Source organism: Rhododendron vialii, chromosome 1a (genome assembly GCF_030253575.1).
Source record: "Rhododendron vialii isolate Sample 1 chromosome 1a, ASM3025357v1".
NCBI classification, from domain to species: domain Eukaryota; kingdom Viridiplantae; phylum Streptophyta; class Magnoliopsida; order Ericales; family Ericaceae; genus Rhododendron; species Rhododendron vialii.
Genome location: NC_080557.1, coordinates 18207873 through 18336111, shown reverse-complemented (window position 1 = coordinate 18336111; position 128239 = coordinate 18207873). Strand labels below are relative to the sequence as shown.

Here is a 128239-nt window from a genome sequence, read left to right as displayed (position 1 = left end):
ACTTATAGTGTGACAAAACCTGAATCAAGCAAGAAATGAGAGAAAACATTATAAAATGAGCTAACATGTCATATTTTCACAACATGGCATACACTGTTTTGCCAGCAAAAATTAGCTCAATACTTTATGCTCAATGGTCACGAAAAGTGTGTTTTGAACTCTCTCTCACCCCATAATGGGCTACTTTATGTCGATATACTCTATTCGGCTTTTTACTCTATCTTAGAGAAGAAAATTGTAGCCGTAGTGAGCTCAGTAATGGTCTCACCATAACATCGATAACTTGAGATTCTTATTACATGCTATCTAGTTTTACGCATAGCTCCCACTAATTTCTGCATTCATAGTAGGATTTAAACTCATGTCTAGACCATGACAGGATCTAAACTCAATAGCAATCAGTTTTACATCATTATGGACCAATGTGACCAAGTGGGCCCTTTAAAATATTTCTTACATTTATACCATCGACAATCGGTGACAGAGTCCCGAATTTCAAATCGGAGGTGACACTCAAAATACGTACATATAAACCTTATCAAAATAAGTACATGTGTTATGTAGAATAATATTTTTTTTATCAGACCCTGGGGTGGCACGCGTGCCACTCTCCCCACTTATTGGCTCAGGCTTGTGACAATGCCATTTGTGAATTTCCTATTAATGTTTAATTTAGAGAACGTTCAAAATAGATTTTTGATTTAGTAATCCAATTTAAAATGATGTGGCAATGGCCGTAGCAGGATTCCCTTAAAGAATCTCAAAAGTTTAAGATATTTGGTGGGGCGATTCTAACATTATATTAATTTCGTCATCCTTTTATGCACCCAACTAATACGAATTATATTTTTTAACACCCCTTTCATGTACAATCATGTTTGAGGTGTCACATCCAACCTTATTTGAAATTTATCATAACGCAATTTTTTTGTTTGGTCTGTTATGGTGGAAGGTATTATATTTCAATGAGAAATGGAATGAGCCCCGCTCTGATAAATTGCTATGCTCTTAAGAAAATGAAAAATGACCCTTTCGCCACAAATGATTGGGATATTGCAGTAACATATACATAATCGTTTCTTGCTATTGTGCCTGAATTTTATAATTGCGTCTTCAATTAACCTTTCCAACATTGTGTGAAAATCAAAATCAGGTCATTATTCTTAGGTAATACTCTTACTAGGAGTACTCTCTCTCTCTCTCTCTCTCTCTCTCTCTCTCTCTCTCAAGGACAAAGCGTTAGAGGACAAAAAGGCATTGACGAACGCCATTGATGTGTTGATGCGTTCTCTGGGGTGAAACAAAGAGAAATTATTCTGTACTCGCGTATGACCTAACCATTTACGGTTCAAAAGTGCTATGTATAAAAAAATGTTATTCGGAAATAACCTGGAATACACTATTTATGATCGGATAACATTTCTTTGTACGTAGCATGCTCCTTTACGGTCATTGATCATTAATTTGAAGCACAGTTTGTGGGACCTAGTAATCCTATAGGGCGGAGCGCCCTATAAGAATTGTAGTGCAGCGCACAGCCGTCGATCTCATCAATCAATGGTCCAGATTAAAAATTAATTTTGACCGGCAAAAATTATTTCTTACTAGTAAAAATTAAAAACCATATCTCAACCATTCATTACCGAAATTGACGGTCCGTCTGCGCCCTACAAGGTGTTGCACTACAGGATTTCCCAATCCCAGTGTGAGACCCTAGCCTGGCTATATATTGTGCCAGCTACGAGACCGGGCTCCGTTAGACAGTCCTAATAGACATTCGGATGGATTGTCACAAGTCTCGACCATATCGCTTGGCGAATAAAAAGTTCAGCATATATAAAATAATCATACCTTTTATTTTATACAAAACCTTTTAAAGCCATCAGAGCACTATAGCCCTTTGAAATTTTGCAGTTAAGTGTGCTTGTTCTGTGCAATGCAAAGAGATGAGTGGAGTACTCAGAAGTCAAAAGCTTTAGGTGGCCAAAGCAGACAATAGAGTATAAGATGGGAGGGTTATGCGTATCATCAAATGCATAAACCTCACACAAATGTGTGGTCACTTTTGGCGTTAGAGATGCTCCAAGAGCACTAAATAAACCTTTAAATGAAATGAAATATTTAAATATTTATTCTCTGTTTTTGGTGCATAACCTAACCTTCCAATTATCAAAGTGACTCTAATTAGGTGTGCATCGCTATTTGTGCGAGATTCATGTACTTCGGCGGATCCCACTAAACCTATGATCAGCGTAAAAGGTTAGTCATTTTTTTTTTATCAGCAAAAAAAAGTTTTATTCAGAAATCTTGACAAATGGTACATCAAGATAGGAGAGGAGAAGGAGAATCCAACCAAAGGTTAGATAAAAAAATAAAATAAAATAAAATGTTGGGGCAAAGCCCAAACACACCCAAATGGGCCAGGCCAGGCCCCAAAAAATAAAATCCTAAAAGCATATAGGCCTGACCCACACCTCGAATGGCTCAGCCCAAAAAATTGGGCCACACCTAGCTTAGAACCAAAACTAGCCCTGACAAAGTGCAACATCCACCGCCGCCACAACAATACAACAGCCACCGTCATCAAGCTGCCACCACCCAAGCTCTTACCTTTCCATAGCTATATCAAGAACCAAAATACCAATGTCTAGATCCCTTGATACCAATTTCCATTCTCTGTCTTTTGGCCGCTAAAACCAAACTTCAAAGTTTGAAAGCTCCAAGTCACCCAAAATATGCGGGGAAAGTTTGACCTAACTTATTTATTTTGACTTATTTTTGTTATTCATAATTTTTTTTAGTTTTGATTTAAATTTTTTTAGATTGTTTATTCGTCTTGAGATATAACTCAGAAAAATGAAAAATATGCATTAAAGTCCACAAAAGCAAAATAATTTTATTGTTTTTTTTTAGTAAACCTTTTAACTATTTTTGCCATATTTTTTTTTTTACTTTTTAATAGGGGAAAACAAACTAAAAAGAAAAAACTAAACCATTAAAAATCAATGAACCAGAATAATAAGGGCGTGTTCCACTAATTCAAATTAGTACTTGTTTTTTTTTTAAATTAAAGATGTATTTTGAGAAAATGACATGTCTTGTAAATAAAAAATTAAGTACTTAAAAAATAAAAATCTTAGTAGAACGGGATATAAGTTCTGCCAAATTCAGGCCAATTAATTGTTGTTTGAAGGAAAAAGAACAGGGATATATATATGGGGTTTGAAAGGTGATGGAAATTATGAAAGGCGTTTGCTGCACCAACCTCACCGATCGATCTAACAAGCTCTAGATCCCCTCAATGGTCAAACGGGGGTCAACATCACATCGCTCATGGCTTCCTGTCCGTACGTCTCAATCACAATATCTATTAGCGTACGCAAAATCCTTTGATTACTCTGTGATGAAAACAATGTTTTTCTTCGATACCTATCGGTGGTGGTTTATATGATCTCCAATCTCATTTCTTTTCTTTTTCCCCTTTGTCACGTACCATCCCTTCATTTTGGTTCGAACATGGTTTATTGGGAGAGAGAGAGAGAGAGAGAGAGAGAGAGAATGGGATGGTCATTTCTCATGCATAAAGAGAGAGAGAGAGAATGGGATGGTCATTTCTCATGCATAAGTATCTTTTGCAGTGTATAAGCTTTGAACGGCAATGTCGAACTGTTTTTTCACAATTTCTCCTAAAACAAATTATTATTAGGGCAGACTTTAATTAAGTTTTTTGTGACATTCGATATTACACTCGCAAGTCTGTTTTTAGAGCGGTTGCAGAGAGTAACATTGTGTAACCAAATTCATGGAGGCTTTCTAGACCCAACCTCCCTTACGATGACGCTCCCATGCACGACTCAAACCCATGACTTTCTAGCTGTGATTCCACTTGTTGAACTACTTTTCCACTATCTTTCTTAAAATCAATTGGTGTTAGAGAATGCTTCAATTAAATCTTTATGGCTTTTGATATCGCACTTATAAGTCTATTTTTAGAGCGGTCGCAAGAAGTGATATTATGAAACCAAATTTATGCGGGCATTCCGGGCCCTACAAACAAAAATGTTTCGATACCCTAAGTGTTGGCCTAGTGATCAAGGCTTGACTGAGATTCACAATGCATACTCCACGATGACAAACCAGCAAAAGGCTACACGATGATATATAGAACTCAAAAAGTGGCTACACGTGACACATCTCAAACACAGCTGCACGTGACGGGAATGTTAAGAAAATAGAGTCTCACATTACTTAGGAGTATAATTAGTGATCACTTAATAACATTTGGAACATTTTCACTTATTGACAATTGATTTTGAGATAGGTGTAAAGTTTAAAATGTGGAATTTTATTTCTTTAACATTCCTCCTCACGTGCAGCCGCGTTTGAGGTCGGTCACGTGTGACCACTTTTTGGATCCTATCATCGTGCAGCCTTTTTGCTGATCTGTTATCGTGGGGTGTGGATTGTGAATTTTTAAAATAAACTAAAAATTATAATTTCAAATCAACCATTTCTTTAGATAAAATAATTAAAATCAAACATTTCCACTACCTTCGATGGCACAACTCCATATATCACATAAAATTTTCTTTGTACACTTCTAAACTATACTTTGAGGGTACGTATGAATATGCTCCATCCGTCCTAATTTAAGTGTTCATATGGGATGTTCCAAAATAAAAGTCCACTTTTTAAAAATAACCATCAAAGTATGCCAAACTTTCAATTTTACCCCTAAAAAGCAACATTTTCTTCCTAATTGATTTGACAACTTTTTAAATTCGTTTCATTTGTAGATTGAAAATATCTTTCAATTTATAATATTTTTTATGATTTTGAAAACTTTGAATAATAAAACTAATTGAGATCTATCAAACAAAATTCATATTACATGTTTTTGAGATCTATATTAAAAGATATAAGCGATTTCAATGCATATAATCAACTTCACAATTTTTAAGGTTAATTTTGAAAGTTTAGAGCAAAATTTTTGAATTCTTAAATAGCAAGATTTTCCGTACACTTAAATTGGGATGGAGAGAGTACATATCAAGTGATATAGAGGGATAGATCAGTCATTTCAATATGAAAAAAAGGGTATTTATTGGTCTACATGGGAGGCACCACACGTCAGCAACCATTATTTTATGTAAAATGGAGTATATATACAATAAGAGGACAGAGAGGAAAATGCGTGAGTGTACATATATAGTAAAAGCCTTGAGACTTTGGTAGTGCTGGTGGAGGTAGCCAAACCAACGGGAAGAGAGAGAGAGAGAGAGAGAGAGAGAGAGAGAGAAATGGGAAGGTCTCCTTGTTGTGATGAGAGTGGACTCAAGAAAGGCCCCTGGACTCCAGAAGAAGACCAGAAACTTGTCAAATACATCCAGAAAAATGGCCATGGCAGCTGGAGAGCCCTCCCTAAACTAGCAGGTCTCTCTCTCTCTCTCTCTCTCTCTCTCTCTCTCTGTAAAGGCCTCTTCACCTATTGCCCATTGTTTCTCAAATGACAAGAAAGTCTGATATCTCTCTCTCCTTTCTAGAGACTTGTCTCACATCGCTCCATATATTATAGAGAGGCCTCTACTAATGATAATTGGTTTTCGGGTAAATGATTCAGAAAGTATTAATCTCTCTTTGTATATGCTTATCGTTGATTCATTTGGCAGGCCTTAATAGATGCGGGAAGAGTTGCAGGTTGAGGTGGACAAATTATCTGAGGCCTGATATAAAGAGAGGGAAGTTTTCACAAGAGGAAGAGCAAAAAATTCTCAATCTCCACTCCATCCTCGGCAACAAGTAATGATCTAGATTTTCTTCTTCTTCTTTTTCTTAAAATCCTCGATAACTTTACAGAAACCAACCATCAAAAATTAACAAGTTTATGGATTTACTTTAGCAAAAAAAAGAAGTATATGGATTTAAATTATTTTGCTTTTTCTTAAAATCCTCGATAACTTTACAGAAACCAACCATCAAAAATTAACAAGTTTATGGATTTACTTTAGCAAAAAAAAGAAGTATATGGATTTAAATTATTTTGTGAGACGTGGCATATATCACTTCTAAAATTTTGATCCATTCATTCACTTTTCGGTCTTGTTATTGTCAGCCCACTGAGCTGACGATAAATACACTAGAAAACGAAAAAAACACGTATTTCTGTGTACTTTTTATACCCTTTAATACACACTCACTATTTTCAGCCCATTGGGCTGATTTTAGAATTTTCCTTCACTTTTTATGGCCCGTGCCATCTCTAGCAACAAAAAGGAAAACATCTTTTCATTTTTTTGACAGATTTTTTTTTAAAAAAAATGAGATTTTTATTTGACACACACACATGTTACGAGATTTTTGAACTTTTGAGGAATACCCATTGGTCCTTTATTTTTGTTTTATTTATTTTTTTTATCAGCAAAATTTTTTATTAATCACCAAATTCAAAAATTACAGCGATTGAAAGGACAAGGGTACAAGAAAATTAAAATTACTTAATCTCCATAGGTACCCGAGACCCAAGCGCTAGTCAAAGACTAACAAAACCTTAAAACACCCCCAAACCCAAGCGCTGGTCCTTTATTTTGATGTGACAAAATCCAAACTTTGCCAAATATTAGGTACAATTTTTTGTTTGTGGTTTTTTCTTTTTTAATCATATATCACACCATTTTTTACGTTGAATAACTACCCGAGACCCAAGCGCTAGTCAAAGACTAACAAAACCTTAAAACACCCCCAAACCCAAGCGCTGGTCCTTTATTTTGATGTGACAAAATCCAAACTTTGCCAAATATAAGGTACAATTTTTTGTTTGTGGTTTTTTCTTTTTTAATCATATATCACACCATTTTTTACGTTGAATAACTACTCACTTTTACTTTTTTCCCATCTTTTCTTTTTTTTAAATAAAAAGGTGGTCTGCAATTGCCACCCACCTTTCCGGAAGAACAGACAATGAGATCAAGAACTTCTGGAACACTCACCTAAAGAAGAAGCTGATTCAGATGGGTATCGATCCGATGACTCACCGCCCGCGAACCGACATCTTCTCGAGCCTCCCTCACCTCATAGCTCTGGCTAACCTCAAAGAGCTGATTGAAACCCACACGTGGGAAGAACAAGCAATGAGGTTGCAGACAGAAGCTGCTCAAATGGCCAAACTTCAATACCTCCAATACCTCCTTCAACCTCAACCACCAAATTCCATGGCACCAAACAATCTCCCAAACAACAACAACATTGATCAAATCACTTATGATAACCTCTTGAATTCTCTCTCTTCAATGAAAGATGGCCAGATTCTGAGCACATCCCAGTTTGGAAATCTTGATCATGAATCAATCCCTTTTGATCATATGCCTGATTTACAAGTTCCTTGCCAGTACCAAACACCTATGATGAACAAGGACATGTTTGGTGAGAACTCTTCACCTACTTCTGTATGGAATATTCCTTCAACCGCTTCTCCATCTCCTCCTCCGCAACAGCAGTCGGGGGCCGCGGTTCCTCCGTTCACGGAGACTTCCAGTAACAATTACATGGGGGATGCTTGTAGAACTTCAAGCTATGAAGGTGGGACCTCTTCATTTTGGCCTGAAGTTCTTCTTGAGGATCACCCCTTGTTTCATGAGATTGCTTAGAGTTTAGATATTGTTTTTTTTTTTTTTTGATAAGCAAGTTTAGATATTGTTTGTGTTAAAGGTTTGGATTTGCTCTCTCTCTCTCTCTCTCTCTCTCTCTCTCTCTCTCTCTCTGTTTTTTTGCTTGTATACATACTCTTATGATCATGACATAATCCATCTACGTAATAGTTGCACAACGGACGAGTTTTATTTTTTTGAGATTGTATCCATCTTATGTACAAAAGAATATGTAAGCCATGTTTCTGACCTGTTCTTCATAAGTTCGTATATATATATATATATCCTCTCTCTGGTTTTTTTTTTTTTTCAATGAAAATTTCGTAATCTTATTTTTTCATTTTCGCATCGAGGCTATTCTTATTTTTTTTAAGTGTTGTCCATGGAGTAATTGTGGATATTCATACACTGAGATGCTGCATAAGTGATTGCCTGTCAAAGGAAGTTAAAAAAATCAACAGGAGAAATCTAATAATTAGTTCGAGTTGTGTTCAAGTAATTAATCTGGGACACACTGTATTGCCTATCACGTTTTTTTTTTTTTTTTTTTCACTTCCAGATAAGATGTCATGGTCTTGCCATCCGTTTAGTTCACTTCGGGTTCAGGGTGGCATATGATTTGTCAAGTGGCTCAAGTTCCCCAGCTTTGTTGAGATGCTTTCTTCTGGTTGTGATGCTTTTTTTTTCAAGAGCCAAAAAAATAAAAGAAAATGAATTTTGTTAATCTTTAAAAACAAATAACCAAGATTAGAAGGATTCAAAAGCAAGAAATCTCAACGAGCAAGAGCATACCAACAAAGGCATCCCCTCACACTAATGATCATAAGCCGCAAGGACTTGAAGAGGGAAAAAAAACTACCCGAGATTGATAAGAAGCTAACCAATTAGACCACCCCACCCATCAAAGAACGAGATTGTGATGCTGCTATGCATGTGGTCCATTTAATCTTTGTATTCTCGATTTCGGAGGTTAATAAAATCATTTCTTTATTTAAAAAAAAAAAGGAAGAAGATGATGGTCTTGAATCACAGGAGGCAAAAATCCTTTAATACCTTGTGGATACTTCAAGACATAGAACCGGTAATTATCTGGGACATATGGGACGAGATACATTTTGTATCCACGGATTAATGAAGGCAAAGCCCGTGGATTAATGAAGGCAAAGCCGCAGAGCCAGCTGCGAGCTAAAGATTGTATTGTGACCGCTTTAGGCTTGTAAAAAATTTTGAACTGTAAGGACTCCTTATACTTGTCTATGCATTATTCTAGTCCAACCAAACTTATCCAAAAAAAAATTATAGTTCAACCAAAAAGGCTCCATTTTTAGTTTTCGTTTTAAGCCTCGAAAAAATAAGGACCGGCTCTGCAAATCCGACACCCTCATCAGAAAAATGAAAGAAAGAAACATTGCCTGCACACAATTTATTTTTTAATTTATTCCTCTGCTTTAATCTGATTAGTTTGTAGACTACTCAAATAGAGAGGAAGGAACATAAATTTCCAATCATGACGTGACTTTTCATTGTCTAGATTTTAAAAAGAGACGGAGAAATTTTTGGGTGCTTATCGGGTACCACACGGCGATATCTGCCAGCGATCCCATTTGTCCGAACGTGTTTTGGAGGGCTCAAATTTATTCTCTCTCTCCTCTCACCCTACCATTTTCTCTCCTCTTTTCCTTCTCTAAAATCTGGATCAACCGTCCAAACGTATTTTGAATAGCTGGGATTGTCAACGGGTACCACGTATGTTGTACTTGCCCAGCACCCAAAAACTTCTCGACACGACAGTCCAACAACATGAAAACAAGAACATTTCGATCCCAATATCCTCAGAAAATCTAGTGAAAGTTATAGGGACAAAAATTTAGGACATAGAAAAGCTTCCTTATGTTCGCATGGGTTTTCTTAATTTCTTCTCTCTACCTTTATGCTTCATGTTTCATGTGTTTTATTTTTCTACTATTTGTTGCGTATCGAAAATTATTTCTCAATGATTCCTCTACCCTTATGTTTCTTGTGTTCTATTTTTCTGCTATTTGTCGCTTATCGCAATTTATTTCTTAATCATTTGTTCACTGTCGTATATATTCATCACCATTATGCCTTTTTAGCCAAGAAAAAAATATGTAGGGTTCGGATACCGGTTATCAAGCTTTTCACGAGGGAGAGAGAGAGGAAGAGGGGAGAGAGAGGGAGATAGGGTATTTTTTTTGGTCAATATTACATACATCAACAGAAGTTAATGGGGAGTTAATAGGTAAGTCCATAGTGGTTAGAGGTAGAGACAATGTATGTTGGGGCATATGTTTCGGATTTTATTTTGAAATATATATATTTTAATATTAGTTATTTTTTATTTGTTAAGAATACCTAGATATTGTATTTTATATAGAGTATTGTTTAGACATTTAAATACTTTAAGCATGCATTCGTTTTGGGTTCCAAAACTCAATTTCTCTCTATGCATACAATCTCTCATAAATTTTTCTTCCATTATTAATCTCATTTTTCTTTCTGTCCCTTTCCACTCATTATCTAAAAAACCTCCCTCCAAACTTAAACCAAACAAATTATTAGATTTCCGAAGCTTGAAATTTCAATATCTTGTTGCTCATAGTTCGTCCCCCACATTTACAACATCCTGGTTCCGTTCCTGGTCAGAGGTTATTCATAACCTTGAATTATAAACACCCATACAGGATGAGGCTCAACATCCTGGTTCCGTCTCTGGTCAGAGATTATTCATAACCCTAAATTCTAAACGCCCATGCACGATGAGGCTCGAACCCTAATCTCTCACATAAGGAGGACCACAAGATGCCAACTGTGCCAACTGGAGTGGAGCCCATGAGAGAGAGAGAGAGAGAGAGAGAGAGAGTGAGTACTTGACTAGAGGAAAAAGTGACGTGAAAGAATTCTCAATAATAAGGGGGGGACCCAAGTAGCTAGGAAAAATGAAGTTTTGAGAATTGAAATTCGAAAAATGAAGTTTTCTAATGTAGAAGCCAAGTCCAAGTGAGAGTTTTTCATAGTAGTGAGAAATTCGTGCTAGCTAAGGAAAAAAACAAAACTAATAATGCAAGGCTTACTTCATTCACTCCTTAAATGATGTAGGATTTGTTGAGATTTTAGAGAAATTATATGAAAAGAAAACGAAGACGAAAACGAAACTAGTTGTGCTTTTTTGGGGAAATTTTATTATTCTTTAAAAATGAGTACAAAGATTAAACGGACCAAGGGCATAATAGCATACGTCATTTGAGACCCAAAATTAACCAAGCAATTATTCTCTCTCTCTCTCTCTCTCTCTCTCTCTCTCTCTTAATAGTCTTATTTTCCTTGGCAAATCCAAGTTCCGAACATAGATTAGGGCTGCCGTCCAACACTTCATAGACTTGGGGCTACTGATAGTATTTTTCTAAGAGTAGAGCCCATTATATATATATATTATCATTCCTTTGAATTTGTGTGTAGTACTTTTGGTTGCTGGGATATGAGAATAATGGATTGGATTGATTGACTGACTGTCGTCGATCGAACACATTTATTTGAATTTGAAACACATTTATTTGAATTTGGACGATACGGTCTGAAATAAGAGTACTGCTATTGGTACCGACGGTACCGTAGGGAAAATGCACCGACGGCCATTGGACGGCCGATCCGAGCCGTCCAAAAATTTTAAAAAATAAAACCGAGTGGGCCAACGCGAGAATCAATGGCATCCGAGATGTGTAGGGTACTTGATCCGAGCACCCCTTTTTCGTGTATATACAAGTATATACAAATATTCACGAAAAATGAGTGCTCGGATCAAGTACCCTACACACCTCGGATGCCATTGATTCTCACTAAAGCCCACTCGGTTTTATTTTTTAAAATTTTTGGACGGCTCGGATCGGTTGTCCGGTGGCCGGAGACGGCCGTCCGGTGGCCATCGGTGCATTTTCCCTATGGTACCGTCGGTACCAATAGGATTTCTGCTGAAATAAACGCATTATTTGTCCAGATCGATATGTACTACCAAATTAGACTCTAAGTAGATAGACTTTTAACAAACCATTAAGTCCACATTTGGACGCACAAAATTTGGATGGATGCGTGCATAAATTGACATTAGATAGAGTGTCCAATTAAATGAGGTATCAAAATATCCCATGGGGAAAGGTTTTATAGGCAACAAAATTTTAGTTTAAAAACTTGACAAAAGATACATCGAGAAAAAGACCAAATACTAGTCACAGAGATTGACGCATAGTACGAGGCCAAAGGAGAAACAAAAGAAACAAAATATATATCCAATGAAAATTTTCATTTTGGTCCAAATTTGGAGACTAACAAACTACCTCATATATTGTTTTCAGGCAGTTTGTTAGTCAGTTCTGTGGTTTTTGCTTGGCATGTACATGTTTTTTGTCTGGGCTTGTACTGCTCTTTCTTTTTAATTTTTTTTATCGGCAAAAAATATATAGATAAACTCGAAGAAGGGTACATCGAGAAAAGGAGAAAAAAGAGACAAACCAAAACCAAGGCCCATGACATGCCATGAAACCAACAAATGGAAAGAAACAGAAAAGGAAAAGGAGAATCCAACAAAACATTGGAATCAAAACAGAGAAAAACAGAGCCGATTGAGAAAAAACAAGAACCATCACCAGATGGGTCACATATCCTGAAGGAGCTAGCAGGAGAAATCCAAAGAGTTCCAAAGCTCGTACCGCTCTTTCTATGGTTGTTTTGTTGCCTCCCCGGGCTAAGTGGCATATTATTGTCGAGAGATAGGGTGCCAACCAACTCGTTTGGATGTTACTCTCTCATTGCAATGCCTTTAGCTCTTGTCCCTTTAATCGTTTGTAATTTTCACATTTGATAATTTTATTTTTTTTTTGCCGATCAAATAACAAAAAAGAGTTACAATACACACCTCTTTTTGGGAGTACATGAATGCATGCATGCCGTAACATTTGGCAGTTGAGTTTAGAAAGATGATCAATTAGACTACCGAGTAGGTGAATTTATGATATTCTTCATAAATTAACATGAATGTTGAATCAACTAATTTATGTGCACAACTTGTGAACCCTAAAATTGTTGTACCGTAACAAGGACAAGAAAGAGAAGTTCCATTACCATTAAAGTTAGAAATCAATTTATTTTTTAAAAAATAAGGTGTTAATTTTAGTCAATTGGAAAACACTAAATAAAGATATACTTGTAATAGTAATAGGAATATTATACAAAATGATTGTTTTGGTTTGTCTATTTTTTCTTCTTTTCTCGATGTACTCTTCTTCGAATTAATTTATCTATATATTTGTTGACAATAAAAAAATATGCCAAATGATCAAAAAATCATCATCATCTCTAGCTCGAGCTCTAGCCTAGCTGGTTGAAAAAGGTTGAATAATTGAAGACCCTTATTAAAATTAAAGAACAAGGGTGTACTATTTCCTTAGTGAGCCGGTGGACTTTTGTTCCTTTTCTAACAAGGGATTGACTATTTAAAGAAAATTGTTTATTAACACGTACAATTAATTACTCGTTTCATTTTTAAATGAGTCCATTTTCACAATTACGGAGCTCTAAAAAATGTCTATAATTTTCAATAATTTATATATACCAACAAAAAAAAGAATCTTGTTTGATTGATAAATCTCAATTAGTTTTATGAGAGAAAAATTTTAAAACATCATAAATTATGTGATCTAAACGATTTTGTAAGTGGCATGAATGTTGACAAAAGACTCATATTCAGGAACAAAGGGAGTAATTAACATCACAAATTAAAAAAAGTTCCAGAAGTAGAAGGTTTGATTTCGTATTTGAGAGATGAAGATAGGCCGGTGCCAAACGGTGAAGATGTTTTATGTTGGGAGTTTGTCCGATGCATCGATCCGTCACTGCGTGCTCAAGGCCCAATTTTATGAGGGAGTAACGGCAAAGAGCCACCACATTACTTGGGCCCAATATACATTCAATGACCCATATCCACTTAAAAGGCTAAGCCTTATAAATGGTGAGCCATCCAATTGTATATTAAGGTCTAACTCTTTTTCTGTTTATCCGATGTGGGACTCAACGTTCACACATGTTCTAACAAATCTCCCCCTCATGTGTGAACCGACCATTGGGCCTTAACCTCTCTCTGCATCCAAGCTCCCCCTTGATTCTGATCTATAACTCTCAACCCTATCTTTCAAACTGGGCTTATTCTGCACCCACTCAATCGATTCAGAGTTATCTCAATTGAGAGCCAACGTGCCTAGTCATCGGCACCATGCTCCCCGACGAGAACTCCATTGAAAGCCAATGTGCTCATTCACCAACACCATGCTCACCGACGAGTCAACTCCATCGACAATGAGCCATCCAATACAGCACTCCAACATCGAGCCACCTTGCTTCATCGAGAGTCACCTTTTTGGACTTTATACCACTCCACGAGTGTCTTCTGTGCAAACCCATTCAATGGTGCGCTGAGAGTTTTCTCATAGATCGTCAACCTGGCTTTGATACCATTTGTTGGGAGTTTGTCTGATGCATCGACCCGCCACTGCGTGCTCAAGGCCCAATGTTATGAGGGAGTAATGGCAAAGAGTCCACCACATTACTTGGGCCCAATATACATTGAATGACCCATATCCACTTAAAAGCCTAAGCCTTATAAGTGGTGAGCCATCCAATTGTATATTAAGGTCCAACTCTTTTTCTGTTTATCCGATGTGGGACTCAACGTTCACACATGTTCTAACAATTCCGAGCTGTTGTGGAAAAACATGTCACTTTGGTTAAAGTCAAGGTTTTCTTGCTTGTCAATGCAATTGGAGAAAACATTTAACTGTTCTATCAGAGATTATTTCACTACAACAAATTACACCATTCCCGACTAACGTTTTAGTCGCTAAATGTCCACTTTTTAGTCACCAAAGGGTTTTCCCAACGAAATAATTTAGTCGGCAAATTAGTCGGAGAATGACAGTCGGCAAATGTAATTGCCGACTAAATAAGATTTAGTCGGCTAATGTATAGTTTTAGCGACTAAAAAACTTGGTCGGGGTTTCTATTTTAGTCGGCAAAAGTTCGGCAAAAGTTAACTTTTGCCAACTAAATATTTAGTCGGAAATAATAATTAACCTTTTCCGACTAAATATTTAGTCGGCAATAATAATTATCGTGGCGTCAAAATGTCATTACGAAAAAATCAGGGGACCAAATTGGAAAAATTGCATTTCTATTTTTGAACTGTATTTGCCTTTCCCAATTCATTTGGTGGAATATGGCGCTTCCAGGTCTCGAACCTGAGACCTCCGCCTTCATCACACGCACAACTAACCACTCTACCTTTGCTGTACTTAGTTTACTTTTCAGTAATAAAAATATTTATACTATTTGGTTTTGTCTGCTTTACCTTTATTTTTTAAATTTACTTTATTTTTTTCTTTGATAAGCTTTTAAATTTACTTTTTTTTTTAATCTTTTCTTTAAATTTACTTTCTTAAAAATAAAAAAAACTCATTAATGCAGTTCATAATCTTTTTTTAGAACTTACACACACGAAAAGAGAATTATTTCAATCACACATTCACAGACATAACATATTTTACGTCTTACCAATTATAGCATCGTCACCAAAATCAAAGACCATTCGATGTCAGCGACCACATAATCAAAAACATATTTAATGCGTTCGGAGACGTTTAAGTGTTATAGTGCACTAACCAAGCCCCGCCTGAGGCCTTATTTGGCAATCCAAATCATCTATCTTTTATGTAATACAAATTAGATCATTCGTAACAAGAATGAAGTTAACTCTATTTGGATAGACATTTGATCAGACAATAAAATTCTTTTTAATTAACAATTTGTGTGCCGATAAATAGCTTTCCTTAACCCAATCGAGCAAAAAATTTACAGAAATCTTATGATTAAGAAGGAAAAAAAATTGAACGGTTTCGATCGGAAAGGTTTCATCGTGTGATCGATGTCGTCGGAACAAATATTGATTTTCTTGAAATTTTGTTTAAAAGAGAGGAAAAATTGATATTCCCCAACCAAATGTAATTTTAGTCGGCAAATATTACTATTCCCTACTAAATTATTTAAATTATTTAGTTGGAAAATGTTTTTCATTTACTAATTTTTTTAAATTTGCAAAAAAATAGATATTCGCCGACTAAGTGTAATTTTAGTCGGCATATATTAATATTCCCTACTAAATTATTTACTCGGGAAATTTTTTTCGTTCTTTAATTTTTTAAATTTAGGAAAAAAAATTGATATTCGCCGACTAAATATAATGTTAGTCGGCAAATATTAATATTCCCTACTAAATGGTTTAGTCGGGAAAGGTTTTTCATTTATTGATTTTTAAATTCGGAGAAACAATTGATATTCGCCGACCAAATTTATTTACTAGTTGGCAAACATTATTATTTCCCGACTAAAACTAATTTTAGTCGGCAATTGTTCAATAATTGGCAACTAAATTTAGTTTAGTCAAGAATTTTAGTCGGCAATTGTGTAATTTCTTGTAGTGATTTACACCACCGGAGTAAACATTTATTTTCTTCAATTCAATTATATTGTGTCACATTGCTATGTTCTATTAATTGAGACCATTGTTTTGACGACGTGGCACAATATATTTAATTTGAAGGAAACAAATATTTACACAGCCAATATATGTAATTTATTCTGGTAAGATTTTCCATGGGATCGACTTCTCTTCGGATACCGTTTATAAAAAACACTAGATTTTGGCTGGGTTTTTCCTATAGTCTACGCAGACTAATTGGATTAAAGTCCAAAAAATAAAGATTTCGAGAAAATTATTCTCCTCACATATATTAGCTAAAAGTCCTTAAACTACAGACAAAGTTTCTAAGGGAAATTAAACCTACCCTCAATCTAGGACCAGAGAACCGGTATTGCATGCGTGCATATTAAAGGAATATAGTGCGCAATATGAGCCATGCTGTTAGTCGCGGGTCAGCATCTTGCCCACGCGGGTCGAACCGTGGTGCTTGAAGCCTCACTACAAGAAATCAAGCTTTTTGCAAGGACCATAATTCCTCGCAAAATCCGAATTGTTCCTCACCAAAAGTCTTTTGCGAAGAAATTTCATTCGTCGTCAATTCCTCGCAAAAATATAGTCTCCAATTCTCTTTTGCGAGGAATTTTTTTTTACCTCACAAAGAAGATACATTTTGCGTGAAATTAGCTTTGTGGCAATTGAGTACACCGGTTAGCGAGAAAATTAATTGGACGCTAATATTAAACAAATTAGTCGCCATGAAAGTGAGTTGTTCCTTGCAAAAAATATCTCATTGGCGACAAAGTGTTTCAATTCCTCGCAAAAAAGCTGATTTCTTGTAGTGTGGCTGCTATGCTTTATTATAAAGAAATAAAGTTGCGCCTTTACCACTACCTGCAGGTTTTGGTAAGATAGTAAGCGTTTGATCCTAGCTACAAGTGGTATCAGAGCCAAGGTCGCGGTTCGACTCCCCTTGATGGCATGCTGCTTGCGGACAGGTGCTGAGAAGGGATTGGTTGGTCGCAGACCAGCATCCTGCCTAAGTGGGTCGAACCATGGTGCTTGGGGTCTGCTATGCTTTGGTATAAGAAAATAGAATTGCGCATTTACCACTAGCTGCGGATTTTGATAAGATGGTAAGCGCTTGATCCTACACATGCAAATGTGTTTCAAATGCCAAAGTATCCTACAAATTAATAATATCCTACAAGTAATAAGATACTTATCCTACAAGCTTCTTTGCACTGCGCGCAGGATCCCAATGTCCTGTAATCTACGGGGGAATTTCAAAACTACCCCAAACTTTCACCCAAGGGTCTCACAAACATTGCTAATGTTATTTAAAAAGTTGATGACTCACCCGTTTTGGAGGACAAAATATACAAACCCATATTTTCGATGTTTTATTATAGTTCCTAGAAAATGCATGCATCAGTTAAACACATCCACGAATTTACCCAAACCACCCTCTCTTTAGATGTGTGTTGCATTAAACGTCCCCATTTTCAGCAAAGTTAAGTAAAACATTTTCAAACAAAAATTTTCCATCATTTATTATCAAGGCATGTAGTACTGTTGAATAGATAAAGCCCTACTCTTTGTCTCATAGCGATCAATTTTTGTACATTACTATCCTTTAACTAATTATGTGACAATCTAAGATCTAAACCTCGAGATCCTTTTTTACCTTAACCTCCAAGCCATGGCCATGACATTATTCAACTCCTTATTTAATTGACCATCAAGAACCTAGAAATTTTAGATCTAATCCAACAGCTTAAGCTATTAGAAATTTTGGTCATCAATCACTCAAAATATATCTAAACATGTGAGCCTATTTATCTAGCATCTCCAACGGTGGGCTATTCTTGGAGGCAAAGTCAATTTTTGGCTTGGAGATCAATTATCACCTCTCCAATGGGAAGCCATTGTGTTGCTTATCAAAAAAAATGGGAAGCCATTTCAACTTTACTAACTTTTTGTCTAAAAAAGGGTTGTGGCCATTTGTGCCACATCAACAATTATGTGTTTTATAACTTTTTGGTTCAAATATCCATGGTATGATTTAAATGATTCACGGGTCGTGACAGATCAAGACAAAAAATAGCTTTGATACCATTAATGGAACAATTTGGCCAAATTTTAGAGAAATACTTGTAGCAGGAAAAAAAATTCCTTTGGCTTGAAAAAATTGGCATAAACCATTAGAGATGTTGTAACCAGGCATTACTGGTACATGTAATGACCTGAAATACTTATTTTATAGCCTTCGATTGGAGATCATTCATGAAAAACTTGCCTCTGTCCAAATCTGCTATCGGAGGGGCAATCTGTGCTATGCCCATTTTGCTCTCTGTACTTGGAATCACCTCATCATTTATTCTTGCATTGCCATTTTTCTTGGGACGTTTGGTCGAGGATTCTGGATTGGTGGCATGTAAAGTGGGTATGCCCTGTATCTGTGGAAGATCTATTTATTTGGTGGGATGATAGTAGTTTCAGAAATTTGGAGAAACACCTATGGGAAGCCACTTTTTACGCAACTTTGTGGTCATTGTGGCTGGTTAGAAATTCGTATGTTTTCAATAATGCTACAACAAGTTATGGGGAAGTGGTTGATTTGATTAAAACTAGAGTTGCAATGTGGGTAAAGGCAAAATTCGACATAAAAGCGTATTCGGTGGAGGATTTTAGGATTTTTCTGGATGGAGTTAGGGTGTTGAAACTGTAAGTTGGTTTGGGTGGTAAGGTGCTTTGCCATCCAATTTTCTGTTGGAGGGCTTTTTGTTTTTGGTCCTTTTTATTCTTGTTTTGCTCAAGCATGTGTGTTCTCCGTATTCGAGCCCCTCGATGTAACCTTTTTCAAGGTTCTTATAAAAGTTTCGTTTTGCCAAGCAAAAAAAAAAAAAACTTGCCTCTGTCAAGTGTCTTGTCCTTTTTTTTGCTTCCTTGATGTATCCTTTGTCGAGTTTATAATAAAATCATTTTGCCGTTTCAAAAAAAAAAAAAACACTTGCCTCTAATTCGAAAAATCACAATTGTATGAACTCATCCCGATTGTCTTTATTTTTTTTGAATAAACCTGATAACTTGATACATTGTTTAGTTTAGATTTTGATAGATCTTTTTGGGATAATAAGTGGAGATAGATAGATAGAGAAATAAGAGTAATAATTTGAAAGAAAAATCATGCAGGGATATATTGGTTAGTACACTGAGAGTTACAAAATGAACGATTCATATTATCAAAATGATCCTATAGTGGAATCCATGGACCCAATGACGGATCCAAGTGAGGGCATATGAGGGACAAGGCCCTGTAACGCCCCGATTTCTCAAGGGATTTCAGAAACATTAACCCTAAAATACACTGAATTTTACAAACTATTAGGCCCTTATTTATCCTTATACAAAAATTACAATTTCAAAATAATACAAAAATCTACGTACATTTACTTAATAAAAACAACTCCAGAGCGACTCTAATTTTGACACGAATTCCAAGCAACATTGGCCCAGACTTCGTTCCAGGAGTTCCACCTGTATCAACTTCTCCATTGTGGAATCCTGCACACTCTGGCAAATTGAACGCCGAAGCAAACGATTTGCCAGGATACAAACGTATCCTGAGTGATAATTCACTAAGTAGAAATCCTAAAACCCAATACCACAATATGCAGATCAACAATTTAATAATTCATAATACACCGAAGGTACAAAATAATAACACATCGTCTTTTTCTTTACTATCCATCATCTTACATGTAATCTAAGGATTCTCTCCGCGAGATCCTTTCCTCCCACATCCACTAACTACAATCGTCTCATGGGTCCATCCTTCCTCTTGCTTGTCCTGCACCAGGGTCCTAGGTGAGCGCATCTAAGTTATGTACCGAGTATGTTCTCACTTAAGACCATAACAGGAGGATCGAGTCATCCCATGACGTATCGTACATTAGGGTCGGACATCCACTACCCCACGCTAACTATAACCGTCTCATGGGACCCATTCTCTTTCTCAAAGAGAAACTTTCCATGACGTATCATACATTAACGTCTTACTAACTATAATCGTCTCATGGGACCCATTCTCTTCCTCGAAGAGAAACTTCCCATGACGTATCATACGTTAGCGTCACAACACCGGGCCCCTCAGGTAACCCATTTCAACACAGGGCCCCATAGGTTACCCTTGCCATCACCATGGCTCAAATCACAATCCACACAATCACACTTCCAACACTTTATCAATTTCCATTTACTTAACATCGTCTACATGAGTCACTACTCGTAACCACCCAGGGAACCTATTTGTCCAATCTACATCCACAACAAAATATCACACGGTTCAACATTTCAACTAAAAGTACTAACACATAACCATGCGATAAAATTAATCCTGTCATAGAATTAATCATGCGAGTAACAAAATAATATTCAGTCAAACAATTAATTACTACACTTAAAATTAAGTCTATTTCTCTCATTTAGAAATTTTATAAAATATTTCTACTATTTAAACATTTTCTTTAACTCTCATACTATTTATAGATTTTACAAACTAATTTTTTTTTATTGAAAAAAAAAATACTTATTGCAAAATTTAGTATTTACTAACTATATTAAATATTAATATGAGATTTTTATAACAACAAAATTATGAGAGGCTATTCTAGTTAATATTTATTAAAGTTAAAGATTAACTAATATATAATCTAAAATATTTTTTGTTTACAATCTAAATAAATTTTTACTAATAAAATATTCTTGTTAATATTTCATAAATATTTATCTACCCCAATAATTTATTAAACACGTAAACGTCCACTCAAATACAAATTAACAATGTATCATCAATAATAATTTCACAATCAAACATTTGTTAAACGATCATAAATTTTCACAGGGTATAACACTAATCATTACAGCACAACCAGACTAAATTTTAATATAAACAGGACTAAAAATAAATTAACAATTTAACAGCAGATCATCATCTTCAATAAACTTTAAATCTAAGTAACTCCATTAAAATGCAGATAAAGGTTTTGGGTTTTCGGAAAACTACCTCAAACGCGATTCTAAGTTCGGATAAGTGTTATGCGGTGTCCGTAGATCGCCATGGTGGTTTTGAAATCTCGAGGCAGCGTTCGGCGGCACTCCGACAGGGCCCGCAGCAGCGGTGTGCACACACCTACGGCCACAACTCTCTCTCTCTCTCTCTCTCTCTCTCTCTCTCTCTCTCTCTATTCTAGACTCAACAATAAAATTGGGAGTGAAATAATATACTGGTGTTCAATTTTCGGATTATGTGGGTATGTATAATGAGAGAGAATAAAGTAGTGAGAATATGAGATGATAAGTGTAGAAGTGGTGGAATGAGGAAGGAGAGTGATACTGATAATGATAAAAAGATGGGTGACAAGTGCCACATTTGGGGGGTTTTCAATTCAAATGTATGTGGACGCATGTATGTACATGGTGAGAATGTATCTGGACGCTTTTATGTATAGGATGAAAGATAGAGAAGTGGAGAGTTAGTTTGAATAGAGTTCTACTTAGGGTTTAGATAGAAAAGATAAGAGATGAATATGAATCACTGATTCCCTGTATATCTAAAGTTTAAATATATATCTTATACAATAATGCAAATAATATCAATTATACACATAATAATATATTTTAATTATTCAATCTAATTAATTATTGAATTAGAAATTTAAAAATATAAATTTGTATTTAAAAAAAATTGGGTCAAAAATCCGGGTCGTTACAGGCCCCGTGTTGTTTGGGTTTTTTTTTCTTTTCAAATTTTAATATTAATATTAGTTGGGTTTTTTTTTGTCAAGAATACGTAGATATTATATTTTGTATTGAGTGTTATTTAGACATTTAAATACTTTAAGGATGTGTTCGTTTTGGGTTTCAAACCCTAATTCCTCTCTCTCTCTCTCTCTCTCTCTCTCTCTCTGTGCAAGGTCTCCCATCAATTTTAATTTCCTTCAATTATTAATCTTATTTCGCTTTCTATCTCTCTCCACTCATTACCCAAAAAATCTCCCTCAAAACCTAAACCAAACGAACTATTAGATTTATTAAATTTTCAAACTTGAAATTTTAAAATCTTGTTGTTCATAATTTGGCCCCCACGTTTACGAAATTCTGATTCCGTCCCTGCATGGACTCTGAATGTTTGGACTCAAGAGAAGATATCCTTTTCCAAAACACATAATGAAAGATGAGAAAAATGTTTACCACCTAATCCACCCTTTATCTTTGATCCAAATCAAAAGGCTGCTCTTATTTGTATGATATTTCCATTAATTTTAAAGAAAAGAAAATTAACTTTTCTTTATCATAAAACACTAGTCCGAGATTGGATAAATTTTCTTTTGATAATTTGGTATGACTCAATAAATTGACTAATCTGCTTATCAAAATCCACGGTTAACTAGCAGGGGCCCAATCTAAAAGTTCGGGTGATATTTTAATATGAATTGACCCGATAAAAAAAAAATTTTGATAGTATACGGGTCGGAATCAAACTCGAGACTCAAAGTTTTTTAAGACTCCTGATTAATTAGCAGATGATTTCCTCTGCGCCAACAGTAGAATTTTCTTAGAACGAGTATTAATTGAGTTAATTTTCCACTGAACTAGGAATCTGTTACTGTCTTACCATTGCTTTGTCAACTTAATTGACTAGCTAGAGCAATATATATAGTTGATATATTAACGTGGCACAATGCTATTCAGGCTTTTAATGATGTCTCTTCATTGAAAATTTATGTCTCTTTTGTACCAATAAGAAATAATAGCGCTAAATCCGAATTCGTGTTCGATCGTTCATGATTGATTAGTTATGTTAACCAAAAAAAAAAGCTTGAATATTTTTTATTTTTAAGACTCGTTAATCGATCTTTCATATCAAGCTCAAACAAGTTTGATATTAATTCATGCTTGTCTCCTTAAGAAAATTTATTAGTATTTCAATACTAATATTGTCCCCCATTCATTGCAGCGGCTGCTTTATCTATTTCTTTCGATGGCAATAATTAACAGGATTCACCTAGATGCGACCAAGGCTACTTGGTCAAGAGACAAGGTCTTACGCCTTGATTATTTGGGTAATGAAGAAAAAGTAGTAAAATCATGATTATGAAAGCCGAAGATGACGTAAGGGCTAACGTTCAGGCTTCTCAGTATGATGATTGATTGTTAATCATTTCAAAAGTGTTTAAAGGTGTTTTTTTTTTTTTTGGCGGGCCTCGGGTGTTGTGTTCCTTTTTTTTTTTTTTTGGTTTTCAAGTCTTGGTTGGCTTCTTAATATCCTCGGGTTGGGTTGTTGTTTTTTCCTTCTGGTTTCCTGATACGGCATATGATTGTTTGAACAAGGGGTAGCTTCTTTTGTAGGTTTGCTCTTGTTTTCAAATATTAATAAAATTCTTTTTTGTTGTTAAAAAAACTTATTGAGGAAGGAGTACTATTTATGGATGTTATTCTTGGATATTGATGTTATTGATCATGCAGATTTGTGTATTAATCTCAATCACATAAAAATATTTTGTGCTCGCAGTACTCTCAATTCTCGCACTATGTTCGTGCTCTCCATCCTCACTTTCACGAATTTAAGTATGTTGGAATGCATTAATTTTAAAGATTTTTTGACGCTCACGTTCATGCTCTCGCTTCCGTTCATGGACACAGGCTATGTCACTTTGGGTAATTGATTATGACAACTACTAGTAAAACATATTGATGTCAAACCATTGCCAGTGCCGTAAGTTGACGTACGTGGACTTCTGAGGGTCCACCAGATGATCTTAAAATATACTAGGAGTTGGTATTAACTTTTTCGAAATAAAGCCTGCGAAATAAATATTTAATTAGTTCATTTATTTAAACTGTCGTATTGTCAACTGATTAATCAAATACTCCAGCCTGCGCTCCAATTTCATGCTGAAAATGTAGCCCTATCTCCTTTTTTTTAATCCGAAAATGTAGCTCTCTAGAGAGAGTAATTATTTAGATATGGGAAACGTTGTAGCGTGCTAGCTGCACTATACCGTGTAATGTGGTCGATTAGACCATTCATCTCGACACGAATGGTTCGGATTTAATTGCTAAAATGGACTGACGGATCGGTCACACTACACGCGTACGTGTAGTATGGAGGGTGGAGGTTTTAGAGTTTTCGTCACATAGTACTCCAATACTCCACGGTTCAATCACCACACAGAACATCCACCATCAGTGCATGGGGCCAATCTATATGAAGCTTTGCTTCGACTTCAAATGAGCCACCATTAGTGAATGGTGGGAGTAGTCTCCCAAGGATTAATAGAGGTGTCGTAGTTGACGAGTAATTATTGCGGGATCTTCGGGTATCGCCGCATGGTGCCCCATGCCCTCGTCTCCCTACACTTATTACTAGGCCCCACAAAAATGTGAGGTGGACAAAGGTGTTGTGACACATGACGGTGTCGCAAGACCACCCAATAATTTTTTGACATGGACACCTTGGGACATATCAAAACAAAAAAATCCATCATTGGACACCCCGAGACATATCAAAACAAAAATCCACCATTGTATACTCATATGGGTCTGTGACGCTATGAATAATGAAGGGTGTTCGAGCACTACGTAGCAACTCACAAGAAGCAATCAATAATTTTTTCCTATTGTAGAGCATCTAATCTTGTTATTGAGTGTGATGGTGAAGTTTGTATATAGGGAGATTTGGTGGTGTGCCAATTGTTTGCTAGTGAAACTTCTGTATCTGCCATAATAATTAGTAGGAGGGAATAACTCATGACCTAAGCCAATAGGCTCCATGGATGATTGGCCCTTCCGTTTTTTAATCCTCATTGATAAAGCATTTCTGGCTTTGTATAGGTCCAATTTATGGGCGGCATAGGGCACCATTATTCGAGCCGGGTCGGTTTACAATGGGCCTAATTATTCAACCCAAACCGAATCCAAAAGATCAGACCTTGAACATACTGTCACGGAAGTTGGGCTTGAATGAACTGAGCGGGTTATTGGACGGGTGTCTTCTGTTAGTCCAAACGGCCTTTACAGTAAGTGTTATTTTTAGGGCTTCTTTCCGGGTAGGTGGACAATGCCTCAATAGATTCTGTCCACTAATTTCAAAAGAAACTCATAGCCGACTAAGTCATGTCCATTAATTTCTTCTAAAAATACCCTTCGGCCCATACAACCTCCTACACTACCACCACCAGTGCTACCACGCCGCCGCCTCCACCACCACCACCACAACAACGCCGCCACCACCATCACCGCCGCCACCACTCCACCATTACCGCCACCGCCGCTGCCGCCACCACAATGACCACCACCACGCCATCGCCGTCGCCACCACCAATACCACCACAATTAATAGTGTTAATTTCTGTCAAAATTTCAATTTTCATCAAAATTCACACCACAATTACAGTGTTAATTATAATATTAATTAACAGTGTTAATTTTTATCTAAATTCACACCATAATTAATAGTGTTAATTTTAATCTAAAAAGACAATTATCAATGTTAATTGATAAAAATTTGATACCCAAACATATCTTCCAATCCGGTCATTGTCCTACTCAGCCCTGTCAACGAATCCAAAGACAACAAAAATGGCGAATCCAGTCTCCGGCCCGCAGAGGAGTCGGACGGCGGGGATGAGCCGGTGATGTCAGCATCCTGGAGGGTGAGCTTGACGGCTCGGACGGCGGGGATGAGCCGGTGATGTTAGCATCCTGGCTGCGACGCCGACGGGACAACTCAATAAGGATCTTGGCGGCAGGCTGGAGGACCTCAATCCAAGAAGGGCGGTGGAGAGGATCCGCCACCGTCGTTGGTGATGGTGGCGCCACCGTCGTTGGTGACAAGTGGGAGGGCGCGAGAGGGAAGGGCAGCGGCGGCCCGGCAGAAGGCGAAGAGGCCATCAAAGACGAGGTAGTCCTCGTCGACGTTGAAGCGCCTGAGGTTGCGAGCGTTGGTATGGTCGTCGGATCGAGTGGAAGCGGCGGACATCGTGGGGGGCGACGGGGATGGGGCGGCTTATCTCCATGCAGTGGTGGAGGGAGTAGTCGGGCGGCAGTGGTGGAGGGAAGGGCAGCGATGGAGAGAGAGAGAGAGAGGTGGGCTACGAAACCCTAAATGACAGGCTGCGAGCTTTGTTGCTATTTAAAGTGGGGTAAAGAAGTAAAATCACACTCACAGGACTTAGTGGGCATTGCCCTTGTATCTCATAGGACTTGGTGGGCCAACGAATCCAAAATTAGGACCGGCCCAGAATTTACTCTTATTTTTAGTTGTTTTTATTTTTGTTTTCGCTAGATGCAAGATGTAAAATGAGAAAATTAGTCATAAGGACGGTAAAATAATTTTCATTTAAGAGAACGGCGCCAGCAAAATAGTTTTTAGTGGAGGTTCTTCAATTTTTTGTGTTTTGTACCCATAAGGCCAAAACATGTTTAGACACTTTCATAGGGTTTTAGTGATTTTGACACTCTCATAAAGTACTTTAGTATTTTAGACACTTTCATATATAGGGTACCCTAAAGTTTTAGGCACTTTCATAGGGTACCCTAAGATTTTAGGCACATTCGTCCTTATATTTGATTACAAAAGGTGTTTGTTCTTGAGCTCAAAAAATGTAAATATGAGGAATTTTTTACTAAATCTGTGTGTGAGATTACTATCAAGTCTCACCGTTCTATCACATGTTCGTTTCTTTACAATTATTTGATGATCTCATCACTCTACTTTTTTAGGCCCTCGAAATCGAATTTCTCATCAATGAAAGAATCGAATTAACCTGACATCCCTAGCAACATGATTTCACTACATTCATTTTCTATAAAAATGAGCCATGGAAATATTATAAAATAGATCATCCATGTTTCTAAGACTAATATGGTAATAATTTCACCATATTAGTCTGTGGCTCATTTTTATAATATTTCACCATATTATTAGTCTTAGAAACATGGATGATTCTAATGGGTCCAATTACAATCAATTTGTGCCCAGGCTGTGGTTGCCAATTCTTCAAAGAACGTTGGCTCAATCACAATCAACTTGATTGTGATTGGGCCAACGTTACGTGGTTGTGATTGGGCCAACGTTTTTTTAAAGAATTGGCAGTCACAGCTTGAGCTTGAATTAGGTAGGATCCTAATGGGCCTTGTCGGTCAAATCCGAGCCGGGCAGGTTTCCCCACCAAAAAATAAAATAAAATTTGCTGGAGAAAAATATGATGCAATCTCTATGCAGTTTAATAATGTATTTTGTTATCTTTTTTTTAAAAAAAATATTCAAAAATTTCTCATCCTCGCATCTCCTTTTACCTCCACATTTCGTTCTCTGGAAAACAAAATGTCGGCAAGAAAAAGAGTAAATTACTCCCAAGAAATCAGGGTGGTTGCTGGTAGTCCTATGTGGTGGATGCTTCGGAGATCGTAGTCGTTCGCCACCCACCTTTGGTTTGAGGCTTTTCGGCAGCAGTGCGGCCGTTCGTCTGGTCTACTCTACTGCACGTTTTTTATTTTGTTCTGCGGAAATGATTTTTTTCTGTTTTAGTTAATTTTTCCAATTTGGTTTGGTATATCTCTGTTTGTGGAGATTTATGTTCCTTGCGTGGAACCTTCTCTTTCCTCTGTGGGTATTTTTGCACTGGATAGCCTACCCAACTTCAGTCGCGCATCTTATGGATGGTAAGGGTTTATTTGGCGCGATTAAATTCTATCCATCGCTGGTGTAAAATCTCATTTTTCCACCACTGTCCATTATGGGCCCCACCGAGCGTTTATTATTGTAATTTGAATCATTCATATTATAAGACCCGCAGTATAATATTGCCATGCAAAAAATCAGCTTCATCGAAAGTCAATAGATATATCAAAATTTAAATTTTGGTTTATAAAATGGACGATCTAATTTCTATCAATAATAATAAAGATAAACTGTCCATTTTATAAAACAAAATTCATTTTTTTATACTCCTATAGATATCCGATCAAGTTTATCTTTTGCTATATTATGTAGGGTCTACAAGATGAACGGTTCAGATCAACAATAAACACACGGTAGAACAGAAAAAAGGTGGTGGTGGAAAAGTGGGGTTTTCGACCGACGTTTGAAAGAATTTAATCTCTTATTTGGCATGGGGTATAATCGTTGGATTGAGTCTCCTCCTGTTTGGCTTTTTGATCCTTTGTTTAGGGATGCAATTTCCTCTTGCTATACTATTTCTTAGAGTAATAATAGCTCCCGCCTTTCAAAAAAAAAAAAAAAGTAATAATAGCACCCGTCATTGTTTTGGAAATAAAAAATAAAAAAATACTCGCAAGAAATCTGGAAGGGGGGAAAAAACGAGAGGAGGAAAAAGTTGCCAACTTAAATCACGGTGGCTCAGGAAAGTGATTTTTATGAATTTTTCTTTAATAGGCATGACATGAGTAATTTCTGCTGGAGCACTGAATATTATTACACTTTTTAATTTACACTTTACTCCCATTTTATTTGAGAAATGATTTCTCTCCAGTAATTGCCCGGAAGAGTTGACATACGGAGTTATCTCACGAGTGTGAGTCCCACAAAAAGTAATATCTTATCGGAGAGATACTAATGGGCGCCGGAGAGGGAAATCATACCGACGGTGGTACTTATTTTTGTCCAATAATAAGGGTTGTTCGAAAAAAATAAGAAGGTGATACTTATTTTTTCAGAATTTACATAGGTACCAATGGGCGCCGAGGAGGGAAATCATACCGACGGCTGCGCCGGGCCGTCTCCGGTCACCAAACGGCCGATCCGAGCCGTCCAAAAATTCTATAAAAAAAAACCGAGGGGGCTAATGCTAGAATCAACGACATCCGAGATGTGTAGGGTGCTTGATCCGAGCACCCCTTTTCCTTGTAGGGTGCTTGATCATATATACACGGAAAAGGGGTGCTCGGATCAAGCACCCTACACACCTCGGATGCTGTTGATTCCCGCGAGAGCCCCCTTGTTTTTTTTTTTTTTAGAATTTTTGGACGGCTCGGATCGGCCGTCCGGTGGCCAAAGAAGGCCCGGCGCGGCCGCCGGTACGATTTCCCTCCGCCGGTGCCCATTATCATAGCAATAGTCTTATTTTTTGTATAAGGCAACTTCAAGCTCAAAAATCATGTGTTTACGCAAATAATTTTCCTACCACTATGAATCTTGTTTATCTCATTGAGATCTTTAATACGGTGCAAAAAAAATTGAATTTTTTTTTCATTGAGTTTGAAAATGTGAAAGAAACTTTTTATTTGGGTTTTGTAGAATGACCCTTCTTATTTTTTAATGAGAAATGGCAAAATAAGTACTTATTTTTTAAGAAAGTTTCCGAAACAGAGCCTAATGCCTTTTGTAAGAGTTTGGACTATTCGAGACGATTACCAAAAAGGAATTGTACCCTTTTATTTGATTCTTTGCTTCTCATAAATTGGCGAACACATTTCTTTCAATATGGCGAATATGCTATTGCTGTTTACTTGGACCAGGCTAAACAAGACAATGACACTTTTCCCGAGAAGTCATATAACTTGTTAGACCAATACAAGGGTGTTTGGCAGCCCCATTTTTTTTTTTTTACTTTTTGCATTTTGTGTTTTTGGTTTTTTGAATTATTGTCAGAATGAGAGTATTGAATTTGTAAAATGTTTGGAAGATATGTACGGAATGCATTTTGCAACAGTATCCCCTTTTTTTTTATTACTTTTCCATTTTTCTACATTTCACATTTTCCATCTATTTTCTCTGAAGCCCAAAACACCCTTGAAGGGCCCTGATAATGCCCCAAAAAAACCTCCCATTTAAGTACCTTTTTTTAATAAGTTCATGAGGAGCGTCTGGGTAAACATCCAATTTATCAAACAAGACGTCGAGAGTGTCACAACACCATTACCCTCCTGCAGCCAAAGTGACAACGGCTATAGCATCCACTGATAATGTGTGAAAAAGGCAAGCTTTCTATGTGAATAAGACGTATCAACACCTTTTGCATATTTGAAATGAAAAGACAAAAGATAAGAATAATATTGCGTTGGGTCTTGAGAACCAAGATGGCCGAAGATCAAAACCTAAATGTGCTTGGGGTTCATCATCAAAGCCAGGGCAATAACAATGAAGGAATGTTTCTATTAGCACTGACGTAGCTAACAACCACCTTCATAGTCAATTCATTAGGGGCGTCACCTTCTACCCAACTAGTGGAAGTATCCACTGTTTTATTTTTCTGTTAAGCCTCACTGCTATGGGACTTCCTAAAGACCCTCCCGGTGCGGCAGCTAGGGGTCGTATCTCAACTACGACACGTGTTGAAGCTGTACTTCTTTTGCAGCTTCATCAGCTGAGAAATAACAATTGACCACTAATAGACCCAGACGACCACAAATCCAGTAGGGTAATCACCGTTGGTCGACGTACATTTCGCTATAACAAACACGACCTCGAATAGCATGTTTTCACGGCTCCTTAGTATTTGTAATTTTTTTTGACAAACAAACTAATCCCATTAATGAACCAAAATCATAACCGAGTTACAAGCCTGACAAAGCAGCTCTAGCTTTAAAATGAGCAGCCTTGACGACATACCTATCTACCTTTACAACTGATATCAGCACCGCTCGGATTACGAAGTCCATAAGAGCATCCTATAGACTAAGGTGGTGTTCCAACTAACCTTCTTTTTTAAAAAGTTCTTTTTCTTCAATTTTCAAACTCAAATATAATGAAAATGAAAAATAATTTTTTGATTTTTCTTGCACCGTATAAAAGATCTCAATGAAATCTATCAAACAAGATCCATATTGGTAGGAAAATTATTTGCATAAACATATGATTTTTGGGCTTGAAATTACCTTCCTTTTTCCAAAACCTTCTTTTTTTGAAGTTGGAACACCCCCTAATATCAGCACCGCTCGGATTACGAAGACCCTGAACAAAATTAATGCAATCTGTCTAAATAAAAACATCAAGAAGTCCTTGTGCATACGCCCATTGAAGAACTAGCAACCCTGCACGAATCTCCACCATTGCTGCTGAAGACGCATTGCAAAGCATCACTTGACCATCCACCTCTTGACCTGTTCCATTCAACAGAACCCATGCCGCACCACATCACAAGCTCCATCTGTAACAAAAACTCGATACCCATTGAACTCACAATCCCTCTTCTTCAACACCAACTGGACCCTCCCTTCACGCCCACCAGCTCCACAAAACCTATTAATACTGTGGTGGCTTCGGTATTGAGCTAGGTAATGGTGCCAAGTACCGTTAGCCGAGGTCCCGTGAGGGTCCGACCCGTAGGTCAGTGCAATTGGACTGTGATGTGTTGGTTCGGTTAAACGTTCGGTAAAGATCCTTCAGTGCCAACCTCAGTAAACTACCAGCAACACGCAATACATGTTGGAAATTTACGGAATTTCGAGTGAATGAAACCGGGATTTTGGAGGGTCTTCCGAGGCAACCGGTTCCGGGTTCGTTGTATCTGGACGCACCACCACAATCAATAGACGTATTGATGTGTGTGGCCGTAACTCCCGTAACCCCTAAACCTTGATGGCAGCATTACTCCTCCCTCTTGATGGCAGAAATCAATACTGAATTCAATGGGCAGAATTCATTGCAGGAGTTATTCAGCCCTCCCCCACTCTATAAATTGAAGCATCTCGGTTTGGAGGAGCACAGGCAATTCTACAATCCTCTTGCATATTCTGAAATTCGTTTTTTGAGAGAGAAAGGCAGACGGTAGTCAGTTCGCCAAGGCGGTCGACGGCGGTGTTCCGACGGCTTGCGGTTTAGCCGAGCCAACCCTGGGAGGAAGACGCCAAACACGAACCTACAACACCGACGGTAGGCGGCGAATCTTTCTTAAGGAGACTGTGGTATCACACAGGACTCGGTTTGTTTTTCCTGGAAAATCGTTTCGTATATCTACTGTTCCATTCTGTTTAGTAATTGTATTATGCCTCGATTATGTAATTCTTATTGTATCAATGAAATTGTTCTCTGGAATTTTCTGTTATTGCCGAATATTCCCAACAAGCTTAAGAAAGATTTTGATCAATTGATCGGCAATGAATTCCAGAAAATAGTTTCTGTTTTGGACTAACATTTGAGTTGCAAGAACAGATTCATGACTGGACAGATTCATGGTATAAGGAGTTCGATCAATCTGCCGATGATTCATACGAGATTATCACAGATTGATTAATGGATCGTAATGTGATACGATAACAGATCCACTTGGCTACGGCCATGGCCTGTCGTGCGCGACATGGCCACTGCTCGGAGATGGAATTAACAGAAAGGCTACGGCCTAAGGCAGTCGTGCGCGGCTTGGCCTCGGATCAGTTTTGGTTGGCCTCTGGGGTGATTTACTTGGCTTCTGCCTTGACATCGCCTGGCTTTGATCCCACTGTTATGATCTGCTTGACAGAGGCGATTTGGGTGCTAGGCATGTGATTAGCCAGAGGTGGCTTGTGGCCTTGTGTGCCTTGCCTGAAGTGATTAGCCAGTGGTAGGCGTGAATCACTCAGCCTTGGTGCGCGGCCTATGTGGTGTTAGCCGGTACCCAAATTACGCTGCTTTGCAGAAGGGGAAGTCAGATGGCCACAATCATGCTAGTAGCAGATTGTGTATACCGTTTACCTTTCGGGGGCGCTGCCCCAGGTCGATCCCCGCTGAGGGCGCTGCTCTCAGACTCCCGCCCGGGGGCGCTGCCCCCAGGACCCCCGTCAGGGGGCACAGCCCCCTAAGACCCCTGCCAGGGGGCGCGCCCCCTGGGACCCCCAGGTTACATGGTATTGTGGGGGATGTTAGACTTAGCTTATCTGATAGATTGTTAATCTATGCTATATAGCTTGTCATTTTGATATTGAGATTTGTTCTCTTATATGTGGTTGTTCCTAATTTCAGGAAAAACATGACTACTGAGCAAGGGATGACTACTGGCACTGGCACTGGCAAAGAGAAAGAGACTGGTAATGTCAGTGGCAATGGAAATGGCGGTGTGGCTATTCCAATTCATGCTCCTATTCCTGGGATTCCCTCCGTTCCAATGTCTCACGTGGAGAGACCGGGCAAATTTGTTGGGGTCGATTTCAAAAGGTGGCAACAGAAGATGTTGTTCTATCTCACCACCTTGAACTTGGCAAAGTGGCTTGTCGAGGAAGCACCCGTTATTGCTGAGGACGATCCTGACACTCAGAAGCGGATTGATGTGGCTAGGTGGAAAGAGCATGACTACATGTGCAAGAATTACATCTTGAATGCTCTAGATGATTCGCTGTATTCTGTGTATGGCGAGGCTCCGTCGGCCAAGGAGTTATGGGAATCCTTAGACAGGAAATACAAGATCGAGGGTGCTGGGTCCAAAAAGTTTGTTGTGGGCCGGTTCCTTGATTATATGATGGTGGACTCCAAGTCTGTGGCAGCCCAAGTCCAAGAGCTGCAGCTCCTGCTCAACGAGATCAGGACTGAAGGGATGATTCTGAGTGAAGCATTCCAGGTGGCCGCGGTCATCCATAAGCTACCTCCAGCATGGAAAGAGTTCAAGAGCTATCTCATGTTCAAGAATAAGGAGATGACCTTGAAGGCTCTTTTCATCAAGCTCCGTATTGAAAAGGAGAATCGAGGTATGGATAGGAGTGCAAAGGCCTCCTACATGGCCAAGGCAAACATGATGGAGCATGGTCAATCTTCCGGTGGGAGGAAAAATCAGAATGACAGGCGTTCTGACAAGCGGTCTGATAAGCAAGCTGGCAAGCAGAAGGACAAAAGTGTCAATCTGGGACCGAGAGGTGGTGTTGCCGAGAAACCTAGAGAAAAGTTTTAGGGTACTTGCTTTAACTGCAACAAATTCGGGCATAGAGCTTCGGAATGTACGAAGCCACCAAACCCTCGCACTCAGGCGCACTTGGCTCAGGTGGAGACAGGAGTGTCCGATATCAACCTCTCGGCTATGGTATCTGAAGTGAACATGGTTGGTTCAAACCCGCAGGAATGGTGGGTAGACACAGGGGCTACACGTCATATCTGTTGTGACAGGCAGTTGTTCACTACCTTCGAGGCGGTTGCTAACGGTGAGAAGCTGTTTATGGGGAATTCAGCTACCTCGGATGTTGCGAGGCAGGGGAAAGTGGTCCTGAAGATGACTTCGGGAAAAGAGTTGACTCTGAACAATGTGCTGTTCGTGCCAGATATTCGTAAGAATTTGGTTTCTGGCTCACTGTTGAGCAAGCACGGTTTCCGCCTGGTTTTCGAGGCTGATAGGGTCACTCTGACTAAAGCTGGAATGTATGTAGGGAAAGGTTACATGACCGATGGTCTCTTTAAGATGAATGTAATGACTGTTATCCCTACCATCAATAAAAAGAAATCCCTTGTTGCTTATGTGTTTGAGTCTTCCTTTTTGTGGCATGGTAGACTAGGTCATGTTAGTTATGATTCTATGCGTAGATTAATTAACTTGGACCATATTCCAGCTTTCCAATTTGATAAAAAACATAAGTGTGAGACTTGTGTAGAGGCTAAAATGCCGAGAGCATCTTTCAAAACAGTAGAAAGAAGCACAGAACCTTTGGGTTTAATCCACACTGATGTGTGTGATCTGAAATATGTCCAAACTCGGGCCGGTAACAAGTACTTCATTACTTTTATCGATGATAGCACTCGGTTTTGCTATGTGTATTTGCTGAAAAGCAAGGATGAAGCCCTGGACAAGTTTATTCATTACAAGACTCAGGTTGAGAATCAACTGAGCAGAAAGATTAAGGTGGTCAGAAGCGATCATGGTGGTGAATTTCAGTCACCATTTGGAGAATTCTGTGCCCAACACGGAATTATCTATGAAACCACGGCACCTTATTCGCCTCAGACTAACGGTATTGCTGAGCGCAAGAATCGTACATTGAAGGATATGATGAACGCAATGTTGATAAGTTCTGGGTTGCCTCAGAACATGTGGGGAGATGCTGTTCTCACCGCTAATTATATCCTCAATAAAATACCTCGCAAAGATGTTGGTAAAACCCCGTATGAATTGTTTAAAGGTAGGAAGCCTACCTATACATTCTTACGAACATGGGGTTGTCTAGCGAAGGTGGCTGTACCTCCTCCTAAGAAGGAGAAGATAGGCCCTAAAACCATTGATTGTGTGTTCATCGGTTATGCAGACGATAGTAGTGCCTATCGATTTCTTGTGCATGAGTCAGATATACAAGATATTCACAAGAATACTCTCATGGAGTCTAGGAATGTAGTGTTTTTTGAACACATATTCCCTTATAGATCCATTGGAGAGTCAAGTTCTGCTAAACGGACCTTGCACCCGGCTAATGAAAGCAGACAAGGCCAAGAAGAGGAAGTTGATGTTGAACCACGACGTAGCAAGCGAGCTAGAACATCAACATCTTTTGGTCCAGATTTTTTGACTTATCTGGTAGAAAATGAGCCTCGGACGTACCAAGAAGCTGTAAGCTGCCCTGAGGGTCCTTTGTGGAAAGAGGCCATTAAGAGTGAGATTGACTCCATACTGCAAAACCATACGTGGGAACTGGTGGATTTGCCACCAGGCAGTAAGCCTCTCGGCTACAAGTGGATCTTCAAAAGGAAGTTGAAAGCAGATGGGTCAATTGATAAGTACAAAGCTAGCCTTGTTATCAAAGGATACAGACAAAAAGAAGGCCTAGATTACTTTGATACTTACTCACCAGTCTCAAGGATTACTTCCATCCGGATGATCATCGCGATCGCAGCTTTGCGTAACCTTGAGATACATCAAATGGATGTAAAAACAGCTTTCCTGAATGGCGATTTAGATGAAGAGATCTACATGGAACAACCCGAGGGTTTTTCCGCGCCAGGCCAACAAGGGAAAGTATGTAGGCTTGTTAGATCTTTGTATGGTCTAAAGCAAGCACCGAAACAATGGCATGAGAAATTTGACAGTGCTGTGCTGTCAAGTGGTTTCAAGATCAACGAATGTGACAAGTGCGTTTACGTCAAAGACACAGACGAAGGGTACGTCATTTTGTGTCTCTACGTTGATGACATGCTCATTGTTGGTAGCAATGAAAGGGTCATTCAATCTACCAAAGATATGTTAAACTCAAAGTTTGACATGAAGGATATGGGCCTTGCAGATGTCATTCTGGGTGTCAAGATCACCAGAACATCTGTCGGACTTGCGCTGTCTCAGACACATTACGTTGACAAGATTCTTGAAAAGTTCAACTCGTCTGATTCAAGTGTCGCAAGAACCCCTGTGGATTTAAGTCTACATTTATCCAAGAATGGGGGGGAAGACGCATCTCAATTAGAGTATTCTCGGATAATTGGGAGCCTGATGTACCTGATGAGTTGTACAAGGCCCGATATAGCTTATTCGGTCAGCAGACTAAGCAGATACACGAGTAATCCAGGTCGTAATCACTGGAAGGCAATAGTCAGGGTTCTGCACTATTTAAGGTATACTCGTGATTTGGGGTTGCACTTCACCAGATATCCAGCAGTACTGGAAGGGTATTGTGATGCAAACTGGATATCCGATATGAAGGACTCAAAATCCACAAGTGGATACGTCTTTATACTTGGTGGTGCAGCTGTTTCTTGGAAATCCTCCAAACAGACGTGTATAGCACGTTCAACGATGGAATCAGAGTTTATTGCTCTAGATAAAGCATCTGAGGAGGCCGAGTGGCTCCGTCAGTTTTTGGAGGATATTCCAAGATGGCTGAAACCTGTGCCAGCAATCAGTATCCATTGCGACAGTCAATCTGCGATTGGTAGGGCACAGAGTAATATGTATAATGGTAAGTCTAGACATATTCGACGTAGACATAATACCATTAGACAACTACTCTCAAGTGGGGTTGTCGCTATTGACTATGTGAGGTCAAAGGACAATATTGCGGATCCGCTAACCAAAGGGTTAAACCGAGAGTTAGTTGAGCAAGCATCGAAAGGGATGGGGCTAAAGCCACTACGCTCATAGTTACCGCGGGGGTAGCCAACCTAGCTGACTGGAGATCCCAAGATCTAGGTTCAATGAGACTATCTTTCGCGAGTAGCTGAGAACGATCACTGAGGAGACTCGGTCTCCTGCCCATTCCTATGGTGTAAAACAGTGATACCTGTAATTGGAAAGAGGTTAAGCATTGCTTTTAATGACTCCTATGCGCTGGATTGCCAGGCGGGGTATAGCAGGATACCCTTTATAGGAAGGTCACCTATGTTAGTATGAAGTGGGGCCGCTTCTTTGAGAATTGTGGCGAAATTCTCGAGAAAATACTCGCAGAACCAGGTAGGGGGTGTCATGGCCAAAATGAACCCAACAGTGAGAACTAAACTACGTCAGGAGAAGTCCTGTGTGACGTCTATTGTCTCGGTTTACATCGACGGCAGAACAGTTCAAAGCGGGACCGCACACTGGTTTGCCAGTAAATCCGATAGGCTATCACAAGGGAAGGTTCCAGGCCAAAAGCCACCTATCCTATGCAGGAACTATCCGTTGTCGCTCTCTCGGATCAACTTTGTACTCTGCACCAGCTTGCCTGCCAATTCCATTCATGGGGGGGATTGTTGGAAATTTACGGAATTTCAGGTGAATGAAACCGGGATTTTGGAGGGTCTTCCGAGGCAACCGGTCCCGGGTTCGTTGTATCTGGACGCACCACCACAATCAATAGACGTATTGATGTGTGTGGCCGTAACTCCCGTAACCCCTCAACCTTGATGGCAGCATTACTCCTCCCTCTTGATGGCAGAAATCAATACTGAATTCAATGGGCAGAATTCATTGCAGGAGTTATTCAGCCCTCCCCCACTCTATAAATTGAAGCATCTCGGTTTGGAGGAGCACAGGCAATTCCACAATCCTCTTGCATATTCTGAAATTCATTTTTTGAGAGAGAAAGGCAGACGGTAGTCAGTTCGCCAAGGCGGTCGACTGCGGTGTTCCGACGGCTTGCGGTTTAGCCGAGCCAACCCTGGGAGGAAGACGCCAAACACGAACCTACAACACCGACGGTAGGCGGCGAATCTTTCTTAAGGAGACTGTGGTATCACACAGGACTCGGTTTGTTTTTCCTGGAAAATCGTTTCGTATATCTACTGTTCCATTCTGTTTAGTAATTGTATTATGCCTCGATTATGTAATTCTTATTGTATCAATGAAATTGTTCTCTGGAATTTTCTGTTATTGCCGAATATTCCCAACAATACAATTGCATAGACGTTCGCACAGAGCTCACGCAAGGAGAGTTTGTTATGCCAGAAGGGATCAAAAGAAGATACGTGGCAGACGCGATCATTATGGTCAGATCTGATCATGTGCTCCGTAACCGTTTTCGCTCCTGTAGTCACATATGACGTCACCCGAGGCGGTTACCCGGGCGTATCTTCCACGCGCTAGCTTGGAGGGCAAGTAAGCCTAGGTCTATAAATACAAAAGGATACTCGCCTTTGAGAGGTATGTCATTCTACCCTAACCCTAGATCTATATTCTCCCCCGAGATCTGACTTGATCATCGGAGGGTCACTGGGCTACTCCAGCCCTAGTGACTTATTGCAGGTCCAGAGACGGGAACGAACCAGCGGAAGGAGAAATCTAACCCAGGCCAAGGTTCTGTCAAATCGAACCCTACAATTGGCGACTCTGCTGGGGACCTAGCCACCTTCTCAGTCATTCATCTCTTTCCCTTCCAAGAGCTCCGTTCAAGCTTCCTTAACCAGAAGCTTCCTGAACCAGATATGGTGGAACTTGAAGAAACGCACCGCAGTGACACTACCCTAGGATTCAGCCCTCTCGGAGGCCATGACCTGACCCCTGGCGGAGCCAATGCCTAGGGAAAAGCTCATTTGTCCATCGGAATCGGAGCCGGAACCTCAACACCAGACGGCACTCCATCCTCTGAGCTCCACTCCTACATCCGACACCTGGAAAGGAAAATCGACGACCTATCAACGGTTGTAGAACGGGACAAACACGTCCGAGACGAGCTGGCAGAGATAAAGCACCTCTTGCAGATCTCTCCATCTCAATCCTCCGGAAGCCGCGGCGGAAGAAGACACCATCACAGCCCTTCCCGCAGCCGCGAAGGAGGCCGCCTGGTGGAACACCGGCCCCGACCCTCAGTCAAAGACCGTTTGGAGCCACCAGATGCAGTTGACGGCCGAACCAACCGGGAAGCAAAGAACAGAGAGCGCTCTCATTCTCCTGATCAACCCCGTCGGAGGTTATCCGCCTTCGAAAGGCTCGGAGCAGGAAGCGTCTCTACCTCTTCCACTCATTCGGTTCGAATCGGCAAGGAACGGCGTGAATCCACCCCAAGCATCACAAGGCCCACCAAGGAAGCCCGTAACAGAAGCCCAGTTACAGAGCGCCTCGAGCCTTCCCCCCGGAATAACCAAAGAAACCACGAACGCTCCCCCCGTAAGTCGTCAAGCATCATTCCGAAGAGAAAGGAGTATGAGAGGCTGGATCACCTTGCACCGAAAAAACGCACCGCGCCCGAGCGTCCAGACGGTTTCGACCGTTCGATCCGACCTCACCGCGATGCCAGACTCGAAAGACTCACGACCTCTCCCTTTACGAGAGTAATTGACTCGGTCACCCCCCCCGAAAGGATTTACCCAGCCCAAGTTTGCCAAGTACGATGGCAAAACCGAGGTATACACACATCTGGTACAGTACAAGCTCGTCATGTCCCTTTTTCTCCGGAACGAGCCTTCGGACGATGCTTTCTTATGTAAGGTTTTCCCTGCCAGTCTCGGCAACCTGGGTCTCACATGGTTCGACCAGCTCCCAGCACGGTCGATTTCTTCTTTCGACTCCCTCTGCGATGCCTTCATGGCTCGGTTCGTTACGAGCAACAAGCACGAGAAAGAAATTGATTCTCTCCTTGCTCTCCGAAAATGAAACGACGAAACACTCCGACAGCACGCTGGTCGCTACTGGGAGTTGTTTAACGAAATAGAAGGCTGTGATGGTCTCATCTCGGCCCGGGGATTCAAACTCGGACTAACCTCCCAAGACGAACAGGTCTACGATGACCTCGCCCGCCACAAGCCCAGCTCTATGAAGGACCTCATGACCCGTATCGAGGTCTGGTGCCAGCTCATCGAGTCCAAGGCCGAGAGGGGCATCGGGAAATCCACAAGTTCAAAAACAGCATCTGCTTCGGTCCCCGCCCCGGCTCTCATACCCGTCTCGATCTCGAAGAAACAGGTCAACAACATCAAGCAGTCCCCACGGAAGGGATCGAAGCCAAATGATTTCAACGCCAAAAAAACCGTCTTTACCATTCCTATCTACCGGATCATAGAACAATAAAGGATTAGCCCTTTTTCTCCTTCCCAAATCAGAAGCTTGGAACCGAAAACGAGAAGATCAAAAACCCTATCGTTCGGTGCAGTTACCACAATGAACAAGGTCATTTCACCACCGCTTGCAAACCCTTTAAGTCTTACTTAGAGCAGCTTGTCGCGGAGGGTCACCTTGATAACCTCATTGACCACGAAAAAACCAAGGCCCGGGCGCAGCGCCTAGAAGGCAGCACCGAAGAAGAAGTTCGAACGATTCATGTTATTCACGGCCCTCTCGATTCCGAAGCCGCTCGCGTCCTTCGCGCCGAACTATATGACGCCACTTCCTCCAAGCGCGTCATGATGGTTGGTCCCGAGCCCAAGCGCCCAAAAACAGACGACGGCTCCAAGTGGACCATCACCTTTACCGAAAAGGACCTTAACCGCGTCTAGCTACCTCATAATGACGCCCTTGTGGTCACGCTGCGTATTGGAACCTTTAACGTCCGACACATCCTCGTTGATCAATGTAGCTCCGCCGAGGTCATGTACTACTCTCTATTTAAAGACCTGAAACTCTCGGATACTGACCTCCATCCTTCTGAAGTCCCCCTCATTGGGTTCAGCGGAGCCCCGGTATGGCCCCTCGGAATGATCTCTCTCCCCGTTCGTGCCGGTTCAATGGTCCTCGACATGGAATTTATGGTGGTCGATGTTCCTAGCCCATATAATGCAATCGTTGGACGTACCTGGCTACACAAACTAAAGGCCATCGCCTCCACTTATCACCAGGTGGTCCGTTTCATCAGCACCAATGGGCGACAAGAAGACATATACGGAGACCAAACCGCGGCCAAAAGATGTTACGTCAACGCGGTCCGAAGCAGTAAGCAGACCTCCCGGGTCAACTTCATCGAGGTTCCCGAGGACCCAATTCTAGAAGACGTCGGCAGACCTGCCGACGAGAAATCTGAAGAAGACCTCGTCACCTTTCTAATCACCGAAGACGGTTCTCGTTTCTTTCTCATCGGTTCCTCACTCAGCGATTCCGACAAGAGCGAGACGCTCGATTTCCTTAAAAGGAACATTGAAGTATTCGCATGGACCCCATATGAAATGCCCGAGGTCGACTCCTCGTTTATCTACCATGAGCTCAACATTGACCAAGCCAAGAGCCCCGTTGTGCAAAAAGCACGGCGATCCTCCCCGATCCACTCTGAGGCCGTCATAGACGAAGTCAACCGGCTCCTAAATGCAAAGGCTATCCGAGAAGTGCAATACCCTAGATGGCTAGCAAACACCGTCGTGGTCAAAAAGAAGAACGGTAAGTGGCGAGTCTGCGTTGATTATTCCAACCTCAATGATGCTTGCCCGAAAGACTTCTTCCCCCTCCCGCGGATCGACCAGCTCGTCGACGTCACGGCCGGCCACGCCCGACTCAGCTTCCTGGACGCCTACCGGGGCTACCATCAGATTGCCATGAGCGAAGGCGACGTTGAAAATACAGCCTTCATCACCCCTCACGGGATCTTTGGATATCTCGTTATGCCCTTCGGCCTGAAAAACGCCGGAGCCACCTTTCAGCGAATGATAACCAAGATGTTTGAGCGTCTGCTCGGTGACACCATGATGGCCTACATCGACGACATGGTAGTCAAAAGCATATATTCCTTTGTTGGCTGCCAGTACTGTACAAAGTCAACGTTAGTTTTTGCATCAAACACAATTAATTTTAAGCATAATGAAGTTATACATTTTTTTTATAGGCAACAAAAGTTTTATTAAGAACACTTCACAAATGATACATCAAGTCGGGAAAAGGAGAAAAAAGAAAAAAACAAAGGGTCAAAGCCCACCAACACCCAGAGGGCTTCCAAAAAATAAACCCTAAGCCTCGTGGACCTGACTCAAATCAATAACCAAAACTTTCAAGCACCGCTGCCTCCACTATCCAAGAACGTCACCAACCACCACACCCCAGCCCCACCATATCCCAAACCGCTACCATCCACCTCCATCCCAACACCACCACCCTAACCCCTCCCCACCTACGCACCGCCACCGCCACCACTTTGAAACCACCAACCAATTAATTAGCCACCACAGACAACAAGCAAACAGTCCAATGCCGCTGCGAGCAACTGGATCCCAAGGATAACCGTCGAGGAGCTGAGGATACAGTCCTCGTAATGAAGTTATACTTAGCTCATTACCACCAGTAACTCAAGTTGAAATAATATGCTTATTTCCTCAACATAAGTTCTAGATAGTAAGATAGATTGGATTTCAACACCTTCTTTTTTTTTTCTATTCCGATACGTATTATTCAGAATGTTCTAGTTTTTTTTGCTTATCAACGGTGTATGAAACATTTTGCCTCGACTTATCCCTCGAGTACATAGAATGCCGTAGTTTTATGGTGATTATTATACTAATTTTATACAAAACAATTTTCAAGCTCCTACATTATACTACACAATTTTCTAGCAAAACATTTTTTTTTTAACTACAGAATTTCCTCACAAGGAAAAAGGGACATATTGCAATAAATTAGTCATATGACATGATGCATGACATGGAGTTTCACACTCAAATCTGAAGGAAAGAGTAACAAAAGGAGTTAAGTGATACTAAATCATAGACTAAGGGGCTTGACCTGTAACGCCTCGATTTTCAGACACGTTAATTAAATTAGATATAAATCTTAAAAAGTTTCCCATGGTAGTGTAAACTGGTTCTTTGGTGTTGTGGTCAAAGGAAGCTCTATAAGTTCCAGACAAGTTGTGTTTGATTTCTAGGCGTGGCACTACCGTCTTTTGCCTTTATCTTTTCATTTTTGTCTTACCTCTTTTTGATTTTCACCCAATCCACACACAATATTACGAAAATCAAATTACTTTGTTGATAATTTTCGATTTAAAAAAAAAAACACATCAGCAATGTATATATAGTGATATTTTTTTTTACATTTGATTAAACTGGTTCTTTCGAGCAAGCTAATATGGTTTTTATTTTTACCTTCAAACTACCGTTTCGCAAGAGAGATTTAAAAGATTGGCTATGATTTCAATTAAAAATAGGGAGGCGTCGTTCTACAAAGAGCATTTTTTGGCATTTGAGGCTTTTTTGTTTTTTTTTGCAATAGCAAATTTTTTTTTATTAATCTTTATAAACGATTACAAAGATTCAACGGAACAAAGGCAACCCGGCAAAAGCCACCCGAGACCATCGAAGAACAACGGCAAAGAAGGCAAAACGCCAACCGAATACCATAAACCCAAAGAAAACCGACCTGAAAACAAGCAAACAACAATCAAGCCTCAAGACCAAAACAAAAACAGATCCAACAGCATCAACACCGCCAAAACCTAAAAATCACCCACAAGCCACCAAAAGGCCAGACAAACAAAACACCGAAACCAAACACACCCGCCAAGACCCACAAGGAAAAAAAGAGCTCCAACGAAAAAGGTCATTCTCTTCACATATATCAACAAAAAAGCCCAAAAAGCTAAAAAACCAAAAGTTAGTGAAACAGGCTCGAGTTTTTGGATAAGTAAAGTACGATGACTCAATTGAAAATTTTGCTTCAAAAAATACAAGAAGTTGTTTTCTTTGAATCTGATCGTACGTGCTACTCATAAAGTACTATAACCAGGGGTTTACATTTTGATATTGACTTCTTCTTCTTTTTTGTTATTCAAGCTAAAAGAACAATGTAATTTTGATTTTTTTTTATGCTTGTATGTTTTTTGCTTGTATGACTAAAAATTATGTGGGCAACAAAACATAAGGTTGGGTTAGGACAGTCCAAATATTGGAGCCGACACTTAATGGGCTTAGCCCATTGTTAGGGTGTGGTTGGCTCTTTCCAACATACTGTTTTTGGTGTTTTGATGTATTTTCTTTTCTAAAAATAATGTGGGATGATGAGACATTTTAGGGTCTTGCGAGCTCTAGATCGAAGTAGGAGCGTTTTGGCCCCTTTGAAACTATCTCAATGTGGGACTTCTTTTGTTGTAATTCTACAGGGGTTATTATGATTGTAATGATACGAAAACCTTTTTTTTAAGATAAAAAAAATTCATAGACTCTAAGAGGGCAAGTTGTAAAAAAGGTTGATAGTCTAATTGGGTGATAGTCTAATTGGGTAATCCACAATTAAGGTTTAAAAGGTTTTTTTATTATAGGCTAGACAATGAAGAGCTTCTTATCAAGGGAAGTAGTAGTCTATGGCAAAGTTAAGAATTTTGTATTGGCAAGCATACCATTTTTTTTTTTTTTGAAAAGGCAAAAAAATTATTAGGAAAACTTAATAATGGGTACATCGAGTGGGGGGAGAGGGGAGAGGAAATCAATCGAAGGTTGACATAAAAGTAGAAATTCTGGGCCGCTCCTATTTTTCTATTTCATAGCCCACTAGATCCTTTTTTAACAGAGTGCAATTCCTTATGGGTCCTGTGGGGGGTATTTTACATTTTTACCCCTTTTAAAAACAAATAAAACCCCAGAGAACGGTTTTAAGGGTTTTAAATCAAATCTGAAAAACATTGAGAGTACTGGTCTTCTCAGAGCGGCGATTCCTTTGATCCAGAGAAATCATGCTTTGATCTGGTCTTCTCCGGCGATTCCTACGATCCAGAGGCTGAAGCATTCCGGCGGTGATCAATCTCATGCTTTGAACTGGTCTTCTCCTCCTCTCCTTCACACCTCTTCAAAGTTCAATTTGTATCTGTGTGGCTGTGCGTTTTCTTCTTCAGTAATGGTGCTTGGGAGATAGTGTAATAGTTGTATTCCACATCTACTTTTTAGAGATTATCTAGTGCGGAGAATAGCACACCACATTCTCCTCCTGTCCACGAGATTTGTGAGAGATTTGCCAGAGATTTCTTCGATGATAATGTGCTTCGATTTTACCTTTGAATCAGTATTTTGTGATTGGTTGATTGATTGCATGCATTAATAGTGTGCTTATGTATGCAAAGAATTACATCGTTATTTACAAAACGTAATCCATATGATGTTAATTAACACTGTCAAATATGTATATGTGTTGCTGTTCGTTTTCTTCCTCAATAATGGTGCTTGGGAGATAGTGTAATAGCTGTATTCCACATTTACTTTTTAGAGATTATCTAGTGTGGAGAATAGCACACCACATTCTCCTCCTGTCCACGAGATTTGCAAGAGATTTGCCAGAGTTTTCTTCGATGATAATGTGCTTCATTTTTACCTTTGAATCAGTTGTTTTTTGTTGATTGATTGCATGCGTTAATAGTCTGATTATGTATGCAAAGAATTACATCGTTATTTACAAAACGTAATCCATATGAGGTCAATTAACACTGTCAATCTGTAGTGCGTAATTAACAACGCTAATAGTTGATTATGTTTTGTAAAGAATTGCATGTGGTTATGTGATATATAGTATTCGTGATCAATTAACATTGTTAATTGCGTTAATTGTCTGTTATGTATGCAAAGAATTGTACGTGGTCGTGGTTACAGGATATACTCTTCGTTCTTGACTAAGTTAAATGATTTTGCAGATGGATTCATTGATTTTTTTGTGTAACTACCGTGGAGAGAGTTGTGGAATTAGGATTTTTCATAAAAATAGCTGTGCACAATTGGTGGATAAACTCATTGTTAGGTGGAATGGTTTGAAAGCTGGGGAAGTAGGACTTTCATATAGTTTGGAAACTGATCGTTTCTGCATGTTGCGGAATGATGACGATTTAGATGTGATGTTTGAGTTGGTGTCCAGTAGTGGGTTGAATCGTGTTAAGGTATCAGTCTTTGATGCTGGTAGTACAAGTGGTGGTGGTGGTGGTTCTAATAGTGGTTGTGGTGGCGCTGGTGGTGATCAACAGTTGGCTACTTTACGTAGGGATTGGAAGATGGATGTAGATAAACAAGAGCCTGAGTGGGTGCCAAGTTTTTGTATGCATAAAGAGTCGGTTTTGTTATCTGCTAGATGGAGTGCGCTCATTAGGGAAGTGAGGCAGAAATTTGCTGGTGGGGTTGTGGAATTTCAGGATACGTTAGCAAAATATGCGATGCACTGTGGTTTTGAGTATGACTTCGTCAAGAACGACAAAAAAAGGGTCACAGCTATTTGTAGGAATAAAAGATCAGGTTGCCCATGGATCGTACATTGTAGGGTGGATAAACTAAGCTGTTTTTTCTATATTAGGAAGTTGAACAATGTCCATGATTGTGATGTTTCCGCTTTCAATGTGAAACACTCGCGTGCGAGTTCTTCTTTGATTGGAAAGCTTGTTTTGGAGGAGGTTCATTCACGGCCACAAAAGCGTCCAGTTGATGTTCTTGATGACATGAAGAGACTTTATGGGCTATCAATTAGTTACAAGAGAGCTTGGACTGGTGTTGAAAAATCTAAGGCTGATGTGTTTGGAGATTATTCCATGTCATTTGACGAATTGCGTTGGTGGGTTGAAGCAGCTAGGAGTTCCAATCCAGATAGTGTGTTCGATATCGACTTTGATCCCCAAACCAAGCATTTTGTGAGGATGTTTGTTGCATTTGGGGCTAGTATCTACGGTTTCAATCATTGTAGACCTATGTTATTTCTTGACGGGACATTCTTGAAGGCGAGGCATAAGGGTTGCATGCTGGCTGCATCAGCGAAAGATGGTAACAAAGGTAAGTTAATTTATGAAACAGAAATGCATATGCATCAATTGAAAGATTGAAATAAACCTGCTAAACATGCACTGAAAATAGGCCACAACTGAAACCATGTAAACCTGCTGGAACAATTGAAAGTTGCAATGACTGTGTTTTCAGAGTCGAGTCTTTCCATCCTTTGTATGCTTTGCCCATGTAAATTTATTTTTTCTTTACTTTTTCGTAGTATTTTAGCATACAGTCTTATATCATGGTTTAGTAAACATTTTGTTTTTGTGTCATTGCAAGTGCAGTATCCTCTTGGGGTTGTTAATATGAATATTGTTTAACAAATGTTTGGCACAATTCATCTGTCACTAACCTTTCAAAACAACTTGATGAGAGTTTTATTTTTATCCTAGATCGTGTGTTCAAAGGTTTGGCCTGATCCTTTCATCACCAATATCTATTTAGGATTCTATTCGTGTTATTTTCAATTCGCATGCTTTGTATGCTTCATAAGTTTGGATATGGATTTCTGTCGTTCAAAGAGTGAATAAATTGTGCGCTGTCTACTCTATTAAGTGTCTTTCTTTTGTTTTTTTGCAGGTTTGTTTCCTATTTGCTTTTCTACTGTTGACGCCGAAACAAATGTTAGTTGGAGTTGGTTTTTAGGTAAGCTGCATGATATTTTGAGTAATGAGAGGGACATTGTTTTCTTTTCTGATAGAAATGATGGAATATGTAGCGGAATTGCTAACATATTCCCACGGAGTCCCCATTCATATTGCTTGTATCACCTAAAAATGAATTTGAGACATGCTTTGAGTGGTCTGAAAGGTGGTTTTAAGGAACACTTAGTTAGCCTATTTAGTTTGTGCGCTCATGCGCTGAATAAGAAGATGTTCGATGATCTCATTACTGATTTGAAGAGCCAGGGTAAGGGTAGGGTTATAACGTTCTTGTCAAGGATGCCAAAAGAACACTGGGCATGTGCGTTTTTCCCTGGTAAACGGTATGGAGAGATGTGCTCAAACTTGGCGGAGTGCTTCAACAATTGGATCAAGGAGGAGCGTCATCTTCCGGTGACACAGCTCGTTGACCGAATCCGTGTGAAAATGATGGAGAATATTGCTAAAAGAAGTCAAGTTGCTGCAAAATGGAACTTTTCTATCTGTCCGAACATGAACAAAGAGCTGGAGAACTCATTTCATGTTTCAAAGTCATGGAATGTAAAGCGCTCAACTACTGATGTCTTCGAAGTCCTTTCTAATCCTTCGGTAATGGTAAATCTCTCCAATCAGACATGCTCGTGCTTCGAGTGGCAGTTTAGATGTTTCTCGTGTTGCCATGCAGTTTGTGCCATTTACAATAGTGGAAAGGACTTGCAAAACTATGTCGATCCTTACTATATGGTTGAGACGTACCGTGAGGTGTACTCACTGCCAATATATCCGATACCTACCTTGTGGAAGCCTGCACCAGGTGGCAATGAGGATACCATTCTTCCACCATTGTCAAGGAAGCCATCTGGACGACCTCGAAAGAAAAGGCTTCGGTCAAATGGCGAGAAGATCAGACCAATACAGTGCAGCAGGTGTGGGAAGGTTGGAAGACACAACCGAAAGACCTGCAAAGAAGACTTTAGGGCTGCTGATTGAAGATATGCAAAGTGGATATGAGTTTGGAAGAGTGCTGCTGATTGAAGATATGCAAAGTGGATACGAATTATATTGCTTTGTCCTGTCTCATTATGTGCCCTCGCGAGTTCTGTTGAGTCTTTGTCCGAAACTTTATTGTCTTTTTGTGTCTGGTCTGAGTCCTATTGAGTCTTTGTCCGAAACTTTAGTGTCTTTAGTCTTGTTGAGTCTTTATCTGAAACTTTAGTGTCTTTTGTGTCTAGTGGTGGCAGTAGAAAAATAAAACCCTCTCCCAAATTGGTTCTATGGTATTATATTGAAATTGCTGATGGTAATACTTTTGTGATGCTGTCCTGTTTCAAGGCTTTGGATATGGTGTCTCATGTTTGCAATCTCGTTAGTGTTTTAATTGCGGATTCTGTGCATATCCTCCTAGTGTTGCTTTTCATGTTAGAAATTATGGATGAAGAGTATACTACCATATGCTATTATGTTTGATATATTTCTGGCTTGGTTGTTCAAACTACACAAGAAAGATGAGTTTCTGATTAACCCTTTCTTTCAAAAAGAAAGCTGGTCATTTAACACTGTTAATCAATAGTATGATATAACTTTCTCCTTAAATTAACAGTGTTAATTGCATTGCGTTTTTCAGTTACTCTTCCTTACACACCAGTCATGCCTCTTTTCTTCATTAAGGGATACTGTAGCTATTATATTTCCTAGCACTTGACTGTTGCTCGCAAAGCATAGAGGATGAGGATTGAACCCTGGTTGAACACCACACGCTTTTAACACTTTCTTTCGAAAGGAAAGCGGGTCATTTAACACTGTTAATCAAAGTGTAACTACTTTTTCCTTTAATTAACAACGTTGATTGCATTGCGCTCTTCAGTTATTCTTTCTTACGCACAAGTCATGCCCCCTTTTTTTTGTTAAGCTTTTCTGTAGCGACTATTTTTTCCTAGCAAAGCGCAAAACACGACAATTGGAACCCCGGTCGAACACCGCAAGCTTTTAACCCTTCTTTAGAAAAGAATGCTGGTCATTTAACACTGTTAATCAATATTGTGATATATTTTTCTCTTTTAATTAACAGTGTTAATTGCATTGCGCTCTTCCAATATTCTTCATTACGCACAAATCATGGCCCTTTTCTTAATTAAGGTTTTCTATTAGTTATTATTTTTTCCTAACTTTTTGATTGTTGCTTGCAAAGCAAAGAGAACGACGATTGGAACCCTGGTCGAACACCGCACTCTTTTAACCATTTCTTTAGAAAAGAAAACTAATCATTTAACACTGTTAATCAATATTATGGTATATCTTTCTCCTTTAATTAACAGTGTTAATTGCATTGCGCTCATTTATTCTTCCTTATGCACTGGTCATGGCCCTTTTCTTCGTTAAGGTTTTTCTATTAGTTAGTATTTTTCCCTAGCTTTTGATTTTTGCTCGCAAAGCAAAGAAGACGACGATTGGAACCCCGGTTGAACACCGCAGGCTTTTAACTCTTTCTTTCGAAAAGAAAGCTGGTCATTTAACACTGTTAATCAATATTATGATATAACTTTCTTCTTTAATTTACAGTGTTAAATGTATTTCAACTTGGTCATATACCATTCTCTTTTTGATTAACAGTGTTAATTGAATAGTGCTCAGATAAGAAGTTACTGATAAGAAAGCTTTCTCATGTATAGTTTTCCCAGAATGTGTGAGCATAAGAAAGATTACAAATCAGTGGTTAGTGAATCCAAACAAAACTTGCAGCAAATTCAAGCTTACACATCAATTGTGATTTTAGAACTGCGACAAGTATCACAGTTTGACTTAAATGCATTCAAGCTTACACATCAATTCAATAATTTCTTTGTCTCTGTAAAAATTTCTTCTTACAAAGAGAACTAGTATTACCGGACATCATGAGTAAAACTAGTATTACCAGACACATTGAGCAATAACCTAACACCACTTTGGTATCTACACTTTATTGAAGATACATAATTCCACGCTCGAAGCAAATGCACACATGTTCAGATTGTCCCTGTTTAAATGAGAATTTAATCTTCTTCACATTTTGCAAACAGCCTAGCACTTCACACTGGTTTCCAATGAAATCAACCCACTTTTGAACCTGGATATCCACGCGGGAGTCATCCTAGAAAAGACTGCGGGTCCTTTCTCAACCAGTCAGCTGGAGCTCCGAACCCGGGATCCGAACGAGAACCCGCAAGTCACGTTCTACTACTTCCAACATCCACTAGACCTCGAGAGGTGTGTCCAAGGCATGAAAACCATAATAACACATAAGACACCAATAGTAACACACAAGACACAGGACACAACAGGTACCAACTTAGCTTTGTCATACATTGCAAGGAGCAGACATAAACATAGCAAAATGAGTGCAAGGAATAGACACAAGCATAGTACATTACATTTTATACTTGAAACAACAAGGTATATGCAGAACTTGAAACCTTACTAAACCTTGGTAAATTTGCACTGAAACAGAAAGGTGCACATGCTAATAGTCTAAAGTTCCAGAAATTAAACCTTGTTAACCTTTCTAACCTTGCTAACAGTTGCAAGTTCTAAGAATTAAAAGTCAAAGAGTATGGGCTAGTGAGACTTAATACACCAATAGAATACGCAATATTATCAACAGTGCACGAATAAATGTATCAAGTCTGCTCTGATTTTCCTGCATTCTGCTTGTGTTATTTGACTTGTTTGCTCTTCATTTGACAGATACTTCTTGATTATCGAAAAGACGACAATCGCACAATCAACACTGCAAGAATTTAGAATTCAGTCGATTAAGATTGAGAACTAACATTGCGAATTAATAGTAGTTGGAGTTTCTTTTGATAAAAAATTATAAACAATACTTTCCTTCCCGTCGGTTGTTGGGGGCAATTTTTCTGAATCTCCACTTTGTCAGTAATATTTCTTTTGCAGGGTTCTCTTTGGTCAATGTTGACATATGCCGCAACAACTTGCCTCTATTTTAGAAGGAAACAAACAATGCGCAGCTCTTAAAAAAGTGCTTTTAGAGTTAAGAGTAGGATATTTCATTAACAGGTTTTGCTTACCAAGAGATTTGTTGCATTACAATATTCATCTTTTCCACTTCTAGGTTTAAGAGAGTTATAGAACTTCCAACATCCTTCGTCTTTATCAAGAACAAGCAATGTCCAATGGAATCGAATGAGTATTGGAAAAAGAAGAAATCTTGCCCCTACAGATTTTCTCATTACTTTTCCAAGCATTGCCTTCACTTTGTTTTGGTCTTTGTTTCGGATCGTGTCCTATTTGCACACAAAACAAAAACAAATGATTTCAATACTGGAGTATTCAATGTGTATGTGAAAAATACAATTCTTTAAAAAAACTTTTAGTTTGTTACCAGGAAGAAGCTGCTGAAGATGAATGATTTCGGTACTGGAGTATTCAAGTCAAACTTCGGCACAACGTCAGAATGGTTTTTCATGAGCTCATTTACATATGCATCTAGACACTGTTTTTAATTTTTTATCAATGAAACACGATTAAAACAGTTTACATCTACACAAAAAGAATAGAATGTCAAGATTTTTACATATAGCTATGTATAGGAGAGCAAGTTCAGGCAAACAGTCTAAACACAAAAAGAAAAGTGTCTTAACATTTTTACCCGGTTAGATATTGCATCTTCAAACAACAGGTTTTGTATGTCTTCAACTTCAATGTGTAGCATGTCAACTTCAGAACTCCATATTACAGCATTGCATATCGCAAAGTGTTTTCAAAAGTTAATCAAAAGTTTTGAAAGAAAAAATGTGAAGATTAAACAGAAACTGCAAGCAATACAATCCCAATGGTTACAAAAGAGAAGATCACATCATCTCAAAAAAGGGCTATCAATTCAAGCTTGACTCCATGTCAGGTTTGAAACTCCATGGAAAACTGTTTCGAAAGGTCATTAACAGATGAATAATATTTTCTCTACAGTATACAAGACCACGATTAACAGTGTTAAACTCCATGGAAAACTGTTTCGAAAAGTCATTAACAGATGAATAATACTTTCAGATGAACATGAAGAGGGACACTGTTAATAATAGGACAAGAAACAGGACATATATAAGACACACAAACTTTGTCATTTTGGTGTACACTTCTTGAGAGCAGAATACTTGTTAATGTGTCATGTTATAGCTATCACAGCGAAACTTTATTGGGCGTTGGCAGTGCCTGAATGGGTTCACCATGGAATCTAGATTCTAAATCCATTATGTGTCATTTCACAGAGTCAAATTTTAAGGTAGCATTAGGAGACTGTCGCTTGAAACTAAGTTCCATATCGGGCAAAACTACGACAATGGTACAAACTTAGGTTCAGTGGATCTAAAATCAGAAAATCGTTCTTGAGGATGTGACCATATTTGATTTTACTCGTTGAGTTGCTGTTGTTGTGTTCAATTTTTTTGGAGTTCCCCAATCTTTTGTTTTTGCTAAACACAGTTGAACAAAGAATAGATGTCCACCTTTGATTCCACTAAGTTAAACATACCTATGATTGGTGCTTAGATTATGTGGCATTGGTTGCCCCCTCCTCCAACATCAAAGTTTAAGAGAGTGAAAGAAAGAGATGATAGAAAGACGAATTTCAAGCTTGACTCCATGTAAGGTTTGAAACTCCATGGAAAACTGTTTCGAAAAGTCATTAAAAGATGAATAATACTTTCTCTACGAATTCTATGGTTTTGTTCAATTATTAACACTGTTAACCAATAGAGGAGGAGGATTGAAATGAGGTTCTACAATTTTGTTCAATTATTAACACTGTTAATAATAGGACAAGAAACAGGACACATAGAAGACACACTAACTTTGTCATTTGGTGTACACTTCATGAGAGCAGCTCGAGCAAAAGGTAGAATAGGACATAGGACACACAAGACACAAGCAATAGATATAGAACACAAAAGGTACCAACTTAGCTTTGCCTTAGTCATGTTGTCAATTAACATGATATAAACATTTCAAATTAAAAACATGCAATAGTTTTAAAGATAAATTTACCTAGAATTTCCTGTCTTCCAAAGTTGTTCAATTGCCAACCAAGTTTCTATACGAATGAGTTTTGACATCTCAGTATTGCACTTCTTCAAGTCCTTCAGTTTCTTTTTTGGCTTTTGCACTTGAATTGCCAAAGAAGTTTCTTGGAAGTCGTCTACATCAACAAACTCTACTTGCGGACTTTTCCTCTTTAACTTTCCATACACATAGTTCTCACAGAAATTTGTCTTTCTATCATCTCTTTCTTTCACTCTCTTAAACTTTGACGGTGAACTTTTCTTCTTTGAAATTTGAAGCACTTTTTCAGCCCTTATTTGTTGTGTCACTTCATGAATTTTAATGTTTATCAATTTCCCCTCCAACTGATCTCTCTCTTCCCGCAGTTCCTTTATAGTGTCAAATGTGGCCTTCTGTGTCACTTGATGCACTTGTCTTTCCGTTTCAACATTATATCCTTGTGTTAACTCATGTGTTTCATAATGTTGAACTTGTTCCTCATACTGCTTGTAGAGTTTTTCAAGGGCTTCGTTTTTCTTGCATAATTTGGAGATGTACAAATCCTTCTCTTCAAGTTCCCGCTTCAGAATTTCAATTTCCTCCTTTTGATGTTGAAGAGTTTTTTGCTTTTCTTCATGAACTTCCAAGATTTCATTCTCCATGCTCTTTTTTTCCTTCTCCAAGAGTTCAATCCTTTTGTTCAGTTCATCAATAACTGCAATTGCATCCTTTTTTGATTGGTGCAATATTGTTCCACAAATATTATCCAACGATATCTCATTATAGGTATTTGGAACTAATGTTGAACCGGAATCTATTTGTGACAAATGATCTTCTCGTGATTCAAGGCCAATGCTGTCATGCACCATAGTGAACTTGTACCTTGGCGAATCAACTTCCAATGACGGGTTGGAGGGAGTGTTAAAATCATCTAGCCCTTGTCCACTTCCTTGTTCAGCCATGAAGCCCACTCTAGCACACTCTCCTCTAGTGCTTTCTCCTCTTTAAGTTCCATAAATTTCAGCTTGTTCCCCACGGAGGAGTACTTCAGTCCTTTGTTCTTTTTCAATTTCTGATGTGACATCTTGTTTGAGTTGTGTTGCCCCTTTTTCAACCCTTGCTTCTCTAGAACCTTTAACTTGTTGAGGAGATTCACCATCAACACTCATTCTTACTTTTTCAACCTCCAGTTCAAGAGCTTCTATTTCTCCACATTCTTGTTCACTTCCAAGATTGTTGTAGATCTTTTGTTCTTTATCTGTTTCCCGTACTTGGTATCACTTACCTGTGAAACACAATTTGGCATTCTAACTTGTGTCAAAGAGAATTTTAAGTGTTTTCAGACAGAAAAGGAGTTAATACTGACAATTAACAATTAATGGTGATAAGTATTACTTAATCAGCCGGAAGTTGGTTCAATTGATCAAAATCCCTAAGTACGTCCCGAAGCTCTGAAATGTTCCATTTAAGTAATCTTAGAACTGCATCTGCATTCTTTTGTTGTAGAACTTTAGTCTGCTCACAAAGTCAAAACTGCCAAAAGAAATGTCATAGTTTAGCACTGAAAAATCCATAATAGCTGAAAGTTCTAAATTTTAAAACTGCATTATTCAGAATCACAGAAATGACCTTAAAAAAAATATTCTAATACACTTTACAAATAGAGGGGCTCCAATAATCAAAGTACATTAGGCAAGGAAGAATAAATCATATTTGCCAACGTTTCCAGTCTGAATAAAACTACAGTCTAATACTTTTTTGGTCTGAATAAAACTGCAGTCTAGTAGCAAGAGCTAAAAGAAAATTATTTAGTAATGCATGTTCAGATATCACATAGCACCATCCATAATAATAATGAAATCGTAAAAGATCAGCACATACCATTAAAAGCAAAGAACATCCATGCAATTCATTGAGCTCCTTATGATTTTTGTGAATGGACTTCATCAAATAATCTGTAATAGCTCCTGCCCAATTGTACTGTTTTACCTTTGCTAGGTCTTCCATGTAATAAACAAACGACCAATTCACCGTTGTTCCACTTGTCAAAAAGAGCAATGTGACACAAAGGAAAAGACAGAACAATCTGACAACGTCTTCAATATCTTCTGGCTTGTTCTACTCTTTAGTTCTTTTATCTTTTCCTTCATTGTTGTAGTTGTTAACCTTGGCTCTTTGATGCCCAACCTCTTAGCTAATGCAGTGTCTTCTTTGCTAATGTTTGTTTCTGTCATCTCTTCATTTCCACAGCAAATTCCAAAAATCAACTTCACATGATTATCCTTGAGGGTCACTTTCTTGTCACCCAATCTAAAACTTTTTGTACGTTCATCATAGGACTTCATAACTTTCACAATAACTTCATCAACCTTTCTACAATGATCACTTACCAACTTCTTGTTCACAATTGCTTCAATCAATAACCAAAAAGGTGTTTTTTTGAGGCAAGCTATATGTTTGGGATTGAGTTCGGTATCTTTGATCAACCTAATCATGCCCTGCAGGTTGGACCTATTCAAGCTTACTCGTTGTTGTGTGCTCTCTTTTTCAGCCACTTTTCTTGACCTTTTTTTCACCGGCTGTGATCGGGTTATCAGTTCATCTTCTTCGATGTTGGTTGCTAATTGTTTTTCTGATCTTGGTCTAAGTTGATATTGAGTTTGTGTCTCTCCTCTTGCTCTAGACTTTTCCTGGTTTGCTTGAGCATAACTTATTTCAACTATTTTGCCTTGCTGCGTACTCCTTGTTTGTCTCAACTCGTGACATGTGCTTGTGCTGTTGGGGTTTTGACCTCATCGGGTGTATCTAAGTTTGAGTCATATTCTTGTGTTTCTATGCTTCTGCCGGTTTTTTACTGTTTGAATGTATATCTCTCCTTGCCCGCTCTGCATAATTTTAAAGGAGATCTTATGAGAGCATAATAAAAAGTCTGCACGCACAAATACAATCAGTGGTGAAACATAACATAACTCAGTTAAAAAAATCCATGAATTGATCCCATGCCCTGTCGAATTTCAGGTAAGGGCTTATGACAGTGCTACAAATAACGCAAGGTGCAAATTAACGTAAGGGCTCATGATTTTCCTTACAAAAAGTCATTTTACAATTCGTAGTATCAGTGAATCTCCTTCCCCAGTATCAGTGAACCCATATGGGAACATACATCCTTTTTGGGCATTTCGTCAAACAACTTCCAAGCATCATCCACTTCCCCACACCTGGCATACATCGAGACTAAAGCATCTGACCTTGGGTTGCAATTCGTAGTAAATGGTGAACGCGTTAGGCTCTATCCACCTAAGGGCAAATGGTGAATGTGGGAATTAGACCTGATACTTTCACATACCCATCTGTTCTCAAGGCTTGTGGTCAAGAACTAAATCTGGATTTAGGGAAGGAGGTTCATAAGTCTATGGTGTAATTCCTCGTTTATTTTGTCTATGTTCTTTGAAAAGATGTTAATACTGTTACAAATCCTCACAAATCTGAAAATACGTACTCAAAGAGCTAGGCAACTTGATAAAATTAAAGAAAATGACGACATTGCACAAGTCTTTTGGCGAATGACAAGCACTCAAAGAACTATGCAACTTGATAAAATTACAGAAAATATGTTTTGAAATACGTACTTTTAAACCGGGTCATTGTGCTTGCAATCCACTAGCGGTCTTCCTAGATCGTCTTGTCGGTCGTCTTCCTTAATCGTCTTCTCGATCGTCTTCCTTGATCGTCTTCTTGATCGTCTTCCTTGATCGCCTTCTCTCTCTTCCGTATCGCCTCTCTTTTGATGAGAGATGTATCACTTCTGTATCGCGTTGTTTTGTTTTTTCATCCGAGGGGTAGTTTTGTCATGAAAATACTTGGCAGGACCTATTGGGCTATGATATACGGGCTCAACTTTGTGCAGGACCTATTGGGCCATTGTCAATCCAAGAAGGACCAGCCAAGAAGGCTCTCGACATAAAACACCAAAAGGAGCAAAACCCACAAATCCAGGAGGGCCAAAGGCCAAACTCCAGAAACAGGCCAAGCCCGAACATCTAAGGGCCTCATTTTGCCCAGATCTATTGGGATGGTACGTATTGGTGCCAATGTCTATCTCAGTATCGTTCCGGATTAACCGTAACAGATATTTTACGTAGTTTTAATATATTTTTAAAAAACCAAAGAAACTCAAAGTAAATTTATAAACTAAGTTCTAACACATTGATATACTTTAAAATTAGTCCTAATGACAAATTAAGATGATTACCTATAATAGACTCAAATTTTTGTTGAATAGTCTTAAAATTCAAGCAATTTTTAAGAAAAAGAAAAAAATACACAATTTTTTTCATTTCGGCCGAGATTTTAGTACAAGCCTGGTATTGACCAGTACAGGCTGGTATTTAGGGTAGTATGAAACACCTACTTATGTGTACCATGTATGGTACAGAACGGAATTGACAACTTTGGTCTATGGTAGGAAACCATATACTCTCATGCATTAGATAACACTGCTTGCTCTTCCTTGCAGAAAAAGGATGGGTGGGTTGAAACAGGTCGAGGGTCGAATATGGGTCAAAAGGTAAATGGGTTGAAACGGGTCGAGTCGAATATGGGTCAAGCCAAAGCCAAACCCGCCCGACCCGACCTGTTTTCCTCTTCTTCTTTTTGGTCGCGGGTCGAATATGGGTCAAAAGGTAAATTGGTTGAAACGGGTCGGGTCGAATATGGGTCAAGCCAAAGCTAATCCCACCCAACCCGATCTGTTTTCCTCTTCTTCTTTTTTTTCTTTCCCCCTCTCTTTGATTTGTCTCAATAAGGGGATTCAGAAAAGTAAAATTTTATGATTAAAACTCAATTTTTTTTTGAATAAAAATGAAGCAATTAGAGGCTAAAAAAACTTTTTAAAAAATCAGGTTTTTACTTTTTTTTTTCCATTCCAAACAGTAACGTAACTTCGACGAGGAATCAGAGGCCGCATCAGAGAATTGTCTGGAAGGCAATGATTGCACCGATTGTAAAGTTTTGGTTTTCGTTGTGTTCGTCAAAGCCACTGCTTAGGTTTGGATTAAAAAATCAAGTGACCTTTTTTTTCTCTATTCAATTTTTTTTATATTTGTTTGTTTTGCGACAAACTTTTTACCCTTTTAGTTTGTCTTGACGAGAGAATCAAAAAAGTAATTTTTTCTTTTACTTTTACCCTAATATTTTTTGTAATATTCAAGATAAATCCCAACAACCGGCTTTTTGGGCTTTATCTTGGATGTTTTTAAAAATATTTGGGTAAAAGTCATAATTTTTTACTTTTCTGATTGGAGCCAATCAAAAAACGTAAAATACTTGTCGCAAAGACAAAACGAAAAAAGCCCAAAAAAGAGAGAGGAGCTCATGGGATTGGTCTTGTAATTATCTTATCACGGTCAAGAGGAGCTCAAGGGATTGGAGAGAGAGAGAGAGAGAGAGAGAGAGAGAGAGAGAGAGAGAGAGAGAGAGAGAGAATTTGTGTGGATGAATTTGATTGGATTGAATAGAGAGAGAGAGAGAGAATTTGTGCGGATGAATTTGATTGGATTGAATAGTGAAGACCAACTTTTATTTTTTGGTCGTTCAAAATGAAGGCCGAATTCAGTCTGGTACGGCGAGGATTTTTTGTTCAACAATAGTTAACTTTTGTATAAGAAATGAGTCTTTTAATTTCAACCCATATTGAACTCATTTACAACTCATATAAACCCACGTAAATATGGATTTACATGGGTTCAACCCAATAACAACCCATTATATAATATGGGCGGATTGGATTGGGTTATAAGTGGGCGAATTTGGACGGATTTAAAATTTTGGTTTGTAATTGCCACCTCTAATGCATAACCATTCCTTCTTTTATTTTCACGGAAGAAGAGATGATTTTATTAAGACAAAGAATGGTCGGAGAACCGAATATCATCACGGGCAAGAGTAGTGAGATGTTGGGAGACAGGACCCCCCAACACTCCAGTCTAGCACCTAATAGGGATCGCTTAGCCAATGAATAGGCTACCCTATTACAAGAACGCTTAACATGAATAAAGAAATAAGATGAAAATAAAGGAAAAAGGCAAATTTTAAAATCCGTTCAATTTTGGCAAGCAAAAGCAATTGGTGCTATCCTTCCGAAAGATTACCCTTTAATTGATTGGTTCGTTCTTACTCTTCTTCATTAGGTCCAAAGAATTAAATAGATTCCTTTTTTTTTTTTTTGGTAAATGAATTGGTGCCACCACACTTAATTCCATCAACAGCAACCATGGCTACCTTGTTTCCCCTTCAATTGTAGCAAATTGCAATTCAAATCAAATGGTAATATCTTTTTCCCCATCAATCACAATTTTAACCAAATGATCTCTCTTTTTAGTCTTTCCCCTATCAAATATTTCATCCGTCCTTTTCTAAGTGTCTCATTTCGTAACTCCAACTTATTATCGAAACATCATCATTTCACTGTATACCTACAATTTTGTTCGCCCACCTTAATTTTTGGGGGTACGTGCACATTATCCACCTCCTCAATGGTTAATATCCACGTAATTAAAGATTAATAGAAGTACTAGCTTTCTCACGTTCTTAACAGAAGTACTAATTAATGATTTTTTGCCATTTGCCAATACTACTACGTCGTAGATGCTACATCTAACTTCAGATTGTCTGTTTTTTTTTTTTTTAAAGTAAGTTGTCTCGGGTCAATTTACGTACGTGAACCTCGAACTAATCTCAAACTGCTCCTCTCATACCACACGCATATGGGTGAGGAAAGGGGGCCATGAGCGGTAGTCTGATTGTTTTTCTCAACTTAAATTGTGGACTTGACGGGGAGAATAAAAAAGTAATAAAATATAGAACAATCTCAAAAAAGTAGATCTGGAATAATGTACGTAAAATTTATTAGTCTAATCATTACGAGCAAATGTCAAACGAAAATTGACTTGGAAGAGCTTGAGTTCTTTGAAGTAAAGTGAACTTATCGAGTATTTATTTTGATAAAGTGGAACTAGAATGAATTTTCCTAATAAGATCAAATCACGTCAAACCTAACTCGAGTAGCTTGATTCATTAAACAGCCGATTCTCACCTCTTCCCTGCCCCCAAGTAGAGGAGTATAGCGGAATCATTAGACTGAGACAAGCAGCATTATGCCCGTTTCTGCCAAGATTTTTATTTTTTAAGTACTTATTTTTTGTTTTACGAAAAAAATTATTCTCTTACAATACATCATCGTTAATTCAAAAAATAAGTTCAAAAAAGTGCTACATCTAACCTCATAATGTGCACTGCATAAACATTTTATTTGCCATGGGGAAAAAAGAGTCACAAGATTGTTGCTTTATAATCCTAGTAATAAATCAATTCAAATTTCTCCCTCCTCACGAAAATAGTCAAGTAGAGTATTAAACAAATTTTACAGTCTCGATTTGTTTATTAGTCGAGTTTATTTCAAACGAATCACACTCGGAGCCCGATGTTCTAAACCAGCGTAAACATAGAGCAAGTTTTAAACGAGCCAAAGTTAAGTTGAGTCGGTTCAGTCGGGCTCGAATAAGTTGGTTCATTTAACGCACTCGTTTTCAAATCTTCCCATCTGCCAAAGCCGATGACTGTTGTGCTCTCGCATCACAACTTTCATCATCTATAGGCAAGGATTAACTCGTCATATCAGACCTCATACTCTGCACTACATAAACATTTCTGCTGTGGGGGGGAAAAGAGTCACGAGAATGTTGCTCTATTTCCTCGTTCTCAAATTTCTTGAGAAGATATTGACATTTGACGCTCATTTTAACTCTCTTGAATTTTGAAAAGAAAAATAGTTTGATTTTCAAACCGAATTGCATATAAATACGTGTGTCCTACGAGTGCCTTGTGTTAAAAACACTTCTGAGTTCTGTTTTGAACCAGCAAAGGTTCTTACCAACATTTATAAGCCACAAATGCAAATCATGTCAATTTCCATTGAAGCTCTAACAATGGTAGGTGTTGATTACCTTGATTGGGGCATGGACATGGATGAATGGGAACGCAGGGATTCGGAGCTTCCTCCCCATCTATTAGCCGAAGAGGAGGGGGAAGAAGTAGAAAACGAAAACGAAAAAGACAAAGTCGGCGTTCAGAGGAAGGGGGAGACTATTTGTAATTTCCCAGTTATTCTCAATTGCATTTCGGAAAATGAAGCAACACAAATTAGCTTACCATCAAGTGGTAGACGTGTATAGGAGCTAGGGGCCTGGCCTGCTACCTCTTCTTCTTTTTTTTTGGTCAAAAAAAATTTTAATTGCAGAGAAATGTAACAATTATACTTTAAAAAAATTTAGTAGATCGTTAAATTACTTTTACTAGTTGATTTTGAAGTATGATCAATCTTAGTAAGCGAGTGCACACTTTTTTGGTAAGGTATGTATTGGCAATCGATTTTTTTTGTTAATTTTCTAGCAAGAAATCGAACAAAATTGATTGTTGAAATATTTTTCCTTTTAGCATTGGCCGCACTGAAAAGAAGAAAAATAAAAAGTTCCGTTGCCGGGACTTGAACCCGGGTCTCTCGGGTGAGAGCCGAGTATCCTAACCAACTAGACTACAACGGATTTATTAATGAGGATTAAGCTTTTAATATATAGCATTATACCTCAATGATTCAAAGAATCAATGTAGTTTTGCAGCTTTCGCTCAAGATTATAACGGTACTCCCTCCGTCCCCATTTAATTGTCCACTACGATTTTGCGAGCATTTTCAACGACTTATATCTCTCGACGCATATTACTAAATATATGCAATATGGATCTTGTTTGATAGATCTCAATTTTTTCTATAAGACAATGATTTCAAAAACATAATATATGTCGAGAGATATAAACCGTTGAAAAATGCACGCAAAATCGTAGTGAACAATTAAATAGGGACGGAGGGAGTAGTGTTATTTTCCCATTTACGATATCAATAAATCCTAGAAACAAATAATTTATCGGAGTCGAGTATCTTGATCTAATCACCTGGGTCTAGCTAGCTTAGTTGGCCACTCTTGTACATTCCTATATGGGTGGTCGAATCTTATCGAAGGCATGAATCGATTACTTTCTCCCCTTACTATTCTTTCCGCTCTTTGTTTCTCCCATATGATTGGCTTATTTCTTGTATTGGTTTATTTTGTTGGGCTTGGTTGTCTTATGGATTCCACACAGTTAATGTAATGTCTGTGGTTTACACTTCGTACTTTGTAATTTGTACATGATGTAAATAATCTCTCCTATCAAATTGACAAAAAAAGGTGCCTTTCTCTGTATAGCATTTAAAATGAAAACAGAACCAGATAGTTCCGTGTCTTCATACCCTCCATACTTCTATTTTGTTGGCTCATTTCGAAACAACGCCGATAATTTCAGTCATTTAGTCCATAAATCTCTTGGTATTGCGAACAATTAGTTTGATCAGGCATCAATAGTCATGTGAACGAGTTACATTTTGTTCTTTTAAATAGACGGTAAATATAATTTCAAATTTATGTTCATTTCATAAAATAAAATTCAACACTTATTTTTCCGTGGGAATTACATAATGAAGGATTTTGTGCTACTCCGGATGGACCCATGAAATTATTGTGAACAAGTGATCTAACCTTCGGAATTGGATTAACTATCGTGATCCAGATTAAACATGGTTTTTAAACATAATCTCCTAATTGTGGATTTTACAAGAGTACTAGTGGATGCGTGCTTATCATTGAGGGTGAGTTTGGATTAAATTTATTGTTAATGAAATCGATCGGTGCTATACCAATTGGGTGAAATTTATTTTAGCTTTTTTCCATTTTTTTTTTTAGATAATCATTCGTCTTTACAATAGGAATTGCAAAATATTTAAATGTGAACAAAAGTTAAAAACAATTCAGAAAAAAAAAATCATGAAAAATACTGAAGACACATTTATTGAATTTTTTTTTTCGTCTTTAGAATTTTTTTTATTCTCGTCATAGTTTTCAATTTTTTGAATTCAACTCATCAAGACAAATAATTTATTCTAAAATTAAAAAAATCAAATAGAATGACGCTAAAGATAATTCTTTAAGTTTGAGTGAAACCGGCCCTAAGCCGATTCAATCTGCTGAACTTATGTAGCATTACATCCCTCCACTATTAATCCCATCAAAGTCCTAAGCCGATAGGTTGTTCCAGTTTCTTTGTTAAAGTTCTTTTTTTAAAAAAGAAGGTTTTTCAAGCTCAAAAATTATGTGTTTACGCAAATAATTCTTCTATCAATATGGATCTTGTTTGATAGATCTCATCGAGATCTTTTAAACGGTGTAAAAAAAATTAAAAAAATATTTTTCATTTTCATTATATTTAAACTTGAAAAACCTTCTTTTTCTAAAAGTTTTTTTTATTGCGCATCTGGAACACCCCCAATCTGCTGAAATTATGTAGCATTACATCCCTCCACTATTAATCCCGTCAAACTTTGATGTTCACACCGAAACCAAACCGTCTAAACCAAAAAACCATAGTTACAAGGGAAATGCTAGGTACAAAGAAAATTTAACTCCGAAAGTACCCCGAAAACAGCAATCAGTAGTTGAGAATCACTTTGATGATTGGGTCACACACATCAAAGTGAATCTCAACCACTAGTTGATCTTTTCGGGATAGTTTCGGGGTAAATTTTTTTTATCCGTAGCATTTCTCTGGCTACAACGGAAAAATCAATTAAAAAACGTGCCAATCTTTGCGATTTTTTTTTGTCAAATTGTTGCGATTCCATTTCGGGTAACTATCGATTTGGGTGATACTGTGGTCTCTAAAAATAGGAATATTTTCAAGGAAAATGGTAATCACCGAAAAGGGCGGAAGATAATAAGTAAAATGTGTATTGATATTCAAAAAAAGTGTATTGATATTTGTGAAAATAAATTATTATCTGTTACATATATATTGATATCCGAACTTGTTCGGACTTAGGCTCCGTTCCGGAACGTAAAATAAATATTTATTTTTTAAGAAAGCAATTTCAAGCTCAAAAATAATGTGTTTTTACAAATAATTTTCCTACCTATATAGATCTTGTTTAATAAATCTTATCAAGATCTTTAATACGGTGCAAAAAAATTAAAAAATTATTTTTTATTTACATTATTTTTAAAATTAAAAATATAAAATAAACTATTTATTTTTTAAAAAAATTTCTGGAACATGACTTTATTTACATATTATCCTCCTCTGGGCGGAGTTAGGAGAAAACGGAAGAAAATCTCCGTCGTCATCTTCGTTTCTGTCACACGCCCGTTTCACTCCGGAAAAAATCATTCCCTCCCAGTGATTGAACATGGCTCTCTCGAAGGCAACTAGGTGTATACCTCCCACATCTTACTCTCTCCAAACAAACACAATACCCTGTTTTGTTTGCAAAACCCATTAAAAATTTGAGGGAAAAATACACAAGGACGAAGACCTCGCTGTCCCGTTCCCTCTCGAACCTTTTGTTTTGGTATGATGATTTAAAAAATTTATTTCATACATTGGTAAAGGAAATGGAAAAACATCAAAAGCCTTAATTTATTTTTTGGAAGAAACTGGGGAAAAAAATGGAGATTTTTGACCGGATGAAATTCAGAACCTGGGAGAAAGAAGAAAGGAAGAAAAGTTGGGCGTTGGTCGGGGAGAAGATGATGAAACCGCTTAGGTTTCTCTTTCTTGCGTGACAACATAAGGTAGAACCAGAATGGAGACGGATGGTTCGATTCAAACCAAATCACCTCTACACACGTTGTTTATCCACATCTTCAACATCTAATTCAACTCCCTACCTCAATTCCCACTTCACCTTCTTCCTTTCCAACCAAATCCCAGACCCCAAATCCCTCCTCCAAACCCACGCCTTCATTATCACAAGCGGCCACGCTAACAACCCCTTCTTAGCATCAAAGCTCATTTCCCTCTACGCTTCTCTCAACAAACCCACCTTTTCCTCCAAAGTTTTCCATTCAGTTCAATCCAAAGATGCCTTTCTATGGAACACTGTTATCAAATCCCAATTCTCCAATGGGTGTTACTTAAAAGCCCTTGATTTTTACCTCCAAATGCGAACGTCTTATATTCTACCAACCCATTTCACAATTCCTTTGGTTGTTTCTTCTAGTGCTGAGCTGTTGTTGTTGAAAAGGGGTATGGAAATACATGGGTTAGTTACAAAACTTGGGTTTATCGCGGGTAATTCTGCAGTTGGGTCTTCGTTTATTTACTTTTACTCGATGTGTGGTTGTGTGGAGGATGCGGCTCTTGTGTTCGACAAAATGCCAATGAGGGATGTGGTTGCTTGGACCGCGCTTGTTATTGGGTACGTGCAGAATGACGAGAGTGAGAAGGGTTTGGAGCGTCTTTGTGAAATGCATAGGGTTCGTGGGGATGGGGAGAGGCCAAATTCTAGAACATTAGAAGGTGGGTTTCAAGCTTGTGGGAATTTGGGTGCTTTGTTAGAAGGGAAATGCTTACATGGATTAGCGGTGAAGACTGGAATTGTGTTTACAAATGTTGTGCAATCATCAGTTTTGTCTATGTATGCTAAGTGTGGGACTCCTGGGGAAGCTTACCTTTCATTTTGTGAAGTTGATCATAAGGATCTTATATCATGGACGTCAATTATTAGTGTTTATTCAAGATATGGGTGGAGTTCCGAGTGCTTGCATCTATTTTGGCAAATGCAGGTTACTGGAGTATATCCCGATGGAGTTGTTATCAGTTGTCTGCTTCGGGGGTTTGGTAATTCAATGAGGGTCTCCGAAGGAAAAGTTTTTCATGGGATAATCTTGAGGTGCAATTATATAACTGATCAGATGGTAAAAAATGCCTTATTGTCAATGTATTGTACGTTTGGACTTTTTTCTATTGCAGAGAAGCTTTTTGATAGAGTACGAGACAGGGACAAAGAGTTATGGAATACTATGGTTTTTGAGTATAGTAAGGTAGGACAGGAATCAAGGTGCTTAGAACTGTTTACAGAAATGCAACATCTAGGTATTGAATTTGATTCAAATAGTCTGGTATCTGTGGTTTCTTCGTGTTCACGATTGGGGGCAACCCGTTTAGGTCGGTCACTTCATTGTTACGTGATTAAAAGTTTAATGCATGAGAACGTCTCCATTGCCAATTCGCTTATAGACATGTATGGTAAAAGTGGAAACTCAGTCATTGCATGGAAGATATTCAGTCGGGCACGGAAGGATACTGTCACATGGAACACATTGATTTCATCTTACAGTCATAGTGGGCGTTCTACTGATGCTTTAGGTCTCTTTGATAAAATGGTCTCAGCAGGCTTCAAGCCTAATGTAGCAACACTGGTTACCATTCTGTCTGCTTGTTCCCATATTGCATCTCTAGAGAAAGGAGAACAAATTCATGGTTATGCCATGGATGAAGGATTTGAGCTTGATATATCTCTTTCCACTGCATTGGTTGATATGTATGCAAAATGCGGGCAGCTTGACAAATCAAGGAAAATCTTTGATGCAATTAAAGAAAAAGATGCTATTTCTTGGAATGTGATGATCTCTGGTTATGGAATGCATGGAGATGCAGAATCTGCAATAGAAATCTTCCAGCAGATGAAACAGTCAAACGTCAGACCAAATGAGCTTACGTTTCTTGCAGTTCTCTCTGCTTGTACTCATGCAGGGCTTGTTGGAGAAGGGAAATGCTTCTTTGACAGAATGGGGGACTATGCTCTGTCGCCAAATCTGAAGCACTATTCTTGTATGGTTGATCTCCTTGGGAGATCAGGAAATCTGCACGAAGCTGAAGATTTGGTTCTTTCAATGCCTATAGCGCCCGATGGGGTTATTTGGGGTTCGTTGTTAAGTGCTTGCAAGATACACAACAATGCTGAGTTTGGTATTAGGGTTGCAAAACATGCTATTGAAGCTGACCCAGAAAACGAGGGCTATTATGTGATGATTGCTGATCTTTATCTCTCTCTTGGGAGGTGGGATGAGGCAGAAAATGTGAGAGCAAAAATGAAGGAAATGGGCGTGAGAACAAGAGCAGGTTGGAGTACAGTATAAGCAAACAAAGAGTAGGGCTTCTATCTCCGACAACCACTGCTGCTGGTGTCAGTATTCTCAGTTGGATGGTTTCAAGAATGCAACATTGTCCTTTCCCATCCCAAAAGTTTACTCTACCTGGAAAACGGCCAAGAATGGCAGCTGTGATGGGGTTGCAGGTAGGATCACATTTATCTCGCATAAGGACCCATTTTTCCCATCTAGTAGCCGACTAAGGGCTGCTGATGAAGCGCCAAAAGAAGGTGAACAATCTCATGGCAAAGGGTCATAATAGGTCTCAGATGCCAAAATTGATGAAGTACAAGCGAGAAAGATGGGGAAACACTGAGCAGGGAAGGGGAAAAGATGCAACAGAGGTGGAGATGGAGCACAGAAGTGAAGGGAAGAAGAGAAAGAAAAGAAGGTGGGAGAGAGTCTCCTGAGGACAGAGGTATGTGCAAGTAACAATCGGTTACGCCAAAACTAACTAACATTCATTACACTCATTCCCTGTAGATGCTTTATACAAAAAGAAATCTGACTATCTGAGATGAGAACATAGAGGATTAAGTCCTTAAAATGGACTATGTACTTCCGGATTCTTTTTTAGGTTTTGAATGATTTTAATAGTTTCCTCTCGATCTTGGGAAAAATTCGGCTAGCTAAAAGACCTACGCGCTAGCCGGTTTTCATTTATTTGTGGGAAGTGCAGACAAAGAGGTGACAAATCAAATGTTTAATGTCATTAATTGACCAAAATTATGTGACAAACATTATGATTTGCATCTAAGACTTGCGTTTGTTGGAAAACAAGCTCATGCTTAAACTCCATAATTCCAAATATAGGTCTCATGACCTCCTTTCTCTCTGTCTTTTCCCCCTTTAAATTTACAAAAGAAACCTCAATTATTTTTTATAATGCACATTTCTTCAATAAAACGTTGCTTCTCTCAAATTGATTGGAGGGTTCAGTCATTAAAAAACTAATTGGACCTCCAATCAACTAAACAGGCTCCACTGGGGCACCATACGGAGCAATTGTTCCGACTTTAATTAGGTTCCTTGCAAGTGGACGATGGGATTGGGCTTCCAGAATTAGTTGAGGTGCGAGTATGCTGACCCGGAAACCTAATATCAAAAAAAAAAAAAAAAAACGGGAACTATGCAGGCTAAACACAACCCTGGATCGAATTTGATTTGGTAAAATTTGAGGAAAATAAGCTACCATAGTTGAAACACAGAAAAGGAAATCTGTAGCAGAGTAGCGATGAAATTTGTTTTGAGCTTCTAATTTCTAAAAAATAAAAAAATATTCAAAAAAGTAGAAAGGTATCCCAAGGACTATTAGCTGGAGTAGGGACCAAATTCTCGTTCGTATAAAATGATAGTGTGAAAATCAATTCCCTAGATTTATTAGTTATGGGGTGTTCCAGGTAACCTTCCTTTTTTAAAACTTCTTTTTCTTCAATTTCAATTTCAAATATAATGAAAATGAAAAATAATTTTTTGATTTTTCTTGCACCGTATAAAAGATCTCAATGAAATTTATCAAACAAGATCCATATTGGTAGAAAAATTATTTGCGTAAACAGATGATTTTTGGGCTTGAAATTACCTTCCTTTTTCCAAAACCTTCATTTTGTTTAGTTGGAACACCACCTTACTCTGCATAGCCTCCTTAATGAATCTATCCAAGTTACTGTAAGATGATCCGCCAACATTAGTCGCTTCTTCAGCCTTCTTCTTCCACTCCTCAGATCTGCTCCTCAATTTCTTCCCTTTCTCCCCTTTTATCATATCCCGGACAAGAGCCTCAACTTCTTCGCGCTTCACATCATGATCCACCTCCACTCCGATCCCTCAATTCGTGCACGCATACTGACAATTCGCTTGTTGGTCAGCAAAGAAATGCTAATAGATTACCGCACGCCTTAACATACTGTTTCCATCATTGAACTCCACCCGCAGTGTATCAGAAATGCACCAACGGATCGGTGTGACAGCACTTCGGCTTGGGGGCACCAACTCACTAGCAAACCCCTATCCTTAGTTTCTTCCAAAAGTTCTTTAGGCAATATTCCCCAACCACAATATCAGGCCTAACCACCCATAAAAATGGGTGATTGCTATTTGCAAGGCCCCAGGCAAACTCTCTCAAGTGTTCCCCACTCATTACAGTCACGCTCCTGTAGTTCAAGTACATGACTGATTCAGGCTCTCTTCGGTCTAGCCACCGGAGAGACTCCGAGTTCTCTTTCCATAAGCTTGGATTTATTGAATTGATTTGAGTATCAGTCACGTGCCTTCTACATAGCAAGTGTTGTGGTCCTACTGTATACATGCGGGGGAAGAAATTTGACGCAATCGCCTCTAGAACTTCTTGTTCGAATTCATCAAAGGTGTTGAAGATGATCGCCAGAGACTTCAAGCGATTTTGCGCCTCTTCCCCCATGACGTGGTTGGTGGTTCGGTGGTGGCTCGGGAGGTCCTTCAACCGCATGTCTCTCATGCCCGGTATCCAATCGATAGCAGTGTCAAGAGTTCCATCACTCATGAAGTTCTCATCTGAAGATACATGAAATTTTGACATTTATTGGGTAGATTTCACAAATAAAAAAAAATATCAGATGCTTTAGCCTTGGTAGCTATGTGTCCATACGATATATTATTACCACAATCATTTGCCAAAACTTGCGTAGACTGCTCTGTCCCTAACTTTAGTTGTAAGGCTTGAAGGAGGTCAACATGGTGCGAGAAATAGATAGGGTGCACCATAGTTTTAAATAAAAGCGGTTATGTATCATATAGGTCTTACATAACAAAATTTCAGACATTTGATACCGTTATTTACATACATATCAACCGATACAGTCTGATACTAGCCGATATATGATCACATCACCGATACCGTTACATTTTCTGATACTGCGATTTAAAACCATGGGGCGCACAATTATAACCACATCTAGGCAATTGCTGATCAAAACAGAACTTGCGAACTGAGACTTTATTTTACAAGAAAAAATACGTTAGCCTCTTTTCATGTGTAACCTTTTTAAAAACATTTAGGGTGCATTCTTCTTGAATTTTTTGTTTAAAACTTTTTCCGGTATTTTCTTATTTTTCGCTACTTTTTTTTTTTTTGAGTTTTTCGTTGTAATTTTTGGAGTTAATCATTCATCTCGACGACACTTCAAAAATACCGAGAAAAATTAATATAAAATGATACTTTAGACAAAAAAGACAGCTGCTTGGTATTTTCTCATCTTTAGTGAACTTTTTTTTTCTTTTGATTATAATTTATTTTACTCTTTAGACTCCTCTTGTAGAGATGAATAGTTAATCCAAAAAATATTATGCAAATTTAACAAAAATTCAGAAAAGATGAACAAAATACACAAAACCAAAAAGTCAAAAAAGTTGAGGAGAATGGAGCCTTAAATCTGACCAAATGGAACTTAAGGGATGGGAAAATCCACTAATGAGAGGATCAAAAAAGGGACGATGTGGAGCACAAATAAATGGGATCGGCAGACAAATACATGTTCAACAAATAGAAATTAAATTACATTGTGTATATTATGACTTTGTCAATTTATCCTAACAAGTTTAAAAAGTACTCCATCAATTTGGTCCCTCATTGAATAGTTTTTAATATAGTCCAATTGATTCGGCAGTACGTGTGCCCCAAATTGAGAATTGACTACTCTCTTTTCTTTTCCTTTTTTATACGATATACATCAGCGGAGGTTAGTTAGATATTAGTATGTTAGTCAACGGAAGATTCAGAGGTATTCATAGTAGGGGTGGCAAATGAGCGGGTTTGGGCCAAAATGGGTAAGTTGCAAGTGGGTTGGGTATTTTAATGGATTATTGACCCATTTAGAACCCATTGATTATTAGTTCAATTACCCATACCAAACCCAACCCATTTATTTGAAATAAAACCTAACCTGCCCATTAACCCAATTACATACTATATACTAAAATTTAAAATGACTAAAATACCAATTTACACTAAAATGACCATATTACCCCTGTAAATCTAAATGACTAAAATACCCCTATATAACAATAATTGGTCTAATTACAAAGAAAGAAAGCTTCACTTCCCCCTTTCATTGGTTGGGTTTAGGGTTGGGTTTGTGCTGAATTGTATTGATCTGGGTTTTTAGGCCTTTTTAGGTGTGTGCTTGTCCCAATGGGTGTATTTCTAATTTAGGCTCAGCCTGTTGGGCCTATTTCAGTTCCTCCGTGTGGTTTGGAGAAGAGGGTCTTGGATGGTCAGGCCGGTGTATCCAAGCTCCTATTATCGCTGTAACTTTGTGTTTATGAGTTAATGAAATTATTTTTTGTTGATCATAAAAAAAAACAGTGTTGTCGTGAGCTTCGTTTATATAATGCGAAAAATTAATTATGTCGTCACACCAAAAAAGTTCTGGACAATAAATACACAAAAAACATTAGTTCCAATTTTCAATGTGCTTCATCAATCTTCACTTAAGCTGCACATTTTCTCAGTATTATGAGTTTCAAGGGGTGATTGTTTTTTGAAGATGAAAAGATAAAATTTACAATTCCAAAAAAAAAAATGACGATGAGATATTTGGGAAGAAGAGAGAAAAAAGGGACAGACAGTTTTGAGATTCAAAGAGAGAGAGAGAGAGATTAAAGTAGGAGAGAGAAGATGCAAAGAGACAGAAGTAAATTTGACGAAAAGCGCGGATCAAAAAAAAAAATTCACAAAAAGCAATCTGCCATTACATGTCGGAGGGTTTTTTTTTTTAATGGGAGTATATTAGTGATTTATTGAGTCATTTACGTGGACTCGTTAAGACCCAATTAATAAATGGGTTGAATGGGTTGAACCCTCAACCCATTCTGACCCAACTAATAAATGGGTTGGGTTGGGTTTATTTTTTAATAGATGGGTTTGGGTTTCTTAATGGGTTTGGGTTCAATTTGCCACCCCTAATTCATAGCCTTGAACCCCAAACATGTTCTCCGTGGAACTCGAACTCAGGTCATCACTGAGGAGAAAAATGAGACAACCAAATTAACTACTTTATAAGGGGCAAAAGTGTGATGACAAAAAGAATCTAACTTCTCTCCAATCGCAAAGATTATTCATTGCTGCAGTGGCAAGGACACGTGGTGATGTTGAGACATCATCATATGTCCTTGCCCATAAGGCAATGCGGGGCGTTCCAATTTCCTAAAAAAGTAACTTTTAGAAAAAGAATGTAATTTCAAGCTCAAAAATTATGTGTTTACTCAAATGATTTTCCTACCAATATGGATCTTGTTTGATAAAAATCATTAAGATCTTTTAAACGGTTGAAAAAAAATTGAAATATTATTTTTTATTTTTATTATATTTGAATTTAAAATTACCTTTTTTTTAAAACATCTTCAAATTGACTCACCAGGACGTTTTAAAAAATCCCCTGTCCCTTAATTTTAGCTATAAAATGTTGTGTCGTTTTTAATATAAAGTACTTTCATGCTGAACTATTAAACTTTTTTCGGACCAATGTCAACAACTAATTGAAATCTTCTAAATGATGCAAACATTTTAAATATTATTATACACATAAGCCAGTTATCATTTCAGCGAAAAAATTGCACGATTATTCAGAAGAGATTCAAATTATACTTAGGACGGAAAGAGTTAAATAAATTGGGAGTCCTACAATACTGAGACCAACATATTTTAAATTGGGTCGTCAATTGAACTAGAGAAAAATCAATTGGGCTAGCTGAGTTGGTCACATCTCTTGCATGTTAGTTCGAGTCTTCCCACCTGCATAGCAGTGTTCTTCCGTTTAGATTATTAAGAAAAGTGTGATGAAATTGTACTGTGCCCAAAACATTTTTTTTTTTCCTCACACTTTCTTTCTAAACCATAGGAATTTTTTTTTAATTTTACTTTCATTTCTTTTGTTTTCCATAGGTTCCAAATACACCGTCAACATGCTGGGCCCCATAATTTGTCATATACAAAAGAATTTTAATATGAGTTACAAATCTGGACCACTTTACCACACGTTTTTTTCTCATTTATGACAACAAGCCCAGAACTCATCTCTCTTTCATGAAAAGAAAATTTCACCAATAGCCTCAATTTCTCATTTTACCAAATATTAATTTAACATAAATCTTTTTTTTGTACGTTAAATTTTTTGTTGTTGTGGTCAAGGGCGGAGGCACATGGGTACAAGGGAGGACGGCCAACCCCACTGGCTACCTAATTTCTCTTGGGATAGGTATATTTTTTACCCCATTTTTACTAATTTGATCCCAAATTTTCATAGGAATAGGCATAATTTAGCTATTTTGACCCTATAAAAAATCTCTAAATTGCCCCAACTTGTTTTTAAGTACATAGAAATCCCAAGCGTTTTCTTCTTTTCGAGAGTTGATAGTGCTAGAAATGAGACTATATGTATTATTTTTCAAATATAACAAGTCTTTTGAGGCCAATTATGAGGCAAAAATGAATTATAAGTGCATATCGATCTTATAATTAACCTTTTAATTTAGTGATTTTTGGACTTGTGTCTAGAAAAAATATATTGCGTATGAATCTAATTTTTGACACCACTAACCAAAATTCCTGGTTCCGCCCCTAGTTGTGCTACGACCTAAGTAAGTCACATAAAGAGCGGGCGGGCGGAAAGCGTGTCTTAAAAACCTCCAAAACAACTGAAGTTCATGAGTGCGAATATTAAGAGCGCAGAACGAGAATCGAAAGCGCGAGTGAAACTATTTTGAAGAATTATGTAACTATGGTTATGATCCTTTCGTATATGAAATTCTGGTTCGGTACTTCCGTCTCCGTAAAGTAGATTGGCCGGTGACTTATTAAGATGGGCCTGAAGTCACGGCCATTTCGAAGCCTGGATATTTAGGTCAGCCAAGGCCTTATGGCCCTTTTCTTACTTAGCCCACCTTACTCACTGCCTTCAACATATGGATCGAGTCACGGGTTCGGGCTAGTTAGAAGAGTCCGTCACGAAACGACAAAAGGCCCCAATGGCGAACTCGTAAAATCCAACAAAAGTGTTCTTCTAAATCGGAAAATGGTAAAGTCACCGACGGTGGCTGCACTGAGTTTTAGATTCATATTCATTTGAAGAACAAAGAAACTTAACAAAGACGACACTAAAAGAAAATGAAAAAAAAAGAGTAAATTAATTAATCAAATTCTGATACTGTAGTCGTTTAGAGCAACCACCTTTGGTTCGAGCTAGTGGCCCTACAAAAGGAAACGAAACTAGTGAAGAGGCACTTGCTAAGCGGCATGACTGGCACGCAAAACCCACCATGGGTCTTGCATGAAAAATTCGAGCCTTTAAATAATTTTAAAAAAACATCGAGTGACCCCAATAAAAATCAGCTGAATTTAATAAGTGTTTGATTCAATCTTTTCATTTTTTATTTAGATTTCAGGTTCAATCTGAATGAAAAATGGGAAGATTAGATCAAGCATTTACACTCATCCAATTGAACTGATTTTTGCTTTGCGCCACTCTTTTATTTTTCTAAAATTATTGAACAGCTCAAATTTTTCGTACGGAACTCAAAGTGGGTTTCGCTTGCCGGACGATGCACCCAAACTCAGTGGCCATAGAAGGGTTCGTTCTAAATACATCCCCTAAATATTTTGGTACTCCCACTGCAGCTTTACATTTACGTCGACAAAAACCTTTATGATGAGGATTTTGGTGTAAATGGGAATTTCATAAAGGTGTTTTTGGAATCTCCCAAAAACGTTCCAAGGAACCAGTTTAAATTTGAAATATCTAAAGGGTTATATAATGTCGTCACTTAAGATCTACTAATTGGAGATACAAACGTCATACTATTCATAAAATGTCTCGTTTGAGCATCTACATCAGACTCTTTAAATTTTGGACCAAATTATACTTTAAAAACTCACTTTATTACTTTAGCTACCCACTTTTAAAATGTCTACTGCATCAGACTCTCTATATTAAAGCTATTCCATTAAAAATATTATTTACTTTCACTATCTTCTCAATTAAATATTTTCTGCCAAGAGTCGTGTTTGGGGCACAACAAAAGGGTAAAAAATTGATAATTTTTGAAAATATCTAATGCATGAGACTCTCTATATTAAAGCTATTCCATTAAAAATATTGTTTACTTTCACTATCTTCCCAATTAAATATTTCTTGCCAAGAGTAGTGTTTGGGGCACAACAAAAGGGCAAAAAATTGATAATTGGAGATACAAACGTCATACTATTCATAAAATGTCTCGTTTGAGCATCTGCATCAGACTCTTTAAATTTTGGACCAAATTATACTTTAAAAACTCACTTTATTACTTTAGCTACCCACTTTTAAAATGTCTACTGCATCAGACTCTCTATATTAAAGCTATTCCATTAAAAATATTGTTTACTTTCACTATCTTCTCAATTAAATATTTTCTGCCAAGAGTCTTGTTTGGGGCACAACAAAAGGGCAAAAAATTGATAATTTTTGAAAATATCTACTGCATGAGACTCTCTATATTAAAGCTATTCCATTAAAAATATTGTTTACTTTCACTATCTTCCCAATTAAATATTTCCTGCCAAGAGTCGTGTTTGGGGCACAACAAAAGGGCAAAAAATTGATAGTTTTTGCGGGACCTATTATGGATCCTACAAAGATGATTCGAACCGTCGTTCATTCTTAAAATATTTTTTATAGGTTTCTAAAAAAATTAGTTCAATTCGATGTCAGTAAGGACTGTTTTAGAATTCGCAATGCGTCCTACGGGTTCAATTAAAAAAAAAAGAAGAAGTGGGAGAGACAAAGTACCAGTTTAGAAACTAATAAAATACCCTTAACGGATGAATAGTGACTCGCCTAAGATAAAGATGGACTGTTGCAAACTTTAAATTTTGACAAGTGGTCCCCACCAATGAAGAGGCTGATGTGTGGCCAATTGACTGCATTGGCTCGTTACTATAGCTTTGGGGGAAAGAAGCTAGTGTGACTTGGATGCTCTTAAAGGTAAAAAAAAAAAACACCCAAAAAATATCTATAATATTCACATTGATAAGTTGCAAAAAAAGGGATAATACTATATAAAATTTATAATCCCGGGCATTTAGTCGTATCGCAATGAAAGGGAGTGTAAGAGGACGGGTGTGCTTCTGCAGTTCTTTCTTCCAAATTCTCTCAATATATTAATAATTTCAAGGGTATTTCAAACATAGCTAAGATTTATTAGTCTACACGGAACCGGGCAACCTAGAGTTCACTAGTCGTGCACAATTCAAACCGTATGAAAAGTGTTCTTAGTGGCCTAGATTTAGGTTTCGTTCGGCTAAATAAATCAACTGATTTATTTTTTTGGTTTTATTTAAAAAAATTTCGTATTTCTTAGTTTTTCGTCAATTTGTTAGGGATTATTGAATCGTCATGACAAGAGGAATCTAAAAAGTAAAAAATTACGATCGAAACCTAATTTTTTTGAATAAAGACAAAAATAAGCCAATAAGCAAATTTTTTCTTCTTTATTTCAAAAAATTTGGATTTCGATCATAATTTTTTACCTTTTAGATTCCTCTCGTCATGACGATACAATAATTCTCAAAAAATTGACGAAAAACTAACAAATACAAAAAAAAAATTGAATAATGACAAAAAAATAAGCTAGTTGGCTTATTTAGCCGAATGGAGCACTAAAAGTATTTACATGTAAGATACTTTTGAAATTTAGATCACTGATTGTAGAGATAAAAGATTCAAAAGTACTTTTAATGGTCCAATTTCGCTAAAAATGCCTAATTGAGTACTTCCTCCGTGCGTATAAAAAAAAAGAAGAAGTACTTCCTCTATCCCTAAATAAATATTCGAACCGCAAATTTAGGTCTCTAAAAAAATGCATTCTTTTGTTTAAAAAATTAAATTTTTTTCCACAAATCAATCGATATTGATGAGTTCTTTCAAGTTGTGATTTTTTTTAAATTTTTTAACAAAAGAATGATTTTTTTTTTAAAGCCTAAGCTTGCAGGCCAGACATTTATTTAGACGCAAAGAAAGTAATACTTTTTGAAATCTAAAGAGAAATGAATGGCTCAAATTGCGCACTACACAATCCCTAGATCTTGTTTACACTTCCAAAACCTTATAGCATCCCCATTGTAATAAGCAAATGGGTGTGAATAAATAAATTTAACAACAATGCTTAAAAAAATACCTCACATTGTAATAACTAAATTTACAAGTCTTTTAGAACCAAATTCCACACATTCCATAACCAAGCTTAAAACTCAATAACTCAAAAACACCTTACATTGAAATCGTCTCATCGAGACGAATAATTTGGTGTGGTCAGGTGTGTGATTGAAACTCGTTTGTGATTGGACAAATGTGCATTGTGTATTGTGGGGTTTTTTTTTGGTTTAGAATGCAAAAATAATCAATGTAGAGATAGAGATTGTTAAATTTGATTATAAACTAAATGAATAATCAAATGCTGACGGACACATTTTGATTATTAATTTTAAAAGTTTTTCATCCCAAAATTAGCATCCTATGCCCACCTATGATTGGAGGGCATTGCAACAAATTACTTCCAAATAAACAACGCCTGAGAGTAGTCGCGAAACGAGCTTCGTGCTGAAGACCAGACACACATACATACTACTACTAGCAACGAAGGTGAAACACCACTACTCTACTATCCATTCAAACATTTTAAAAAATACGGAGTATCAATTAAAATGAAATGGTAAAAAAAAGATTCTAATAAACGAAGACGACGAGAGAGAGAGAGAGAGAGAGAGAGACGAAAACCCTAATAAACTTCGCCTACCCCTTTTTAAATACAGAGGCATGGAGGGACTTGATACTGTTTGAACAAAATAAACTGAAATCTGCAAAAATCATGCCTTCGGAGGCGGAATTAACATGGACGACTTGGGAAGAGCTGTTGCTGGCGTGCGCCGTGAAGCGCCACGGAACCAAGGACTGGGGCTCTGTCGCCATGGAACTACAGGCTCGAAGCTCTCTCTCTCTCCTCTTCACCTCCCAAGTCTGCAAAAACAAATACGACGACCTTAGACGCCGTTTCACGGAAAAAGAAACCGACGATGTCGTCGATACTATTCCCTGGCTCGAGGAGTTGCGAAAACTCCGAGTTTCTGAGCTTAAACAGGAGGTTCACCGATACGATCTTTCGATCCAGTAAATTAATCTCCTCGTGCTCTTAAAATTCAAATTTTTCGTATAAATATAATTAACAGATATATTTATTTAGGATTATTTAGATATATTAATAGAAATTTACGAGTTATTTTTTACGTGGAATAACGACAAGTAATTTACGTCTGGATCTGACAGAGCCCGATCTGCTTATTCAACAGGTCGTTACAGCTGAAGGTGAAGAGCTTGGAGGAAGAACGCGAACGGAGCTTGAAGGAGAACGAAAACGACGACGGAGAACCAGATCTGGGAAAGAATTTGGAGGAGAGATCAGCAAATGAAAAAAACGATGACGCAAGGGCGCCGGAGCTCGCCGTCGGCGACGTCTCCGACAGAGAGAACCGATCGTTCAACGAGTCTTGCTCGACGGCGAACCGGCCCGCCGGATTGGAAGGACGTGCAGAGCCGGAACCGGTGGGGACCAGTGGGTTCAAGCCGGATCCGGTCTCGAGTGACTCGAAACCGGCCAGTGAGGACTCCTACAACGATAGCTCCAGCACGGTGGCTGCTAAACAAGCGGCGGCGGCGAAGGTGAGTCGGGAGAAGAAAGGTGGTGAGTTAGCCGGGTTACGAGACTCGGTAGAGGGGTCGAAGGATGGGGTGAAGGAGAGCAGCGACGTGCAGAGCTCGGCGAGTTTGACCAGGAAACGACGCCGTGAGAAGGAAGTTTCCGGTGGTGGCAAGCCGGTGGTGTCTCCCGCCACCATCAAAAGGGAAGGCGTGAAATCAGAGCCGTTGGTTGGGCTTTTAGATATTATCCGATCGCATAAACACGGCTCGATGTTTGAGCGCCGGCTTGAATACCAGGTAAATATCCAGTACTATTGTCGTTCTATTTTCCAGAGTGCATCAGTTTAGCGTGATCTAATATGCACCGTTGATCGGTTTTGTGGTTAATCATTGACCGGACATTAATCGGGACCACGCTGGACCTCAAAAATATCATTTGATGGTTGAGATACGAGGTTGATCAAACGGTAAATAACAAGCTAATGACGTGGATGTGGTAATAGACATAATGGTCCAAATTTAAAGATATACCGTAGAATAAATTTTTTACACTGCCGGTGTAAATATTTATTTTCTATAAATCAATTACATTATGCCACTTTATAAAACAGTGGTCTCAATCAATAAAACATGATAACATTGCGCAATATTGTAATTGATTTGAAAAAAACAAATATTTTCACCGACGGTATAAATAATTCCGTAAGATATACTACTATTTTCCTCTTATCTCTTTCAAAATCTGTGCAAAAGAGTTGGGAAATGATACAGTATTATTTTCTGAAATGGAGTATATTTGACTTCTTGTATTTTCCCATTTTTAGTTTAAGCTCATAGGTAAACTAAACTTTTTCGGATTATTTATTGGACTTTTTATGCGTACAGTTGACTACAATGCTAAAAGGACTGATGGGGTTTGAACGTATGGGCACGGGGGAAGCAGGGGGCTGCTGTCCCCTTGGGACAGCACGGCTGCCCCATTCTGGGCCCACTCCGGTTTCGCTCAGATGATCGGAATCGTTCACTTTGTAGAGCTCGTCGAGTAGAATTACCACGCAAAAAATCAGCTTAATTGGATATCGTTAAATGCCTAATCAGAGCCCATATAACTCTCGGTCCATGGGTTACAGTGGATTTGATCCAGTGTTTCGGGTCCATTCTTTTCAACATAAAAAGGTTCCGATCAGGCACTTAACGATGTCCAATTAAGCTGATTTTTTTGCATAGTTGTTCTACTCGACGAGTTCTACAAAGTGAACGATTCCGATCATCGGAGCGAGACCAGAATGGGCCCAGAAACTGAGCCCAGCAGCACGCTGCTGTCCCAAGGAGACAGCAGCCCCCGCCTCCGGGCACGGGGGCTCCTTCCGAAATTCCGAACGAATAATTCGAGTCGTTTATATAACTAAATTTTTTCGGATTATTTATTGGACTTTTTATGCGTACAGTTGACTATAATGCTAACAGGACTGATGGGGTTTGAACGTATGGGCACGGGGGCTCATTTTGAGATTCCGTGCAAATAATTCGAGTCGTTTATATAATAATTAAAAGAAAAATTGAATGAACTTGTGAATAATCAGCTCAATCTAATGAAATCTGAATGAGAAAATAAAAGATTGGATTGAATACCTACACATATCAAATTCAGTTGATATTTCACAGGCCCACTCAATTTTTTTAAATTATTAAATAGCTCGAATCATCCGTGCGAAATTCGGTGTGAGCCCCGCTTACCCGTCGGTATAGTTGTGGACCTTGTGGTCAGTACTTATAGTCAAGCTCGATAAGATAAGAAATTCGAGAACTACTACTCCATTTCGGTTTGCATTTAGGTAGTGTTCCAGTTTATTCCCTTTAAAAAAATACTTATTTTTAATTTTCAAGATTAAAAATAATATGCTTACTGAAATCAAAAAATATATTATATGAATTTTGTTTGATAGATTTCGATAAGATCTATTAAATCCTATAAAAAAAATTTAAAAATTATTTTCGTAAACCCATTATTTTTAAGTTTGAAAATATATTATTATTTTTTAAGTACTTATTTTGAAATGTGGAACACGGCCGGTTACTTTAATAAATTCATTATTTTTAAGTTTAAAATATATTATTATTTTTTAAGTACTTATTTTGAAATGTGGAACACGGCCAGTTACTTTAATAAATTTATTATTTTTAAGTTTGAAAATATATTATTATTTTTTAAGTACTTATTTTGAAATGTGAAACACGGCTAGTTACTTTAATGCATTTCGTGGTAGTTTAAATTTCCCAGTAGTTTTTTTTTTTTCTGAACCTTCTAAGTTCTAGGAGTCGACTTCTTATTCTCAGGACACTTCAAAACTAATAAGTCTTTTATTTCAATGCATGCTTTATTTTTTTTTCAAATTTGGAGCAAATTGTGACTCCAACTCATCCTTTGTTTTCTCCTCCATTACAGATTTAATTATATGGAGGATCTCCTCCATTTCACTATTTACGTTTTCAAATCCCATTTTTATCCCCATGAGCATTTGACACTAAATTTATATACCAAGCATGACCTTCATACATTTTATTGTATTTTAATAAAAATTTCTATAACTTTTAATATGTAAATTCACTATTCATAAAGTTGGAGTCGTTGAAAAGATAATGATGATATCTTTACAATATTCACTATTCATACATTTTATTGTATTTTAGTTGTGTGTTGTGTTTTACACAACCGTTGTGTGTGTAGCACTTTTGATTTTTGATAGAAGATGATTTTTACACTGCCTTTTTGATACATGCACTTATTTTCTTCTCTTGTAGTGGAATAATCACATAGAAAAGTTGCACTAGAAAACAAAGAATACAATATATATATATATATATATCAAAACGGAAAGTGTGAAAATCATTGCTCTTTTTGAATTTCAAAAGTAAAAATTCTTTAATTAATTCATTGCTCTTTTTGAATTAGAGGATTAGATTGGATATTCTAGCTTAACATAACTCAGTTAGTTTATGTGCATCTTGATGAATTTTTAGCAGACAACAGTTCCTAGTGAATATAACTATCTAAAGTTTCGAATGGATTGCCCCACAATAGTTATTAGCAACTAAGAGGTTTTGAATTTAAGAGGACCAACTAGCACCTAAGTCAAGGCCCAAACCATGTCTGTAATGGCAAATCTAGGTAAGATTTACGAACATTAATGCGTCGTAGTTTTTCCATGATAAAGAGGTAGTTTGCCTGGCCTCGTTCCAGAACACTTTCTTAAAAAATAGGTATTTATTTCACATTTTCAAACTCAAATAAAATGTAAATGAAAAATAGTTTTTCAATTTTTTTTGCGCCGTATTATTGAGATCTATCAAACAAGATTCATATTGATAGAAAAATTATTTGCGTAAACACATGATTTTTGAACTTAAAATTGTCTTCTAAAAAAATAAGTACATATTTTCCTTTCGAGAATGGGTTAATGCCTCTTTTGGAATTTTTTTTTGTCTTTACTCAATTTTTTTTGGCTACTGATTTTGCCATTCTATTTTTTGTTAATGTCACTCACCTGCAAAAATACACCTTGCAGAGAAGTGGCGTTAACAAAAAAGAGAGTAACAAAATCATTTCTTTTTTTTTTCTTTGTAAGTTTTGCATCAAATTTTTTTTTTTTTTGTGAATTATTTGTTCGGATCGACGAGAGTTGTAAAAAGTTATGATTAAAACCTTAAAAAGTTCTCAAAGAAAAAATTATTCAAAACATTTTGGATTATTTTTTACTTCTCTAATTTTTTCCTATTTTTGTTCATATTTTTTAATTTCTCTTTTTAAGAAATATTAATAATCTACAAAAGTTTGATGCAGAACAAGAATAATTTTAAATGAAAAAAAAAAATCGAAATACAGAGTTAGACCAAACAACTTCTTTTATATATACTATTATGTGAACTTCGCCAGCCCACAAGTCCACTTATTAATTTTGTAAAGTCTCACGTCTATTTTAGGGTACCTTAGGGCTTAGGCAATTTTATAAGATTTTAGGATGCACTTTTTTATTATAGGGTAGGGTACCCTAGGGTGGATAGATTATCCTAACATAGGGTATCATAGAATTTAGGTACTTTCATAGAGTTTTAGAGTGCAACTTTATTTTTTGACATAAAAGAAAGAAGAAGAAAAAAATACCAGAATGGAAAATCATCGTGCAGTCCGCCGTGGGCCCTCGATACACAGTGCACCGGATTGCGGCCCTAATATAGATGCCTCTTTCTTGCTTATGGGCCACATTCGTTAGTAAATTGCTACTTGCCTCCCTTTCAGATTAAAAATAGTTACTACTTTCGTGCACAGTTTTTAAATATATTAAAAATCTTAATCAGTTCTTTGATTGAACAGAGAAAAATACAGTTCTTTAATTTGGTGTCAACAAATTCAAAAATATCATGCACGAAGTACATTATTTTTTGTCCAAAAATTGCACGTTTTATCGTCGTGAGCTATCATTTCGGAACATAGGGTACTCGACAATGGCAGAAAAAATTTACCTTAGCTACCCGAGGCATGAGCTCAATTATTAATGTTCATCATCATCGTTTGTATTTGTTTTTTTGTACGTTTAGGAATGAAAATTCGTTGTTAAAAGATTTTGAAAACTTTCATCGCGCACATCTCCTTTTAGATACATTTTTACTGTCGTGCAAAAAGAATTTCCCAAAGTTAAATGTTTTTTCGAAAAACCTAAGTGATTAAATAGGAGTCAATGGAATCACTTAAATTACACAAAGAGGGATGTGAGACCTTCATATGTTGCACCCTACTACATTTTGCTAGAGATCGAGATAAAAAGTAGATTGCGCACAGTGTCACACAAATGTTGTCACATTTTCAATTGATAGAAAAAGTAGTCAGACACCCAGCCATGGGTTGCCTTAGTGGTAAGGACAAATTTGCCTTTGCAACATGGCAAGGTTCGATCACCTCCGAAAGCAACCATGATTTAAGTGGGAGACCGTGGTGGTAGGTTGTTATGCTAGTATTTCTCGAGAATTTAGTTGAAGTGCACGTAAGTTGATCCGGAAACCTCGGTTAGCCAAAAATAAAAAGTAGTGAGAGCACATTATGTGAGACCCACTTGTTTCTGTCTGCTTAAGAGTTATTCAGAGTAATAAATTTATGCCTTTCCAAATGACAAGGTATAGATTGTTGATTGCATATGGATATGGTCATGGATTAAAGTTTATTTTTTCCGCTTAATGACTTGGCTGGCAAAGGATATCAAATAGACTGCGCGCAGTGTCCCACTAATGTTGTCACATTTTCAATTGATAGACAATTGTAGTGAGACACCCGGCTATGAGTTGCCCCAGTGCTGAGGGCAAATTTGCGCTTGCAATATGGCAGGATTCGATATTTCGATCCCCTCCGAAAGCAAACCATGATTTAAGTAGGGGGCCGTGGTGGTGGATTTTCGTGCTAGTATTCCCTAAGAATTTAATTGAAGTCCACGTAAGTTGGCCTAGACACCTCGATTACCAAAAAAAAAAAAGTAGTGAGACCCACTTGTTTCTGTCTGCTTAAGAGTTAGTCAGAAATAATAAATGTATTCCTTTCCAAATGACAAGGTATAGGTTGTTGCGGAATCATTTACTTTAAGTTGATTGAGTGCATATGGATATGGTCATGGATTATAGTTTATTTTTTCCGCCTAATGACTTGGGCTGGCAAAGGATATCGAATAAACTTGGAAACGCAGAGGAGAGAAGATTTTATTTTTTGATCTCACGGAGAAAAGTTGCTTGTTTCGCTAAGATTCGTGGGTTTTTTCTTATTATGTTCTTATTCAAAAAAAATTTCGTATTTGACTTTTTGGGCTTAATTTGTCTTGGATATTTTGAAATATATTTGGGTATAAGTTGTGATTTTTTACTTTTCGATTCGTCTTGATGAGATGAATCAATTATCCATAAAAGCATAGCTTAAAACTAACAAATACGAAGTAAAAATTTGAATAAGAACAAAACATGAAAAAATTCAAAAAGCGTTTTGATTTCTTGGTGAATTGTAAAACTACGGTGAATAATATCAAATCGTGGGCCTCATCAAAATGCCACAAGCTTGGTAATTGATAAAATACCACTCGCAAGTTTATGAATGGCAAATCTTAATAAGAGCGATTAGTTTTGGGTAGTGATTTTGCCACACCATTTTTTATAATGTCACACCCTGCAAGTGTATTTTTTGGTGCAAAAATACACTTGCAGGGTGTGGCATTATTAAAAAATGGTGTGGCAAAATCATTTCCCTTATTTTTTCCCCCTATATTAAATTTCTCCAAAAGACTCACATATGAATACTGTGCCTTTTTAATACAGTGAATGTTTTTTCCCCGAGAACCAACTTGTATTTAGATCTTGTTCGTTTAGGGATTTTAGATTTTGGATTCTAATCACTAATCTATTTCTCTCCAATCATTACTCTATTTTTCTATACACTTATTATCTATAAATTCAAATCTAAAATTCCAAAACGAACGGGTATGAATCCTATGCATGGGAGAAAAAAAGAAAATCTATTAAATAGTTTAATGTTATTTATAACTACGAGTAAAATCTTTTTATATTATTTAGCCCTCATTATTTATAATTTATAGCTCTCTTCTCGAAACTTTTCAAGAACTTTGGGTTCCCCTTTGGGGGAGGTTGCTTTAGGGTTCCAGAACTTCCTCTTGCATATCCCTCGAGTTAGATTCAGCCGTCGTCCTCTCTAGCAAACGTTGTTTTACGGTGTCTATCGGCAGATCTGTTGATGTTGGCATTGATTGTGAAGACCGAATAATGGGGGTTTTATTTTCTTTGTTTTGTTCTTCTCCTCCCTTTTGTGGAGCGTTTCTCTCCGATTTCTTGCCATGAGTCTTTCTCCCGGCTGGATTTCCCCAATCCGGTGTTGTCCTCCCCAGGTTTTTGTCTCCATAGATCTAGTGAAAATAAAGCTGTATTGGTTTGTTTTCGGGGGATTTGTTGAGGGTTTCATTCGTTGGTTTTGGGATCCAGTTGTCGGAATGCTTCATGTGCCCGCCGTGGTTGCGAGGGCTTGCCAGCTATCCTAGATGCCAACATTTTCGTCTAAGAGGTTGATGATGGCTAATAATCAAGGAATCGCCATGTTAGTTTGTGAGATTCTGGAGGTAAAAGCTTGTGAATCTAGACTTCCCGGTTTCCCGATTATTGTCTCTATTTGGGATAAATAACCCTCTTTGGTTGGTTGATGTATGCTTATTTCGTATCAATTAAATCTACTACCATTTTGGGCCAAAAAAAAAAACACAAAGAACTAACAAACTGTTTTTTTTTTTAGCATCGAACTAACAAACTGTTTGGAACAACTGCAGATTCACAGGGACGAGTACAAGAACATGGTCCGAACCCATATGGATCTCGAAACAATCCGAACCAGACTCGAAAACGGTTCCTACTCTTATTGCACCACCAAATTCTACCGTGACCTCCTTCTCCTCTTCACCAATGCTATAGTCTTCTTCCCCAGAGCATCCATTGAATCTGTCACAGCCCATGAACTTCGTGACCTCGTTCTGGAAGAAGTAAAGAAACAGAAATCAACCCAAAGATCCCATTCTTCTTCACCAGACCCGGCTCCATCGAACCCAACCTCACTCGAAACCAAACCCGACCCGCGAAAACCCGAGTCATTGTTGGCGAAGGACAAGTCTTCCGGTCCCATACTGGTATGCCGCAAACGCAGTTCCATCTCAGCGAAAACTTCACAACCGACAGACGGAAAACCGAATCTCAATCCCAACGCACCTGCGAAAAATTCGTCGAATTTGAAGGGAGAGGAGAGTCGAAAAACGAACGAGAGGCCCGCGACGGGCACGAGAAGCACGAGGAGCAACAAGGGCAGCCAAACGATCACAAGTCCTCCCGATTCGAAAACCAATTCTTTGGCGGGTAAAGCAGGGAATGTAATGCGAAACGACAAGAAGAAGAAGAAGAAGAACGAGGTGGCTGCGGCGGCGGTGAAGAAGCAAGGGGCGGCGGATTTCTTGAGGAGGATTAAGAGGAATTCGCCGTTGAAAAGCGGGGGAGGCGAGGGTAATAGTGGTGGCGGGAGGCGAGAAAATATGAAGAGAGGGGATGGAAAGAAAGAGACTCCGTTGGTGAAGCCAGGCGGCAGCAGGAAGCGGAGGAAGGAGGAGAGCAGCCCATTAAAGCAGCGAGGAGCTGGAAGGCCATCTAGGAAAGGGCCGGCGGAGGGAGGTGGGAGAAAGCGGGGGAGGGAAGGCGGGGGAGCGGAGGCGGGTTCGAAACAGACTAGGAAACGGTCGAGGAGGTGAGAAATATTGGGTTAGCCCGTCCGGACACCTGAGATATTCAACAGAAAATTAGCTGTGGGTTATGTAAATTTCTTGTAGGATCTTCTTGTGATACGTACTCCTCTGTTAGGCTCGATCTGTATTAAATTATTTATATTTTCTTTGTACCAGAGGATGAAGTGAAGTTTTGGTATGCATCATGATCACCAGAAATATTAGCTTTACGGCAAAATCTTACAAAACCTCACACGTCAGCATTGAGGCCCACCATTTCACCCAGAAAATTGTGAAATGGTAGGCGTGGGTCCCAGTGCTGACGTGTAAGTATGTTGTAAGATTTTGTTGTAAGCTTAACATATTTGGTCATAAAAATTATGCTACGAATATAGAACTCAAATATATAATATTGTATAGAAATTGCAATTGTAAGAGCTCCTCCATTATAATATGCAAAAAAAGTATATATATATATTTTTTGATCTGTTGCCAAAAAACTACATGTACACCAATTATGTGGGTGTTTGAGGGGAAGTATAAAGTGAGATTATGAGATACAACACACGATTTGTTACTCAAGGTTTCTCGAGGAGGCCTGAAATTGATTACAAGGAGATGTTCAATCGAGAGTGGTATAATCGACCCAAGATTTGTTGGAGAGAGAGAGAGAGAGAGAGAGAGGGGATCCTATTTGTCCATGTGTTTTTATCAAGAAAACCAGAATTTGAATTTGCTTTCATTGCTGTTCATGTCGATAATTTTAAAGATTTGTACGAACTCGAGACGAGCTCATTAAAAGCCGCAGATTCCCCAAGATAGAATTTAAACGTGAGCGCTTTTGGTAAAATAAAATTTTGCCCCAGCCTAGAGATCAAGCATTTGTCAGACCAAGTTCTTGCACATCAAGTGACATACTAAGGGAAGATCCTGAAGCACTTTCATATGGACAAGGCTCCAAGTCTTTGAGAGCTCTATGGTAGTTCCACCGGCCAGTTGATGTAAACACTTGTCTTCTTCATACTCAAGAAGATCCTTAAGTGCTATTGATGCCATACTGCTTGTTGTGCCGAACACGAAATTGAGAATATAATAAATCAACAAGCGATAAACAAGAACACAAGGATATACGTGGTTCCGTTCAAGCACAAAGCAAGAACGTACTCCACGGGGAAAAGAGCAAGAGGATTCACTATAAACGGGGAGAGAAACAAAGAGCCGGCTATACCCGTAACTCTAATTGAAGCACCAAACAGATATCTAGGGACAAATCTCTGGTGGAACCCAAAAGGGAGACACAAACCCTTGGTGGAACCCTAAGAGCATAAACAAAACCCTAATATCTAAGCCCTTGAACAAAAGACCATAACCCTAGGAACCCCCAAGGTCCCTATTTATAGAAAAACACTAAATAAACCTAAACCAAATAGGAAAAGGAATCCTAGTCAATTTAGGAATTCTAGTCAATTTCCAACAAATCTCCACCTTGACTTGAATTCCATCGAATTCAACACTATAGGCAATCCTCTCCTTTAATCGCTCATCTCCCCCAAAAGCCCCCCCACGGGGCCATCACCAACGGCACAAACGAGTAAGGCTCAAGCACACCTGCTTGACCTTGTAAACGCGACTCAGGAAACCCAGCCGCACATGCCTCCAAATTGAGCCTCTATCTTCCAACGGGCACCTCCCACCCAACGCATCCCTCCCGAATGCACTCGAAGATCTGCTCAAACTCCACACGGAGTTAATTACCGACTCTACCACAGAGTTAAAAACCCAACACTGAGTCAACCTCGAATTCACCGATGAAGAACCCAAAGATGTAGCACCCACAATCGTACTACCATCAAGCACATAGAGGTTATTCGATTTCCGACCCTTCATCAAAACACGAGCACCCTTCAAAACCCTCAAGACTCCACCTTCAGCGGTATGCTTCCAACCCAAAGAGTCAAGAGTACCCAAAGAGATAAGGTTCCTCTTCAAATCTGGTATATGTCGAACACCAAACAACGTCCTCACAAACCCATCATGCATTCTGACTTTAATTGTTCCAATCCCAACAATTCTACAGGACATGTTATTCCCCATAAGAACTGTACCACAGCTGACCGATTCATAAGTATCGAACCAATCTTTATTCGGACACATGTGGTAAGAACATCCGGAGTCCAGAATCCATTCGTTATTCGAACAGACATCACCGACACTCACAGAAAGAACCATAAGTGAATCGTCGGAATCTTCTTCAACAATACCAGCAACAACCTTCTCTTCAAAATTATCCTTATTTTTCAACCTAGGACAATTTCTCACCATGTGCCCATATTTCCTACAGTAAAAACACTTTACTTCCTGATTTGTGGAACGAGAGCCAGAAACCCCTCTACTGCCATAATCCCTCTCAGAAGTTCTTCCTTGCACCATCAAACCCTGAGCATCAAAATCACCACCCTCACCGGATACTTTTTTCCTCAATTCTTTCGAATACAAACTAGACTTAACGTCCTCCATGGAAATCGTATCCCTCCCGTAAAGTAGGGTAGTAACAAAATGCTCATAAGATGCAGGCAAAGAACATAACACAATAAGGGCTTGATCTTCATCATCAATCACAACATCAATATTTTTTAAATCCATAATAATTCGATTTAACTCATCTAGATGGTCTTTTACGGGCGTACCTTCCCTCATACGAAACGTATAAAGGCGCTGCTTCAAATACAACCGGTTGGTAAGAGACTTCGTCATATAGATGCTTTCCAACTTCAACCAAATACCGGCAGTAGTATCCTCCTCCCCGACCTCGCGAAGCACATCATCGGCTAAACACAACTGAATCGAACTGAGCGCCTTCGCATCGAGATCCTCAAACACACTATCCTGCATATCAGCAGGCTTCTTCAATTTTCCTAACAAAGTCTTGTGTAATCCTTGTTGAACAAGCAAAGCCTTCATCTTAATACGCCATAAACTGAAGCTAGTGCTCTGCCCATCGAACTTCGCAATTTCGAAACGAGTCGCCATTGAAACGATCACCAATTGCACAATACGCAACAGAAAACAAAAGCCTCGGATTGAAACCCGGAGCTCTGATACCAATTTGTTGTGCCGAACACGAAATTGAGAATATAATAAATCAACAAGCGATAAACAAGAACACAAGGATATACGTGGTTCCGTTCAAGCACAAAGCAAGAACGTACTCCACGGGGAAAAGAGCAAGAGGATTCACTATAAACGGGGAGAGAAACAAAGAGCCGGCTATACCCGTAACTCTAATTGAAGCACCAAACAGATATCTAGGGACAAATCTCTGGTGGAACCCAAAAGGGAGACACAAACCCTTGGTGGAACCCTAAGAGCATAAACAAAACCCTAATATCTAAGCCCTTGAACAAAAGACCATAACCCTAGGAACCCCCAAGGTCCCTATTTATAGAAAAACACTAAATAAACCTAAACCAAATAGGAAAAGGAATCCTAGTCAATTTAGGAATTCTAGTCAATTTCCAACACTGCTATTGTAAATCTTGTTAATTGCACAAGGTCTGGTACTGTATTCTCGAAAACAATGGAACAGAGTCGAGCATTTACTACCCTACTTGCAAGAAACAACTGATATCGGCCAATTTTATGACTGGATCAAAGCTTACTCACAAATGCTTACAACTAGTATCGACCGATTTTACGACTGGATCAGAGCCTAGCATTTTTGTTATCATCTAGTAATTCACAAAGCCTACTCACAAATAGGACGTGTTTACCTGTGGTGGCACATCATAGGTGTTTCATAAGGCAAATGCTAACAGCTAGTTCCTCCAATCACTGTATAACTCTTGCAACGTAATAGGAACAGAACAGAGATTCATCATATTCGGAATTTTAGCGGCCTATCCTTGATCAAAGAAAACTTTGACAGTGTAAGGATGCATGGGGTGTGAACCCTTTGTTTTGCTTTTATTGTGTTTAGTAGCGATACGGATTTAGTGGCCTATCCTTGATCAAAGAAAACTTCGACAGTGTAAGGATGCATGAGGTGCGAGCCCTTTGTTTTGCTTTTTTTGTGTTTAGTAGCGATACAGATTTAGATCGGAATTAGAACGAGTTTGACTGGTAATGGTTACACAAATGGGTTAATTAGTTATTGAATTGGGGCTCAGGATAGTTGGTGACGGAAGTGCTATGCTAGTATTGTAGACATTGGAGCAACAGCGACGGTAGAGGCGTCAAAATACAGATCTAGTGATGTTAACTGTGGCAGGAACAAGATCCAGAGATTATCCTCCACCCACCTCAACGAACAGAGTATTGGGTTCGCCATCGGAGTTGAGTGACTTTTCTTGTATTTTGTTTTGTTCTTGTATTTCGTTTTGTTTTTTTGTTCTTGTATTTTGTTTTTTTTATATATATGAGATTATGCTATCGGTTGACAGCCTTCGGAAAAAAAAGTACACAAATCACAAAGAAGTCCGCAAACCACAAAGATTTATGTGCGGAAAAATGAATGCAAGGGAAGGGGTTCAATATGCCCAACCACAAAGGGTGTATGTGAAGCACATGTCAATACGTTTTAACATAAAACAAAAATCTTTGTACAAGCTGGAATAATTTTACACAAAACCAGCCAATTAGTTCAGAAAAACTCCCATCCCCAGCTAGTAATTTGCCTACAGTAAAACACCCACCCCAGCTAACAATTTGCCTACACTATAACACCCAAACTAGAGCGATTCAATGATGGGGAAAACTACAATTGGCATGGTACAACAAAGCACCGTAATCAAAAGGGGCATCCAATATCTAACCGATCATTGGATCCAAACCTACCACCTATGGTCGATTTGACCATCCAAAAACCCATTCCTCCAGCTATTTGTATGACCTGTGAATCTGCTATTCTAGTTTCGACTGGATCTGCAGTTCACTATTCTCGGACCTTGGGCATGAAATGTCCACCCTCATCTGTACAAAACAACAAAGTCAAATGGGGAACTAAGCCAGAGAAAAAACAAGAAGATGTCCAAGATATATCTCTCTTATTTGTCAACAAGAAAGGCGGGTATAAAGAAAGGTGAAGGCTAACCCACCGCCTAGACAGAGAAAACAGCTTCTGTCAATCGAAACCCCAAAACTAGTAGGGCACTCATGCGCCAGCAAAATAGGGGCGATCCTAAACGTAGACTTCAGTAAACAAGCGAGAAAAGCACGCCATCGATCTTGTTACTAACGTGCATTACAAAGCAAAAAAGAACCTCCTTCCCTCCCTCGAAATAATAACTGTTTTGAACTAGTGAAATGCCACGAGTCTTAATGTCGGACACAAGGCTATATTCTAGCAGATAATCCACTTCAACGGAAAACATTGTTGTAAAAAATGCAGAGGCTAAAAGTGAGAAGATATTCTCCTTCCTTGAGATGCCAAAGTTGGAAGCATTACAATTAGTCCGCATGGCACATAAATCTTAGAAGAACAAGATGAAAAGCGTATAGAAATGTTGCAAAAAATAGTTACCGCTTTCGCCATCAGAAATATCTGCAAGCCGTGCAATTGCATCAATAAGCGCTTGTTCATGTTCCTACATTGCACTAACCATCAACTTTGACATGCATACTCTATTTATTCCAAATCAAGCATGGGAAAATGGAAACATTCACCAACCTTCAGCACCTTCTTCGCTTTCTCAACTTCAAGCGGATCCGGATGACTGACACCAAAGACTCTCTCCACCTACCAGACAAAAAAAACCCTATACAATCAAGACATTTATACAACAACTAATATCAATCAAGATGCTTTCCACCGACCTCCTTGATTAGAGTATCTGTTTGGAGTATTTTAATTTCATCTGATCGTTTCCTTCCAGTGCCATTCTGTGAGGATGGAAAACCCTTCCTTGACTGGCCCTTCATCACACCCCTACCTTTTCCCCCAGCTGGACCACCGTCTCGCCCAACAGATCTACCCATTACATGTCCTGACCCACCAAAACCCCCTTGACGAGAAATTCCAGGGTCTTCGCCCTCCCATTGAATATCTTCAGGAGATATCTGCATAAAGAACCAAAACAAATTATACTAAGAGAAACTAGAGAGAGAGAGAGAGAGAGAGAGAGAGAGAGAGAGAGAGAGTGGGCTTTCATGATGAGAATTTTGATCATAACATTATTTTGCATTGGTTACAAAAGTTACAGGGGATATCACTGGTCAAAATCTTTTTGCATTGCAACATAAATAGAAAGATGGGGGGCAGTACTCCCTTCGCACTTTCTCAAATACAATTTTACAGGATAACCACGAGATAACATTTCAAAGATTTTTCTTTCTTCCTATCCAACCAAACAAAAAGGACAAATTAATCTTCCATTCCCTAGAGAACTTCGTCCATCCCTCTTGACTCTTTCCAGTTTTTTATTGTCTCCCGTCTAAAAGGTAGACCATTAGTTCCTTTTAGTTATTTGATGGATAGAATCAAAATCTTGTCATTTGTTAAGGTTAAACCATGAGCCTAGAGTTGAGTGTCGTGGTGCTAAGGATCTTACAATCCACAGTTTGATCTTATGGCTTTAAGGATGAAGCTGAAATTTGACAAGCATCGGGGTGAGAGTAATCTACTGATGTCTCTCAGTGCACCATTGGAAACAGTATACAAATTGGTCATCATTGGGATTTGTTTTCCAGAGATACACGGCGAAGATGTAGAAGAAAACATCACTATGGTGCGTGAATCTCTCTACGAGCTCTACAATGAGTATGTTGCTATGCATTCCCAAGAATGCAATGAACAAAATTTGCAGCAAAACAGTAAAAAAGTTTGTTCTCTTAGTAGTGCTTCACCAGGGAAATAAGTCGTCACAGGTAGATCCAAATATGATTCATTTGTTAAAAGCCAATACCATTCAGCCTATAAATTTGATTTGGACATTTATCTTGAAGAAGGCGTTCATAGATGTGCTTCACAAGCACAAGGTGAAGAAGTTGGATCCCCATTTTGATGCATTGGAGTGGTGGAAAGCAAATAATATCAAGTACAACATATTGTCCAGGATGGCATGTGATATGATATCCATTCCGATTTCCTCGGTGGCCTCAGAGTCCACATTTAGTGCAGGAGGTAGAGTTATTGATCCATATCGTGCATAGCAACAGAAACGGTTGAAATGTTACTTAGTGGAGCTGATTGGGTACATGCAAGACATGAACTTAAAGAAGGGATCCAATATAACTCAAATTTGTTAACTTATTTTGTTATCCATGTGTGTATTATATATTGGGATGAAATTTTTGTTGCTTCTTTTAATAGACCAAAGAGCCATCTCACAAGGAGTTCATTCTACTTTAATGCAGTAAAGTGGTGTGTTTGATTTGGAAATGGTAAGTGGTATGTATCACTAGTCTAGCATTATTTTTGTGTTGTTGAATTTTTCCTTTAAGAGCTGCATATGTTAGATTAAAAGGGATACTAATTGTTGATGAAAGAGTATTGAGCTGATTTTTTTTTATGTTTTGTTGGATCACTTGTTTAATACCTTAGGACCAAGTTGGTGTTTTGCAAGTAACAAGGAAACGGAGAATCAATTTTTGGCGCATTATCTACTCAAGTCATTCGGGATTTGGCGCCTTTTTGTTAACTAGTTATATTTTGTGATGTTATGTAAACGTTAGGAAGTTAGACTTGATTGGCTGTCATTTTGGTTGAAGTCTTGAAGAACTTTGACGGTTGTTATGTGTTTTTATGGTTAATACTTTGCGAGTTGATGTGACAATGGAACGATGATGCATCGCGTCATATTAGAATCAGTTTTTTTATGTGGAATTAGCCTATTGGCTACTGATAATGCATTACGGCATATTCACTAGGATTACTACTGATAAAAAGGATGGAATTAGCCTTTGGAATGAACGAATAATGGAAATCTTATCGCATGAATCAGTTTTTCTCTTTTTGAATTGGGATCAGTTTTTCTTTATGAGGAAACCTTTTAATGAGCTTGAGTTGAGCTCGGCTCATTAATTAGAATAAAAACCAAGTTCTGACAAGCTGAGCTCAAGCTTTGTAAATACCAGTGTTCTAAAAGAAGGATTTAATGGCTGATTAATCGGCGATTAATCAGAAATTTGGCCTAACCGATTAGATTAATACCTAGAAGGTTGAAATAGTAGGTCAGGAGGTTAATCGGAGTTAGTCAGCGATTAACCGGCGATTAGTTAGTTGGCGTCTAGCAGCGATAAGTCAATTAATCGGTTAATGGGCGATTAATAGGGGTAAAATCTATAATTTTGGAAAATCAAGGGGTGTAACTGTTATATACTCATACCAGTTTAAGGGCTTTGAATCACAGTTTTTAGGGCTTGTTCAATACCCAGTCATCGATTAATCGATCTCGGAGTCACCTGTCATATCTCTGTGTAAAACACGAGATCTACGAGCCGCCTATCGCCTCTCTCTTTCTCAAATTCGAGATCTCCTCTCACTCCACGTCTCCACCGACCTCGAACATTAGTGTGTTTTTTTTTAAAAACCCATACCCATATTGACACGTTAGTGATTCTGGAAACAAAGTGTAGTAATATTTTTTATTAAATCTTAACACGAAGTGTAGTATTGTTTGGTGTATATAAATAAAGTTATTATAATTGGTAAGTGACTAATAAATGAACGGCCCATACCCAGTACCAGCTGGTGTTATAATCATGTTAACAGTTTTCTGTAAAGGAGAGATTTCTATGTCATATTTGAAAAACAATTGATGTTGTTGGATTGATAGATGAATGTTTAATTTTTTATGAGAGTTGTCATTGGGGAGTATTTATATATAAATAAATAAAAACCCGAATAATTGCTGCAAGCCGATTAATCGGCGATTAATAGGTCTCGAAGCTCGAAGGTGGTCGACCGAGCGACGAACGCCGAGCGACTTTTAGAACATTGGTAAATACTTGGAGAGTGGAACTCGAGCCCAATTTTCTAAGCTTGATTCGAGCTCAAGCCATACAGTTTCATTCGAGCCCAATTTTTTACCTGGCCGAGCTCGAACATGCTAATACTGACTCAACTTGGCTCATTTATAGCCCTAAGTAGTGTTAAAGCATCCAACTCAAAATCAATTAGCAATGAGTGGAGAGGCCGTTCAGGCTCATATACTAATTTTGGAGAAGTTAATTAACTAATGTGGGACAAACTCCAACACTTCCCCGCACGTGCGACCCTCTACTTGCACACGGAAAGGTAAACAAAGGATTATAACACGTGGATCACAACAAACAACGGTGCACTTATGGCACAAACAAGGGGGAACTTCTCCGAAACCTTAGCTTTGATACCATGTTAAAGCATCCAACTCAAAACCAATTGGCAATGAGCGGAGAGGCCACCGGCTCATATACTAGTTTTGGAGAAGATAATTAACCAATGTGGGACAAACTCCAACAAGTAGCAAGAGATTGCAATTGCCGCTAGCGACAATTCCACATAAAGCCTTGCAAGTCTTTGGATTAAGTGCAACCATCTTGCTCAAGCTTTTGAGAACTTTCTATTGTGTGAGGCTTTTAGCCTTCGGCTAAGCTGCATGGATAAGCACAAGGGACACTGACACAATATGATGCGACACCACATAGATACTTTAGTCCAAAAAAAAATTAGGACACAACGCAACTAGAACAATATTCTAAAAGTCGCTAGGCGCTAGACAGGCGGTCGGCCACCTTTGAGCTTTAAGGCCTAGTAATCGGTGATTAATCGACCCATAGCAATTAGTAGGCAATTAATTGGCACATAACAACTAGTCGGATCTAGTCGGATAAGCCCCGCTAGCAATTAATGGTCGATTAATCACGATTTTTAGAGCACTACACTAGAATATGCCAATAAATCTAAATATTGGTATGCCTATTGTGGGGTGGTGTGGAATCCGGTTCTCTATCTGGATCTCAGGTTCGGATTTGCAATGGCGCTTTGCCCCCTGACCAAAGATCTGCAAGACAGAGAACCACCGTGAGTGCCTAATCGGACAGTGATGACCAAAAGGCCCTCCGATGGCTAAATAAGTCCTTGATCAAGGAGGGGGAAGTACAGAGCTCTGAGGAGAATAATGGGGTACCTCTTTAGGGTATGAAGCTGTACTTTGTAAAATGACTTAGCTTAGGCTTCAAAAAAGCTTGTGCTAGGCACATGCCCTAATCGTTTCTTGAAGTGACATCATGCATGAAGCACCGATTGCCACGTGACGGCCAAGTGACCAAACTGATCCTCCAGCAAGCACGCAGACTATCCGTCTTGATTTGGGTTAGACCTTCTCCAGCCCGGCCAAGCTTTGCGATCAAGTCGCTTGGGCTTACATGTGGCACGCCCCATGGTTCATCTCAAGTGCACAGCCCATTAGGCTGCTAATCTGCTGGCCCTTGTCGGGATGATGGTTCAGCCATTACGGAGCATTCAGCCCAATTGGCGTGAAGGTTTGACCTAATTGGTGTTTCGGTTCAGGCACACGCTCATCCTAGCATGTGGGCCCAAGTGTAGCCCGTTCGTCCAAATTGGTGTTCTGGTTCAACCCAATGGGTGTTCGGGCTCAGCCCAATGGTGTTCTGATTCGGCCCACTACAATAGCCCCTCGATCTCTTGCAGTACGGAACGGAACGGGAGAGGTCGATTTGAACTATGTTTGGACTTTGGAGTTCTAAGGTAAGAGTTCAACCAAACCCAACAGAGCCTTAGGTCCCAAATCCCAAGCAATTGGGGTCTGCTAAATAAATAATTTTTTCCCATTCAGCTGTTAAGGGCATCATGTTCCACGATATTCGAAAACCTAGATCCTTCCAATAATGTTGACTAGGGATACCCCTCCCCTCAGTATTACCCTCAACTGTAACCATATCACTCCTAACTACGGCATTAGTTGATTTGCATTGGCAGGTCCAAACCACCTTAATCTATTTTCTCTCATCTTATCTTCTATTGGTACTCGCATGTTATTTTGTAGTAGCCTAACACTCTGTGCAGTATAACATGGCAGGCTTTATGGCAGTCAGCTGACAGGTTTGTCGTTAATTACCATTTTTTTCAAGCTTACAACACAATGTGATTGTCTAAGGCATAGAACAAACTTCGGCAGTAAACTACAAGAGAAATGTATATACAAGGACTGTTTCCATTAAAGGACTAAGTATATACCTCAGCAAGATTGACCCACTCCCATGTCTCATTGGCAGTACCAATATCATAAACTAGAGCATGTCGGCCCTGAAAATAAATCCAAAGATACAATCGGGAAAAACCCACTGAACATTAAACCTACACCTATACAAAGCCAAGTAGACTAATAAAGAAGAGTGAAGGAAGAAGCATACCTCAACAGCGTTGTAGTCAGTGATAAGAGCTTCATAAAAATTATTGTCATCAGGCCACCTGGTCCTCACTTTCCTCCCAATCAAAGTATCAGATGGTGCTCCTTCAGCAGGTGCACCTGCAAGGGAACTAGAAGAAACCCGATTCACAATTTGACCCCTTCCAGTTGGACCCAAGGTTGGCTGCTGCATTTTCATCGAAGGTGCACTTGGCAATATCTGACCCTGTTATGCAAAGAATAGAAGGAAAACACAAATGTCAAAAGGAGATAAATAGTCAAATATCCCTAAGTCTTCCTAATTCAGCATTTCTAGCTTACAGATTTCTGCTTCTTGCCCTTGGCTCCCATAACAGGCCCTCGTTTTGCAGAAGTAGGAGGTGGTTGGGTGGAGGCAGCCAATGTTTGTGGGTGGAAAGGAGGAGAAGGCCCTCTGAAAGATTGAGATGGCCCAGACTGGGTTATTTTCTGTTTCTTGCGAGATGCCGAGACAGTGGGACTGGGCACTGGATCATGAACGACTTGACCAGTACCACGCATGCCTTGTTGAAGCCCACCCGCCTGTCTCCACTCCCTATTGGCATTTTCCAAATACTACCAATTAAAACATAAAAGCGACCAAAGATTGCCGAAAATCAGTTAAACAGGAGACTCCTTAGAAAGCAAAAATGGTAGTACATGACACTATCAGACCTTATTCTCTGGAGGATATCATCAGCATTAACCCTGCCAAGAAGCTCTCTATGTTCTTCATTAGATAATCTCAACTCTTTTCTAAGTTCCGTTAATAAACTTTCCTTCTCCTGAAGAAAATACATTCCATTGAACACTCATTTAAACCTGATCAAACAAATATAGAGATAGTAGATTATAACAGTAACATGACAAAAATTACCCAAGTAATGGCATCAGCTTGAGCTTTGAAGGCTCTTAGAACTGAACTGTAAGCTTCTTGCTCAAGCTGGTGAATTTGGGCCTCCATATCAGTTTCACCATACATCCTAGGGTATGGGACAGAACCCATTACAGGAGCTCTTCCATTCCCTGCTACACGACCCCCTCTTGGAATTCTATGTTGGTGTGAGGGAGGAAGATCATCATCAGTCCCTGCAAAATTTTGAAAATGAAATAGATATCCAAAACAAGAAGAGATGCAAGGAACTCGTAACATGGTGTTCTTCAGCTGGCAACGGTTAGAAAGGGTGTTCCTCCATTTACCCCAACCACAAAGTGGTATGCCACATTTGTGCCTAGATGTAATGGGAAGTAGACTAAAGTACCGACACTATAGTAGACAGCAGGCACGCAAAAAAAAAAAAAAAAACAAGGTCAAGAAAATAAGATATGCCTTGGAACTTGGTAATAGGAACAACCAGGTAAGCAGATGCAAGTACAGGACATGATGATTAGAAGAAAATTACCATACTCTCTCCACATCAGTTTAAAGCTCTGATTGAACCATGGGGGAAAGAAAGGGAAAGTAATGGGAAATAATTATTTACCTTCCTTCCCTTGTTCGAAAAGAAAACGAGAAGGAACAAAAAGTAACTATAAATAAATCCTCAAACTTTTTTCTACACTCTCTTTAATTTTATTCTTCCTTTTCTCTCTCTTTCCCCACATTCTAACGAGAGTGCAAGTGTGTCAAGCAAAAGCTAGGAAAAGTGGTAGAAAATTATATAGAATTAGGTGCGCAGAAAAAGAGAAACAAAGGGCAAGAGCAGGGATAATTGCAGAAACAGATCCAAAAGAATAAGTGGTTGCGGTTGATGTTTGAGTGCACGTGCACCCACGTGTGTGCGTGTGTGTTTGTGTGTGTGTGTGTGTGTGTGTGTGTGTGTGAGAGAGAGAGAGAGAGAGAGAGAGAGAGTGTGAGCAGCATCAGTGAAATGGAAAGAGACACTAAATCCAATTAGTGCCATGCTACCTAGGTAGAAATAGAACATCCATTATAAGAATATTTGAGAGAATAAAAAGGGATTTGTACATCCGTACAAGGGAAACCGAGTGATGAGAAAGATTCTACATGTGGTAATCTTCCAATCACCGTAGGCAAGGCCAGTAGCAATACGAGAGAGTTGGTGAAAGGATTTGAATTTGGAAAGGATATGATGAAGGAAGCATTAGCTATAGCAAGTAGTGCTAATGTACCTCAAACAAGACTACATGAATCTATTAACCCATAATTTGGATGGATTTGTAAAAGGGATACAAACTGATAAGAGAATGTTGATAGGCCGTGACCAAGATGGCCATGTAGGGAACAGTGGTCGGGAATAAGAGTAACTGGGGTGCTCTAGATTTGGATGGAAAAATGACAAAGGTAGTCCTATCTTGGAGTTTGCATTGGCATATGACTTAAAATAGCAAACACGTGCTTTAAGAAGATTGACGAAGACTTGATGACATTTAAAAATTGAACGACTATTAGTGAATTAGTCAAATGGATTCCTTTCGGAGAGCCTTTATGCCCAACCTAAAGTCAAGGCTCTTCCCTCTATTGATGGACGGGGGAATTGCGTGAATGACGAGACCGTCGACCCAAGTCACATAATCCTTCAGTAGGGCCCTTCTATTAGACTTGTCCCACATCGTTCATCTAAGCCATCCAAGCTTGGTTAATATATTCTAGAGGTTACTCCACCTATTGCCAATTGGATTTAGGTTGGAAACCTCCAAGAAATCTAACATGGTATCAAAACTAGGTCTTGGGTGGCCTCACTGCTCGTGGGAAAGTCTCTGTTATCTTTGTCGCCCGAGTCAGTCAGTCAGCTCTTGGCCTGTCACCTTCACGTGCATCCGGGCTGCACGTGAGGGGGAGTGTTAGACTTGTCCCACATCATTCATCTAAGCCACCCAAGCTTGGTTAATATATTCTAGAGGTTACTCCACCTATTGCCAATTGGTTTTAGGTTGGAAACCTCCAAGAAATCTAACAACTTCGCTCCTGCTCTCAATCCTCACTCTGCGCTCGCGCTCTCGATCCTCGCTCTCGTGAAATTTAGTACTTTGGGATTGTTTTAGAAGACGCTCGCGCTCCTGCTCACGTATGCGCTCGCTGATTATGTGACTTAGGGTGAAAGTCATAGGTTAATGGTATTATAGGTATCTCAAGATGGAAGAGAATACTTAAGAGTTAAGAACCACTTCATAGACATCCACAAATTACTGGAATCTTATAGGCGAAAGCTTAACTCTACTTAAGATTGGAATGATTCAAAAGGAAAACGGATTGGAACAAGGAAGCAAACTCTCTGAATTTTTAGACACTTCAAAGACGGTGACGTGTCCATATCCATATTGAACACTACCTTTTTGTGGTCAATTTTGCACACATATCTGATACACTTTCTATTTTCGGGTACATAGTCGAAAATAGAAATCTAATTTGGACACTTGTCTGCAGTGTTTTAAACAGAGCACACCTCGTGCATCTAAGAAGTGACACAAGGCGAAGGACAACCAAAACGCCACAAACAACTTGAGGCGAGGTGCAGTTTGTCAACCGCTTATGAGGCTAGCATGTTGTGCGCCTCCTCCAAGGCGTGCGGCATGAATTGCACCTCAGCATAAGCCTGTGTGTTTTTTTTCAGATCTATTCACGACCTTACCGTCGGTTTATAAGGGATTACAAGTTGGGGAAGCACTACATGAAATCCTTCAAAGTAACAGCACTTAGTCATGAGCCATAGTTCCACGACATGAATAGAAATCCTATAACTTTGACTGTTGACCCCAAAGTTGAGTGTTAAAACATTAGTTCTCTTATGTATGTTCTGTTTTTGTCAGCATTCCGTTATTTGAGCATTTCGTTTATACATTGAATGTTATTAGGAATACAAGAAACTTTCTTATGTTGAAACTTTCTTTATTTTTGTTAAAATAACTATCACTATGTGGTTTTCCCTCTAGGGTGTAGCTCTATTGTAAAACCTTTTGGGTAAAGAATTCAATTTGTTCTTCAATTATGTTTTGCCTTAGCTCCTCCATAGTGAGAGTTATTTTGTTCCCATAGCTTTAGCCCTTGCTAAGTGTTGCCTCTTGATTGGCCCTATTGCTTCATGTGCTTTTCCCTTTAGGGTCTTCGTATTTAGTTCTGTAGATACCAGCATAATCTCAAAAATGAGTCAAACTGAAATGAGAATTTTGTGACTGATGAGTCATTGTACATAAAGACAAATAAATTATGTGGAAAGAAAATAGTCATTGCAATAGTCATAGATAACTAAGTGAGTCGTCTAAGATGGAATGGGCATCTAAATTGAATACATGTTCATGAGCTCACAAGGAAGAGTGATTTTATCCACTTACTGGGTGATAAAAGAAAAACTGGAAGGACAAAGAGAACATGAGAGATATGCATAAGCAAGAACATGCCAGCCTTCAACAAAATTGAGGATATGACTACAAAACAATTAACCAGAGGGAATGGATCCATGTAGCCGAACCCATATAATTGAGATAACCGGTAAGGGAGGGTTGAGTTGAGTTGACTAGAGCATAAGTTTGGACAAGTTACTGTGACTGAAGGTATCAGATAATAGAGAATGAACTTTAGCACGATATAGTGAATAACTGAAAATACCTCTCGCATACAAATGCACTTTCTTACTTACATCTAAAAACAAATGTTGCATAATTGCACGTCAATGCTTCACTTACAGTGTCGTATTTTCATGCTTGCACATCAATGCCTCATCTACAATCCTGTTCCTTTGGTAAGCATGATCAAAAGCCTCTAGCAACTATCTCCACTTTTGTGCTACTCATTTCTAGCAGTGATACTTCTTTGAAGCTACAGCTACTCAGCCAAGCCTTTTTAAACTCATTTAGGCTGAATTTTCTCTTTGCTTGCATAATTTGGGGAAAAAAACGCACGCAAGTACAATATTTACAGATTTCTCCCCAGATTCGAAAGTTGGTTTTTATGTTTTCACTGAACTCACACTTATAACATCGATATCAGACTAGCAGTCACAAAAGACAAACTTCTATGTTCAACGAGTTATTTTAGTCCCAGTAAAACCAATTTCACACCTATTCAAATCAATTTTCTCCTCCTTGATCACAAAGTATGCACTCTCTAGAAACCCATAAATTTGCAGGCAAAACAATGCTAGAAAGTAGCCTTCTGTATAAAGAGCTCTCACAGCTTCAAACTACAAGTTTCATGAATAATTCTACTATCATCAAACCACAGCACATTGGCTAGCCAAAGACACACCTACCAAGTTACCAACTACAGCGCCAAACCCTAATTGATTCAATCAGCGCCATGAGAGTGCAACCACGAGTAAAGCCGGAGTAAAACAAGCCCATGCCAAACCCTATTCAAGAAAACTAAATCACCCACAAAGGCTGAAAATTTTCTGATACAGAGAATTACCACTAATGTCATGGGTTTCGTAGTGCACAACCTCAAGGCTAACTAAAGACACAACTAGACTTAGTTTCAAAACTTAACCCACATTACTGACGTCGGATTGAAGAAAACTGAAGCTTTGACCCCTAATTGATTCAATCAGCACCCCCAGTAAAAGAATGTCACAAAATCAATAATGCCGAGAAGTGTTCATTCATTCCCAAACCCTACTTGGAGAAACAACTCGCTAACAAAACAAAACCCTAAATTTACCAAAATAAGCGGCAAAGGTTGAATTTTTTTCTGATTGAGTGGACTCACCACTACTGTCATAGGGTGCGTAGTCCATAGCCAGCTTCGCAAAACCCACCGCAACTTCACCAATCGCAGGAAACGAAGTTCCTTTGTCTCGCGGGGAGCTCGGCTACTGAGAAGTCGATCAGAAGCGTTCAACCCTTGGTACCGAAATCGATTACAGTGATATACTCGTCGTGGCAGTGATAAACTAGTACGCCGTTAGCTTGAAAATCGATGAATTTGAGGGTTTTGGAGAGGCGAATCGACGGTGATTGAGGGAGCTATGCGTTCGAGTTTCGGTTCGGGGACAGAGGGGCGTCTCAGTTGAGAACCGCGGACTTGAAATTTCATTATACCGCCTTGGTTTTTTTGGTTGATAATTTTCTTTGAGTTCCGCCTCTTTTTGTTTTCCTTAGGGCATAGCATTTGAACTACGAGAAACGAATGAAATGAAAGAATGAAAAAAAAGGAAAGATGAAGGGTGGGTGAGTTCTTATAAACTTAACTTATTTGTTTGTTTTGTGTGTTTTATTTGTTTTATTTTTAATTTTTGTTAAATTTGTATAATATTTTTTGGATTAATTATCCGACTCAACAAAAATAATATAAAAGTACAAAATTATAACCAAAAGCAAAAAAAAAATATCAAACAGCTATCTTATTTATTTAAAGTATAACATCCGTTCATATTTTTATACTTTTTTGATTCGAACGATTAACCCCAAATATTATGACGAAAAGCTGAATAAAAAGTTACAAAAAATAAAACATATCAAAATTAGTTTTAGAATTATAAGTTTGCAAGAACTCAGCCGAAGTATAGAAGAAAGTGTAGAGAAAATAATTCTTTATTTTGTTATTATCCTTCTTTCATCTCAAATCGAACAAGATTTTTGTATTTTCGTTGGCAAATTAACAATTTTCCTCATATTAAGTCACTAAATTTTTTGGATGTTTGAGACAAAAATGTCTTTATATGTAATGATCATGTTAACTTCTAATTTCCACATACAATCGACACACCTCAAACCATAATATCATTACTTCTAAATACAACACATCACAAGTTCACAACTCATACAACCCGTCTCCTTCCACCTCCATCCTACACAACACACTTCATCTTTCCACTTTTCTCCTATTAAAATCCTACCGTACTAAAACCCTACTACAAATCTTCCAACAGTACAAACCACTCTCCTCCCTCAATCCTCCTCATTCCTCATCATCTCTCTAATGGAAAACCAAGCAATGGAAGGTTCCTCTCGGACCATTGAACAAAATGTTGGAAGTGAAGATTATACAACTATTGAATCTCCACATATGGAGGAAGCAAAGGTGATTTCAAACATCATATTGAGGGCGAAGTTGGTGTCCAGGACACGAAAATTTTCATGCCAAAAGAGCGACTAGAGGTAGAAATTTGATTTTATGTTTGTTGCTCTTCCATATTTGGATACAATCCCGAAACACATAAAATTTCACATTTTCGGGAATTAAAATCCAAAAAAATTCATAGAATACAGGAGTTTATACCCAAAAATGTCATAATTTTTTAATTTTTAAAACAAAAAATTATTGATAATTTCGAAAGTTAAAATCCAAACAAGATGCAAAGAACAAAAAAAACCAATTATATTTTGGGTTTTGTTGGTCTCTTTGATTCTTACAGGGCAACAACGCTTTCACGCATGGTAGTCGCACAGGGCCATCGGCCCTACATAATTTTATGGAGCATTTCACAACGGACACGATGAGTATTTGGAAAAAGTTCTTATTTTGAGAAAAACCTTCACGAGTTATTTACGAATATTTTTTCTTCAGTCATGTGTGTGTAGGTCTTTCCCACCAAAGAAGGGTTGAACGAGTGGATGATATCGACCAAGAAAAAACACAGTTTTGTCATTGTGAATATGTGATAAAGGCTTGAGAAACAACCATTGCTTAGTGCAGTTGGTAGGTTACTGCCTTCCCTTTGTGGAAAAGTCTTGGGTTCGAGCCTCACAGGGGGCAGACCCTTTGGGGGCCAGAGCTATGGATAGCCTCTAGATCCCCATGCTAACCCTAACACTCCCCACTAACCCAATTGATGTTTATAGCTCGAAAAAATAAAAAAAAGGATTCGGAAACAATGACAAAGAATCAGAGACCAATGATGATATTTTCAAGGGAACAAAGTGGGAAGTACATAAAATTTGTCAAGAAGTCAAATGCGGAGGACAAACAACCGGAGATGAATAAGCGACCATTAATTCAACACAGGGTCTAAGAAATGTGAATATCTCTAATACCCTTAATTTGCCCTAATTATACTTAAAACTTGGTTTTGTGTTGTGTTTTGACTTATTACTCGAGTATTAGGCTTGATCTTATTTATTAATCAAGGTGGAAGTACTTGAGAAGCCATGGAAGATTGTCAAATCGAAAATCATATCAAGAATCGAAATGATCTGTTAGCGAATCGTGAAGTGTAGGGCGGGTTTGGTCGGAGTCGGAGTCGGACCCGACCCGACCTTGATCGGATTACGAAAATGTCCACCCGCACCCGACCGGACAATTGGTCGGGCTCCAACCGAAACGTTATCGGGTTGAGTTGGTCGCGTTCGGTCGGGTGATCGAATTGGGGTAATTTCGTTGGGCCGATTTTATTTTTCTGGACCATTATTTTTTTACTTCTTTTTGGGCTAATTTTTCAACATTTCCAGCAGGCCAAATGGTCCAAGGATTCATAATAATTTTGGGCCATGCCCCTTAGCTCAATCCAAAGCCCTGTTGTCCACATTCCACATTTCCCAATCTAAATTTCAAGCACAGTTGCATGCAGACAGAAAAAATAAAATAAAATAATAAATAATAAAAACCACATTTCCAAATTATAACCAAGTAAGATTAGCACTATGATAGCATGATCAGGACTGAATGAAGCACAACCACATAACAATTCCACCACCACATAGAAAAACAAACTTCCAGAGAGCACCCAGCTCTCTCCTCCCCAATTTTTTCAGCAGCCATACACAACCACATAACAAATCTACCACCATATTACAAGTTTAGACTAGCACCAAAATTACAAGTCCAAAATGATTAAAACTACAAGTCCATAATAATTTAAATTAGCCAAACACACAAGTCCATAGTAAAATAAAGTAGTTATACTTCGTAGTGGTACTGCTCCCAATCCCATGTTCGTTCAAAGTTGTTAATAGAAAGAAAAATTAGAAGAGAATTAAAAACTTCAAAGATCAAAAAATAACATCTAGTGTTATGTTTTACCAAGGTCCATAGCCCCATCAATCCCTAAGAACTTGCATCATTAGTTTGTAAGAGTTCTGGAAAAAACAAAACACTTGATTCAATACAATATTAAGAAAATACTAAATAGTAAATAGACCAGATCAATTAAATTAAATTACCTCATTCAAGATCTTCAACTTTATCCATAGCCTGTCGAAGAGAGATTGGAACCGTGCTTAGAAGCCAAATTTGGGTGCATACAAGAGTCTTGACCATTGACGGTAAGAGTGAACTTCGAAATGGATCAAGTACACGACCACCCATACTAAAGGCCGACTCAGAAGCAACGGTAGATACGGGCATAGTTAATACATCACGCTCTATTTTGGACAAGATTGGATACTTGTTGGAATTGTTCTTCCACCATACCAAGATATCAAAATCCGGATTGTCCCTACGTTCACACAAATCCACCAAGTACTTGTCTACCTTCGAGGAACAAACTGTAGAGACCCATAATTTCTTTTAATAAAGTTAAATTGTCTAATAAAGGATAATTGAAGATATTATATGGATAGTTGTTCAAGGGGTTCAATGTGCAAGAGTTTAAAAGATTTGGGTGATTGTGTAATATGTAATTGTGTGAATATATATAGGGAGGAGTGTGAGAAACACACTCTCTCCCAATCTCCCGTCTCCCTCTCTCTCCTCTCGGCTCCCTCCCTTTCTCATCTCTCACTCAAAATTCCACCCATTCAACTCAAGAACCCACCAAAATAGCCTTCAAACCTTCATTCCTTCGTGTATTGTGGCTCGTATTTTGCTAGTTTGAGCTTGGTGGAGGCGTATCCCATCCAATTTCAAGATTTGGGGCTAGGGCTTGGAGGATCCTTTGATTTGTTCTTTAATCTTGAAGTAGGGAATTTTAACTCTCCATATATGTTAATGACTTGTTTTCTACAGCTTGATTTGTGCCATTGATCGTTGTTGTCGTTAAACCCATGAAAACTTGTAGAATATCTGCTCAAACTGATCTGGTATCGATACCATACAAATGGTATCGCTACCTTTGTGTTTCAAAACCCAGAAAATCACTTTGTATCGATACCATTTATCCAAGGTATCGATACCCTTGCCTCTGGAACGTTTCTTGGCCAGATGGTATCGATACCATTTTGCAAGGTATTGATACCTGTTGCTTAGGGACAATTTTTCAATATGTGTTCCAAATTTCATCTTTTTGACCCCCGATCACTTCTAACTTGTTACAAACACTTTCAGAACACCCCGTTACAAGGTTAACTATATTCGTTGAGTTTGTGGAGTATCTTTGCATCTATTGCCCTTGTTCAGTAGAAATTCTACATTGACGAACCACGATTGAATGTAATGACATAATACGAGGATATGTGATGTTTGAATATTCTTTGACACAACATGAACATTCAAGACTCATCGACGGGTGAGTGCCTGGCAGAGGACATCGGGGTCCTTTAATTGGCTCGGCAAGAGCTATATGCTCGTATTTGATACTTCAGGACCTTTTAATGGGTAAAGTGTCTGGTAGAGGACATCGGGGTCCTTTAACTGGCCCGGCAAAAGCTTCGGCTCAAGACACATGTAAGAGACACAAATGGACATGTGGTACTTTCAAAGGTTATTCATCGAGTTATACGGTTGGTTCTGAAATTGAAGTATTGGATTAATGGCTATAGTTATCGTCCATTCTTCGAAGTTTGTTATCGTTGTTTATCATAAGATCATCCCTGCATTTCATTTACATAGATTATTATATTAGAGTTTCCTACTGGGCTAGTATGGTTCAAACCTTACATCATTTTCAGGTTCTAACTTAGGACAGTAGTTGCATGTTTGAAGTGCTTGGACGTGGACATCATTTTTGTAAGCTAACTTAGAGGAGTTACAAAGTTATCTTTGTAAACTACTTTCGGAAGATGTATTCGTAACTTTATTTGTAAATCTTTTGATTAAAGAATATTGTAAGTTCTTAACGCTTGTTTGATATTCAGTACTTATGTTGATTTGGGCCTTGGAGCCAAAAATGTACTATTTGGAAAATATTGGAGGATGAATCGTAATTGTGGAAATGGAAATATCTAACTCTTTTGGGGTATCATACAGATAAATGTGAGGTTTTATTTATGGAAAACTTTTATATTTATGTTGAAAATCGATGGCATTACAAACACTAGAATACTCTTGCTCCTAGTAAGTGTCAAATTCGCTAGCTAAATTCAAGCGACGATCACAATCCTCATCCTCCTCCACTACTCTCAGCATTGCACTTGCACTAGGCACATTTTGTCTAACTTCACCCTCTTTTGCGTAAGAATCATACAACCAGTTCAAAACATCCTTCACCTGTTTCTCCATTTTCTCACCCACCGTCTTCCCTTTGGATTTTGTATAGCAAAACTTCACCAACCTTAACTTAAACCGGAGATCAAATGCTACCGCCACATAAAGTAGGGGATTGAATTTCTCTCCATCTGATCCCTAATACGTCTCAATTTTTTTTATTTCAATTGCCATTGAAGACATAACAGGATCTCTGTTGGCAATTAATTCATCTATACGGGTTACAACCTCAAATAACTCATGAAAGAACACATTGGATGTGACAAAAAAAGAAGTCAAAAATTTCTTGGTTGCATCATAGAAAAGTTTCAAGAATGTAACAAACATCCTACACTACTTCCAATCAAGCTTGTTTGGGACAGTTGCTTGTCTTGGAGTTGGGACCCTATGGCTCCCACCTTGGCCACCATCCAATGACAAATCCTTCTTGCCTTCCTTTATGTTAAAGAATTTTATTAAACTACTATCTTCCTTCCTTATTCTTTGAAATGCCTTCTCAAACTTGATGGCTACTTTTAACATCAAGTAAGTGGAATTCCACCGAGTACACACATCAAGACACACAGTTTGGTTCGAGTTAATTTTCTCCTTCTCCACACACTTGTTGAAAGTCTCCATTTTTTGTGGAGAAGATCTCACATACCTCACAACATCACGAACATGGAGAATATACTCACTCATATCTTTCAACCCCTCAATAACAATAAGATTCAAAATGTGTGCACAACATCTCATATGTATATAGGCATGCCCCAAGATAGTCATTTTCTAATCAGTTGTTTTCCTTTTCAAGTACCTAATAGCTGTGGCGTTCAAACTTGCATTATCTACCGTCAATGTAAAAATATCATCAACACTCCACTCAAGCAGCAATGACTCAATTTTCTTGCCTATGGTATCTCCCTTATGATCTTCAATTTGACAAAAGTTTAAGATTCTCTTTTGCCAATTCCAATCATCATCAATGAAGTGTGCAGTGAGGCACATATAGTTAAAGTTTTGAATTGATGTCCATGTATTAGTCGTGAGGCAAATCCTACGACCCTTTAATAATTTTTTCAATTTTCTCCTCTCGTAGTCTTTAATTGCAACAACCTCTCTAGGATTCATTTGTCAAAAAGGGACCGGTGAGAACTTCAGTTGCATGACATTGCAAAACCTTCTTAACCCAATCCCCTCAACGAACCTAAACGGTAGTTAATCAATAATCACCATTTCTGCAAGAGCTCTCTTACACTCCTTAAAAGAAAATACGCTTGTCATAATGTCAACCCCCCCACCCCCTAATTGAGTTTGAATGAAAGGTTTTGTTGTCCATGTTGGTCTCTAAGAGGATATAACGGACAAACGGGGATGTGAGCTTTCAAATTGCTAATGCCATGTTTTTTGCTATCAGCCGCATATCTTTTCTTGCAATACTTACACTCACCCCATGTAGGGTCGCCCTCTTTTATTTGTTCGAAGTGATCCCAGGCAAGAGATCTATATTGCTCTTTTTATGGGTTGGGGCCTTTAGGCGTTTATGGTGGAAGCTTTCTTTTCTTGGTTTTTCCCCTAACTTCATTTAATTTATCTATTGTATCATCTTCAACATTGACAACATCGGCAAGGATAGTCACAACAGGATTAGGATTACCTTCAAGTTCAAGTTCTTCAATATTTACAACATCATCCTCAACATCCCCACCAACCAAAAAATCAAAGAGGTCTGGATCCATTACCTACAATACAAACAAGTGATACATAGTTTTAGCAAATCAAAGTCATTTTTCAGCATACATCCATCAAAATACTGCACGTCTGCACTTAAACACAACCCTTGTTTCTTGGTTCTTCTTGGGAGTTCGTCAATTAGATCAAGGGTGAGAGAACCCACAACAGCACAACCCACAACCATAACAAGATCAAGATCCATGTAGAGTTCTTCGTTTTTATTTTTGAAGGAAAATCAAAATAGTGATGGTGAAGCTCTGTGGCTGAACAGCTTTGTTGAAAAGAGGAGAAAAGAGTTTTTTTTTTCCCATCAAGAGAGAGAGAGAGAGAGAGAGAGAGAAAGGAGAGACGTACCACTAATGGGTGTGGGTGTGGAAGAGAAGTGGACGTCGGCGGGAAGAGGAGTGGACGTCGGCGTGGGTGGAGTGCGGGAGTGGGCGGCGTCGCTGGTGTGGGGACTAGTGTGGTTTGTGGCGAGACTGAAGAGTGGAAACTGGAGAGAATGAGGGGGCTAAGGTTTTTTTTTTCCTTGTATACTAAAAAATTCGGTCAGGTCAGGTGACCCAATTTTTTATGTACTAAACCCAACCGACTCTTCTTGAAATCTGAAATGTTCAACCCAAACCTGACCGACGGGGTGAGTCAGAACTGCCCGTGGGGTAATTTTCGGGTCTGGTCGGGCTTGTGGACAGCCCTAGTGAAGTGTATCAAATCGTGAATCGTAACGATTCGGTCAAAATTTCAAAGTGATTTATTTAAGCTTATATCACCGTAGAAGTATGTTTTCTATCATGAAATGATGATCATGTGGTCTAAAAGGCAAGATACTTGCTTCTATTGCAAAAGATGCGGGTTCGAGTCTCGCCATGATCTGCTACTAATTGTTCTATAATGCCTCGATTATGCAAGAACATGGAGACAAATTGTAACACCCCGAATTTCAAAAATGCTAATTAAATTATTTTTTAACTAATTTAATAATTTATAAGATTTATTTAAGAAACAAAATTATTTAACAGAGTTTAGCAACGGAAATTTCAAATACTAAATTCAAAACTTAATTGTCTTACAACTCAACAAAATAAAATATAGTTTGATAAATGTGATAACACTTTTGGAAATTCAAATAACAGTACTTCAAATTAACAGAGCTTCTAAAGGGTACGACATCCAAGGCTCGACAAACATTTCTTCCTCAGTTGGAGATCCTCAACCTTATACTAATCATCTAGTGGAGGATTTTGTTCTTCAGTCTCCTAAATACCTGGCATGAAACGCCAGGCCTAATGGCAATAAAATAAGTTTTGACACTCAGTACATAATCCCAACCCTACTAACTCCTTATTTTACAGTTAGTATAGTCAACAATATAATAATTGATAATACACAGAAGGTACAGAATAGTAATAGATTTTTATTTTCTTTACTATCCATTAACCTACATAAAATCTAATGATTCTTTCCGCAAGATCCTTTTCTCCCACATCCACTAACTACAACCGTCTCATGGGTCCACCATTCCTCCTACTTATTCTGCACCAGGGTCATAGGTGAGTGCACCTAAATTATATACTTAGCATATTTAGGGTTTGAAATTAAATTCTTTGAACCCCGTTTTGGGTTTCAAGAAATATGGGCATCGTTTTTAGGGCTTTTTTTTGTAAATTTGAAATGGGGATTTTCAAATTATTACATCTTATAACTGTATTTTGCGTTCTTCATTTTAGAAATCAGTTTTCAAGGTTTGATTTGGAATTTTCCCCTTTTTGTTTCTCTCTCTTTTGCAGGTTTTAATTGTACAAGATTTAAAGAATTTGTTCAAAGCTTTTGAACAATAGCAGGTGTTAAGTCGAGATATCTAGATTATTAAAGGCACTTGACAGTCCATTTGGAAGAAAAGTTTGAATTGGAGGACTGCATTTGCATTCTAATTCCCTAAACATCTATGAGTTGTAATGGCAAATTTTGAAGTAGTACTACTAATTAGTCTTGAGAGAATATGGAAGTTGTACTTTGAGAGAGAGGGAGCGGGGTGGGTTGGAGAGAATGCAGAGTTTATGTTTATAACTAAATGTGAGTGTAAGTGTGATTTAACCTTGTAAACTTTCATGATTAATGGTTAATGTTCAGACTACATTGGTTTGCTCTTGTGAATCTTGAAGTTGTCTTCTTTGTGATGTTCAATTTTAGGAGCATATGGCTTTTTGTTTTCTTTTTGTTTTTCTGTTTGTTGTTTCTTGTATTTCCGAACCGGTAGTGTCCGTTTTTTATTGTACTGTTTTCTTATTTAATATCTGCATTTTCTGGTTGGTGGAAAAAAATTTAGGAGCATACGCGTGTTGAGTTTGGTGACTGATTTGCAATTGCATGTTCTCCATTATGTAATGGTAGCTGATTTCATTCTCAAAAAGTAATTTTGCATCGCCATGGCATCTCCCTCCCTTAGCTCCAAATGTATCTTTTTATTCAAAAAATTCCTGCAATCTTTCTCTGTATATTCCAATTTATCATATCCCCCTTGCTCTACTGCCAACAAAGTGTAACTTTTGTTCAGTCTAACTCCAACTTTAGCATGCACTAAAAGCTTTCTTTTCACATTTGCATTAAGAACTCTATGGCATCTGTGAAGTCGAGCTTTCCCTGGACTTACCACATGGTTATGATCAAGAACAAAAGAGCTCAACTTCCACTTTCCATCGGCCAATATGACTATCGTGATCTTAGCTTTGCAATCTGTTTTTGTTTGTGGGCGCAATTGATTAACTTTCATATCTCTTGTTCTTGGCTTTCCTGAATGACTGCAAGCAATTGTCACATATCTCACCTCACCTCCTACTTTTTTTGAGGTTCTTATGGACATGCCAAAACCCTTTTCCTTTGCATACTTTCTGTAGAACTCAACAACATCATCAATGGAATCAAACATCATCCCAACCTTGGGCTCCTTTACTCCATCAACTACATTTTCATTTTGCTCTATTTCCATCGTAAGATCCTCAACTTCTTTATCCACGTCTTTGTGTAGCATCACACATAAGTAAATAACCAGACACAAGAAAATCACATATAAGCACAAGTGAACTGTGATATCAAAAATCCTCTCACCAGGACATATAAATATTTTCACAAATTAAGTTTTATTCGTGGAAACCAATTGCAAAATTAACACAATACACAACTAGAGCAGACCTGAAAATAGGGGCCTTCACAAGTTCCTTATAACCTTCTCAGTAGCAGTTAAAAAAAATTCGTTTACACATATTATCAAACACTTGATGGCTATTAATATATATACTAATATTGGTAAGTAACTCTAATCTCATCAACTTATAATTATAGAAAACCAGCAATCAAACAATAAATTCAATGGTATAGAACAAGAAAACTGACATAAATGGTAATGTCCAGATTCCACAGCTTCACTGTACACACTCGCAGAGAGAGAGAGAGAGAGAAGAAGAAGAAGAAGAAGAAGAAGAAGAGGAGACTGAATTTACCTGTAACTTGGTGAAAAATTACACCATTGTAGAGGAAGAGACTGGGAGCGGGGTTGACTGCGTAGCAGCGTAGGTGGGTTTGCTTTTGTGAGTACAATCGTGAGCAGTAAAAAGCGGGAAAAATTCCCCCCTTTTTTTTTCCTTCTCCTTTTTTTTCTCTCTATTTGGGTTTCTGTTAAGTTAAAAGGAGTGGGTCCCAGAGGTGGCATGACACGTAGGAATTCTGTGGCTTTGGGTGTGAAGATGGTTGTGGAGGTAGAATTATTGTTGAGAGTAATGAGGAATAATGAGTGGAGAGAGATAGAGAGAGAGATTTATTAAAAATTGTGCCAAGAGTAAAAAGTTACTCTCAAAGAGTTGAACCAAGCGGAGTGAATACAATCAATAATAGCTCAATTCATAACAATATAACAATTAATAGGGGCAAATAATTAAACACATAAGGGATTTGGATTAGGCCGATACCTTTTAAGTTACTTATAATTTTAATGAAGAACTAAGTTCTTTAATAATTTATTAAACTCAAGGTTTTATTAGCAATTTCGTAAACCCTAGAGTATTTTTGTAATCTGTTATCTCTCCAAGTTCTATTATAAATGTATAATAAAAAAATATCTAAAGTTTATTAAAATCTGGAAGGCAATTGGTGTAGTTTTGTTAATTTAAGTAATATAAGTATTATCATTACTGACTTAGTATTTAAAAGATACTTAATATTTTTATTTGCTCTATTTCTAATCTACAATAGGTATGTTCTTCTCTAATAAGTTTATACTTTTACCTTCTAAGTGAAACTAACTTATGTAATAATTATTTTTTTTATAAATTTAGGTACCTAGTTAAATAAAGTGATAATCCTTGTATATTTTTAGTTATTCTTCCATAGTAGTTACACCAAACTTTATTTCATGCATTTCAATCCTTACTTTCTAACTTCTAATTAATCTATGAATGTGATTTGTTTAGCTATTGTTGTTATATATATTTAAAATACTAGGGTTATCAAGTTTTTGTTTTGTTAATGCAATATATTAGTAACTATTATTTATTCTAACCTGGTCATTATTTACTTATAGTAAAGTTTAGTTAATGTCTACCTATACACAATATAACGATTTTAATATTAACCAAAAATAAATTAGTTGTAACACGCATCTATCATCCTAATCATTAAAAATGCAACAACTAGTGAGTTAAAACACATAGTTTGTAGGGAGGTATTCCTGAGCATATACATTTAGTTGCCGAACACGTGATATTTGAGAGCACGTGGTAAGTACGATAGGACTTACCGCCGAGCAGTTCGGTGAACAGCGATATGGACCAATGATATGGGAAGTCGTTGATCCATGCAGTCTGTACAGCTAATTAAAGGCCATTGACATGAGAAGTCAGTAGTGTAAACTAAACTGTTCGGCAGTTAGAGACATTCTGATTACGTTAGGACCAAGTTACATGTGAAGTATCTGGTCCAGGAATTCTGTTCGGCAACGAGATGGCCGAACAAAAGAAAGAACCTCAGTCAAGTATTGGAGCATAGGGAACATTCTGGAAGAATCCAGAAAACAGTGGTATTCCGTTAAGGAATAAGATCCCGAGAATATAGGGTCTGAGAAAGATACCCAATGAGAATGGGATGTTCGGTCAGTAATGGAAAAGAATCCTAAAAGGACTCTTCTCTAATGAGCTGATAAAGGAAACGAGAATCCTTGATATCCTGGGTTTCCTATACGAATTGGGAATCCTATGGCAATAGGGATGCTTGGGCGCCAAGCATACGAATGTCTATATAAACAGAGTAAACCTAGAGGTAAAAGGTACGCAATACACTGCATTCTTATTGCTTTCCTACTGATAATTAGGGTTTGATTGCTAGTACGTGATACTAACAAAGGCATCGGAGGGCCTTTGCCACGAGAGGCAAAGGTGCGCTCACCCCCTGTCTATTTTGCAGATTAGGGTTCCGACAACGAATTAGGGTTCCGGTGAAGAGGCACGAATAAGCCGTTGCAATCCAATTGATCCAAGGCATCAATTGTTTTCATCCCCCTACATAGTTTAGGGTCGGATCTAGAACTAATGTAAACACAGGGGGGCAACTATAATTTTAGTACATGATTTTTAAAAAGAAAATGTGCATGTATAGTGGTATCATTTCCCATTTCTAGAAAAATATAGCATTTTCAGTTCCCATAATTTTGATGCATGGACACAATTTTCTCCATTATAACTTGTTAAAATCGACATATAAAAACTAAATATACTTAGGAGAAAGTAGGAGAGCGATTATCCTACCTTAAATCCGGACGAGAAGCAAAAATGCGATTTTTAGATTTTCGGATAATCGGAGAAGACGACCGAAATGGGGGACGTCAAGGCTGCTTCCGGGGTGGTTGGTGGATGAGGTTAGGATGCTGGAGGTTTATGTGAAAGGTTGGAGGACCAAATTCGAATGGTGGGGTGGTGCAAGTGGCAAACCGCTTTTCACTCTCTAAAATTCCATGGGAGCTTTCGAAGGCTTTCTCTCTATTTTTCTCTCCACAGCTTTGCAGCTCAAGAGGTGATTTGGGTATCAATTTTCAGAACTTGAGGGAGGTGGGTTTATATAGAGAAGTGAGAGAGAGTGCAAATTTAGAGGTGGTAGGAATCTGGGAGGATAAGGGTGAATGTGGTAGAATGTGGGAGGGAAGTGAGAGAAAGAAAATCGGGAGAGATTAGGGCCAGAGAGAATGCTGAGAAGGATAAGAGAGGGAGGGAACAGGAGCGATGTTTTGTGGGTTTTCAAATTTAATAAAACAGAAAATTGGGCTAGAGTCCACAGTCTAGACTTATTAGGCCTTCTAGTCCGGGTAATTCTTTTAGCAGGCTGCGGATCCATGATACTAACTTCTATGCAGCCTTAGGTCCATTAACGGACCAAACTACCCTTAGGATATAAAGGCCAGATTTAAACTCTGAGAAGAGAACTCTTCTCGCTGTCATTACTGTCGTGAATTTGGGGACGGCCAAATTCACGATCCACCAAATTCACGATCAATACTTCCTCTCTCTCACTCTCATGGTTTCAATTGCTGAGCGCTCTCTCTCTCTCTCTCTCTCTCTCTCTCTCTCTCTCTCTCTCTCTCTCTCTCTCTCTCTCGTTTGGTTTGGAGATTTAGGTTTGAATTGCTGACGACGGTTTCTCACTGTGATCAGACGAAGATTTCTCACTGCGATTGGAAGGTTTGAATTGCAATCGAAGGTTTCTCACTGTGATCAGACGAAGATTTCTCACTGCGATTGGAAGGTTTGAATTGCAATCGAAGGTTTCTCACTGTGATCTGACGAAGATTTCTCTCTCTCTCTCTCTCTCTCTCTCTCTCTCTCTCTCTCTCTCTCTCTCTCGTTTATTTGATAATCCAGTTTACAAGTCAGCTTTTGAGTGTGTGTGCATTTGTGCGGTTTGTGGACTGAATGGATAGAACAGATCGATGTCGATAATGATATTTTGTTTTTCATTTTTTGGAGCAGATTAATAGGACAGATAATGATATTTGTTTGCATTTTTTCCTTACAGGGGGTGTTAAATTTCCAGTATGGAATCTTCTATTATTCTTCTGTGCAAATATGGTTCAAAAACTCTTGTCGTATCAGTTAGAAGAGATTTTTGCTTTGACGATGTTGTCCGTAGTCTGGTTAAGAAGTGGCCAAATTTGAAAACCTCTAGTTTTCAACTTTTGTATGCTGTAGGTGGACATGACAATTGCGTTCTAGATAATGATGCTAATTTTGTAAATATGTTCGCATTGGCCAGTGCGTATGGGGTTAGTTGCATTGATATAGTTGTTGAAGTGCTTTCTTCTTGTGTTGATCATAATAATCGGAGTATTGTTGTTGAAAGTGTTGAATGTCGAAGAAGTTTTGAAGTCGGTCAAAGTAGTACTATGCATGAAGTAGAAGAAGATCCACTTGAGAAGTTTTGTCAGCACCACAAGACTGTCCGTCTTTCTGCTGGTTGTGCTAAGTTGATTACTCATGTTGGCCAAAAGTTTAGAGGCGAAGTAAAAGAATTTAGGGATTGTCTGGCAATGTATGCTATTGAAGTCGGATTTGTATATAAGTTTTTGAAGAATGATAAGACTAGAGTAACGGCAGAATGTTCAAAAAAACATATAGAATCTGGTTGTCAATGGTTTATTCATACAACCATTGAGAGATCTAACGGTTTCTTTTGTATTAGGGAGTTTGAGAAGAATCACAGTTGTGTTGGTGTTTTTGCTAGTTCGAAGAATCCTCGGATGAGTTCAAAGTTGGTTGCTAGACAGATTAGGGAGGAAGTTCGAACTAAGACAAACTATGCACCAATAGAAGCAGTGAAATTTTTTAAGAAGTATTATGGGAGTAAAATCAGTTATCACCATGCTTGGTTTGGGGTTGAGAAGGCAGGTGATGAGCTGTATGGAGATTATGCATTGTCTTTTGACCTACTAAGGTGGTATGCTGAGGTAGCGAAGGAGAAAAACCCAGGAAGTGTTATTGATGTTGAGTATTGTGACAAAACTAATTGTTTTAGAAGGATTTTTGTAGCATTTGATGTGTGTATCAAAGGCTTCAATTACTATCGTCCTTTGTTGGCGCTTGATGGGACTTTTTTGAAGGGGAGGTACACAGGAACCCTTTTCGGAGCTATAGGAAAAGATGGCGATCAAGGTTAGTTATTTTTATTCGTCTTTTTGTCTGTTTAATATTGGTTTTCTGTTTATGTTATGTTATTTGGAAGATTAAGAGACAAGTTTAATATAGATAACAACATCTATTGTTTTCTGTTGATATACAGTCATAACAGATTAAGAAATAAATATAGATAACGTTATATTTTCCCTTAGATTCTAAGATACAAAGGACTAATTTGCATTGATTATGTTATACCATGAATAGATTAATGTAGATTAATGTTGCTTGTTGCTTTTTTTTTGGATTAGGACTGTTTCCAGTGGCTTTTGGCATTGCTGATTCTGAAACTGACGAGAATTGGCTTTGGTTTTTGAGAAAGTTGTCAACAATTCTGTCATCTCGTCCAATAACATTCATAACAGATCGTCATTCTGGGCTTTTGAAAGGTATTCCAGAGGTTTTTCCCAATGAATATCATGCGTATCGTTTGCAGCATCTGAAGTGTAATTTGAGGGACAAGTTTAAGGGCAGATTGTCTAATGATTTTAGGGACAGAGTAGTCGAGTTGTTTTCTTATAGTCGAGTTGTTTTCTTATTGTGCATATGCACCATCTATTTCTGATTATGAGGAAGCTTTTAAAGAACTCTGCAATGTTGGTGGTCCGAAAACTAAGGATTTTGTTGAATCGTTGCCACTTGACAAGTGGGCAAATGCATATTTTGAAGGTAGAAGATATGGGGACATGTGTTCAAATCCAGCTGAGTCTTTCAACAAATGGATTTTGGAAGCCCGTCATTTGCCAATTTTGAATGCAATTGACACGATAAGGGTTAAACTGATGGAGCAAATGTGTGATAGGAGGCAACAGTCATGGAAGTGGAATGGCATCGTGTGTCCTGAAATGGATAAGAAGTTGGTCACAAGTTTCAACAAAGGTCGGTCGTGGACTGTGGCAAAGGCAAGTGAAGATGTTTTTGAAGTGTTCTCCCTTCTGACAGTTGTAGTTGATGTTCAGAGACGGACGTGCACATGTTGTCGATGGCAGTTGAACGGTTTTCCTTGTGTGCATGCAGTGACGGTTATTCAAAAGGTTGGCCTCCAAGTTTCAAACTACATAGATCCTTTTTACACCGTTGAAGCTTTCCGATTGTCGTATGAGAGTATGATAAATCCTATTCCTACTCTCAGAGCTCGAGAAGTGACAAAAGAGAACCGCGTAGTTCACGGGGCAGACCTAAGGTTCAAAGAATTCAATCAAAGGGGGAGAAGATGAGACAAATAAGGTGTGGGAGGTGTGGAAAGTTGGAAAACCACAATAGGAAGAGATGTAAAGAGCCAATTGAGTGAACTTGTTTTTGGGATTTTGCTGAGTATTATTTGATTCGTTCGATTTGAACTTGTTCTTGGGATATTGTAGAGTATTGTTAGCATGATAGATAAGATTTTGTTGGTGAAATAAAGCGTACTAATTTTCACAGTTTTTTAGTCTTGTATGTTTTGTTGCCAAAATACAGAGAACAAAATATGACAAATTTCATCATCTGTTTGCACATTTACATCAGTGTTATGAACACAAATGTACATATTTCAGTTTACAAATCAACAGCAGCATAGGTATCCAGCAAATGTACCAATATTGATGTCATTTTTGGAAAGCATGACAACTCAAGAAGCCAAGCCCAGAAAATGTGCAGCAAACAAGAAAAAAAATTGACAGAGTTTCCTTGCTTTACGGCCTAGCCGAACAGAATATGACAGATTTCATCATCTGTTTGCACATTCACATCAGTGTTATGAACACAAATGTACATATTTCAGTTTCCAAATCAGCAGCAGCATAGATATTCAGCAAATGTACCAATATTAATGTCATTTTTGAAAAGCATGGCAACTCAAGAAGCCAAGCCCAAAAAATGTGCAGCAAACAAGAAAAAAAATTGACAGGGTTTCCTTGCTTTATGGCCTAGTTTGACGCCTTGCGTCTCAAACTAATAAAAACAGCAACAAACAATAGTGTATATCAGCCTATTTCCGGCATTTCTCATCCTAAATTACCATTCACAATAGAAATTAACAAATAAACCCACATCTGGCCTTTTTGTCATCACAGTTAACAATCATAGCCAACAACCACAATCAACAATCATAGCCAAAATGAAAGTTTTATGTAACTATCAAAATTCAGATTGTCACCAGTTACAAACTGTCAAACGAATCACTTACAAACTGTCAAACCAACAATTTATACACTGTTCTGTCATCTACAAAGTGTTAAATCAACCACTAACACATTTGTCAAATGAATCACTTACAAACTGTCAAACCAACAACCTATACACTGTTCTGCCATCTACAAAGTGTTCGTTCTGCCATCTACAAAGTGTTAAACCAATCACTAACACATTTTGTGTTCCTAAACAAAAGAGGAGAATTTGCTCCTTAACCAGTACTGAATCCAGATTTGTCTACTGATCAAAAGTAAAATCGTGAGCTAGTTTTTTGTCTTGCTACTTTTCTTTCGTCCATGATCTTGGCTCATCATGTAAAATCTTGTGGACCAAATGCACTCTAAAAGCTTAAATATCTTCTTTTTCAAGCTTTTGTGGTATTTTTTCAAGCTCTGCAATCTTTTTAATGACATAACAAATAATAGGTCCACAATCAACCCTGCATATATTCAAGAGATAGAGTTTATTAGATTGCAATAGATGTCGTCATATGCTTAACTATGAAAAGTTTGATTGAAGCTTACGAAGCAATATTCTATTGTGGTGCTTCTTGCACTGTTCTTAGTTGAGCACCATTTTTAAAGATTTACTCTATGGGAGTTAGCAAGTTGAATTGTGGCTGATTACTCATTCTTTCTTCCAATTCCTTCATGAATTTCTCAACAGCATCTTTCTATGTTTTCGAAGTAATTTTTTTATGATAGTTGCAGTCATTGATTATAAGCGATTAAATAAGCAAATAAGAGAGAGGTGAAAGTTTTTTACCACTATTGCAGCATCTTTAAGGTAAGGGTCGCCTGATTTCTCCTTATTTCTTGGTTTCAATGAATTATAATGCTTCCATTCCTGCTCTTACATATCATAAACAAGCAGAGTCCAATGATATGGACTGTTTTTGTTCGTCTTATTTCCTGAAGAGTTCATCGGGGAAACAAGTACCGAAAGTAATCTAAGCTCCTGTCATGTAATTCGTCGTAGAGTTGTTCAAATTTGCTATCAAGGAGGCACTTTTTGGGGGACTGATTTGCCATTTTGATAAGTGTCTGTGGGAATACAGTATGTTAGTTAGATAAACACAAACATATCTGAAAATCTGCATTTCTGGTATAGCACAGACATGAACAAATAATGACATCAAAACAATGTGAACATAACAGTGTTTTGTTGTGGGCAAAGGGCAATGTACTTACTCAGCAGGTGGATGTGAAGAACGCATTGTTTCCTTGCATCAGTCGTTTAACTTCCTGTTCCCTTTTCAACATTGATGTGTAATCGTCTATTACCTCGTTCCCCATGTCTAGTTCATCCAAAAGTTTTATATTGATTTGAAAGTTATGGTATAACTTGTTTCGTTGTCTGTCCAGACTTCTTCACTGTGATATCAAAAAGAAAGAATTATACAAAGAGAATGGAATTGGAAATTAATGAAATAAGTGTATCTTTATTTACTTCGCATGCCCCTGGTTTAGGTCATAAAACAGATTCAGCAACGTTTTGTCTTCTTCTTCCAGCCATTTATCCAATTTTGTTTTTTCAACTTTCCATTTTGGTATCACATCATCCATCTCCTCCTGTTTATTCTTCTTTACCTTCTTCAAGTTTTTATAGACAAAACCATCCTCCCTCTTCTCTATTCTTGTCTCATTTTTCACATTCTGTACAAGAGATGAAGGGTCCACCTATTTCCTCTTTTTCTTGGTTGGTTTTGGACTGTTTTCAGCTAGTACACCCGTGAAAGCTTCAATAATTGTCCTTTCCACTTCTTCATCCGGCACCATTTGATGCTCAAGACCACCTTCTTCTTCTTCTTCCTCCCCTTCATCTTTACCCTCTGCATCTTTCTCCACACTTTCACTTGTCTATTTTCCAAATAAAGAAATAAGATTAGGTTATTTGTGTGGTTCTGTGGAAAGATAAAGGGAAAAAAAAACAGGAACCATATAACCTAAGATGTGTTTTAGAAATAAGATTAGGTTATATTACCTTGAATTGTTGGGTAATAACATGTGTCTCTATGTCGTCAATGGTTCCCTCTGCTCTTTCTAGCTTTTCGGCTATAATCTCGTTCTCTACGAGCACATTGCAGATCTCAACTTCCTTATGCTCAACCTGTTTCACAAAAAAATCCTTCTCAACATGAGCAGTCTCCACTTCAAAATTGAGTTCAGCAATTGTTTCCTCATATGTCTCGTCTTGAAGCTCCGAAATTCTTTTCCGAAGCTGGGCAATTGTAGCATCTTTTTGCTCATTCTCCTCAGTCAACCTTTTGATTTGCTCATTCTCCTCAGTCAACCTTTTGATTTTTTCCCGGAGGATTTCATTTTCTTTTTGAAGCTCTGTATTTGCATCATCATGGTCTGGGTCATCACCATCTTCTGGCTTCACATGATCATCTTCCGGCACCTCAACAAATCCGAGCATCTCTTTCTCCAATTCCGTTGCCTCCAACTTTGAGTTGTTCATGATTAACGGATCAAGAACATCCAACAGGTTATTTGCCAAACCAACACTAAGGTCGATAAGCCTCCATTTGACGAACCTCGAGAAGTTTGTTGGATCTCCTTGGCTTACCAATTTCACGTGCTCACAGAACCAATACTGTATTTCATGAAAAATACAAATTAGTTTAAATACACAAAATAGGCAAAAGACCAATGATATCCACATCTTCTAGTATACATGTAGGCAAATTATGAAAGATAACCACATCTTCCAGTATATATATAGGCAATTTATCACAGACAAAAAGTTGATATCATAAGAGGGTAGAATTTTACCAGAAACCCTGATATGCAGCCCCCGGTTGATGCCGGTGTTTCCATATTGTCGTTCAGTTGCCTTATGAGCTCATCCGTAAAGAATGTTGCCCAGTCATAAGAGCTGATCTTATCCAAGTCTTCAATGAATTCGATTAAATTTCAGCTCACCCTTGACGCTGTGCTTGGGAGAAACACTATCGAGATAAGATACAGTGTTAGCACACGTGCTACGTCGTTTGCACTTTCTTTATCCTTTTTCTTCACAGCTTTTTGGAAGTATTCTTTCAGATTTGAATTCGTCATTATCCTACCTCCTCGAACACATATTTCATTAGCAAACCTTATTTCTGGCATCCTCGGTTTTGTTGTTGGTTTAATTCGGTTGGGCCCATACAGGATGCCGAATACAAGTGCAAACTCTTGTGCTGTTATCTTGACTGATTTAGTTCCTAGGTTGAACCTCCCTCCCGATCCCTCATATCGTCTTATCAGCGAAAGAGCAAGCAGGTCGCTTTTCCTCGGGTATGCCTCAGTCAAGCTCTCATCAACCAGAGCAAATATAAGATTAGCAAATGACGTTTTTCTTATCTTCTCTTTCTGGAGCGTTGTGAACTTCATGTCCTTCAAGAGATTCACAAAACTTTGAAAACTCGACCTGTGTGAAATTTGAACAAAATAGCAGGAAGATGTTGGTATAGGACAGACATGAACAAATGATAACATGTTCCTCAATAAAACAGACAAATGTCGTTATTTTATATGAATGTTGCCAACAAAACAGACAAATGTCGAAATTTTTAGATTACCTATACGGAATTTGTTTAGGTTTAGGTTTAACCTCTTTCTTGACCTTTTTCTTTCCCTTTTTCTTTCGCGTCTTCACTGCTGTCCTTTTTGCCATTTGCTTCTGTTGCTTCTGTTTCTGAATACGCTTCCGTAGAATACGACCGCGCGTCTTTGGACTACACCTGCATAAGTTTCAAATTTTTATTCAGTATATGAATGGATACATATATGCAAATTATCACAAAGTAATTTGCAAATTTTATTCAGTATTTGAATGGATTCAGTAACCATATGTTGTAGTATTCTAGTCATAAACCATACCTAGATTTGTGATGGGCAGCCTTTTTCTTTGGCTTGTGAAGATCTTCTTCATCATCATCAGTATCTTCTTCTTCTTCTTCTTCTTCTTGTCCTTCTTCTTCACATTGTCCTTCTCTTTCTTGTCGTACTTCTTCTGTTTAATAGGGCTAAGTCGCTTCGTCTTTGGACTAGACCTGCATGAGTTTCAAAGTTTTTGGTTAGTATATGAATGAATACATATATGCAGATTATCACAAAGTAACCATATGTTGTAATATGACAGATTTCATCATCTGTAGTATTCTAGTCATAAACCATACCTAGATTTTTGATTGGCTTCCTTTTTCGTTGGCTTGTGAACTTGTTCTTCTTCTTCTTCTTCCTTTTCCTCATCCTCGTCCTCTTCTTCTTCTTCTTGTATATTCTTCTTTTTGTCCTTCTCTTTGTTATCGTTTTTCTTCTGTTCAACAGGGCTAAGTCCCTTTTTCTTGTCATTCTTCTTCTCTTTCTTGTCCATTTTATGAGAATCTCTCTCTTGTTGTGTGACAGATCTTGTCATTCGCTTTGTTGGACTCTGTTTAACTTCATCTTCTATTGTTCTTGTTCTCTTTCGAGAGGTAGGCATTTTTTTTGCTATCTTTTTTGGACTTTGTACTGCTGTTTTTTTCCGTGGTGACTTCTTCATTTTCATCCTCTCTGGAGGCATAATAACTTGTAATGGTTTCATAGAATCTACAAGTACCAATTCTTTATTAGAGTTCTTTGTTTTCACCAGTTTCTGTAACAAAATAGCAGAAAATTTGAACAAAATCACCGGATGATGTTGTTATATGTAAGAATCTTCAAATCTGGTATAGCACAGAGATGAACAAATAATGACATCTGTCAACTTGTGTTCTATGGATGTTCCTCAATAAAACAAACAAGAGAGACATCAGTCAACTTGTGTTTTATGGATGTTCCTCAAAAAAACAGACAAATGTCGTTATCATTCTAGATTTAGTGCTATGAGTACCAATACACTAAGAATGGACAACAAACGCAGAGTATGCAACAGATGACAATATTTGTCAAGTGATTTGTAAGAACAAACAAAATGCAGAGTACTGATCTTGCAAAAAAAAAAATTACAAAGAAGCTCTTACCAATGACTACAAACCCTAAATAAACCATAATCAGTAGCAAAGAAAACCCTAACCAATGGACTACAAACGCAGAGTATGCAACATATGACAACATTTGTCATGTGATTTGTAAGAACAAAAAAAATGCAGAGTACTGATCTTGCAAAATTACAAAGAAGCTCTAACCAATGGACTACAAACCCTAAATAAAACATAATCAGTAGCAAAGAAACCCTAAATAAACCATAACAACATGTGGAACGAAACCTAAATTTTTTGGAAGAAAGCAGTTCGTAGTCTCTAAATGTGTAGAAATAGAGAAACAAAACGTAAATGTGCAGAACGAACCAGTCGAAGGAAGATGATGACAACGACGTTGAAGGGGACGACGACAATGACAACGGCAACGACGACTTTGGCAGGCGACGAAGGATGGCGACGATGACAACTGCAACGACGACTTTGGCAGGCGACGAAGGATGGCGACGAACCGTTCTCTCTCTCTCTTTCTTTTCTTCTGGAAACATTTTTGATCGAATAGAGTGGGGAAAAGTGTGCCCGCTTTTGTTTCAAAACAAGGGTATATTTGGAAACCGGGTCCAATTGTCTTGGC

At 38.3% G+C, this 128239-nt stretch overlaps 8 protein-coding genes, 1 long non-coding RNA gene and 1 other non-coding gene across 12 annotated transcripts; 3 read left to right on the top strand and 7 right to left on the bottom strand.

Annotated features, from left to right (window-relative positions):
• The first annotated feature begins 5198 nt into the window (after nt 1-5198).
• LOC131318177 (transcription factor MYB93-like) lies at nt 5199-7719 on the top strand. Its single transcript, XM_058347997.1, has 3 exons — nt 5199-5433; nt 5670-5799; nt 6917-7719. Exons 1-3 carry the CDS (start codon nt 5301-5303, stop codon nt 7641-7643), a joined length of 990 nt encoding a protein of 329 aa, XP_058203980.1. The 5' UTR covers nt 5199-5300; the 3' UTR covers nt 7644-7719.
• A 43872-nt stretch (nt 7720-51591) lies between these two features.
• LOC131318169 (uncharacterized) lies at nt 51592-52564 on the bottom strand. The gene is made up of 4 exons (XM_058347984.1): nt 52481-52564; nt 52214-52324; nt 51900-52115; nt 51592-51809 (listed from the first exon to the last, which is right to left on the bottom strand). The coding sequence occupies exons 1-4, from the start codon at nt 52541-52543 to the stop codon at nt 51624-51626; spliced, it is 576 nt and encodes a 191-aa protein (XP_058203967.1). The 5' UTR covers nt 52544-52564; the 3' UTR covers nt 51592-51623.
• Nucleotides 52565-53835: 1271 nt separating this feature from the next.
• On the bottom strand, nt 53836-56549 carry LOC131318163 (uncharacterized). Its single transcript, XM_058347972.1, has 3 exons — nt 55747-56549; nt 55261-55398; nt 53836-55150 (listed from the first exon to the last, which is right to left on the bottom strand). Exon 3 carries the CDS (start codon nt 54825-54827, stop codon nt 53868-53870), a length of 960 nt encoding a protein of 319 aa, XP_058203955.1. The 5' UTR covers nt 54828-55150; nt 55261-55398; nt 55747-56549; the 3' UTR covers nt 53836-53867.
• Nucleotides 56550-62392: 5843 nt separating this feature from the next.
• TRNAE-CUC (transfer RNA glutamic acid (anticodon CUC)) lies at nt 62393-62465 on the bottom strand. The gene has a single exon. It is a non-coding gene; the product is annotated as a tRNA-Glu (tRNA).
• Nucleotides 62466-65456: 2991 nt separating this feature from the next.
• Nucleotides 65457-68309, top strand: LOC131318155 (pentatricopeptide repeat-containing protein At4g39952, mitochondrial-like). The gene has a single exon (XM_058347961.1). The coding sequence runs from the start codon at nt 65601-65603 to the stop codon at nt 67926-67928; it is 2328 nt and encodes a 775-aa protein (XP_058203944.1). The 5' UTR covers nt 65457-65600; the 3' UTR covers nt 67929-68309.
• Nucleotides 68310-68910: 601 nt separating this feature from the next.
• Nucleotides 68911-70682, bottom strand: LOC131329028 (linamarin synthase 2-like). Its single transcript, XM_058362065.1, has 5 exons — nt 70580-70682; nt 70084-70472; nt 69848-69947; nt 69572-69766; nt 68911-69035 (listed from the first exon to the last, which is right to left on the bottom strand). The coding sequence occupies exons 1-5, from the start codon at nt 70680-70682 to the stop codon at nt 68911-68913; spliced, it is 912 nt and encodes a 303-aa protein (XP_058218048.1).
• Nucleotides 70683-78686: 8004 nt separating this feature from the next.
• LOC131318149 (uncharacterized) lies at nt 78687-88176 on the top strand. The gene is made up of 3 exons (XM_058347956.1): nt 78687-79117; nt 79297-79942; nt 87010-88176. Exons 1-3 carry the CDS (start codon nt 78819-78821, stop codon nt 87970-87972), a joined length of 1908 nt encoding a protein of 635 aa, XP_058203939.1. The 5' UTR covers nt 78687-78818; the 3' UTR covers nt 87973-88176.
• Nucleotides 88177-92496: 4320 nt separating this feature from the next.
• Nucleotides 92497-105341, bottom strand: LOC131318119 (protein EMSY-LIKE 3-like). 3 transcript variants are annotated; one of them, XM_058347954.1, is made up of 10 exons: nt 104974-105341; nt 103953-104028; nt 100186-100397; nt 99984-100093; nt 99612-99864; nt 99295-99516; nt 99119-99187; nt 93757-93999; nt 93611-93679; nt 92497-93527 (listed from the first exon to the last, which is right to left on the bottom strand). In XM_058347954.1, exons 2-10 carry the CDS (start codon nt 103966-103968, stop codon nt 93414-93416), a joined length of 1308 nt encoding a protein of 435 aa, XP_058203937.1. In that variant the 5' UTR covers nt 103969-104028; nt 104974-105341; the 3' UTR covers nt 92497-93413. The 3 variants fall into 3 exon arrangements, with proteins under 3 accessions (XP_058203937.1, XP_058203936.1, XP_058203933.1); XM_058347953.1 differs by lacking the exon at nt 103953-104028 and having other exon boundaries at nt 92497-92913; nt 93464-93527; nt 104974-105337; XM_058347950.1 differs by lacking the exon at nt 103953-104028 and having other exon boundaries at nt 104974-105339.
• A 9314-nt stretch (nt 105342-114655) lies between these two features.
• Nucleotides 114656-115306, bottom strand: LOC131329024 (protein FAR-RED IMPAIRED RESPONSE 1-like). Its single transcript, XM_058362051.1, has one exon. The coding sequence runs from the start codon at nt 115304-115306 to the stop codon at nt 114656-114658; it is 651 nt and encodes a 216-aa protein (XP_058218034.1).
• Nucleotides 115307-123909: 8603 nt separating this feature from the next.
• On the bottom strand, nt 123910-124759 carry LOC131318113 (uncharacterized). Its single transcript, XR_009197494.1, has 3 exons — nt 124641-124759; nt 124107-124516; nt 123910-124030 (listed from the first exon to the last, which is right to left on the bottom strand). It is a non-coding gene; the product is annotated as an uncharacterized LOC131318113 (long non-coding RNA).
• Nucleotides 124760-128239: the final 3480 nt, after the last annotated feature.

Coding starts and splice junctions, on each gene's coding strand:
- LOC131318177 (XM_058347997.1), top strand. CDS start 5,301: ATGGGAAGGTCTCCTTGTTGTGATGAGAGTGGACTCAAGAAAGGCCCC. Junction 5,434..5,669: donor AGCCCTCCCTAAACTAGCAG/GTCTCTCTCTCT, acceptor TTCATTTGGCAG/GCCTTAATAGATGCGGGAAG. Junction 5,800..6,916: donor CACTCCATCCTCGGCAACAA/GTAATGATCTAG, acceptor TTAAATAAAAAG/GTGGTCTGCAATTGCCACCC.
- LOC131318169 (XM_058347984.1), bottom strand. CDS start 52,543: ATGCTACACATTGAAGTTGAAGACATACAAAACCTGTTGTTTGAAGAT. Junction 52,325..52,480: donor AAGATGCAATATCTAACCGG/GTAAAAATGTTA, acceptor AATTAAAAACAG/TGTCTAGATGCATATGTAAA. Junction 52,116..52,213: donor TCTTCAGCAGCTTCTTCCTG/GTAACAAACTAA, acceptor GTGTGCAAATAG/GACACGATCCGAAACAAAGA.
- LOC131318163 (XM_058347972.1), bottom strand. CDS start 54,827: ATGGCTGAACAAGGAAGTGGACAAGGGCTAGATGATTTTAACACTCCC.
- LOC131318155 (XM_058347961.1), top strand. CDS start 65,601: ATGGTTCGATTCAAACCAAATCACCTCTACACACGTTGTTTATCCACA.
- LOC131329028 (XM_058362065.1), bottom strand. CDS start 70,682: ATGGTGCACCCTATCTATTTCTCGCACCATGTTGACCTCCTTCAAGCC. Junction 69,767..69,847: donor GGAGTTCAATGATGGAAACA/GTATGTTAAGGC, acceptor GCACGAATTGAG/GGATCGGAGTGGAGGTGGAT. Junction 69,036..69,571: donor CATTAAGGAGGCTATGCAGA/GTAAGGTGGTGT, acceptor TTTTGATATTAG/GTTTCCGGGTCAGCATACTC.
- LOC131318149 (XM_058347956.1), top strand. CDS start 78,819: ATGCCTTCGGAGGCGGAATTAACATGGACGACTTGGGAAGAGCTGTTG. Junction 79,118..79,296: donor CGATACGATCTTTCGATCCA/GTAAATTAATCT, acceptor CTTATTCAACAG/GTCGTTACAGCTGAAGGTGA. Junction 79,943..87,009: donor AGCGCCGGCTTGAATACCAG/GTAAATATCCAG, acceptor GAACAACTGCAG/ATTCACAGGGACGAGTACAA.
- LOC131318119 (XM_058347950.1), bottom strand. CDS start 105,001: ATGGACTACGCACCCTATGACAGTAGTG. Junction 99,517..99,611: donor AGGGCAAGAAGCAGAAATCT/GTAAGCTAGAAA, acceptor TTTGCATAACAG/GGTCAGATATTGCCAAGTGC. Junction 94,000..99,118: donor AGTGGGTCAATCTTGCTGAG/GTATATACTTAG, acceptor TTCTTTATGCAG/ATATCTCCTGAAGATATTCA.
- LOC131329024 (XM_058362051.1), bottom strand. CDS start 115,306: ATGCTACACAAAGACGTGGATAAAGAAGTTGAGGATCTTACGATGGAA.